This window comes from Erythrolamprus reginae, chromosome 3 (genome assembly GCF_031021105.1).
Source record: "Erythrolamprus reginae isolate rEryReg1 chromosome 3, rEryReg1.hap1, whole genome shotgun sequence".
NCBI classification, from domain to species: domain Eukaryota; kingdom Metazoa; phylum Chordata; class Lepidosauria; order Squamata; family Dipsadidae; genus Erythrolamprus; species Erythrolamprus reginae.
The window spans coordinates 66,974,448-67,081,834 of record NC_091952.1 but is presented as its reverse complement, the minus strand read 5'-3'; the positions used below and the strand labels follow the sequence as shown (position 1 = coordinate 67,081,834).

Sequence of the window (107,387 nt, the reverse complement as noted above, 5' to 3'; positions counted from 1 at the left end):
AATGACCCTGACATCATCAAGATTGTGCTGCAGAAATTGCATGCTTCTAATTTCTAAACATCTTTAAAAAACAACTCCACAACAGATCCATTTGCAATGTTGAACCATAACTAGATTTCGTGGAGGGACTATGAGTAAATGTAGATATTTCAGAAAAGCGGCTTTATTGGAATAAATTGGAAAAAAAGACACTGGAACCTCATTTATTTTTAATGCAGTAACACTTTCATAGACTAGAATAACCAAAAGTATGTTTCATATACCCGAAATGGACTTTTGGCTCACAAAACCTGATAGTAATGGTGTAAATTCTGCTTTGTCCCATAAAATTTACTCTCTGGCAAATTGCAGAGGATTATAATCTGCATTCATTCATCAGAGGTTTTGTCTCTTGCTTTTTTTAAAACGTAAGAATTATATTTTCCAGTTCAAATAAATAGACTTCAGGCCAATAATTTGTGATGTGCATGTTGGCAAATTAGCATTTCTTTCACAGGAAAGAAATGAAAGGTTCTTAATTTTAGGATATTTTTCCATAGGTAATATTGCTGTTTGGTTTGTATTCATCTGGTTAGCTATGAATGGATAATTCATTCTGCATCAAATGTAAAATTGATTGCAGAGATAAGTGTATAAATGACATCCTCCTCCAATTCTTATTCAGGAAAATAATTCCACAAATCTCTATTTCTGAATATGATGATCAATGAACTTCCTGGCCAAGAAATGGTAAAACGTATAACCCAAAATCTCTAAAAGATAATCAAATGTATAAGACTGGTATACATACTGGTATATATACTGATTGTGGGGGCAATAGCCTAACTGTTAAAAAGTGCTATTGCTAACATGTTGTAAGCCGCCCTGAGTCTAAGGAGAAGGGCGACATAAAAATCGAATAAATAAATAAATAATAAATACATGTATAGCTGTTACATAATTCATTGATTAAAATCTTTCATGTCCTGCTTTTTGAGATATAACTAATTTGTCTTTAATTTGATTCACAGACTGAAATAATGAGAAATGAGTTTGAACGCCTAGCAGCTCGACAGCCCATAGAATTACTGAGTATGAAAAGGTAAGGCTAGCTATATGTAGATGGAGTGTCTGTATCTATGCTAGGGCAAAGCGTAGAACTAAAATTCAGGGGTATGCTTGGAATGATTAAAAGCTAACATTTTACTTCTTGCTTCATTATGGCAAAAACTAGGCAATAGTCAATAATTCTTTTCATCTTAAAAATTAAGATAATTGCTTTCGGAGTTACAAATCATCAATATATGAGAGGAAAAATGCCATGTATTTTACAAATATTGGCCTTTGGGGGAAAAAACAGACAGTAGGTCATTCCTTCTGCTGGTATAAGCCCTGGAATCTTCAGGTATTTAAATTATGTTTAATAGGGTTTCTGCTTGAGTTGGGGGTTGAATTAGATCCCTTCCAATTCTGTAATTCAATTTTACTTTCCTCTACTCTTACAAAACCAATACATTTATAAGTTTAAATATTAAAAATAATGGGTTATGTATCTATTGAGATATATTGTGTTTTTCCTCTCATTTTCATTACAGATATGAGCTACCTGCACCCTCCTCTGGGCAGAAGAATGATATTACAGCATGGCAAGAATGTGTTAATAACTCAATGGCTCAACTGGAACATCAAGCAGTTCGAATTGAAAATTTGGAGCTGATGTCTCAGTATGGCTGCAATGGCTGGAAAGTATATAATGAGTAAGCTGTTTGTTTTATGCCTTATTCTTTGAAAGGGGTTATCTGCAAGACTTGGTATTTTGTTTCCATTTTGGGAGCCTTGATTTTTTTTGGTAATAAAATAAAATGCTGTCAAGAGATTTAATTGGTAAATTAAGATTGATATGCAGCCACCGTATATATACAGGTTCTTGTTTAGTGACTGCCTCTTTTAGTGACCTTGTACAGTTAACGGGCAATGAAAGAGTAATTTTATGACCAAATCTCACATTTATGATCTTTTCAGATCAGTAAAGCAAAGTTAAAATGAAATAAGATTGTCTTTGGCCCTAATTTTGGTCACCAAATAAGGATTATCTATTCTGCTATTCGCTTTCCGATGGAATAGGAAACACAAAGTTTCTGCTGAGGCTGAAACCTAATACAAGTTGTCCTTGACTTATGAGTTTTGCCCCATTTTACAATCTTTCTTGCCACACTTGTTAAGTGAAGCACTGCAGTTGTTAACGTAGTAACATGGTTGAATCTGGCTTCCCCATTGACTTTGCTTGTCATAAGATTGCAGAAAGGGATCACATGATCCCAGGATATTGAAATCATCATCAACATGAGTCAGTTGCCATGGGGATGCTGTAATGACCATAAGTATGAAAAACAGTCATAAGTCATTTTTTTCAGTGCTATTATAATTTCCAATAGTGACTAAATGAACTGTGGTAGGTCTATGACCGTCTGTATTCATTTCTTTGTACCACACAACAGGCATATGCAAAATATGTTTTGTAACTTTAATAGGTCCGGTGTTTTTACCACTTTAATATTTTTAGTGTCAGGTTTAAAAGATGGCAGGATTAACAGCAGTGAATATAAAAGAAATTTGGGAACTAAATTAACATAAGCTCTGTTTGCTTATTTTATCCAGGTAAAATACTTTAAATCATAAGTATTAAATTTTCAGTTTTAATAAAAATGAGTCCCCAGTCTGGAACTAAGATTTCCAGTGTACTCTTAGACACCTTTGTTGGAGCTGTGAACTTCATAATAAGCATTTGTACCATTGCAATGTAGCAAAATCTACTATTTAAACACCATAAGTTTGTATTTGCAAAAGGGCCTATACTATATTCCATATAGTAGGGCTGTAAACCTTACCAGTATTGTGGTAAGATTTACAGCCCCTGCTATATTTCACAGTAGATCATTTTCCTGCTGGCTCCATCTTCAGATGACCAAATCTGGTACTTGGAATTATTGTGAAATGATACTTGATTATTTTTCCTTTTTATATTTGAATAATATAATTAACTTGTATTTTGTCTGCTAATTAGGCATTTAGTCCACATGATTGAACAGGCACAGAAAGAGCTGCAAAGTTTAAGGTATGAGCTGCTTTTGCTTTCAGTCAGAATAAATAAGGTTATGAAGTTTGTTTGCATCATTTTTATCCTCATTGGTAAATTAGTTTAAGCAGAGCAAAAATTTTCTTCGCCACAAATTCCACCAGATTTCCATTTATGTAAGGAATACACATTTATATGAAAACAATTTATTTATTTCCTATAGCTGCCTATATCATGCTATTGATTTCGGGCAGTAAAACAATTAAAAATACAAAAGTGTATACAGCATCTGAAAAAATTGTCATAATAGTTGTCAGTATAATCAGGAAACAACAGCCATAACACATTAGGACTCCAGGGTGGGCACATAGCCAAGTTTTTAAAAACAATCGGAGTCAGGGCTATTCTGGCTTTGAAGGAAGGATGTTCCAAAGGAACATCTGGTGTCTTCTGGTCCCTGCCAGCCATCATTTCTTGGGTGGCAGGATTCACAGCAGTGCCCTACCTGCTGTTCTGACTTGGATGGATAGAAACTATTGGGAAAAGATGTTCCCTTGGGTAACCTAGTCCCAAGCTATTTAGGGCTTTAAAGGAAACAACTAGAACATTGAATTGCACCTGGAAATGCCAATAACCTATGCAGTTTACACAGTAGTAATGTTATATGTGTTGCATATCCAGTATTATTTACCGTCCATATCAATTGAAGTTTCAAATGTTCTTCAAGTATAGCCCTATATAAAGCATATTGCAATCCAAATGAGAGATTATGGGTGCATGGGTGACTGAGCAGAGCCTCCTGGTCCATGAATGGGTTCAATTGGTGTACCATTCAAAGGTGTGCAAAGGACCTCTTAGTTACAGCTGTCACCTGCTCTTCAAGTATGAGCTGCCACCTTCTCTTCAAGGTTGAGAAATCCCTTCTTGTACATTCGGTCTATCCTTGGCAGTAATACTGCCATCCATTAAGTCTTTCTTGAGTTAAGTCAAAGCCCATTGCATCTTATCCAGATCTTGACAGTCTCCAGATACTGGGATAGGATATTCACCACATCAGTCAGAGAACCTGGGGTAGAGATATAAAGCTGAAGGTCATCCTTATATCGAGGATACCTCACTCCAAACCAACAGATTGCCTCACTCAGTGGCCTTATGTAGATGTTGAATAGAGGAGGGAGAATTGAGTCCTGACGCAGTTCATAAAGTAGAAGCCGTGAATTCTAGATCTCGCTTCTATCAACCGTGACAGGAAGCAACAAGAAAGGGAGGAGGAAACCTAGCACAACACAGTGCCACCCATTCCCACCTTCCAAAGCCAGTCCAGAAAAATACCATGATTATTAAATGACACTGCGGGTTCAAAAAGAGCCAGTATGAATGACTTACCTATTCTGTTCCCACCAGAAGTCATCCATGAGCACTATCAATAAAGTAGCAGTCCTAAGCCCTACCCTAAATCCTGACTGAAAAAGGTCCAGATAATCATCTTCATCCATAGTCCTTAGAAGTTGTCCTGCAACCACTCTCCACAACCTTCCCTAAAAAGGAAAGGTTGAAAACTGGATGAAAGACATTCATATTGATTGGATTCAGTGAAAGTGTCTTGACGAGGGGGTGCAGAACTGCCTACTTAAAAAGCAGCAGAACCACCCTCTCTCTTGTTAATCACCATTCAGTCATGTAGGTCAATCATGCATAGTCTTAGCAATCCAGGAGAGATGGATCTAACACTGAAGTGACCGAACTACCCTGTTCCCCCCACCAGCCCCCCCAAAACCCCCACATCCCTGATAATAAGACCAATGGGGCTTTTGAGTGCATGGCAATAAGGCCAAGTGCTTATTTAAGGATTTTAAAAAAGTATAAGTTAGGGGGTTTTTTTCGGGGCAATACGGTAGGATCTGCAAAATTCAACTGGCTCAAAGTCCCCCCCTCCCTCAGATAACCATACAAAACCTGGCCTCTGCAGCCACAGAGTCTGCCTATGTCCCCAAATCCATAACATTTGATGCTCTGACAGAAAAACCAGATCAGATGCATTATTACTTATGTGTTAGTACCATGCACCCATCAGAGTCTGACTCTGCGGCAGAAGATGAGCTGGAGCAAGAACTTACAGTGAGTGAGAGGGCAGCTCCATTGGCCTTGGAGGAAACTTGGGAAGGGCAAAGTCAATCCATGCAAGGCTGTTTAGAATTAGTCAGGCCTGCAGGCCTGGAGGAGAAACAGAACTCAGACTAGGAACAAGAACCACCCCCTCCTGATGCAGGGGTTTGGAGTGTGCAGAGAAGGCATGACCAGTGCAGACAGAGTAGGCTACTTGTGAGGAAAGTGCCACGCCCGTCTTCAGCAGGCACACCTGGGGTATGAGACTTAAGGAGGCGCTGTGGGGAGGGGACGTTCTGGACTAATTGTCTGAATCTTTTGCTTCCTGAACTCCTTGCTTTGCTCTTGTTTTGCAAAATACATTTGGGATTTATTGCCTTGTAGCCTTGGTGCAGGCAGCTCTGGGCTGGACTAATTGCAGCTAGAGGCTGTTTGAGACTTGTGTAGGGGTTTGTTCTCACTCTGCTCTGAGGCTTGCTAGAATCGTGGGAGCATTTGGGGAGATTTGGAGCAATATAGGGGCCTGTTTGAATTGCTAGCTCTTTGTGTTATCTCTATGCTGTGCCCTGGGTCATAACAGACTCTGGATGACTTGGATTAAACCCATGGCTGCCATGGTGACCATAAACTCCTGAGCTGTCTCTGACCCCACTCCCAAGGAAGGCAAATTAAAGTTCCCCAAGACCATCAGGAGAAACTTATCACCAGCCCAACTTTAGTGTCAAGAAGCTCAAGCAGGGAGGTTGATACGCAGTAGGGTGCTGGTATAACTGATCTATCATTGATGCCTAACTTAATAAACAGTTCCTGCCCAGCAATCTGAAGAATAAGGCCGAAATCTACGGAGAGGGGCGGCATATAAATCCGATAAATAAATAAATATCTTAGACGAGCTCACTGACTCATTCACACCGGAGTCTTGGCTGCTACAGTACATGGAAATAGACAGACCTATCTCAGGGGACACATACATACCTCCTCTCCCAGCTAGATTTTGGTAATGCATGCCACATTGGCTCTTTGGTGCACAAGTAATTTGTGAGTAAAGGTGGCTTTATAACAGACTAATCAGCTGACAACCCAAAGCCTTGAAAAATCGGCCATCTGCCCAAGAGTGAGCTCGGGGCTGGAGTGTGCCATAGCATAATATACCTGTGGCCCATCTCCCATCATATTTTCTCCTCCCGTTATAAGTGGAATCTTATTTCCTGTCCTAATGAATAAATTGTCCTCATCCATTCTCTTTTAGTCCCATCTATTTCATTCCACAGGCCACTCTTCTTTACATGCTGATAGAGTTATTACTTCATTGATGCCAGCTCCTTTCCACTGCTGCATGAACAGTCCCTGCCAAATATCTGGAATGTTTCCCTTGCAAAGCAATCAATCTGTAGACTTGGCAGTCAGCAATGCAGTTGCCAACAACACCGGCTCCGATCCAGCCACCACTGCTGCTGGCTCCAATCCCCTATGATCAGCTTTCCAATTCCAAACAAAGTGAATGGCCTTCTGTCCCTCCAAACAATTCTGTTTCAGGTTGCTTTAGATATAAGTCATACCAGTATACTAGTCCTCTGCTTGGGTGACAATCTCAAAAGGCTCTACCACACAACTCAACCACAAACAGCAAACCTTCAACCTTTACATCTAGCAAAAGCATCGATCCAGTCCATCCAGTATGACTGCCATGATGGTAAAAAAAAAAAAAGAAGTTAGATTTTTTTTAAACTGTTTTTGCTAATAGGTAAAAGTTTGCACCAAGGTTGATACAATAGGGATCTTCATTCTATTGCAATTAAGAGGCATATCTACACAGTGATAGTTCAGAACGATTGCCATAGCGTTCTGGTTAACACATCTAGAATCTAAAACTATCCTGTTTATCTTACTGTGTGCATTGTGAGATGCTCCAAGGGTATCCAGTGAGCTGTTTCATTTTTATGATGTCAAAGACCTGTATTATGAGTGTTTGTAATTTTAAGGATTATTATTTTAAGTTATTGGGCTGCAGAATAAATTACTATGTAATTCATAATGACATTTTCTTTGCTCCAGAAAACATATCCAAGACCTTAATTGGCAACGGAAGAACATGCAGCTCACAGCTGGTGCTAAACTTCGTGAAATGGAATCCACGTGAGTAGTTTTTCTCACTAGTATTTCACCTGCTTTTAAAACAATTTCTGCAGAAACTACTGAATTAATCTGTTAAAATGTAACTGGATTTTATAAAACATTTCCATATGTAGAAATAGAAGTTAGCAATTGCAAGATTTTTTATTTCTCAATAGTTTCTTTTTCGTATTAGAAAAAAAAGATTTTTTTGAAATTCAATATGAAGAAGATTGTTGTTAGTTGTGAAGTTGCGTCTGACCCTTCGCGACCCCATGGACAACACTCCTCCAAGCCTTCCTGTCCTCTACCATCCCCCAGAGTCCATTTAAGGTCACACTGACTGCTTCAGCGACTTCATCCAGCCACTCATTCTCTGTCGTCCCCTTCTTTTGTCTTCAATCATTCCCAGCATTAGGTTCTCCTCCACTGAGTCTTTTCTTCTCATTAGGTGGCCAAAGTATTTGAGTTTCATCTTCAGGATCTGGCCTTCTAAAGAGCAGTCAAGGTTGATTTCTAGAACTGACCGGTTTCATTGCCTTGCAGTCCAAGGGATTAGCAGGAGTCTTCTCCAGCACCATAATTCAAAGGCTTCCATTTTTTGGCAGTCAGCCTTTCTTATGATCCAACTTTCACAGCCAGGATTAGTGGAGCTTAAATGTTACAAAATAACTTTTCCAAGTTATCTGATGTGTGGCATGTCCTGACATAGCATAATTTATTTGGTTCCGTTGGTTATCCAGCCATTATAATTTGTTAAACATGACTTATGATTTAGCATAATTCATAAATCTTGGCAATTGTGACCTGGTCAACAATTAGTCAACGTAGTTAAGCAAATATGAGTTATTATAGATTATAAGTCTTTTGCCTTTTCACATTGTCCCTTATCTATATTTTCCTCCCATCAACAGCCATGTTATTTCTGTCATCTCAGATGAAGTTGTTTGTGTTAAGCACGGACTATTAACTAATATGCTATTTTACTATTTGCTATCTTTTTACTTTATTGACATTATGGTATTGCACACCCCAAGATGAATATTCAGTCTTTCAACCATAAAACTAGCACATTAATTTACAATGTTTTTTTCTTTCTTTTTTTCTAGATGGGTGTCACTTGTTAGCAAAAATTATGAGATTGAACGAACTATTGTGCAATTGGAAAATGAAATTTCTCAAATTAAGCAGCAACATGGAGAGGCAAATAAAGAAAACATCCAGCAAGATTTCTGAGGCTTGCTTTAGTCTATTGTTGCTAATACAACATTGCCTGAAGTTTGTGCATAAGTGAAGATGATTGCTCTATGTATATAATAATACAGAAGCCATTATCTGTGTTAATAGATTCATGGACTTTAGCTTATAATAAACTGATTGTGAATTCCAAACCTCTTCAGAAGATTCATTAATTTTTCAGATTTTTAGCATGGAGGGATTTATTTTTATGAAGGAATCTATCTTTTTTTAAAGGAATACCAAAATAAAAAAATACCAATGTACATTGTCTAGCAAGAACAAAGCATTGTAGTTGAAAAGTCCTGTGGCAAAATTTATGTTGCCAGTGAATGTTAACTTTCAAATGTCACAAAGTGGTTAGCAAGATCTAAAAGATGGAATAATTTATATATTTTGCATTTGTTCTTAGGCAAAAAATAGATTATATCTGTATTAAATACAAATATGCATAGTGGTAGCAAATAACTTTGTTCTAAATGTCAAAACAATATACTGTATTGGATTAGTGCAAATGGTATGGGATTTTTTATATATGGTTACTTAAGAGATGTGGAACATTGGTTATTTAATTTGAAATAGAGTTTCATATTTGAAATATAATTAAAACTACTGCTTTAATAGAGCTTTCATTTTGCAGACTTCAGATGCAATGAACACATTTTGGACTCTGTTTAATGGACTAATGAAAATCAAAGTTTGGTTTTCACTGCAAATGATGTTATTCATCTCAGTTTATGTATTTACATAACTGTTATACATTAACAGTTATGTAAATACATAACTGATATGAATAACATCATTTGCAGTGAAAACCAAACTTTGATTTTCATTAGTCCAATATAGACATCCAATAACAAGTGTTCTTTTAAATTAACATTTTGCTGCAAATAACTTATTTATATAGTTACGGAAATAATGCAAATTGACATAATGAATTTAGATTTATTAAGTATTCAGTACTTAAAAATTGAGACATAGTAACATTAATGGTGAATTATTGATAATGCTAACATAGTTCCAGGTAATTTTAGGACTGAGAATTATAGTAATGGTGCCAAAAGGTGAAATTTTCAGAAGTTTGTGTTCAGTTGTATTGTGCTTAATGAATGCAGGTGAATCTTGTGGCAAATCAAGATTTCACTCTCAATATTGTAGTTATCTGTAGGAAAAGATGATTACATACGTGTGTGGTAATTTCTTGCTTAGAGTCATAATATACTGTCTTAATATATTATCCTCAGTCTTTGCCTGATTAGAAAATTTGAAGTTTTCTTTTGGAGTAATGGTCAGTTGGGATTTATTTGTGGTTTCTGCAGCAGTACAGCAACTGTTTGTTTACTAAATATGAGTATTGTTTTCAAACAAAATGGAATAAACTCTTATGTCAAAACACAATGGCAGCTTTCTTTATCTTTATGAATTTTCTTTATCCCATTCATTCTTCTGACTAAGAGATGGAGCATAGGGTACTACAGTACAAATTATTTCTTCAGAGCTCTTATATAGAAGCGTTTCTAACTACAATTATGAAGCAATCAGAGTTTAGGCAAGAAGAAAGGATAAGTGGAATTAAAAAAGGATACTGAATGATGAAAAGAGAGATGGAGGAAAGCAAAGTGGGGGAATAAAAAAGTGGCTGGGAATGTTCATTATAATTCATTTTTGTCCTTGCTTCTAGGATCTTGCTGATATTGCATTTTTTTCATCTATTAAAATCCACTTAGCTACATTAGTAGCTTAATCACCTAACCAGTGACAAGCCATCTTTTCACAGTTCCTTTTCCAAGGCTTTCTTAAAGAGCTTGAGGAATTTTAATTCTTCATCCACACTGCCTGCGTCAGCAGATCTGGATTTCACTTTCTTAAGGCTAATGCTTCCACAATCCAACCCCAGCCACGCTTCTGCAAGCAGGGACATAAGTTGCAGATGTTTGTGCACGTGCCATTTAGCACAAACTAAATGTGCTCAATGGCATGTGCACAAACATCTGCAACTTATCAGGAAAATCAGGATTAAGTAAAGAAAGAAACGTTACCCTCCTGCATAGTGAGGTATGATTGATTTATTTCCAATTACATCTCGATCTCAAATGTTTCTTAAGCTTTGTTAGAAAAAATGAACGGTGAATGAATGCAGTATAATTAAGAAGTGTAGTGTGCCACATACCTGTCCAGAAAAAACAACAACACTAAACTGGTGGTAACATGACCATTCCCTGGAACAGAGTGACAAGCGGGCTTTTCATAAGGTGTGATTTGCAATTGGTCATGATTTGTGAACCGACAAGAACAGAAACTGGGCTGTTGGTTTGAGCTCTGAGCTTGGCAAATTGGCTGCAAACATGGTTGGGTGTGTTTTGAATTGTGCTCATCTGTCAGAACACTGGCTTCTAATTATCTTTTTATGTGATGCAAATTAGCATCAGTGTTGTTTGTTCGGATACTTCTGAGTTATGTTCTGGTTTCGGACTTTGGTTGGCTGTTGACAATTCAAAAACAGTAATACCACATAGCCATTTTGCAAGAATGCAGCCTTAACATGTTACATTATTTGATCTACAACATCTAATTAATAAATTGCTTCAAGCACAATGGGAAAAATAAGACACCACTGCTGTGCTTCGAATGGGGTAATTATAGTACACAGTACAAACTTCCAAATCTTCTGACAAGCACTCTCTCTTTAAAGTTACGAAGCCAAATGATATATACCAAGTTCATGCATTATTATATTTTAATTTAAAATAAATATGCTCTAGGTCAGTGTTTCCCAACCTTTTTTGAGCCGCGGCACATTATTCATATTTTCAAAATCCTGGGGAACACTGAAGGGGGGCGGGGCGGGGGGGCGGGCTAAAGAAAAGTTTGGACAAAAAAACCCTCTCTCTTCCTCCCTTTCGCTCTATTTCTCCCTCTTTCTCTCTTTTCCTTCCTTCCCTTCTTTCTCTCTCCATCCCTTTCTTTCTCTCTTTTTTTCTCTCTTTCTCTCTCCCTCCTTCCCTTCCTCTATGTCTTTCTCTCTCCCTTGCTCTCTCTGTCTCTCTTGCTATCTCTTTCTTGCTTTTCTCTCTCTCTCTTGCTCTCTCTCTCTCTTTCACTGTCTTGCTATATGTCTTTCTTTCTCTTTGCCTCTCTTGCTATCTCTCTTTCTTTCTCTCTCTCTCTCTCTGTCTCTCTTGCTATGTCTCTCTTTCTTTCTCTTTCTCTCTCTCTCTGCCTCTCTTGCTAAGTCTCTCTTTTTCTCTTGCTATGTCTCTCTTTCTTTCTCTCCCTCTCTGCCTCTCTTGCTATGTCTCTCTTTCTCTCTCTCTTTCTCTATCTCTCTTTCTCTTTCTCTGCCTCTCTGCCTCTCTTGCTATGTCTCTCTTTCTCTCTCTCTCTATCTCTCTTTCTCTGCCTCTCTTTCTTGCTCTGTCTCTCTTTCTTTCTCTCTCTCTCTCAGCTGACTGCAAGCGGGAGCCCTGACGGCGGCAGCTGGACGTGCTGCTGGACACCGTATATGCCAGGCCCGCAACGCCAGCAGCACGTCCAACCGCCACCGTCAGGGCTCCCGCTTGCAGTCAGCTGAGAGAGAGAGAGAGAGAGCTCCCTCTCGCCGCCGACATCTCCTCGCGACTGCCTGCGGCCGCTGCGCCCACCCCCCCCGCTCCCAACGCCAGTGCCCTCCCGCGGGGCCACAAAGGACACTTGCCGTGGATGCCAGAGAAGCTCCAGCTGGGCGGGGCGCTGCCGGTAGTTCCGTCCTGGGGCTCCCGCTCGCAGCTGTCCCCCGGCTCCTGCTCGATGCCGCGGTTTTCGGCGCTCTCCTGCTGGGCTCCAAAGAAGGAAGGCGGGAAAAAGACTTTTTCCCGCCTTCCTTCTTTGGAGCCGAGCAGGAGAGCGCCGAAAACCGCGGCATCGAGCAGGAGCCGGGGGACAGCTGCGAGCGGGAGCCCCAGGACGGAAGTACCGGCAGCGCCCCGCCCAGCCGGAGCTTGGCGGCACACCTGGCCATGTCTCGCGGCACACCGGTGTGCCGCGGCACACCGGTTGGGAAACGCTGCTCTAGGTATTTCCACTAAAATCTACATTTTTAACAAGTAAAAAGCTGGATGGAGGATATTTGCATTGATACAAGACATAGGTATTTGTCATAATTTCAGTTCTACTATCTGAGGCATATTCCAATATCCATAATAAGGTTGTCTAAGATCGGATACAAGATCCTCACCCGTGATGAGGATGATCTATTTTGGAGAATGAGATTAGAAAATTAATCTACCTAATAATTATTTTTTCTACACCATTCATTGTCAAACAGGGATGCATGGATGCTCAATCATAGATTCAGCCTACTATATTGCTACCATTTTAATACTATGGATTATTTTTTTCTCTGACATGCAAGACCTTGATTCTTCACCTACTTTCCATTCTTCTTCTCGGTCCTGACAAAAGCCCCAAATAGGATTGTAAAGGAACCTGGCTCACAAAGCCAGAGTTAACTATTATTTGTGTTTATTCAGATGGGCTGGATAACAGCACTATGCAAACACTCTTTGTTGCATTGAGCTGCCATGCTTGGTTGAGACCTTTAGGTTCCATTCTGGAATTCAAGGTAAGGCTCAAACTACATACTTCCATTTGAGGGTGATGTTCAAAACCTACCCTGTTTCCCCCAAAATAAGACATTTCCTGATAATAAGCCCAATCGGCAGTGAAGGGCTAGCAAAAATTTTCCTACCACACTGTGGGCCTGGCTTATACAGGATGCCCTGCATTTTCTTTCAACATCTTTCAGTGCAAATTGGGTGCTCTGGGGTGGAGCTCCATTTTCGCTACCCCACTGCATCCACCAACCCGGTCAAAATTAAAGTGCTCGACAACTGATGTATATTTACAATGGTTGCAACATCTTGGGTCATGGGAATGCCATCTGCAACTTTTCTTCCAACAAGCAAAATCATTGTGGGAAGTCGGATTTGCTTAATGACTGTTCAACTTATTTTCTGTGATTTGCTTAACCACCATGGCAAAAAGGTAATAAAATGAGACATGAATCACTTAACAACCACCTTGCTTAGCAACAGAAATTCTGATCCCAACTGGAATTGTAAGTTGAGGACTCTGTACTATAGTGAGTTAGGTAAGAGGATAGTGCAAAACAATTTCTACTACAATGGTTATGCAGCAAGGAAAACATCTATCTGAACTGTCGTAGTAATCCTTTGATGAAGTCCATTTTTTGGGTCAATTGTATATAAGAATCCACCCTTCAGTCAGTTTGTGAATATAAGCTTGTGCGGATAGTCAGTCAGAAATAAATAGCTGGACTTTGGGAAATGAACAAAGAAGGTAGAGTATTAACCATTCGAAACTAATTCTCCTTAGTATTATTAGGGACAGAAATCTGATTTGATCCTTCTAAGTAATGATCAGTAACACTTCTAAGCAAATTTTCTTGCTTCTCACTTACCTCACCATATTATACACAGTTTATAACTCAACAAACAATTTTATTTACATATTTTCATTGCATTATGTTGTTAATAATAAATTTTGTACCTCTTAAAATCTGTCTCTAATTATGCCAATCTTAGTCAGTTGACTAGAATTTACAAACCAAAGTAACCATTTGTTTCTGGAATTAAGATTTATAAACTGAAAGTTTATAAAATAAAGTTTTATTTATAAAGTAAGAATGACATTCTCTTGCTCTTTTCACATTCCCATTTTAAGTGTAGCATACATGTGATTTTTAATTTTTTTGTAATTTTAATGTTTTTAAACTTATAATTGTTTTTACATCCTACCTATGTTTTACTATCTTGTATGTCACTTTGATGAGCAGCAAATAAATTTGATAAATAAATCTAAATAAAATTTGAACACAGCCAAAAATCGGTTTCCTATAATGTATAAAACCATATTGTGTTGAACAAGTCATAGTTTTCTGAGTGTACTAAATATTCTAAGTCACAAACTGTTGTTGCTGGATGCTATAAAAGCAATAATCTGAGACTGAGAAATCAGAATCCAAGATACCATCCTTTAATTTCTCCAAACCTTCTGAAGTTATTTTTGATTCTCAGAATTAGTTTACATCTTTATCCAAAAAACCATCACATAATTTCTATGTAAGAATATAAAGAAATTTTGATACTAGATAGTTATAGGTTCATCATAGATTTGTATTATACCTGGTCTCTTCTCTGGGAAGTATCTTCTCTAACAGTGGAAGTATCTTCCCTAACAGGGGAAGTATCAATCTAGTATCAACATTTCTTTATCTTGTGTTGTGGTTAGCTCTGGCCCAGCTCCTGCCCCAAGGACTGTGGATGTGGGGGAGACATCCACATGCTGCAGGCCTGTTTTGCCCCCGGTGGAATCTGATGATGAAGGCTCCTCTGACCAAGAAGACATGAGTGACAGGGAGGAGGAGAGTGTGGCAGATAGTTCAGAAGGAGATAAATTATCTAGCTCCTCCATGGATTCAGAACAAGAGTTAATGATACAGCCACGCATGCGGAGAGCGATGCATAGGCAACAACAACTGAGATTATTATCAAAGAAAATGAGGCCACCTGTGGTTGGGTGGGGCTGTGGTAATTAGCGAGGCTGCTATAAATAGCAGCCTGTGGGTTTGGCCATTGTGGAGGATTATCTGATCGTTGTGCTTCATGCCTGCTTTGCTGACTTTGATCTTTGTGTGCTGATTTTCCCCCGCTTTGAAACTAAACCAGAGCAAAGTGTGTTTCACTTTGTGAAAGAAGAACTGTGAATTGCCTCACAGCTGCAAGCTAAGTATCACAGAACTGATAAGGGACTTGTATAAATTATCAGTTTGTTTGGAGACGAGTGCTCTTTACTATACCAAAAAAAGGGCTTAGTTTAAGTGACTTTTCATTATAAAGAACATTGTTTTGAATTTTCAAACATGTGTGTGTCTGAAATTTGTACCTGTGAATTTTTGGGAGGATTCTACCAGAGAGCCCGACAGAACATCTTGTATCTTGTATCCTCAGTTTAAGTGATGCAAGGGTGTCAAAGTTGTGGCCTACGGGCCGATGCCTCACTCACTGGGCATGCCCACCCTCAGTTTAGCAAGTCATGATATGTCACATGACAACGTGACACCAAGAATTTAACACCTCTGAAGTAATGCATTATCAAAGTAATTATGAGGATTGAATGTGGTGATACCTAAAATCACATCTTTATGAGTATGAAAACAATTCCAACAATTTAACCATGTACTGTAGCTTAGATAATGTCTAAGGTTTGAAAAAGGTCTTCTGCAGTCACAATATAAGACTAAGACTGAAAATCAGGCTTGTCGGATGTTTCTGAGAGAAAACAACTTGAAGAAACTGGAAGCATTTGAAATGTGGGTTTACATATGGCTGTTACGTATAAGCTGGGTTGACAAAACCACAAAACGAGGAGGTGATAAACCACCTGAGAAAGCAAAGGGAAAATAATCAAAGCCATTAAAAAGCGAAAATTAGAATATTTGGACATGTGATGTGATACCCAGAAAAATATGGCATCCTTCACTTAATCCTCCAGGGAAAGATTGAAAGCAAATGAGGTCCAGATAGAAGAAGAACATCATGGCTTCAAAACCCAAGGGACTGGTTTGGACAAACCTCAGCAGCATTTTTTCATGTGGTTGTTGACAAAATTAGGATTGTCAACAGGATCGTCAATATCCGATGACAGATATGGCACAAGAAGAAGTTGTTTAGATAAAAAGTAAATTTCTCAATGTTAGATCTAGGTGGGAATGAAGAATCGAGACATAGAACAGTTCAGCACCTTAATGAGCCTCAGCTAATACCAGGAAAGAACTGCCGGTGACCTGCAGGGAAGGCACTTTTAAGGGCTTCCTTGAAACCCGGTCAGCCAGTGGCAGCCATTCAATTCTTGCAGTTGCTACATTGGCCAATCAGTGACGACTATGCAGATTTAAGCCCACACGTCAGTATGTAACACTCCAATTTGTTATTTCTCAACTATTTTTCTTATTATGAATCTACATATTCTCTTAGACAGATGTACAACTGCAAAATTTTAAGCAGCCTCTCTCCAATTACTGTTTTCTTCCTAACACCCACATTAATTCCACTATGTTCTACAACTGATTTTGAAAATTTCTGGAAACAGAGAAAACATGTTGACTAGATCATCATGTTTTTGCTTGCTCTTTTTATGATAGCAGATGCTATAAATAGCTGTGGAGGTTTATTGTTTCATTATGCTACTTCTTGTTTTCAACTGGATTGATGTTTTAATCTTAAAACCTATTTGTGAATCTTCTGTTTGGTTCTAAGATACTATATGAATTTATTAAATTAATGGAATAACTGACATCTGCATGCTTAACTTTATGGCACATTTCCATAAAACAGTGTATCTGCATGATTTTTAGTACTTAAAGAGGTCCCACTTATAGCAAGAGTTTATTATTTAGAGTTTATTATTATATACTTTCATATTGCTTCCTATGATGAAACATAAAATAATATTCAATAAAATATAATTTAAAAGGATGGTGCATTCTTCTAATTTATATTATGAAGGCCTGATCAAAGAGAAGTTACAACATTCACCAGATTTCAGGGATAGAGCATTCTAGGGTGCCACCAAAAAGACTTATGCCTTTATGAACATTTGCCAGGGGGCATTCAGCAATCCTCAATGTAATATATGCAACAGAACCTGCCCTGATGATATCAGTGTTGGATCAGATCTATACAGTAATGGCAAAAGTGATCTGATAATATCCAGTTCTCAGGCTTTTGTGTCAAAAACATTTGAATCTTGTTTGGTAACTATTTATTTATTTATTTATTTATTTATTCATTATTTTATTTTATTTATTTTATTTTATTTATTTATTAATTAAATTTGTATGCCGCCCCTCTCCGCAGACTCGGGGCGGCGCACAGCAACAGAAAACAATTTATAATACAAATTCAATAATTAGAAAGCTAAAATCCCATAACTGAAAAAACATGCACACAACATACCATACATAAACAGTATAGGCCTGGGGAAGTTATCTCAGTTCCCCCATGCCTGACGGCAGAGGTGGGTTTTAAGGAGTTTACGAAAGGCAAGGAGGGTGGGGCCAGTTCTAATCTCAGGGGGGAGCTGGTTCCAGAGGGTCAGGGCCGCCACAGAGAAGGCTATTCCCCTGGGACCTGCCAAACGACATTGTTTGACAATCAGTGCATTTCCTTCAACAAAAGTGTATGTGAAGTAACTCATTTAGCCATCTGTCCACATATACAGTATACTGTTTCACTGTGAACTTACTGGTATTTTCAGGTAATATCATGAGGGAAATAATAGGATCGTCTCTAGATACTTGACATAGCAATAGCACTTAGACTTATATACCACTTCACAGTGCTTTACACTTTCCCTAAGTGGTTTACAAAGTCAGCATATTGCCCCCAACAATCATTTTATCAACCTTGGAAGGATGGAAGGCATAGTTAACCTTGAGCTGGTGAGACTCGAACTCCTGGGAGTCAGCAGAATTATCCTGCAATCATCAAGAGATGGTGGCTTGGATTAATTTATTCATTTTACTTGGCTTAGATACCTCTTCAACTGCAAATATAACCACGTGATTTATATTTTTAAATGCAGTAGTAAAATTAAAAGAGTAAATCACCAGAAAGTATAATTGATTCCTTTTCAATCAATGAACAAGCAATAACCAAGTAATGACATTTTCCTGTAGGTGGGATCAGTATATCACATCAGAATATTTCATCTGTGGAAGAATGATGTTGGAGAAAAAGGAGGCAAGGGAAGAGCAGGGACTTACAAAGTGTTTCCCTTCCAGTTATAAAAAACGCAGAATCCAGAGTGTGTAGAAAACTTTGCAGATAGCCAGGTAATAAGCTATATAGGGAATTAAAGGTGACAATCAAATTTGAATTGCATCCAGAAGTCAATCTATAATAAGTGAAAAGACATCAGGCATCTGCTGGAGGCTGTTTTATTAGGCAGAAAGCTCCATTTCTCCTTTAGGGAAGTATAATATTCTGCCTCTTTTAATATTCTCCAAAATGTTTCATTCCCGGGTTTGGGGGGGGGGGGGCGCCTACAACCTGTTTGCCTTCCATCAATAATACTCTTATATCGAGTCTTATCGATGGAAGGCAAACAGCAGTTGTGAACAATGCATGCATAAATGTTTTCACTGGAAGCCAATTCAAGTGTGCAGAACAGTTACATAACCCTTGTAGATACTGTATATTGTTCCTTTAATGGTTCAAGAAAGCACTTGATAGCTGAAGCTTCTGTTTAAAACAAGCTTTGTTGTTCAGAAGTATTCCCCAATTAGATACTAAAACTCCAGCCTTATTTCAGAATTAATTACGCCAGCTCTAATGTGCAATACATTAGCGTTTTCGGAGAGGGGCGGCATACAAATATAATAAATTACTAATACACCAGCTTTTAAAGTGTGGCCAGACAGGATGCTGTAGCAGCAAATTCCTTCTGAAACTTGTGCGGACACATTCAGATACATAGAAAATGCAAATACCCTCTCATTTTTCTTGGTGGCCTCAACCTACCTCATATCAACTGGATCCTAAATGAATGTACAGTGATTCCTCGTTTTTCGCGGGGGATGCGTTCCAAGACCACCTGCAAAAAACGAATTTCCGCGAAGTAGAGGAAAGGTATTTTTTATGTACTTAACAAGTATTTGGACTTTTAAAACCCTCCCTGTATTGTTAACAACCCACCGCTGCTGACCGTTGAGCGAGACTGGCTTCTCTCAGTCGTCAGCAGCGGTGGTAGCGGCTCTTCTGTAGTTGGGCGGTGGTGGAGTTGAGAAACATCCACGAACTGGAGGATAAGACAAGACAAGCCTTCCCCCGTGACGCGCGGGCTGAAGGAAGCCGCTGCTGCAGTCCCCCCCCAAACTGTCCCTGCCCTGGTGTTCTAAGCCATAAGCCCCCTTTGAAAAAACCTGTAAAGTAGCGAATCCGCGAAAGATGAACCGTGAAGTAGCAAGGGATTACTGTACAACTGAACCAGGGGCAGATTCCTATTACTGCTGTTACCGGTGCGCTGTGCGCGCAGCTTTGGGTCTCTTGTGTGCATGTGTCGCAGCATGTTTTTGGTTCTGAACATGTGTAGGAAGCAAAATCTCGCAAGGAGACGCATGCATGAGATTTCAGTGATTTTTTTGCTTACACGCATGCGTGGAACAGGGGTGGGCTTTAGCCGGAACGCTAAATTGGGCTCACCAGTGCTTGTAGGGCCAGTGCGATTTTGCTTCTGCCCTTGTGGAGATAGCAAAATCGCCCACGGAACCGCAGGTGCACCCGTGTTTTGGTGAGATTTTTTTTGCTTCCACGCATGCCAAAACACGGGCGCATCTGCAGCTCCATGCGTGATTTTGGTATCTCCACAGGGGCAGAAGCAATATCGCACTGGCCTCACAAGCATTGACGAGCCGCAGCGGTGAGCCTAATTTAGCGTTCCGGCTAAAGCCCACCCCTGGCGCAGAAGTAAAAAATCACTAAAATTGTGCACCCTCCCAAAAACTTGCTTCCTGCGCATGTGCAGAAGCAAAAACACGCTGGGACACGCATGCAAGAGACCTGAAGCTGCGTGCACAGCAATTGCTACCAGTTTGCCATCCTCTAATGTTCCCATGGCAACCCACTACTGAACTCAACCCATACACTCAACTCTTTGCAATGCTATTACCAATCTAGGACACCAACTAGTAACAAACAATACTGGACTCAGCAATTGTCTTGATCTCATCTTCTGCAACAGTTCACACCCAATGGACTACAAATAAAAAAGCCCTTTTCCAACAGTGAACACAGTGTGCTTGACTTTTGTGTCAATATACGTCCTTACAAAAGTCACCATAATAATAGGACAACTAATTACAACTTTACAACTAATTTCCTTGCAGTCTCTAGCCGCCAAAAATTATCTAGGCATCCACGTATAAAATCACTGAGGCGCATGCGCCGTTGCCGTACAGGTCCCTCAGCGTTGCGCGCTTGCGCTTCCCTCTAACATTCCCTCTGTTCGCTTTACTACATTGTAAAGGTTGTTAAACACCTCCACCTCTTTTTTTCCCCTCCCCAGCTCTTAGAACGCGCACGCGCGCACGTTCGCTGTCACTCTCCTCGCCCCCCCCCCCAATCTCCGCAGTCCCAGCTCCAAGAAGCGTCGGGGACGCGCGCGCAACCTGATGGCGTGCCTGCGGACGCATGCGCCATCCGATGCGTGAGCAAAGCGGGGAGTCGGGTTCAAAGGAGGAAATATGGCGGAAAACAAAGGAGGAGGAGGCGGCGGCGGCGGTGGCTGCGGGGAGGGGGCTGGAGAGGCCGGGCCGACGGGGGGTGGTCCCGAACCTGCCGCTGCGGCGTCGGCTCTCGTTGTCACCTCCGCGGCGGCAATTGCCTCCCCGTCTTCTCCGGCCTTCACCCAGCCCGAAGAAAGGGAAAGCCCCGCCGCGGTGATCCTGGCTGCGGCGGCGGACAAGGGCCCAGGGGAGGCGGAGGCCGCGGCGCCGGTTGTGGTGAGCGTAGGCCCGAGCTCCACCTCCATCCCGGCGCCTCTGGGCCCCAGCCCCGCTCCCCCCGCTCTGCCCGGTGCCGCGCCGGGCCCGCTGTCGCTTCTGGACACCTGCGCAGTGTGCGCGCAAAGCCTGCAAAGCCGGGAGGCCGAACCCAAGCTCTTGCCTTGCCTTCATTCCTTTTGCCGCCGCTGCCTGCCGGAGCCCGAGCGCCAGCTCAGCGTGCCTGTGCCCGGCGGTGCCAACGGGGATATCCAGCAGGGTGAGTGCCAAGTGCTGTGGCCGTCAGAAGGGGCTCGGTTGCCGGTGACAGAGAAGTCTTGACTGGGGAGGCAGCCCTACTAAAAGGATGTGCGCCTGCCTTGGGAATGAATGGAGGAGAGTAGCATGTTAAGAGTGCTTGTGGCTTAAAACTGGCACCATTTTGGCCAGATCAATAAATAACCCCCGTAGGATGCAGCGATACAGGATGGGTTAGAAAAAGGCTTTCCAGGACTGACTTTCCTTGGATCGGAGGCTTGTGTCAGGGGCAAGATAGGTGCGTGCATACATTTTATTTACGGTTTGGATTTTGATTTATATGCTTTCTCACTCCCGGAGGACTCTGGTCGGCATATAAATCCAAGGTTGGATAGTGGTGGTACTGTAGGATAGAATTGATCTGGAACAGATATTTTTGTCTAGAATGGGGTACATTGGTTGCTTATATACAGCATCAAGCCTGACCTTGGAGAGAATCACTTGAGTGTCCAAGTGGTCAGTTGCAGAGAGGCCATGTTAGGTTTCATTGCTTTGAGGTAGGTATTTAAACCATGTGTTTTTCTACAGGTGAGTTGTCAGTAATACTTAATAGATTTTACTAATTGAGGAATGTAAAGCAAAGACCCAAACTTTAAGGTGGGTAGTCCAAATGTGATACTTATTTTCTTCTTCTCTTGAGTCCCTTTAGAATACAGCATAGTAGATCAGTAATAGCAATAGCATTTGAACTTATATACCGCTTCATAGTGCCTTTACAGCCCTCTCTAAGTGGTTTACAGAATGAGCATATTGGATGGTCCAAATGTGATACATCTTATTTTCTTCTTCTCTTTAGTCACATTTAAAACACAGCATAGTAGGTCAGTACTAGCAATAGCATTTAGACTTATATACCGCTTCGTAGTGCTTTTACAACCCTCTAAGCGGTTTACAGAATCAGCATATTGCCCCCCAACAATCTGGGTCTTTGAAGAACTTGTTTTTATTAGTTCATTAGCATTTAATTATATTAATCATTTGGAGTTTGTTAATTTGCACCTGTTGCAAAAGATGCTACACTTAGAATGAAATCATTCTGATCTCTAGAAACATATGTTTATTTGAGAGCTTCTATACAAAATCTTCTAATACTTTGTATGAGTAATATTGTATTGTTGAGAGAAAGGTAATTTTTTTTGTATGATCAGAGTAAACATTTAGGTATCAGTAGAGGATCTTTTCTTTTTCTACTTAATTTAAGAATCCTATCATGTCTAATTCTAACTGACAAATTATAACTGTTTCCAACATTCCACTCTAACAGACTCCTCTCTATTCTACAGTTCAGGTCTGTGCAGTGCCTTTCCTGGGATCGCTTGGCCTTTCTTTACAGTTGCTGTGTGATCCTGGGAGAACAATGTAGTTTCTCTAAAATGTTCCATAAACACTCATAATACATTTTGGAGATCAAATTCAAATATTCCCTCCCTCCAGTCCTTCCTCCTTCCCTCCGCCTCTCCTTTCTCAGATCTTTGCATTTTACTGGCCAGCCATATTTTAAGAAAAACAAAATAAATTTTAAGGATTGTCCAGCACTTTTTGTCTGCCTTTTAGTAGCTAATATTACAGTAACTATATTACAGATACTGGAAGCCTTTAGGACATCAATGATACCTTCGCCTGAAAATAATAGTGGATAGTGTTTTGTTCTAGATGATATTATTGAGAGTAAATGAAATGCCTGCAAAGTGCTTCTAGACTTTCTCTAATATTGCTGGCTTTTTCTGTTTTGGAATTTTACTCTAGGATACTTTTTCCTCAATTCAGATTCTCTGAAGTGTGTTTTACATGAGCATTTTTGCAAATTTGGAAGATATACATTTAATAGATTTTCATAGAATTGTGCATAATATTCTTAAATTGGGTGATATAGTACCAGACACCACATTAAATGATTGTGATATGCATTATAATGTACCTTTGTTATGTCTTGTTTTTATTGTGGTTTTTAAAGTATATATTTAATAAAGATTATTTTATAAAAAATATGTGGTGACACCTCTCCACCCCAGAATTTTTTCAATTTTTTTTTAATGAAAGCAGTATCATTTGGGAAAATCTTTTAAACCATCATGTCAGTCAAAAGGAGTGATTGTACTCTGAATTTTTTGTGACTGGAATTTATTGTTACTTTCTTTAAGCTAAGTCATTGATTGATGTGGGCAGCCACAAAAATTGAACAAATAAATAAACGTCTCTTGTGATGAGATGTGTGCAACACACAAACACAAAATTAATATGTTGTTTCCATGAATTACTCTAATTTTTTTTTAATCTACTTGAGAAAACCTCATTGCACTAGAATCCATGATGCCTGTGATACTCAGTTAATCCAGACTTTTTATGGTATACCTCTGGTTTTTCTAATTTCATCTTTACAATTTCCTCTCAGAAAATAAGAGAAATTTATAAAAATTAATTTTGAGTTTTCTGATATGATTCAAAATCTCTGATGTCATTTCTGTCAAAATGATACTGGTACAAGTTCTTAACAAAATAATTATCAACTAATTATATGCTATTTAATATTAATTTACAAATACTAAAGTAAATTCAATAATCTGTATTATCTCTACATTGTAAGTGGAAGATAGAGTGACTTAATAGGACTGTTATCTGTCCTAATGAAAGGGAGTATGTAAACTGGATTGGACTTTTGAGGGATGGAAATGGCAGTCTTAGTGGCAACTCAGAGCCCTCCAATGATCCAAGCTGGAAAGGGGAATTGATCACTATGCTTATATTTTGCCTTATTTTCTCTCCTCCCCCCCTTTATCTGATTGTTGCTCAATCAGAATCACCTTTGGTGAATGAGAAATTATACAAATTTGATAAATAAATACACCTTCAAAGGAAAGCAGCTTATTTGCATCTGCCAAATTAATGTTCTGAATCCTGCTTTCAATCATGCATCACTTTTAGGGCTTCTTGAGATCAAGGTTTGGGATTTCAGAAAGGTCAGCCGTGGAGGCTAATTCTGATGTCTAGTTCCCAAAGTCAGAAGCTTGTTGCTGACATTTGAGGAGGAGCCAACCAATCTTATGGCCTTCAGACTGTAGTCTTATTTATCTATTATCTATTATCTAGTCCTTTTACCAGTTGATATAATTTTACATTCTACCTCCTCAGATAGACTTAATTGGGTGCTTTAATAATGTCTTGAACATGTTTTTTTTAATTTGGTGATGTTTTTATTTTATTTTTCTATAATTGGTGTAGTGTTCAAAATTGATGGAAATTTGTAGAACTATTTAGACAGATTTCAAATAGTGAGATTAGGATTAATTGCACATTAGACCGCTAACCATGTTTGCTTGTTTTGTGAAGAATATATATAGCTAATCCTCTTTACATTAAGTGTTTGGGTGTGGTGCTTATATGCTAAAAATGTTGAAATTTGATAAGCTATTTTGGACATAGTATTAGAACATAGATTAATAATACATAATTATTTTGTATATAGTCCACTGTTTGAAGTAAGAACATTGTCTTTTATTTGTCATTGTGTTCAAATGTAATTATATTTTTCAGTATGAGAAAGTTGTATAATGCTGAAGTTACTGTATTTTTCGGAGTATAAGATGCACATTTCCCCCCCTAAAAGAGGCTGAAAATTTGGGTGTGTACCCAGCGCTAATGAGGTACTAATGATCTTCCTGTCTTGCAGTTATTTTCATTGCTACTCCCCCTGAAAAATGTTTTTTCCAGTCTAAGTCTTTGTAGGCTTTTTTTCATTGCTACTCACTCAAATAATGTTTTTTCCAGGCCTAACAAGGTGCTAACCATCTTTCAGGCTCTTACCAGCTTGCAGACTTTTTTTTCATTGCTATTTTTTCCAGCCCTAAGACTTTGCAGGCTGTTTTTCGTTGCTACTTGCTCCGAATAAGGATTTTTGAAAGCCCTAATCAGGGGATAAAATAACATGCTGAAGCTGACCAGACTAAGGACGCTAGCCAGATGAATACCTGGTAGGTAGATTTTTTCTTTATTTTCCTCCCAAAAAACTAAGGTGCATCTTATATTCCATGTGTCTTATGCTCCGAAAAATACTGAACTCAGAGGAGTAAACATAAAGGAAAAACTTCTCATTGAAAATTGTACCAAAAAGTGAGTTTTAATCTATTTCTCATCTTCCTGACAAAATATTTGTATTATCTGTAAATGTCAAACACATAGGTGTTTATTATGATTTCTTCCTTAATGGACCCTTATTTTTAAAGAAAAAAAACATTTGGAAATATAAAAATCTTATTTGCTCATAACTTACAAACAGATTAATTTATAAGCAATTAGAGAGAAAGGGTCTAAAATAAAGAACTCTAATAAAGTGGACTGTATTTGATTTTTAATCAAACTATTGATCCATATAAATTTGTATTGTCCGGGCTAACCATTCTCAATTTGATGACCTCCAGTTGTATTGGATTTCTATTTTTATTTTGAGCCACCATGATCAAAGGTCTTCATGACCTGAAATTAGTTCAATACATCATGGAAACCTGCAGTTGGGAAAGGGTGCTTTAGGCTATACTGTATAAGTTTTAGTAGCTTTTCCCATATCTGTTTGTATATTTATTTATTTTTTATTTATTTATTAGATTTTTATACTGCCCTTCTCGAGGCGACTCAGGGCGACGTACAACAATATGCTTAATGTTTAATGACTAGTCCTGTTTGCTGAGCAAATTATAAATTGTTCAGTAACAGATGACAATTTCTACCATCAGTCTTGAAATCAGTAGTATTTCAAGGATAAGAATGTATACCAGTTTGTCTAGATTCTGAAATTCAAGTCCATTTTCTTCTAATAAAATCCACTGAATGATAATTGGCTAGACATTATTTCTCAATCCAGCATATACTGTTGTTGTTGGGAAGAATGCAATATTAATTATATGTTATTTTGAGCTCTTGTGGAAATTCAAGACTAAATAAAAATGCCATGTCTCTTCATCTGCAAAAGTTATGGAGATTTTTCTTTGAAATGAAAAAATTAAAAATGAAACTTAGTATATCTTAGGTTATTCTATAACTAAAATACCGTAATGCAATTTAAAATTGCAGATTAGTTTAAAGCACACTATGAATCAAAACAAATACCTTCTTGTTGTTCAGTCTTATAAGCAGTAAAGCAGATTGTATGATTTGTTTAACTAGACCATATATTTAGGTATTTTGTAGCCATTACTCAGTTTTTTTAATTATAACTCATAATTTTGTTAAGTCAATTGGCTTAAGAATTATATTCCCATTGTGTATTAAAACTAATTTAGCAGCATCAACAACTATCTTAAATCTCATTTGGAATGTAAATTACTTGATTGAAATAATGAACAATTAGAATACAGTGATTTATTTCAGATCAGCAAAATGGTTATGTGAAATAAGACACGGAGGTTGCATGCAGAATATCAAGAATGTTGATGTAGCCCTTTGCTCCTAAAGGATTTAGTTCATTGTTCCGTAATACCTGTATTTAGGCACATCAACCTGTAGTATTCATACCACTAATATTGAAAAATCAATCTATAAATCAGGATGGTATTCTGGGCTAGTTCTAGGAGTTGTAGGTTCTCTTTCTTCTCTAGCGTTGGTTCCAGTAGATATTGATGGGAGAGAGAGGTCCAGGTGCCTTAGGGCTTCGTACTTTTCCTTTCCTGTTCATTAGAGACAATGAGGAATTTGCATACAGATGGGAGATTGAACAACTAACCTTGTTAGTTGTGTGACCGGAACAATCTAGAACTGAACACACACAAAACCGCAGAAATGGTGGTAGACTTTAGGAAAAACCCTTCCATTCTTCCACCTCTCACAATACTAGACAACACAGTATCAATAGTAGAGACCTTCAAATTTCTAGGTTCTCTCATATCTCAAGACCTAAAATGGTCACCTGACATCAAAAAAATCATCAAAAAGAGCACAACAAAAAATGTTCTTTCTGCACCAACTCAGGAAGCTCAAACTACTATCATCCTTTTCCTCCCACTTAGGACTGTATGGCTGTAACTTGTTGCTTGTATCCTAAGATTTTTATTAATATTGATTGTTTCTTCATTGCTAATTTAACCCCTATGACAATCATTAAGTGTTGTACCACATATTTCTTGACAAATGTTTATTTTCTTTTATGTACACTGAGAGCATATGCACCAAGACAAATTCCTTGTGTGTCCAATCACACTTGGCCAATAAAGAATTATATTCTATTCTATTCTATCTACATAAAGCCATAGGGTGAAGTTGTCCAGTAGTTTGGGATAAATATTATCTATATACTGATAATACTCACTTTATATTTCCATCCCCAATGCCTGAATGATGCCATGGAGGTGCTATCTTGGGGCCTGGGTGTAGATCATCTTATCTTTGGTTCTGAGTTGGGACTTGTACCTGTTCCTTGACTGGAGCCCTTTTCATGGTCACTCATGTCTGTTTTGGACTGATAATTAAATAATGTACGTAAGATAAAATTGGGAAAAAAATTGAACTAAAATTTTGATCTAAACTAGAGGGCGTTTATTTTTTTATTAGATTTATTTGCTGACTCTCTCACTGGAAGGTGACAAAATAAAACCATAAAAAATAAACATTTCTGATAATAAAAATTACAATTAAAAGATGGGGATGAAAAGAATGGGATGCGTAGGAGGATAGATGTGATCTATTCTTAAACTATTGATGCCTCCAGTGATACTCTCCCTTTGGTGCCTAAAGCCAACTGTCAGAGCTAGGTCTTCAGGTCCTTACCGAAGATAAAAAAAGGTGTGAGCAGATCTCAGCTGGGGAGGGGGGCAAGATGTTCCAAATGGCAGGAGTTACAGCAGAAAAGACTGTTCCAGGACCTGCCAGCTAGAATTCCCTGACTGACACACAGCGTATCCCTTCTGCTGGCATGGGTGAGATGGGCACAAATAACCTGTACTCATGCCATGTAGGATTTTAAAGGTGATAGCCAATACTTTGAATCGCACCGAGAAGCAAAAGTAGCCAACAGTGGTGTAACATGGGCCACTCTAGGAGACGCAAGAGCTGTCCATATACTGGGACTACCGTATTTGTTGCTTCTGAGTGTTCTTTGAGAATAGCCTCATGTAGACCACATTGCAGTACAGTCCCAAGTGTGAGATGACAAGGCCTGAGTTACTGGGCCAGGATATCAAACATTGATTTTATTTATATTAAATGAAGAAAATTGAAAAGAGAATAATATATTAGTTTTAATCCCAGTGTGACAAGTGTTTGACACAGAATATTTCAGGATTTTCACTGGGAAAAAAACCCCTAAGGTATATATTTAAAATTAGAACGTTTAAATATAAATTGCCTTACATTATTTAAATGTTACTTCCCCTAAAAAAACTAATATTAACAATGAATTCTAAGAACCAAAGAAAATACTCCGATAAACATTCATGCATTTCAGAGAACTCTTTCAAAATTAGCACATGTAGACATAGCAAAAGGCACCTTTACTTTTATTTTAAATTCCAGAATTGAGACATGCACAATTCATGGACATCTTTCTTGCTTTTTGCAACTCCCTTCTTCTTATTTTGATGGCAATTTTAATGAGTTTTTTTGTGTATCTATCAGCTTTAAAAAGTCAGTAGAACATGCAAACAAGGAGAGGAAATTATAAAAATAGTGGCAGAGGGAACATCTTGAAGCACTTTAATAATCAAGAGCTTGAGCTATTAAGGACAGTGCTTGATTATTGAGCAATTAAGGACAGTGCTTGATACATCTATTTAAAATACTATTTGAGATATAGGCATTTAACAGACCTTGAGGACAGTGAAGGTGAATAAAAAATTCAACAATGCATGTTTCTAATCAAGTAAAAATGAATCTTAATTGAGCTCATTTGTGAGCCTTAATCAGTTAAGTATCACAAGTGATGTGGGAATGGTCCAGCAGCATTGAGAGTTTGTTAGAGAAGAAAATTCTAAGATACAGAAACAAAAAGGAAGGGGGGAAAAGGCATATTATTTGTCCTTCTCTAAAAGACAATAATACTGTGCGTAGATAACAACATTATAAATAGAATTGGAAGGTAAGGAAAAAGTAAAACAAGGGAAAATTAAAAAAAGGTTTTATTCTTAAAACTATAATAACAGGAAGAAAATTTAACAAAATATAAGGATGTAATCTTATGTGGAATAATCTTGAGAGACCGGAGACCAGACAACAGGCATCTATATAGGTCTGCAGCAGGAATGTGGACCTGGCAAATGCTACAGAAAAATTCTCCCTAGTTTTTTGAACTGTAAAGGAGAGATAGAAGGAGGGGAGTGGTACTTTTAAACTTGCAAGATTTGGTTAATGTAATCTTGAGGATAGAGGTTTGTTCTCTGAGCATGTGGGTTGATTTCTTAACATTTTGTTACCAGACTAGGTAACATCTTCAGTGGAATTTAGGGGATGTCAATGTTGGTATTCTTCTGCTTATACGGGCTTCGTGTGGTCAGTAGGTCTTGTAATGGTGAAGTCGTATGACCACCTAAAACCCTTACTTGATGTGACCTCACCATCAAAAGATCTACTGACCACACAAAGCCCTTATAAGGGAAGACTCCAACTGGTACAGTAGTAGTATGTAGTAGTGCAGTGTAGTGGTGTAGTAGTGACAGCAAGGACTGGGGAGGGTGGGGAAGGACAACTGGGTATAATGTGTTGTTAGGCAGCCAAAAGGCAGAGAGATAGTAGGGTAGGGGATAGTACGGTAGTAGCAATAGCAATAGCACTTAGACTTATATACTGCTTCACAGTGCTTTATAGACCTCTCTAAGCTGTTTACAGAGTCAGCATATCGCCCCCAACAATCTAGTCCAGTGATGGCGAACCTTTTTCTATTGAGTGCTGAAAGAGAGTGGGCATGTGCTATTGCGCATTTGCGAGTGCCCAAACCCATAATTCAATTTTCCAACTTCTGGTGGGCCCAGTAGGCTTGTGTTTCACCCTCCCCAGGCTCCAAAGGCTTCCCTGGAGCCAGGGGAGGGGGGGGGGGAAATGCCCTCTCCCTTTCCACTGCATTCTCTACGGAAGCCAAAAATGCCCTCTCAGAGCCTCTGTGCGAGCCAAAGTCTGGCACACACATGCACATTGGAGCTGAGCTAGGGCAACAGCTCGTGTGCCAGCAGATATGGCTCTGCGTGCCACCTGTGGCACCCGTGCCATTGGTTCGCCATCATTGATCTAGGCCCCCATTTTACCCACTTTGGAAGGCTGAGCCAAACTTGATCCTGGTGAGATTTGAACTGGTGAACTACAGGTAGCAGTCAGGAGAAGCAGCTTGCAGTACTGCACTCTAACCACTGTGCCACCAAAGCTCAGTGGTTAGAGTGGCAGGGGTAGATAGACGGGGGTGGTGGAGTTAAAGTGGAGACAGTCCTTAATTGAGGTTTAGGAATGCGGAAGAACCAAGCTGGGAATGGCTTGTATCAGGTTGGGTCCTCACCTAATGACCAATGGGATGGGTAGAATTCAGTTAATGTTGGTAACAGAGATTGCTGGGATTGTTAAGTGATGTGGTCACATGGCATTGTACTTTATGACTACATTGCTTATCGGTAGAAATTCTGCTCCCAGTTACTGTTCTTAACCAAAAACTAATTGTACTGTATAGCAGAAAACTTTTCAGTTATGAAGCTAGTCTTAATTAACCTGGTGCAAAAAATTGAAACCTGCATCCTTAAGGGAGTAAGAATTTTATGTATAACAATCTGTAGGAGATAGCTTCTGAAATGTTTTCAACGACTTAACTGAATTAAATTTTAACATCTTCAATTGCTGTAAATGTTTCTCCTTAGGCCTTTTTGAAATACACAGATAAAACCTTTTGTTAACTGTACTGTTTTGAGTACATTGTAAGTAATTGTACTGTGACTCCTGTAACTAAGTTAAGTCAAAACTATGGCATATATTTTCTAGAGCAGTGATTTTCAACCTTTTTTGAGCCGCAGCACAATTTTTACATTTACAAAATCCTGGGGCACACCACCAACCAAAAGGACACAAAATGACACTCTAAGATACTCTCCTCTCTTTTTCCATCCCTGTCTCCTCCCCCTCTTGTGTGTGTGTGTGTGTGTGTGTGTATACATACTCTTGAACCATTTCCAAAAACAGGTGAGGGCTGGGGGGTTTTCTCTCTTATTTTTTGGGTGCTTTTTGTCATATATTTTAAATCAAGAGTCACTCTCTCTCTCTCTCTCTTTTGTTTCTCTCTCTTTCCTCTCATTCTCTGTCTCAATCATTTCCTCATTTCTCTTTTTTCCTCCCCTCTTTGCTCATTTCTCTCTCTCTCTCCCCCTTCCTCTCCTTTTTTTCTCTCTCTTTCTTTCTATCTATCTCTCTCTTGCTTTCTTTCTCTCTTGCTTTCTTTCTCTCTCACTCTTGCTTTCTCTTTCTCTCTTTCTTGCTTTCTTTTCTTTCTTGCTTTCTTTCTCTCTTTCTCTCACTCTTGCTTTCTCTCTCTCTCACTCACTCTTTCTCTCTCTCTCAGCAAAAGGTTGTGAGACCAGAACCTGAGCCTCCTTCTTCGCGGCACACCTGACTGTGTCTCGCGGCACACTAGTGTGCCACTGCACACTGGTTGAAAAACACTGTTCTAGAGAAATGATTTTTGATCCATTTTCTCCAATTTTCTCTAATTAGTGGTATGAGATAATAGACTTTTATGGAAGATCTGGATAGATGCTCAGATTTTTACATTATATCAACTAATGATGATAATATTGAGTTGTTATTTGCAGTAGTGAAAGATAATGTTTGTCAGTTGCAACCCATTTGCAGTATTTTCAAGTCTGAAAATATTTCTGAAAAATAATATATACATTGGTTAATTAAATTCACAGGAGCTTGGCAAACAATTTCAGAGAATAGTCTGTTTTCTACTCCTTCTGCTGTTTGTGTTTCAACATTTCTGATTTTTTGCTTTGTTTCTTGTTAGCAGTTTGTGCATTTAAGCATGGTGTGAATAAAATATTTAGGCTCTCAGTACTAGCACCTCAATAAAAGATGAACATTTCACACTATGCAATTAACATTTAATATTTGCTGCTGCAAGATATGATAATGTCTTGGCTCTATCTTGGATTTATATTGCCAAATTAATGAAAAGATCAGGGAATTAATATGTGAAAATTTCACATTGAATTGAAATATAAATCCTGTCTTGCAGGTGTTTACAGTAGATGACCTAAAGTCTCTTCAAATTCATGTAGTCTATGATTTTTATGAATATCGCTTGCTGTAAATTAAACAGATGAGAGTTCTGTTTCATTTTTATATTCTTGTGAAACTTTATAAAGGCACTTAGATGCTTCTTTTAGAAAGCAGAATTCTGATCTTACCTGCTCTGATCCTGTATTTTGAAATGTTCCCACTCAGAAATTGCCCATTACTTCCTTTTCCCATTTTAATAGGACAAATTTTCTTACACTCAATATTTGAAAACAAATGTATTAAATCTATCTATTATGAGAAAATTTTATTTTTATTTTTTGATTGTACCAATAAAAGGATTGCTTTTCCTCATTTTAAAATAGTTAATGTGATTGCTCTTTGTATACAGTAATTTTATTTTCTAATTCACAGAGCAATTTTATAGTAAGAACAATGTTCTCCAGTGCGCTGCTTGGAGAATCCAAGCGTGTGTTGACTTCTATCTATTTGCCAGACTGAGTTTAGTTTTTTCTTTATGCCACACCTCCTCTGCTCAACTGAGCTCGTTTTTCGACTGTCTAGTTACAGAGACAATTTACTCTGACAAATTGATAGGAGTCTAATCCTTCAAATTGGATTTTTTAACTAGAGAGAAGCTGAAGAATTAGGAGCAGTAGAAAGGGAACCCTTTTTACTGCGTTACAACCTTTGGGCTGTCAGCGGCTCCATCGCTGCTGGCGAGTGTGCTGGCACCCCTCGGGCCCCAGGCCAACTGGCACCACATTCCTTATAGCATCTGTAGTTGAACATGTCTTGTGAGGATCTTCCAGTAAATGCGGTCATCTGCTCCCTCACTTGTTTTCTGTCACTGGCACAGCCACCACATCAGCTCCTCTTATCAGGGCAACTCCTGAGTCATTGCCCAGCATGCTAAGGCAAACTCTGAAAACTTGGAAATTCCTGAGGTGCTGGGAGAGCCAAACTCATGCTCTCGCGCCAATTTGTTTGAAGGGCAAGAGGCAGCGGCCCTGGAAGAGCCGGATTCCCGCTCTTGTACCATTTTTCAGTCCCTGCAAGCCATGGCGGTGCTGGGAGAGCTAGATTTCTGCTCTCGCACCATTTTCACTTTGCTTGCAGCAGTAGCAAAATTCCGGCACTTATTGCGCCTTGGCTGCCCCAGTCATTGTGACGGAGCTGGAACCAGCTGATTAGCTAGGTGTCCACCATTTTCTTGAGACTGCCACAGAGACCAGCCCTGGTCCAAAGACATCTGACTGGTCTGTATACAAAGGGGGTAAAGAGGGGTGCAAAATGGCTGAGCAAGAATTGTCCTCAGACATCGAACAGGCTGCTCTCCCCCCCCACGGACTCATAGGGCACAGAATTCTACCCCCAGGAGTTCCAGATAGACCACCAGGGTTAAAATTGTTGGAAAGAGCAGATCCCAAACCTCTATGCCTAGAAAGGCATCCTCAGCAAAAAGTTCTGACCGAGGAAGAGCCAACTGACTCTCTTTCAGAGGCAAAGTTTTCCCACCCTGGACATTCTGCACATTCACCTCAGCCTATGCAGGCCAGGCAGTAGAATTGATTACCAGAGGGCACTGGTGAGCTGTAACCTTCTCTTACAGACTGCTTTGAGGAGAATTTTCTCCCCTTTCCTTACCTAAAAACTGCTGGTTTGCAATCAGCAACCTCAGCGAGAGACTCAGCACCTGCAATCTTCATTCTTACAGCAGCGGGATTCCGCTCAGGGGAAGGTCTAGGGCCTGAGTTATCCCAGGAATTCGAAACCTCATTTCTGAGGCTATATCAAGAGGATAGCGGCAGGCTTGCAACAGAGAAACCTCTCCCTCTCTCTGCCTCTCAACCTGCATAATAATAATAATAATAATAATAATAATAATAATAATAATAATAATAATAACAACAACAACAACAACAACAACAATAGTAATAATAGTAATAATATGTGAAGAGGGGCGGCATACAAATCTAATTAATAATAATAATAATAATAATAATAATAATAATAATAATAATTTATTAGGTTTGTATGCCGCTTCTCTCCGAAGACTCAAGTCCCAGCTCATATTCCATTAATGCTAATATCTCCCTGCCCTCATGCATCTCTGCACAGCACAGATTCAATGATGCGGAGGAGGATCAAGGAGACCAATATGATGAAGGGATGTTACCTGAGAAGCCGGCCTTCACAGGCCTCTTTCGCCCATCCTTATTTAAGTCATTATTCCATAAGGCCAAATCAACAACCAATATGTGTGTAATAAACCCCTCTGCAGAAGGTACTCAGGATCTTACAGATCCACATGAAGGCTTGTCCACAGAACCAACACCTGAACAGGATGGCATCCCTTCTCCCAAGCTATTCGTTGACATGATTCAACAATAGTGGAACCAGCCAGGTTCTCTGGAAGCCGCTAGTGTGCACAAAAAGAGACTTTACAGGCCCAGATCTCGAAGAGCTGCTCCACCTTGCATCGGTGGATGCTCCAGTAGCAACTCTAACTTCTTCCACCATCCTCTCCACGGTTCTTGACCCTTAAGGTCACCTTCCTCATGGCCATTACTTTGGCCAGGAGGATATCTGAGTTGGCCGCTCTATCTGTGCGAGGGGATATTTGCATCTCCCATTTGGATAGAGTTGTTCTGTGGTTGGATCCATCCTTTCTGGCCAAGGTGAACTCCTGATTGGACCAAGGAGATAATTTTGCCTGATTTCTCTCCAAAACCAAATCATCCATTGGAAGACGGCACACCTTGGATATCAGGAGGGCCCTCCGCAGATACATTTAAAGAACAGCGTCCTTCAGGAAAACAGAATCTCTGTTCGTTTCGTTCCATTTTTCATCCATGGGCAGGAAGATCCCCCTCTACAATAGGCCACTGGTTGAAGGTGTGCATTGCAAACACCTATGAGCTTAAAGCCAGGCCTTTTACTGAAATGGATTTTAGGCCACTTTACCAGAAGTGCTGCAACTACAGCCGCATGGACTACACCTGCATCCGTCATACACATTTGCAGGGCAACTACTTGGTCTTCTCTATCGCCATTTATCCACCACTATAAACTGGACAATTATGCCTCAGCTGAGGTGTCCTTCGGATGGAGAATGCTTCAGAGGTACCCTGGAGACCCTGAACAATTTCGACTCCCACCTATAGAACCTTAAGTTTAAGTTTTTAAAAGAGTTTTTTAAATTTTTAAATTGAATTACAGAAGCTGTGTGCTCAAGATCATGCGATAACATACTATGTAATCTTTCATTTTTACACATAAAATATTTATTTCATTGTTCTAGATCAAACTCTTTCCTCAGTTCTATTGTTTTAGAAAAGTTCCATAACCTGTTGTGAAAGCTTTTAATTGTGGAATTATATGCTGAACAAAAACAAAACAGTCCTCCAGGTTTTATTAATATAATTTATAAGTTTAGTGTGCTGATGAAGCGTACTGATGGTAAAATTATGTATCAAATCAAGTTTGCAGTTGCCCTGATTCACAAACCAGACAAAGTATGACCCTTGCTATCTTTGGAGCTTCCAGTTATTGGATCATGTCATAGTGGATACAATCTTGAACTTCATCATGCCTGAAATCATCCAAGGACAGTGAAATTGAAATTGCCAAGAACCATCAGCCTTGCTGATTCCACTATTGATCCAGCATAAAGTCATGTTTCTGGAAGAGATGTTACTGTCCAGCAAGGCGGCTTGTGCAGTAGCAACCTAACTCTGTCTAGACTGCAGCCTCAGACAGACAACCTCACATCTGGTTAACTGTGAAATAGAGGCCTTGGAAGCCATCAAGCTTTTGAAATTATGACCCACCCTATCCTGGGTTTGTGGCTGACATGCAACTCAGGTGGGTAGCGGAGGAAATATCCCCCTCTGGATCTATCCAAAACTTGGTCAACTACAAAATCATGGATGAGATTGGTATCATATTCCTGGTAATCAATAGTAACAACTGGATTCTAGAGATACTCAGTGACCTGGCATTAGGGGTGAATACTAAGGGTTGGATCAGTCTCAACCATTGACTGCCACTAGCTCTGGCCCACTCTCAGATTACTGTCGTATTTTCTTCTGCCCGCCAGGATTGAGATCTTAACGCCTACTTTCCCACATTCTCTGAGAACGTTCAAGAACCTTCTCATTCTCCATAGTGGGTGGAGTTAGCATCCAGGAATGGGTTGACCTTATCCCTTGATACTGGCTCCCCACTATGAGAAAGAACGTAATCAGATAAGACCAACGCCCCATCCATAAATTCCCTGCCTATGTTGCCGGGTACTCAGTTTATTATTTTTGGTTGTGGGTGGGGTTGCACTTTCATAAACAAAATTAGTTTATTATCTGGGAATTCTGCTGGAGATTCAGCTTCTATTTTCAAAGCAGATGGCAGCTATGAATAGAAGATCTTTTTCTCAATTATGTATTGCCTGTCAGGTATGATCTTACATTCCCAGAGGCCCTATTTAGCAGTAACATACTTAATCACTACTCCTTTAGACTAGTACAGTATAGCATTACATGACACTGCCCTTGCAGAGATCACAAAAATAATGTATTAGTCAAAGTAATGTTGGATTCCATGTCACACTTCAGAAGCTATGTTTATTATCTGGTCATGTGTTCTTGTCAGGGAATTTGAAATATTTTTTGTTTGGCCTTTATTAACATAGACTGGTGAATCTGAAATTATTCTGACATTTTTTTTCATTGGGCACACTTTGCTAATAGATTTAGAAAACATATTAAAGAAACATGATCAGTCTTCAGAAAAGTATAAGAAATATCTTCTTTTGGTTGCAGTTGGTGTGATCAGATGTCCAATTTGTCGCCAAGAATGCAGACAAATAGATTTGGTAGATAACTACTTTGTCAAAGATACATCTGAAGTACCAAGCAGCTCTGATGAAAAAACTGAACAGGTATGTCACTTCTAGCTTTTCCTCTTTGCAATATAGTTTGATTTATATTCTGTGCAGGGTAATACATTGTGCAATTGGTAATTTCCAGAATATGAAAACATTTTTCTTGATTCTAGGTATGCACCAGTTGTGAAGACAATTCTAGTGCTGTTGGGTTCTGTGTGGAATGTGGAGAATGGCTTTGCAAAACCTGTATAGAAGCTCATCAACGTGTAAAATTTACAAAGGACCATATGATCAGAAAAAAAGAAGATGTCTCTTCAGGTGAAAATATTGCTTGAGTAGTTATGATAAGATACTTTGAGATATGTCATTTGCCTAATATAATGAATATCTATGATGCCATTTTCGTAAAAAGGTTGAGGAACTTGTATGTAATCAACGTAAAAAATTATTTATTTATTTTTTATTTATTTATTGGATTTGTATGCCGCCCCTCTCCGCAGACTCGGAGATACTATTGAATGTTTCTATTGTGGATGATTTTATTCAGCTGGAATGTTTAGAGAGCATAATGTAAATTGCCATTACTATCTTATACTGTAATTTCATTTCTTGCCAATATTGCATGCTAATTTTTCAATGTTGTGCTTGAGAGATATTTTAAGTCTTAAATAATACCTTTCTCTTATATACCCCATTTTGCAACATCCACAAAATATTTCAAAATCCTATGTCAGAAATAGTCTGGCAAATAAAGGTAAAACCAGTAATGCTAAAACAGTTTAAAATAGATTAACATTAAACCTCTCAGCAGATGACAGCACTTTGACTTTCTGAAGAAGCTCATAGGAAATATTGCAAATGGCAATCACATGATGGTGGGATGCTTATTAAAGGGTATGAGATTTTGTGAGCTGCAGCTCCCTTCATCAGATGCATGAAGCCTCTTGACTGATGGAGGGTTTAAGGTAGATAGTTGTACAGAGTCAGGGACTCAGGGTGTATATGAGATAGATAGATGTTATCAATTAGCAGTTATGTGTCAAAACCTACTGACTCAACAGACTTTGTGGGGAAAAAGAATTTGGTTAGCTTCTATTTCAGCACTGAAATCCAAGAGTGTTTTATGAAGCACAAACTACATGAAATATGCTCACGTGCCTCCCTCCCAGATAGAATAGTTTAAAGTGTTTTTTTGAATTTTGCCAGTGTCTTTAAGATACAGTGATGAAAAGTAGCTTTCTTACAAATGATGTATAATTAGCAAGGTACATCATATTTTAAAATAGATATGTACACACTTTAGTTGTGCGGGATTTACTTTTAAAATGATTTGAGTGACCAACTACTATAAAAGAGCTTTTAACATAAAGGGTGGTATTGTATTTACATTCTGCAGGAGTTGAGAAATGGCAATTGAGATTAAGCGGTGATCTTAGAGATAAAGAATTACAGGTATTCCTTGATTTATGACTGTTTAATGTTGGTGTAAAGTTACAATGGCCTTGGAAACAGTCACTTACTATACATCCTTGTGATCATGTGATCAAAATTTGGGCTCTTGGTAGCCAATTTGTATTTGTGATTTATGATCGTGTGATCATAATTTGTAATGGCTTCTGATAAGCAGAGTCAGTTGGGATTTATTCAACTATCGTGTATTTTTCTTGACCATAATGATTCATTTAACATTCGCAGTAAAAATGATCATAAAATTGGATCTGGTCATGCTTTAACTACTACATTGTTTAGTGACCAAATCTGTCATAAGTTCAGGACTATCTCAAAAAGAGAAAAAAAGTTGTAGTGGTAAGATGAGCAAGCTTGTTAGTTGTGTAAATGTGAATAATTGGCCTATTTATAGCAAAAGAAATTATCACTGTATCTTTTTATTTATATTTTATACAAATAAATGTGAAAACTCCTTTTGTCCCTTTGGCTAGCGAAGTATTATTGCAACTAATCTGCCCCTTAAACTAGGTACTGATTTGCTGGAGATACTGTATTTTGCCGACTATAAGATGCACCTGACTATAAAATGCATCTGAATTTTGAAGATGAAAACAACAAAAAAAGGTTTTGGCCTCCATGCACCCCATTTTTGGGCCTTTTGGGGGGGGATTTTTCAGTCTTTTTTTGTCCTTTTTTGAGGCTTTTCCAGCACATTTTCTGGCCTTTTTCTGGCCTGTTTTTTCAGCTTTTTTTGGGCCCATTTTAAGGTTTTTTTCAGCCCATTTTTGGGGAGGACCTCTGCCCCTCAAAAGCCTCAAAACAGACCAAAAAGCCTCAAAAATGAGCTTAAAAAGTCTAAAAAATGGGCCAAAAAAGGGGAACCAAAACGGGGTGTGTGGAGGCAAAATACCCGCCAGTGCGGGTAGGGGGCTTTAGCAATATTTGGTCTATAAGATGCAGAGACATATTCCCCCACTTTTGGGAGCCAGAAAAGTGCGTCTTATAGTGCAAAAAATTCGGTGTGTAGTTCATGCTAGTATATTTTTTGAGAGAAGCAACCAACCTAACAAGATGGCTCGTGTAATATTAATTGGAGGTCAGTGAAACATTTCAGTCAGGATAAACAGAAATAATGATAAAACAACAGTTGTCAGCAAGCTTTCATTGTCTGCATTTCCAATCATGTTGGCTCCTTGGAATTTTGATTTGTGACTTGGACAGTCTCTCTCTTTCAATACAGAAGCTGTTGGAGCATCTGGTCAACGTCCTGTTTTTTGTCCTGTGCACAAACAAGAACATTTAAAACTTTTCTGTGAAACCTGTGACAGGCTGACGTGCAGAGATTGTCAGTTACTGGAACACAAAGAACATAGGTATAGTTGTCTGTATCTTTCTAATAACTCTTTTCTTATATAGATAACTTTGAAAAACAATCCTCAAATAATTACTGCAGTTAAAGTCTTCTTTTGTTTTGATTTTGTGCAAAATAGGCTTGTAGTAATTCAATCTTTTGTTTCTAATCCTGATATAGTTAGGTCATATGACAATTAAAAATAAATTTAAAAAGATCTTTGTCAATGTAATCATATCTTTTAATTGTTAACTTCATATATGTTTGTACATTAGTAAAGCAATGTTCTTTGATTTTAGATGATACCTGAGGCAGGTGCCATTTTAGAAAGAAACATTCCCTCCAGTATGGTGGTGGTGGGTGGGAGGAAGGAAGGAAATGTCTCTTCTAAGTTAGTACCAGTGCTTTTGGTTCTTGTAAGTACACTTGTCTAAAAAATATTTTTTGTAAACTATATTGCCTATTTAACCAGAAGTATTTTTTAACATATCAGGATTTCATAAATAGTTGTACCACTGAAATTGCATCACTAAATTTCAGAGATACAGTGTTCCCTCGATTTCCACGGGGGATGCGTTCCGAGACCGCCCACGAAAGTCGAATTTCCGCGAAGTAGAGATGTGGAAGTAAATACACCATTTTTGGCTATGGACAGTATCACAAGCCTTCCCTTAACACTTTAATCCCTAAATTACCATTTCCCATTCCCTTAACAACCATTTACTCACCATTATTACTGGTACTCACCATTGAATAAGACACTTAGAGATCCTGATATTTATAATATTAATAATAAAATTTATTAACAATAATTTTTTTTTGTTATTTATTTGCAAAAATTATTAGTTTGGTGATGACATATGATGTCATCGGGTGGGAAAAACTGTGGTATAGGAAAAAACACGTGAAGTATTTTTTAATTAATATTTTTTGAAAAACTGTGGTATGGGCTATTCGCGAAGTTCGAACCCGCGAAAATTGAGGGAACACTGTATTTGTAGTTTTCTTCTGCATTGTTTTTTTTTTTTTTAAAGAAAAGCATTATTAAATTGAGTAAAAGAAGAATAACAACAAACTTTAAAGGTAGTTTGGCTACAACATTGGATCCTGAGGGAAAAATATATTTTGGAGTATGGATAAGTATGCATCTGTAGTAACTTTTTAAACCAAATACGTATTTTCCTGGATTCACTCTGAACTTTGGAGGTTAGCCAGGAGTAGACACAGATGTTTTAATTGTTGCTGATAGATGCTTTGTGAGCACTTCCATATCCTCTGAGGCACATTCCTCATTCAGAACAGAAATGCAGCTCCAGTATGATCCTTGAACTGATTATGAAAATTGTTGGAAGAAGTTACATTTCATAAACGCTGAATTACACTTGCTAAGATGCTATTGGAATCAGCAATGTTACTGCTGATATTTTAACAACAGTTGAACTTATCTTTCAATTCAGTATATAGATTATTACATAAGGTTACACTTTAATTGTTTTTAAAACAGTTTTAAGAGAGATATAGTAGTACAGCGATCCCCCGTTTATTGCGTCCCCAACCATTGCGAATAGGGTACTTCGCTATTTTTCAACCCGGAAGTCAAAAATACCATCTACGCATGCGTGCCGGGCACGCATGCGTAGATGGCAGCGGCTTCCCTGGGTCTTCCCCCTCTTGCTGGCGTCAGCGAGGAGTTTCCCCACCGCCCACGCAAACTCCTTGCTGCCGCCCGCCCTTCGCCCGCCCACGCCGTTCATTCTCGCCGCACGGGCCTGTCCACGCTGTCTCTCGGCGCTTTCCAGCTGAGTCCGGGAGCGAACTCGCTCCCCGACTCAGCTGGAAAGCGCCGAGAGACAGCGTGGACAGGCCCGTTCCTTGGCGCTGTCACTCGGGGCTTTCGTGCTGAGTCCGGGAGCGAACTCGCTCCCCGACTCAGCACGAAAGCCCCGAGAGACAGCGTGGACAGGCCCGTTCCTTGGCGCTGTCACTCGGGGCTTTCGTGCTGAGTCCGGGAGCGAACTCGCTCCCCGACTCAGCTGGAAAGCCCCGAGAGACAGCGCCAAGGAACGGGCCTGTCCACGCTGTCTCTCGGCGCTTTCCAGCTGAGTCGGGGAGCGAGTTCGCTCCCGGACTCAGCACGAAAGCGCCGAGAGACAGCGCCCCCCGGACCCCCAACCCGGGTTTGGGGGGTGGTAGGAAGCTCCCATTGTTGGCGGAGACCTTTTAAAACACTCGCGCGGCTTCCAGGACTCGGTTTGGAAGCCGCGCGAGTGTTTTAAAAGGTCTCCGCCAACAATGGGAGCTTCCTAGCACCCCCCCCGAGCCCCCAACCCGGGTTTGGGGGGTGGTAGGAAGCTCCCATTGTTGGCGGAGACCTTTTAAAACACTCGCGCGGCTTCCAGGACTCGGTTTGGAAGCCGCGCGAGTGTTTTAAAAGGTCTCCGCCAACAATGGGAGCTTCCTAGCACACCCCCCGAGCCCCCAACCCGGGTTTGGGGGGTGGTAGGAAGCTCCCATTGTTGGCGGAGACCTTTTAAAACACTCGCGCGGCTTCCAGGACTCGGTTTGGAAGCCGCGCGAGTGTTTTAAAAGGTCTCCGCCAACAATGGGAGCTTCCTAGCACCCCCCAAACCCGGGTTGGGGGCTCGGGGGTGTGCTAACGAGCCTCCCATGTCGGCGGGGATGTTTTAAAACACCCGCGCGACTTTCCAATGAGTCCCGAAGACAACGCGTTTGTCTTCGGGACTCATTGGAAAGTCGCGCGGGTGTTTTAAAACATCCCCGCCGACATGGGAGGCTCGCTAGCACACCCCCGAACCCCCAACCCGGGTTTGGGGGTGAGCTAGCGAGCCCCTCATGTCGGCGGGGATGTTTTAAAACACCCGCGCCGCCCCCAATCTTAGGCTCCTCGCTAGCGCTGCGGAAGTAAAAACACCCTCTGCACATGCGCAGAGGGTGTTTTTACTTCCGCAGCGCTACTTCGCGAAAACCCGCTCGTTGCGGGGGGTCCTGGAACGGAACCCTCGCAAAGAGCGGGGGATCACTGTAATTAGTTCTAGCAAGTTCAGTTTTGTTGAATGGGCAGAGTATGACTTTTGTATAGAAACTGTTCATACCTTGTGCAAAACAAAGGCAAATTTTGGTCTGTTAGAATTACAGATTTGGAAGTCTGTATCAGTTTTATCAGTTTATTTAGTTTAAGTCATTTTTGTCTCTGATGTCTATATAAATGGACAGAAGGCATAAAAATATGGGAAGCATTCTTCTCTTTCCTTTCTTAATTCCCATTAGGAATCTTAGTTTGTGTTAGTTAGTTACTAGCACTAAAGATATAAATAACAATATGTTCTTATATGTTTATATATGAAAATATTTTAATGGTTTACATCCATGCAATATTTTTCTATTTTCCCCTTTTATTACTTATTGTGGTTAAAGACATTAAATTACTTTAGTTCTCATCTGTTTTTAAAATAATGCATTGTATTAATGTACTGTATGTATAAAGGTATTTAGACAATCTGGGTTTAGCATAGAATAAATAATAGATACTGTATTATGTAATCTATTTTACTAGTTGCTTTTAATTTAATTTATCTAGAATATTTAAGTGAGAATAGTAAATTTGAAGTAGCAATAGGGAAAATGTTTTTGATGGACTACTGGCAGTAATCTTGATGCTTATCATATACCAATCGTAATCTGGATGAGCACAATAGACAGATTTATATGGTGTGTATTCTGGTGATAAAAGAAAACAATGGGTTTTTATCTATCTTACCCAATTAAATGTGTTTTGGAAGCAGGCGAGATTACCATCAGTCTGCAAAAACAACTATTTTCATAGATCTGCCTCTGGATTTCATATATGAGTAGCTGTTTTGACAAAATGCCATAATACAATAAAGTTATCACATTATTTAGAGTCTTATTCTTTTGGCGATAATTATTTTGAGACATGAGACAGGCTAGAGCAGGGTTATCAAATTTGTGTCACCACATTGTCATGTGATGTATCAGGATGTTTCCTCTCCTTGCTAAACCAGACATGGGCATGGCCAACACGTGATGCATTTGGTCTGCGGACCACCAATTTGACAGCCCTGAGCTAGGGTATAATTCTGATGACATAGAGATGGTGTCTGTTCATACATAATAAAAATTTGTTAGTAATGTCTAAATTCAGAAGAATCTGGATTTATTTTAACAAAAAGTAATTACTCTGACTTTTCATTGTATGTGTGTTGTGTTTTCTGGTTTGGAAGGTATCAGTTTTTGGAAGAGGCATTTCAGAATCAAAAAGGTGCTATCGAGAATCTCTTAGCCAAACTCCTTGAAAAGAAGAATTATGTTAACTTTGCAGCTTCTCAAGTACAAAATAGGTAAGTAACAGTTTCATTAAAGGAGCTGATATTTAATTTAAATTGAGTGAATTATTAAAATTTCAATATCAGATGGCTTTCCTTAAACAATTGGTAATAGTGATAACCAAGTTTCTACAAAAAGAAACTTCTATGTACCAGCTGCATGAAAAAGCACAGATGGCCATGTAGAAACATTGTACAAATGTTTATTTTTAGGGATATTTAACTACTTTGATGTTTCAGTTTCAGGTGAAATCATTTAATGCTTTCCCCCCTCATTTTAAAAGTCGTAAGGCATTGCCAAGAGAAGTCAAGAAATGTTAACTCACTTAATCATTTAAAATTCTACTTGTCAGAGATTCTTGAGCCAAAGAAAATATGGTGCATTTGCTTGCAGTGATCTATATAGTAGATCAAGAGATCCATAAATTCCATTAAAGAATATTAAAATTGTATTATATTTAGCACATCTTGTAAACATAGTATACCAAATACAAATCCTCCTACATTGTTTGATCTTTATCCTTTCCTGTAGTTTGTTATAATTGGCTGTTAGTGACCTTACTGTTCTGCCCCAGCTATGGACCACAAAGAACGCAGCACACACAAAGTCTGTACAAACTGTAATTTATTAAATAAGGACAACTAATGAGCTTTCTTAGTAGTCGTCACACACAAATACAGTTTAAAAGCAGTGTTTTCTGAACACTGGCTTTAATTCAACTTCATTAACAGCCAGCATAAGCCCATGAAATAATAACTCAATGATGAGTAAACAATCTTGTAGATATCAGCAAGCTTACGGTAGTTGGCAAAATGTCCAGAAGCAATTTGCAGGAAAAATGCCAAGAGAGACAACAAGAACCAGTCAGAGTCAAGAGACAAAGGAATATGAATGAGCATTGTTTCCTGCCAACTGCTGCCTTTGTAGTCATCTCTTAAAAGTCTTGTGGAGTGGCCAATTAGCCCTAAGCCTTACTCCCAAGGAGACCTCCTCCTAAGGAATCATTCCTGCCTTTTGGCAAGTGTGTGTGCCTGTGCATTGAGAATGGGCTCCTCTTCTTCCTTGTCACTGATGGGAGCTTCTGGAAGTTCTGAACGCCCTGGCTGGATGTCCGACTTTGGCACCGGGTTCTCTCCAGCCTCCTCACTGTACAACTTTGGTGCCAGCTGCACAGGCTGCTAGCACATCACCACATCAATCTCTGCGCTGTCAGAATCTGCTACTGGCTACTGGCAGGCCAAAACGCTTCTTATGATCAATACACATCAATTAATATCCAGATATAATTGACCTACAACTCTGTTCTGATAGAACTCCCCTCCTGCTCCAAATGGTGGGAAGGAATAGACAGAGAAAGGAATAATATGAGAATGGAATCCAACATTGTTTCTTTTTTATTTTATCAGAGTCTAAACATCAGCAAGCTGGTGTTGCAAGATGAAGATTGGGGAAGCAAACCAATCACATAATGGCAGCTTTATTTTCTGATTTTCTAACTTCATGGATGTGTAATTCACATTTAAGTTACTACTACTATAACCTAGAACTCTCTGTTACAGTACTAACATTTTTGTTATTGATTTGTGTACTTGAGATTCATACCGTTTGAATCCTCTGTGTGATAGAAACTTGTATTTACAGATCAGAATTTTGTTCACCAAATAAAAGTACCATTTTGTTCTTTATGACGTTTCTTCAAGGATCCATTCCCTTTTCTGTTTTCTGTTTATTTAACTAGTGGATTACTTTTAATAAAACCCAATCATATCAATTCTCATTCTTGGCTTGTTTTTTGATGTAGATCTTTGGGTTTCTCACACTGTTTACTTTATTAAATATATTTCTTTCCAAAGTAAACCAAACGTGAGACCATCAGCAGATAGATGCTATTCCTACATTGGATTATTTTCAGGAAAGTATCCCCTCCAAAGGATTTGTATTCCTTGCCTTTCTTTCAATTTAAATCTTTATGTTGCTTCCTAGTACTCTTCAATAATTCTTACTCATGTGCAACAGTTCTTTATGACTAAATACCCACTTAGGGCTCTGAAGTTAAGCACGAGGGAATCAGTTCTAACAACAGCAGAGAATTAAATGCTGGCTAGGATTGAGGGAAATAGATTATGAGAACCTACGATCATGTGAAATAAATGGAGTAAATAAAAAGAATGGAGTAAAAAGCAGTTTTTAAAAAGTGTTACAAATATTTTTAATAGACAGTGTGAATTCTCCCTTTTGATAGTTTCTGTTCTCTTTGTACATATTGTACATATTGTTTCTTAGTTTGGGAATAGATTATGGGGTCCTTTGTGCTCTCTGAGCTTGATGATTTGCTTGCAGATTTTACATTATCATACTAGGTAATATCAATGCATGACTAAATAGAATAGATGCTCTATTCTGATTATAGTTTTACCATACTGCTTTTTTATCACTGTGCTTTTTTTTACTTTACAGTCACTGTAAAGTAAAAGAGGGCAGTCACCACAATATTCTACATTGTAATTTCTAACAGATTGGTATGGCAATAATAGGATATGCAACTATAGTTATTGGTTATGAAAGGAAAGTAAGAATAGCTAGCTAGTTGAAATAAATAGCTGAGGATTTTTTTAGTTGTGATAAAGGATTTTTAGTTAAGCTTTACTCTTTTTTTTAATTAACGTAGAAATTCAACAGAAAACTGACTATAATTTACAGCATGTAAAATACTTTTTAAAAAAAAATATCCAGAAGCAGATTTAAAGCTGTAAAAATGCTTTACAATGTAGTAAAAAGAAATTTTACCACAGTGCAGTAGTTATAAATATTAGTAGTTATTAGTAATTATAAATATTAGTAGTTATTTTTAATGCTATCTTTTCTTAAGATAATGATATTTTGTATTAATCTGCATCAGTTTCTATGTTGAATTTTCATTTGCATTGTGGGGTGTGGGGGGAATGTTGAAGACATTGTAATGTAAGTGCCTGATGACAGATTTCTCTCTTTTCAGGGTAAAAGAAGTAAATGAAACTAACAAACGTGTAGAACAGGAAATCAAAGTGGCTATTTTTACCCTCATTAATGAAATCAATAAAAAGGGAAAATCTCTCTTACAACAGCTCGAGGTACAATTAAATTTAACAGTGAACATAATGTGGGTATCGATGTGTATTATTCTTTTGATTTAAATGACCCTTTAATAGCTTTTTTCTTGATGTACCCTGTTGTCAGTGGCAACATCTCAGTTTATATTTCTTTTCAGTTTAATTTGGTCATAGGAGGATTAGAAGCATCCATTTTCACGTGGAAGCAAAATTCTGGAGAATTTTGTTGATTTAATTTAGTTTATAGTTTCTCCAAAGAAGTTTAGAATTGGATTAGTTTATAATCATAGCATATAAACACAAGTAGTTTAATTCAATCTGTACAAGGTTTAAGATTCCGTCTCTACCCCAAGATTGAAAATGTTTGCCTTTCTATCTAATGGAATAGGCACTCTGAAATCCACAAAAGGTGTTCTGGCAAATTATCACTCTTGATCTAAATGATAGCTTGATTTAGTTGATTTTGGCTTAACACCATTAGGCTGTAGTTAGCAGCCAGAAAAGCCCAGGCTAACTTTATGAACTAAACTGAATATGAGAGTAGGAATGCAAAAGACTATAAGCATGCATCTATCATCAGTAAAACACTAAAATGGCTAGAGACAGGAGGAAAGCCAATTCCATTCTTTAAAGAGGGTGGGACTGGAAAACATTGGAAAAGGTTTGACAGTCATTAAGTGTTGTACCACATGATTCTTGACAAATGTATATTTTTATTTTATGTACGCTGAGAACATATGCATCAGGACAAATTCCTTGTGTTTCCAATCACACTTGGCCTGTTCCGTTCCGTTCCATTCCATTCCATTCTATTCTATTCTCCCAGACAAAAATTTTAAACTACTGTTCCCACTTACTCAGAAACTTCTTTTGGTTGTGATCCACCCTCCTTGCCTTTCGCAAGCTCCTTAAAACCCACCTCTGTTGTCAGGCATGGGGGAATTGAAAATTTTTTCTCCCTTCCCCCTAGGCTTATAGAATTTATACATGGTATGTTTGTTGGTATGATTGGTCTCTTAAATTGGGGTTTTTAAGATTACTTTTTAATATTAGATTTGTTACATTGTTTTTTAGTGTTGTTAGCCACCCCGAGTCTTCGGAGAGGGGCAGCATACAAATCTAAATAAACTAAACTAAACTAAACTTATAGTCTTTGTGGGAATCTGACAATAACATTATATGAACCCATCCAGTTGTAAGTTATTTAAAAAAACACATAGTTAAATATAGTAGCATGATATATAAAATAAAACATACTATTAACCTCTTCTTTAGTGTTGTTTGGATGTCTCCCTTTCTTAATATGGAAATGGTTTTCATTCATTAGCTATCCTGTTTCTATGTCTGCAAAGCCTTATTCAGGAGCAGGCTAGCTAAAACTATTGGTTGCTACTCTATACTGATGCAAGTTCTGAAGAGTTACACCACCAATCCATTTTCTCTATCTACCACAGCAGTTTTGCTCTTTTTCAGAGTGGTTAAACTGAGCTCTTTTTCATTTAATTTTTACTCAGACTTAACATAAAGTTTTATTTCTTATTCATTATGGTCCATATATTTATGCTACATTTTTTTTAATCTCCTATGTATATCCTTAGTTTTGATTGTGACTTCAGAGAGCACACTTATAAAATCTACTGTTGTGAGAATAAATTGCCCTTACAAGGCAAGGATTGTTATAAAGGTGATTCTTCTTGTTTTTGTGAGAGGTTTTTTTTAAAAAATAGGCTTATTATAAATCATCAAGACTTCATATATCTGAGAATAAAGATATGAATGTGACAGTTGTCAGTGCAGACATTTAATACTTTTACTATCTTTTACTAAATGTTAAATAAATAAACTTATACAGGACCTGGTCTGGCCTGGTCTAGTTATTTCACTAAGTACCATATTCTTTATTTGTCACTATACTATTGATAAATGAATCTAGTTTAAGGGTGCTGTTGATCTTAATATAAGAAAATACTCCAGACTGATACTACCATAAAATGCTGTGGTTAACACTATTATCCATATCTTTGATTTCCAAGCAGTGGGAAACTATTTCTTAATTAACAGACGTAGTTATGAAGCACATTTTTAATCATTTGATCTCCATCATTACTGATTTTGCTCAATTAAAAGACTGAAAAAAGGCAGGAATTAAATTCAAGAGATATTGATTGCTACATCCCCACTGCATTCCCAGAAAGCAAAGTGCTATGTTAAGGTGTTTGTACAGTAAGGCCATGACGTCTTTTAAGCTACAAATTAATACAGAGCTGGCAGCATATAAATTTAATATTTTAAATTATTTTGGAATAATATGTTTGGAATCAAGGCAATAATAAACAATAATTCAGGTTCTGGAACTGCTATAGTATGTTAACTTATTGATACCGTTTTTCCTGACATCTCTTTGAACTTCAAGACATTTTGTCGACTATTATTTGGCCTTTGAAAGGCATATCAGAAACAACATTCTGGAAAAAAAAGGAGAAAGCCAGAACAATTACTACATTGGATTTAGCTGATTTACATGTTTATAGATTTAAATTTAAATTATGAGTTCTTCCTATGTATTTAATAATTTTCCTATTCCTCCACTTTAAATATTACAGTTTAATAGAAACATTTGGAATTCAAAGTGGCTTCATGTTATTCCCCCCTCCCCCCCCCCCCACCAGTGTCTTAGTCTGCTTTATGTCTTTGATGATTTTTTGAAGTTGTCTGGAAACTTTTAGACAATTGTACCTTTCTTCCTCTTTTGGAGACCTCTCTGCTCCACTTTGCAAAAGAGTGATAGAAGATGTTATTATGATTGACCAGTACAGTTTAACGTATTTCTCTCTACTCCAAAAACTGATGTGTCATGTTAAGTCTTAGGGATGCCAGCATTTTTATTAAATTGAAAGAATCCATAAAGCAAATGTTCTCTCATCATGAATGCTGAAGTTTTGTTTACTTCTCAGAAATAAAGTTACCGGTTCTTTTAAGTCGGTTCCACCTCCTCATGACTTCAGGGACATACTAATTTCATTCAGTTCTCTTGGCAATAAGATGCTTTGTTACGGTCTGCTTCCGGAATATCTTTTTAGCTTCCTAGTCTGTTCTGTAGCTTTGAAACTCTTGGCAGTGTCCCATCAAGGAAATAACTGAGTCCAGCCTGATTTAGGTTTCAAGTCAGAATCAGTCAAATGTTACCTTAAATCTTCAGTTAAATAGCAATCGTACCAAATCACACTTCTCATTAGTTGGATTTTTACATTCTTTTTCATTATAACATAAAAACTTAATGAAAACTCTTCGGAAATTTCCCCATCAATTTAACAATTCTTGCTGAATTTTCGCTACTACTTGAACTTGTCACTACTGACTCTTAAACTATCTTTCCTAGTGACAATCACATCAGTATAACAGCCTAACAAGCTTTATATCTTGTGTATTGATCATGTATAAAATTCCACAGAACAGTTCCTTGACCTGATTTAAATCTCACGAAAAATACTTAAAAAAAAAAATTCCATCCTTATTAGTGGTAAATCAGCTTGCTGACCACTCATGTATGTAATGAATAAATCATTAGAAAGATCAGATTACTTCCTTGCAGCTGCCAAACCAGTAATCGGTTCTTTTGTTGTTGTCAGTGTCAGTTGACACAGTTTCTAACCTTTCTCAATGAGGGCCTGCCAAATATGCTCATCTACACAATGTTTCTTCTTGCGGTTTGATGTAGAACCCTAACTGTGAATAAACAAATGTGTAATCAAAAACCTCGAGTTACAGGTAATCAACCTGATTTTTCCTATTTAAATCTGTTTACATAATTGTAGACATTCATTCTACTACTAAATAAAGGAGCCAGTTGCAGAAGCCATTTGACTGTAATTTTAAGTATGCTTCTTTCTAGTGAAGTCTTATTAAAATCTTTGCCTGTGTCGAGTGCTATAAGATTCATTTCAGATTTGCTTTTTTGGTACTTTTTAAATTGTCTCTTATTTTTAAGTATAGGACAGATTGCCGGATGAGACTTAGAAGCATATTAATAAAGTTGCACAGGCAATACCTCCCCCTGTGTAATTGAAACAACATCTACAATATTGAATAGATAGATTAGAGCAGTGTTAGAAATGTTGTGTTAAGTGTTACAGTAGTTTATTCTATATCCCTATTCTGTCAGTTGAAAATGTCACGTTGAAGCTAGAGGGCCATCAATCAGTATATTAATCTTTGTACTTTGTACTAGATTTCTTTCCCTCAATTTAGTATCCTACTTTTGTAATACAAATATTACTAAACTGTAATACCTGGACAGGATCTGAAACTAGACTAGATCATTTTGAATAAAATCTCTTTCAATATCATTGATATGAATACAATGTTAGTTAAATTATAGAAAATAAATATTGAGCAGAAGATAAATGAGCAAGAACACATGATTAATATGCTGAATGATAGATACTTTTAGAGACACAGGTAGAGTTACAGTCGCTTACAATAGTGTATTGTGTTTGAATTTCATCAGAAAATGTTAAGATTGGTTTAGTTTAGATCTAACAGTGGAAAATGTTACTTATCCCATATGGTAAAGTTTCAGCTCCTGAAGAATCACTTGAAATACTGTAGGATTTTGATGTCACAAAAGTAACTTATGCTTCCTGCTGAGAAATCATAATTCTGTCCATGGTATATACCATTGTATTTTTTAGAAATGTGGTGTACCTCACTCTTCCTTTAATATTAACATGATTTTCTGTTTTAATTAAGAAAGATTATAAAGTTCTATTCTATACTGAACTTATTTTTAAGTAAGATATTGCAACAACCTGAGGATGATTATTTTATTCAATGCTTAGCAATTGACACATGCAGAATTTATTCAATTCTGTCAAAATACATGTAAAGTGCTAGATTTAGCACTGAAAAAGCATTTTTAAAAGCAAAATAAGTATAATGAAATTGATGCAATAATGATATGTTTTAGTACTGATCTTCAATGTACTTTACTTTGAACATTTATTAGATGTTCTATATAGATCTAGATACATTTCAAATATAAAACATTAAAATTGTAAGTAGATGGTGTTATTAGATAATGACACTGATGGGAAACATTGGGTATTTGTAACTAAAATTAAAAGAATAGCTGTATTTTGTTGCATAAAACTTTGATATTGTTATCTATAGATTTTTAGAGTTGGGGCTTAATTGTTTCACTCCTGTTAATATATCTGTGGAGTTTGTCTTGTGGACTTGATTTGTTAGTGGTCTCTAACAAAATACTATTTGAAGTGAGGTAACAGTGGGATATTCTGTTTAAAGAACATTAAAATCTCTGAGACCCACAATAATATTTGGACAACATTATTTTTGAAGAAGACAGATAACTTGACAGATAAATTGAGCTTGTCTAAATTTGATGAGTGTTTGGATGGAAGGTGGTTTAGTTGGAGGTTGATTTTAAAAGAAAGTGGATATAAGTGCAATAAATAACATAAAGGCAGACAAAACCACAATTTTAATTGAATTACAATTACAACCTGGTTTTTCAGGTGAATTTGATTTAGGAATATTGCCTTAGGAAAGCATAATTGTTAAATTGCATATGACATAAATAGGATTCCATGTTGCAACTTTTTAAAAAAAAAAAAGCTTTGTATTATTATTGTACCGCTTACAATCTCTCTACCTGCTAGATAAAAGTCTTTGTTATTTATTTTGAATTGATTCAATATGTGTGTATTGTCTCTGTTCAGACTGTGACAAAGGAGAGACAGATGAAGTTAATACAACAGCAGAATGATATCAGTGGTTTATCAAGGCAGGTGAAGCATGTGATGAACTTCACTAATTGGGCCATTGCAAGTGGCAGTAGCACTGCATTGCTCTACAGCAAGCGACTGGTAAGAAAAATCAAATTTTATAGTTGTAGTTTGGCTATAAATTCTATTCTTGCAATAAAAAAACCAATATTTATTATGGTAATCTGTATTTTTCTTATTCTGTAAATAAGTACCTCTAATAAAATTTTATTTTTTTCAACATAATACTTTGTATTTCAATTGTTGATAAATTTGGTTCATCAAAGCTAAGATGTAAAATCATAATCCAAGATGTTAGAGGTTTTAAATGCTGAAATGGGATGATACTCTCTTTCTAGGAATTGTGTTTTCTATCTGTAACCTATTCCCAAAGCAACTGAAGTATTAATATCACCAGGCTCAAGGTTGATTCAACTTTCTATTCTTCTGTGGTCAGTAAAATGGGGAACCAGATGTTGGGACAATATACTGACTGCAAACTGCTTAGAGAGGGCTATAAAGCACTGTGAAGTGGTGTATAAATCTTAAGTGCTATTGCTAACTTGGCTGTTAGAAAAGTTAACCAATTAAATAAAACGAGTCTAGAAGAACAATAAAAGAGAAATTATTTATTTCATTCTTGCAAGATGATCGATTCTAAATACTCTATATCACGGGCAATATTACAATAGAAATGACACATATTTATACCATTCATTTCTTTAACCTTACTCCTCCTACTTTCTTGACCACTATTTATATAATATTTTTATATAATGGCCTTTGGCACCATTTCACATTGTTTTGCAACTTGGAAAAACCCTAAAACATTAATCACGTATATAACAACTTATTCCCAATTTCATGTCTCTATCTGGTCACCATGTCCGCTATTCCTACATTCTAACTATGTAAACATCTTCCCGCTAGAGACAGACATATCCTGTGATACATTCTAACATTTACTTTGCAGTAGAACTTTTAGTAAAGGTTAAGAAACTCATAATATACACTGCTCAAAAAAAAAAAGGGAACACTTAAACAACATAATATAACTCCAAGTAAACCAAACTTTTGTGAAATCAAACTGTCCACTTAGGAAGCAACACTGATTGACAATCAATTTCATATGCTGTTGTACACATTCAACTTTGTACAGAACAAAGTATTCAATGAGAATTTTTCATTCATTCAGATCTAGGATGTGTTATTTGAGTGTTCCCCCTTTTTTTTTGAGCAGTATACATAAAATGTCAATATTAGTTATTTTCAGAACAAAAGAAAAAATCTTGTTAGTTCATGATTCTCAGAATTATATATACAGTACTTGTACAACAAATTTTATTTTTCTTTCTTCACTATCTGAATCAGATTTGAAGGTGGATAGAGAGCTACAGAACGGAGACGTTTATCAGTAGTACCACCTGATAGAAAGATATTGTTCTGACCTAGGCTTCCTGATAAAGCATAAATCACAAATGTAATCCCCAAAACCTCTTTTTATTTCAACAGCTGTGAACTATGTTCATTCACAGCTGTAATGAGTCCCAAACAATTTTAATGAGTCCGACAGAAGCCTGCCCCTGTCCTTTGGGATAAGGCTGATAAACATCCACCTTTATCTCTCTTGACATGATACCAAAACCCTAATTAGCAATTAGCTTTGCAAGTCCAAACAGAGCACAGAGTAAGAGCTGCAGAGTTAGACTGACTGGAATTAACTGAGTTTCTTTCTGCAAAGGTTCACATCCGTTTATTCCTGTTTTATGTCCTGTGGGAGAGGTCAATTTTCTCTAAGCCTTACTCCTGAATAGCCGTTTTCTTCCTTAATTGCTCTTGCCTTCTGGCAGCTCTGTGCAGGCGCGTACTGGGAACAGGCTCCCCCTGTTCCTCTGTCTCACTAATGTCAACTTCTGGAGGTTCCAGTCAGCACAGAACTCCCAGATGGCTCTGGCTCCATCTCTGCCTCTGACGCAGAACCTTCTCCAGACTTCAGGATTGGCCCATGTTTCTCCTCAGCCTCCTCCCTCTCCAACTCTGCTACCAGCTTTGCAGGCCACTGGTGGACCACAACAGATACGTCTGTGAGTGTAAAATGGGAGGGGTCCTTGGTGCTTTTTAAACTTATCTTGCAGAGTTTCATTACCTATTCATTAGATAACATAATCAGTGCTAGTCATTATCAGCTCTAACCCTGATGATGTTACCTGGTTTGAGTAATGAACTGTTTGCAAGAAAACAACCAACCTCAGAGAGCATCAAGAACTGCTCATGTTAACCTGAACTTCAAATATTCATATTTATGAATCTAGAATGAGTTGGTATTTTGACTGAAGATTCTACTCAGTGCTATATGGGCAACAGGATGATGGCTTACAAGATATTCTTAGGGATCCTAGTTTGCAAAGACTGTGTTAAAATAATGGGAGTAAAATTGATTCTTGATTAAGATTCTGGCTCCCTAGCCATAATGAGCCCACGTGTTTTGTTGTATTTTGTTGCATGTAGCATAGGCCTGGGAAAGGTAAAAACCGACGTAATTCTTTATATCTCTGGGACCGCCTTCTGTCGCACGAATCCCAGCGACCAATTAGGTCACACAGAGTTGGCCTTCTCCGGGTCCCGTCGACAAAACAATGTCGTCTGGCGGGACCCAGGGGAAGAACCTTCTCTGTGGCGGCCCCGGCCCTCTGGAATCAACTCCCCTGGAAATTAGGACTGTCCCTACCCTCCTTGCCTTTAGCATACGACTGAAAACCCATCTATGTCGCCAGGCATGGGAAAATTGATATACCCCTAGCTGTTCTGATTTATGTATGGTTTGTCTGGACTGTATGACTGTTTTTTATAAGGTTTTTTAAATTGTTTTTTAATATTGGATTTGTATATATATTGTTTTTTGTGAGCTGCTCCGAGTCCTCAGAGAGGGGCGGCATACAAATCTAATAAATTATTGTTATTGTTGTTGTTGTTGTTGTTATTATTGTTATTATCATCATCATCATTAATTATTTATCCCCCTAAAATGTGTTTTATGAATGCCTCAGTTGACTAAAGCTATATGAGCCATGAGAGGTTGATATCTGTAGGCTATATGTTGACTACCATGGTGTATGGCAAAGCTGTCAAACCCAAGGCCCTCGGGCTAGATTTGACTCATGGGATGATTAGATCTGGTCCATAGGACAGCTATGAAAATTGCAAATGCCTGGTCTATACTCTGCCAGTGAAAATGGAGCTTGGGAGTGGTGTGCTCAGGCTCCCCCTCCCAGCATTCACTGGAAGAGGGCTAGCAAATAAACTAAAAGCAAAACAAAACAAATGTTTTGCATTTGAGAATCCAAGAAGGGACAGGAAAGGAAAAAGGGAAAGAGGAAATGGTGATTATTTGGTACCTGCTTAGGAAGATATCTATTAATTTCAAATGCATGGTAGAAGTTTGAATCTGGTTGTGCATAATGTGTCAAAGAAATAAATTAAAAAAACATTATTTGATTGGATAGGATGAAAGATTATAAAGGATACAAGGTTGCTGAAACTTTCTGAATGTGGGAAGGCTTTTTTTATCACTGTAACGGGAAAAGGGAAATAAAATAGAATGTAAGGAAAGTTCATCAATAAAACAATCAGCATAGACTGGAAGGGGCCTTGAAGATCCAAGGTCCTTCTAGACCAACCCCCTGCTCAAGCAGGAAATCCTATACTCGTGATGGCGAATTTATGACCTATGTGCCATAGATGGCACACGGAGCCATATCTGCCGGCACGCAAACTATTGCCCTAGCTGAGCTCCAGCACACATTTGCACACCAGCCATCTGATTTTCAGCTTGTGCGGAGACTGTGGGAGGATGTTTTCTGCTTCCGGAGGGCCTCTGAAGGGAGGAAGAGGAGGGCATTTTTGCTCTCCCAGGCTCCAAGAAAGCCTCTGGAGTCTGGGGAGCAGGGGTGGGCTACTGCCTAGATTTTTTTGGGGGGGGGAAACATAATGGGGTAGCGAAAATGGAACTCTACCCCTGAGCACCAATTTGTACTGAAAGATGTTGAAAGAAAATGCAGGGCGCCTTGCATAAGCCACACCCACAGTGTGGTAGTAAAAATTTTGGTAGCCCTTTAGTACTGGGGAGGAAAAAAAATGGCCTACTGGACCCATCGGATGTCAGAAAATGGAGGGAGGGGGCAGCACAGGGGGCATGCTTATTCATCTTAGTTGTTCTTCTTCAGAGTTAGGAAAATTAAATTAGGAATTTCATACACATTATTTGACAATACATTATGTCAGTGTTTCCCAACCTTGGCAACTTGAAGATATTTGGACTTCAACTCCCAGAATTCCCCAGCCAGCAAACTCTGGCTGGGGAATTCTGGGAGTTGAAGTCCAGATATCTTCAAGTTGCCAAGGTTGGGAAACACTGCATTATGCTACAAAGTGCCACAGAAATGCTGTAGTTCAGGGGTCCCCAACCACCGGGCCGCGGACCAGTACCGGGCCGCGGGGCATGTTGCACCGGTCCGTGGAGTCAGCAGCTGCCGGCCCTCATGCCGCCACCCCCTCCCTCCAGCGCTTCGCCTCCCGCCGGGCAAGAGGCCTCAGGAGGCAGGTTCTGCCGGCCACAGGACAATGGACGGGACAGAGGGGCGGGAAGGACCGAGAGGCTCAAGCCTCTTTTGGCTTCTGCCGCGGGGCGCTTTTGCGTTTTTGGCTGGGGAGAGGCAGGAGGGCCAGCCTGACCCCCTCTCTCCAGCGCTTAGCTCCCGCTGGGCAAGAGGTCTTGGGAGGCAGGTTCTGCCAGCCATAGAGCGATGGCGGTAAAGAGGGGTGGGGAGGACCAGCACCCCCATGCTTAATCCCGCCCCCAACCACACCCCTTTCCGCTCCCACCGGGCCATAGAAAAATTGTCTTGCTGAAACTGGTCCCTGGTGGAAAAAATGTTGGGGACCACTGCTGTAGTTACACTAATAAGGATGCATGAGATGATGAAATGAAAAATGTTATGAATGAGGAAATATTCATATATAAGAGACTTTTGGAAGTAATGAGAGAAAAATAATGAATTATGGGCACAGAGAGAAAAAGATAATTGTAAAGCGTAATTAAAGATAGCTGGGAATAATTGTGATTAAAAGACTTAGAGAGAAAATGAAGAGTGATTTTGATTGAAATAAAAATTGATTTGGAAGTAAGTGAAAGAAGGTTCCTCAACAGGATGAACAGAATTAAATGATTTGGCATGAAACCAAGTGTAGAAATGATGGATGGTATATTCGAGTCTCTTATGAGACTAAACGTGGTATGTCAAACATAATTATAATTATCTTTGCTTTGTTTCCAAAAAGAATTCAGTGGAAATGGGATTTCCCATTTCTGCCTAATTTTTTTTTAGTTCATTGTACACTTGTACTAATGAAAATAGTTTTCTTTTTAGGAAAGGCAATTTCCTAACTTTCCTTTAGCAGTCATGGGAGACATCTTGGAATATTTGAATTTGATTCGTTCTAGACTTAAAAGTGTCTGGCTTGTTTAAAAATCTGAAAATTCTTGTTTTCTACACTTCATATTATGTTGCTTATCCAAAAAGGGAATAATAGTGTTGGTGATGAATGGAACTAACTTGTTGCAATAAAAGAGTGGCTTTTTAAAAAGTACAGTACTGTCCTTTTAAAAATCATATATCTTATAGTTATTAATTAGAAATAAGAGTAAAGTGTAGCATGTAGTGAACATATTTTATTTTACAGAATACAGTGTTCCCTCGATTTTCACGGGTTCGAACTTCGCGAATAGCCTATACCACGGTTTTTCAAAAAATATTAATTAAAAAATACTTTGTGGCTTTTCCCCCCCCATACCATGGTTTTTCCCCACCCAATGACGCCATATGTCATTGCCAAACTAATAATTTTTGCAAATAAATAACAAAAAAATTAATTATTCTTAATAAATAATTATGTTTATAAATATCAGGATCACTAAGTGTCTTATTCAATGGTGAGTACCAGTAATAATTTATTTATTTATTTATTTATTTATTTATTTATTTATTTATTTATTTATTTATTTATTTATTTATTTATTTATTTATTTATTTATTTATTTATTTATTTATTTATTTATTATTTGGATTTGTATGCCGCCCCTCTCCGAAGACTCGGGGCGGCTCACAACAGTGAAAACAAATCATAATAATCCAAATAATTAAAATATTTAAAGATTTAAAAAACCCCATATGCTAACAGACACACACACAAGCATACCATGTATAAATTAAACGTGCCCAGGGGGAGTAAATGGTTGTTAAGGGAATGGGAAATGGTAATTTAGGGGTTTAAAGTGTTAAAGGAAGGCTTGTGATACTGTCCATAGCCAAAAATGGTGTATTTACTTCCACATCTCTACTTCGCGGAAATTCGACTTTCGCGGGCGGTCTCGGAACACATCCCCCGCGGAAATCGAGGGAACACTGTATATGCTTTATTAATTTCATTTATAGTCCACCTTTTCTCCCAGTCCTAAAAGTCCGACTTATGTATGGCCCATGCATCTTCTCCCACAAATGATTGTATGACTGTAACTTTATTGCTTATATCCTTACAATTTATATTGACTGGTTCCTAATATGATTGGATTTCTGTACTCGGAATATCATTAAATGTTGTATTTCATGATTCTTGATGAACTTTTCTTTTATGTACACTGAGAGCATGTGCAGCAAGATGAATTCTTTGTGAATAGAATAGAATTCTTGATTGGCCAAGTGTGATTGGACACACAAGGAATTTGTCTTGATGCAGATGCTCTCAGCGTACATAAATGAAAAAGATACATTTGTCAAGAATCATGTGGTACAACACTTAATGATTGTCATAGGGGTCAAATAAGCAATGAAGAAACAATCAATATTAATAAAAATCTCAGGATACAAGCAACAAGTTACAGTCATACAGCCATAACTGGGAGGAAAATGATGATAGGGATGATAAGAAAAACTAATAGAAATAGAAGTGCAGATTTAGTAAAAAGTCTGACAGTGTTGAGGGAATTATTTGTTTAGTAGAGTGATGGCTTTTGGGAAAAAAATGTTCTTGTATCTAGTTGTCTTGGTGTGCCGTGCTCTGTAGCGACGTTTTGAGGGTAGGAGTTGAAACAGTTTGTGTCCAGAATGCGAGGGGTCAGTAAATATTTTCTCCGCCCTCTTTTTAACTCATGCAGTGGCAGTTTTTTTAAATATTCTTATTGTCTTGCCAAAGCCTTCATTATTGTATTCTTATTTTCAATCTTATATTAAAATTTATCTTAGATGTATATCCTTATTAGTGCTGCATCCCTGCTATTCTCGTTATTCTGGGTTAATAGTATTACTTCTAATCCCCCCTTTTTTCTTTTTAGTCTTTATTCAATTTCTAATTGAATTTCTTATTTAACCACTCGTAAAATTTCACCCATATTTTATAGTATTCAGATTCATTGTCTTTAATCTTCATTGTCAATCTATTCATTCACAATCTAATATCTTTTTTAATACTTCTCCTTCCATCGGAATTGCCTTCAATTTCCACTTTGGGGCATATGTTATTCAGGCAGTAGTCACCACATGTATAATCAGATACGTTTTTTTTAAATTTCTCTGGCAATATACCCAATAGGAATGTCTCTGGTTTTGGTTCAACATTTCCTCTAACCATGCTTAAATCATAATCTAATATTTTTTAGCTTCAATGCAAGTCCACTACATATGATAAAAAGAACCTGAAATTTGCTTACATTTCCAACATTCCATAGATTTATCTTTAAACATTTTTGCTATTCTTTCTGGTGATATATGCCACCTGTAAAACATTTTATACAAATTCTCTTTATAAGCAGTAGCCATAATCATTTTATAATACCTTTCCCAAAGTTGCTGTCATTTTTCCAATTCTATTGTATGCCCACCTGTTCAAATTCTAAATCGACAGTAGATAATTTATCAATTTTTCATTTTTCCCTAGTAAGATTTCATCTAATTCAGTCACTTCGAGGTTGATACCTTCTACTTTTTTGTCTGTCTCAAATCTCGATTGTAACTGCAATCTCATAAACCAATCTATTTGTACTCCCTGTTTCTCCAAACTCTGTGCAGATTTTAATTCACTATTCTTTATTAAAATATCCTTATATCATGGATGTAACTCAATTAACTCAACTTGAGTGTGATAAAGCTTCAATAATAATAGAGAGCCGGGGTGGCGCAGCAGGTAGAGTGCTGTACTGCAAGCCACTGAAGCTGACTGTAGATCTGAAGGTCAGCGGTTCAAATCTCATCACTGGCTCAAGGTTGACTCAGCCTTCCATCCTTCCGAGGTGGGTAAAATGAGGATCCGGATTGTGGGGGCAATAGGCTGGCTTTGTTAAAAAGTGCTATTGCTAACATGTTGTAAGCCGCTCTGAGTCTAAGGAGAAGGGCGGCATAAAAATTGAATAGATAGATAGATAGATAGATAGATAGATAGATAGATAGATAGATAGATAGATAGATAGATATCCAGTGTGGCACACTTAAATAGTGTTTAGTTTTTATTTATTCCCATACTAAGTATAGTCAGTTTCTAACTGCATGCCTCTGGAGGTAGCTATACATTTTATTTTTTCCATACCAAATAGGTGTGTGCCATCCCATCAGTGTGCCATCTGACCTTCTAAATCTTAAAGTCTCTTATTATCTAATAAAATCCATTCTCTTATCCATGTTATTGATGCTGCTTGGTAATATAGTTCCCAATTAGGAAGGCCAAAGCTGCCTCCTAATTCTTGGATCTTGTAACATTATCATATTTATTTTTGGTGTTTTTCCTTGCCAAATAAATTTCAATGTTATTTTCTTTAGTTCAGGAAAAAAAAGACTTCTCTATTTTTATAGGTATTGTTGCAAGTAAGCAAAGTAATTGTGGTAAAATGTTCATCTTTATTAGAGCAATCCTGCCCATCAATGATAATTGAAAATTCTTCCATTTTTCCAGATCTTTCTCAATTTGTTTTTTAAGTTTTAGATAATTATCTTCCTTAAGTGTTGCATGTCTTGCTGTAAATTGAACCCCTAAGTATCTAGGGTTTTTTTGTTATCTGAATATGTAAACTTTCAGTTAAACTCTGTTCCTAACTTTTTAAATTTTCATTCCTTTGATTCCTTTATTTCTCATATTTTTCTCCTTAGAACTTTCTAATGTCAACACATTAAGAGGGAGGATTTTTCTTGGGATAATCTTCTATTCAAAATTACCTGGTTTCTTTTGATACAAAGTAGTTTAATTTCATTAATTATCTGTTTTTGAACATGTTTTTGAAATTCAAGTTTTACAAAATATTACAAAAATTAATTAATTAATTTAAAAAGCATATGGAGTTTACTGTTTGAAACTACATCCTCATCTGTATCCCTTAAGGTTATTGATATTAATTTTCTTGTGATGGATCAAGAAATCCTTTCATCAACGTATATAAAGTAGAAATTTAGCTTATCTTACAATATAGATAAGAAAACTGAATTTTTTTCAATGTCACTTGTTTGCAAATAGCTTACTGTTAACTTTTTAAAAATGCTTTGCATAGCAGTAATGTGAGATTATTTGCTTTGCAGATCACTTTCCAACTGCGACATATTTTAAAAGCACGGTGTGATCCTGTTCCAGCTGCTAATGGAGCAATTCGCTTTCATTGTGATCCTACATTTTGGGCAAAGAATGTAGTCAACTTAGGTAGAGCTTTTTATATTTTTGACAGATGCAATGTGTAAAAATTTGTAAGTGTAAATGGCATGTCCTCTATAGTGTTCCTTATAGGTGTAAAAGACTTCCAGTAAAATAAGGTTTATTACTGGAGCTGTTTATCTGGGGACCAACATGCCTCCTTTAAGATTGAAGCTAGCCTCCAGGAGAATGTTCAGGAGTTCTGTGCATCACGACAGTTGATATACACATAATGAAGTGTAACTTATTTATGTAAGCCTGGATTTAAACCAGTGATACAAATGCAATCACAACCTACATACGTTTCTTTTTTTACCCTGTTTGCTTGCCTTTTTTAATGTATTTCTTGTCACAGGAATACGTTCCTTTAGAATAAATCTTTGTTCATATGGTAATTGACCTGCCTTAATAACAGTTAGCAATGTTTTTCACAGAAAGACACTGTGAAGTGAGATATATAGTAGTAGCAAGGGGCATGACAATTGTGAAGAAAGAGAGTGTTTGGGGAAAAAAATGGGAAAAAATTACGGAGCTATGGTGTGTTACATAATTATATGGTCAGTGTCTTCTACATCTTAAGAATATCAAAAAAGACAAATGTTTAATTATAGGAAAGTAATTTGGACTCAATCCAACAATTTATATATCTATTCTTGGGTAACTCAGAAGCGTTAACTATGAGGCCAGCTACAAACATCAAAATCTTCATATTCTAAAAAATAATCAAAATCAGATTCAGAATAACACCAAACAATTTTACTTGGCACAGGCAGAGACTTTGTTTCCCCCCCCCCTCCCTTCCCACCAAACAAGATATTAAATGCAAGGTTTACAGAAGCAGATGTTCTCTCTTTCAAAAATAATTTACTTTATTGTTCCTTTCTTTGCAACCCTTGTGTTTGCAATATAATAGAGAGCCGGGGTGGCACAGCAGGTAGAGTGTTGTACTGCAGGCCACTGAAGCTGACTGTAGATCTGTAGGTCAGCGGTTCAGTTCTCGTCACCGGCTCAAGGTTGACTCAGCCTTCCATCCTTCTGAGGTGGGTAAAATGAGGACCCAGATTGTGGGGGCAATACGCTAGCTCTGTTATTTTTAAAAAAAAATAATGTTATTGATTATAAAGAAGAAAACACAAACATAACACAAAAGACATAACAAAGCATTTAAATGAGCATTTCCAAAATGTAAATTAGATGGTACACATCACAAAAGTAAAAACTTAATGCTATGACTATAAAAAGTCATTTTCATGGATATATCGAGTTGATATATATTAATTTATCACTAAGTAGGGATTAACATAATTTACATTTTCATTCTTATTTTGCGTATATTTGGAACTTATATAGTCAAATTTAAACTATAGAATTGTAATGATTTACCATCCAAAGATCTTTACTATTGATTTGTCAACTATATTGTTGACCGCTAAATTGCGACTTTAAAGATTTAGTTCAGATTATTTCTAGCCGTTTTAGTTTATAATGTTCCTAAAAGTTTTTAGATAGCCATCTATCGATAGGTTTGCAGTTTGTCTTGTGTATAATATTTCAGATTTGTCTTTTTTGGAATATTTCTAAGAATGGTGAAAGAGAACTTGTCAGTTTTAATTAATTTTTATTTGGAATATTTGTAATGTTTCAGCCAATTATACCAACGATCCCAGGCTGGGTAGAAGTCTGATGTGTCTCTGTCTTGCAGTTCATAGGTCATTTTTGTTAGTTCTGCACATTCATAACACTGGCTCTGTTAAAAAGTGCTATTGCTAACATGTTGTAAGCCGCCCTGAGTCTAAAGAGAAGGGCGGCATAAAAAATTGAACAAACAAACAAATAAACAGACATTGAAATAGTGAAATGGAGACTCTTAAAGATAAAATTCTTTCAACAAATTGGTGGTTGAGCTGATATTATTTTAGTTTCCAGTGAAAAGAGAAATCCAGGGAAAAACTTGCCTTCTATTATAGCCCTGGCAGTTTTCTATATGTAAAATAACAACAACCAAAAACACATTGTTCCATGTACATCATTTACATCTTCTCAACATACAGTATTTTTCAGAGTGTAAGAAGCACCTTTTCCCTCTCTAAAAGAGGTTGAAAATTTGGGTGGGTCTGATGTACCCCCGCCCTAACTAGGTGCTAACAATCTTCCCTGCTTCTTATTTCCTCCGAAGAAGGTTTTTTCCAGCCACAAGTCTTTGCAGCTTGCTTTCATTCATTCACTCTGAAAAAGGCTTTTTCAGCCCTAACACAGTGCTAATGATCTTCCTGGTTTGCTGCATTTTCTCTCCCTACTCCCTCCGAAGCAGTTTTTCCTGCCCCAAGTCTTTACAGGCTTGTTTTCATTCTTACTCTCTGAAAAAGGCTTTTTCAGCCCTAACCAGGGGATAAAATAATGTGCTGAAGCTGAACAGACTAAGGACGCTAGCCAGATTAATATTTGGTAGGTAGATTGCGTATTATACTCCGAAAAATACGGTATATCAGATAATGTATTCCTATTTCTTGTAGGGAAGTAGGTCCCTTTGAGAATACATTTAGATTTGATAAGCAAGAACTAACACTCAACATCTAAATTACAAACAACCTTCTGGGTATCTACAAAGGGTTACATGTCCATACCAGGTTTTCCCCATGTTCTTCTCCACCAGCAGCACCTCTTACTTTGTTGGAGGCCACTTTTGAGGTTCCCAAACTTCAGGGTAGTATGAGAGGATGCTTCTGGAATGGGGGAGATACCCAAACTCCTTCTTACATGTGCAGAGGTCATCATATGGTCCTTTGGAATGGGAATATATATTGGGAACTGAAAAGCTATTGGAAATGAAATACTATAGAACTGTTTGAAAAGATCCTAGAGGGTGAAGAAATGTTTAAACTGCATTTTATTTTATTGAGATAAATATTTAAGAACAATTTTTGATAAATACAAGTGACAATACAATGCCTGGGTTATTTTAAAACTGAGGTGACATTGGGTATTATAGTCAAATTTTTAAACAAAACAACAATTTTTAGAGAAGGAACAGAATCTTTCATTCTGTTAATTGGTACATCAGAGCAAGAATGGAGTATTTTTTTTTTAAATGGCCACTATTCTAGAGAAAAGAATATTTCTTATTTTATACAAGAACGAACTAGTACTTAATAGGGCTGTGCAATGTCAGATTTAGTTTCAACTGTAGGAGACAGCCATGCAATCCTGGGAAAGATGCAGCTGCTATAAAGAGTTGCAAGGAAGTATATATTTGTAATCAAATTGAAACACTGACCCATTATATTAAAATGTATCAGAATAGCAAGAATAAGAGAAAATGGTTCATCAAAGGCTATTCAGAATAGGGGTTTTTAAATATTGAATAATCCTGAGAATAACTCAGAGACCATACGTTATGGCAGGGAGTACAAGTGTTAATGAAATTTTGCTGTTGTAATTAAAATTATACCCATATTTTTCCTTTTAATTTTTACAATAATCAATATCTTTAAGTGGAAAAAAAACGAATGTACATATTATACAAGAGGTAAATACCTTTTGCAGCTATGCATCAAAGTTTATGGAAAATCACATATATATTGAAACGAGATGCTAATTTTTTGAGGCAAATGTTCCATTAACCTTAATAACCTCCATTAACTTCAAATAAATAATGCAGATACAGTACATGAAACTTCACATATTGTATATTCATTAATTAAAAATATGACTTTGAATCCTTTAACATAAAAAAACCCCCAGAATCCTTTTGCTCTCTGAGCTTGGTTGTTCGCTTGCAGACATTTCATTACTCAACTAGGTGACATTGATAATGTTACTTAGTTGGGTAATGAAATACGTGAAAGCAAATAGCCAGGTTCAGAAAGCCTCAGAGAGTCCAACCACAAGCTACATGTATTATCTTCTGTTGAAAAAAAAATACACTAGTTGTGTATTTTTAAAGCTTCATCCCTTAAAGTGAAGCTAATGTATATTAATCACAAGCATTTCACTATTAAACTTTATTTAAAATACAAGCTTTGCAGTTAATCATACTTTCTCCTATTGTCTAGGTAATCTTGTTATTGAAAATAAGCCAACACAAGGTTATACTCCTAATGTAGTAGTGGGACAAGTTCCTCCAGGAACAAATCATATCAACAAACCTCCAGGGCAAATTAATCTTGCACAGCTTCGGCTCCAGCACATGCAACAGCAGGTGTTTGCGCAACAAAAACACCAGCAGTTACAGCAGATGAGGATGGGGCAGCCTGCAGGGCCAATCACACGCCAGGCAGGTCCACAGATGCTTCAGCAACAGGCAAGTCTTCAGACTCTTCAAATTAAGATACTCTCATATAAACTCAAAAAGATCATTTTCAGGCCTAGAGTTTACATACATTTAAAGTTTAATATAGGGCGACATTTTGTTAATTCTAATATCCATGCAATGCAGTTTTGTTCCCTTGTGCAGAAGAGGAAAAACATGGGAAAAGAGACTAGTGCGTTTCCTCAATCACAGAGCAAGAGTTTCATAAAATCCATTATATTTTGTAGCCTCCACGGTTGATAAGTATGCAGACCATGCAGAGGAGTATGAATTGTGGTGCTTTCCAAGCTCATCAGATGAGAATGGCTCAGAATGCAGCTCGTCTTCCAGGGATACCACGCCACAATGGGCCCCCGTATTCTATGATGCAGCCACACTTACAGAGACAAGTATACGCTGTGTGCACATTTTGTTTCTCACCTTTTATTTTAGAAAAGTGATTCAGCTTGTTTTTTCTTAAATATCAGCATGATTTAGCTATGAAAATGCTTCAAAATTAAAAGGATCATTTCTATTTAAGGAAACATATTCAAATTTTGTGATAAACAATCTGAAATTATACCCAAACATAGTTTTCAAATGTAAGACATGCAATATTCATGGTTAATAGTTTGCCACAATTTCTTATTTCTTTGATCCGTAAGAGCTTGTTCTCTGATAAAGGAAAATTTGTGCCTAAAAAACATCAGCATTAACTTATGAATGAGAAAATGTTATTATTTTAACTTATTAAAAGTCACAGGTGAAAAATGAATATTGCCCTTCTGTGTAACTAACTTAATGATAATTTCTATTTTTTCTCTCTCCCCTCTTTTTTTAGCATTCAAATCCAGGACATGCAGGTCCCTTCCCAGTTGTTTCAGTACATAACAATACTATAAATCCAACAAGCCCTACAACAGCCACCATGGCAAATGCTAATCGTGGTCCAACAAGCCCATCTGTAGCAGCAATAGAGCTTATTCCATCTGTAACCAACCCAGAAAATCTACCTTCCTTGCCAGATATTCCTCCCATACAAGTAAGCATATTATATTAAAAAGTTAATGAAAGGTAATTGTTGCTAAAATTAACGTTTAACAACTTACACTGGAGTATAATGATTTACACTTTGTATAAAAAAAGATAAAATCCAATCTGTAGGATGTCTCTATTAAAATGTCTCTTTTTGCACTGGAGACTGTAAGAATGACAAGATTTGTGTTTTAAATCTTCATTCAATCTTGAAATTTATTGGAAAAATTAAACAGTCCAAGATCAATATCTATCATGATCAAAGTTGTGTAGAGAAGATTGTGTGTGTGTACGTGTGTAAAAAGTCAAAATGGCAAATGCTGTCCAGAGTCTCCTTGTAGGGAAATGAGTGGCATAAAAATGTAATAAACAAATAAATAAGTTATGTGTTCTCTATATTTTGGTAATTTGGCTTTTTTAATCTCTTTCGTATCAATGATTTTAAAATATACCCAGGGTTTTTTGCCACTAATTTACATCTCCATCAAAATGTGGGATGAGATTCCCCTCTCCCCCAAATGGAACCAACTACCGCCCGATGTCCGTGCTGCTCCCACCCTGCTGTCCTTTCATAAGGCCATGAAGATCTGGCTTTGGAAGCAGGCCTGGGGGCCATAAATTTACACCTCTGATGGCCAACTGTATGAATGGTGTGTGATTGTGACTGTCCTTTTTATAATAACTTTTTCAGGGTTTTTTTCGTTTTAGACAATGTTTTAGTCTTAGATAATGTTTGACTTCTTTCTATTGTTTTGTATCTATTTATATTGTATTTATATTGTTGTAAGCCGCCCTGAGTCCTTCGGGATTGGACGGTATAGAAGTTGAATAAACGAACGACCTAACTAACTAACTAACTAACTAACTAACTAACTAACTAACTAACTAACTAACTAACTAACTAACTAACTAACTAACTAACTAACTAACTAACTAACTAACTAACTAACTAACTAACTCCTGAGGCACAACTTTAAAGATGCCTCCAAAATATGAACCTACATCTGCTTGCCCAGCATTGGGTTCCACTCTTAGTTGCTCCATTAATTTTGGATTGAAACTGACTACCGTGCTGTTTGCTGAATATTTTGAAAGAGAGACTTGATTGGAAATTACATATTTGCAAATTATTTCTATTTGTCAATTTGTGCTAATTTGTTCTGGGAGGTGGGGAAGCATTTCAATTTTTTTTCAACAGTTTGGATATAATATTGTTCCTTTCTCTGTTATAACATTTATCTGGCCTCCCCGTGTAATTTATCAATTAAAGGTACAGATTTACCTGATGTCTGTAAAATTTACAACCTACTAATATGTGTGAGCTATAGAAATTGAAGTGCAGATGAAAGAATGTTAAATCTAGCTTTAAAGAATGTGATTCTCAGCTTAGGGAAAATTAGATTTTACAAATAAATTGCTGGTTGCCATGTACCCTTGTCAATTCAAATTCTGACATGGTGTGAAAGCCTGTTAACTTAAATCTGGAACCTGACATCCCTTATTTACTTAATAATTAATTGTTTTAACGTAATGTTTTTAAGAATAATGGAAAGAGGCTATATGAAACCACCCAGTTCTACTGCCTGTTTCCAAGACATATTCCTATCATATTGTTGGCTTTAAAAAAAAAAAATCCTTCAGAAAAAGTACATATAGTTTCAAGTGGTCATTTCTAGCATATTGCATTGAGACTTGACAAATTCACTGTATGAGTGTTTTTTTAATTTCAGCTAGAAGATGCTGGTTCCAGTAACTTAGATAATTTATTAAGTAGATATATCGCAGGTAGCCACCTACCCCCTCAACCCATAAGCAGTATGAATCCCTCTCCTGGACCCTCAGCACTATCTCCAGGCTCATCAGGTAAGCTGAGAAAGACATGATAGACATTTAATTTCTGTATATAAAACAACCAATACTTATTTTGAAATTTTACCTATCCTTTTCTAGTAACTTGCCCAGTAAAGAGGCTGAATGTTTTTTGCTTCAGTGTATGGACTTTTTATATTATGACTGTTTATTTAATTTTAATCAAAGTAGATTTTTTCCATGAGTAGGCAGTTTCCTCGTCATATAATAGCACGTATGTGAAAAGACTAACATAATTTTGTAACTTTGTTCTCGATAGAATGAAGCTGAATTAGATTTAGAAGGCTATAGTGCCGTGATGGCGAACCTATGGCACACGTGCCTCAGGTGGCACATGGAGCAGTATCTGAGGCCACACAAGGTGTTGCCGTATGTCAGTTCCAGCGCACATGTGTGCATTGGCTAGCTGATTTTCAGCCTTCCGGAAGGCAGGGTTAGGTCATTTTCGCCTTCCTTAGGCTTTAGGAAAGCCTCTGGAGTCTGTGGATAGTGAAAAATGGACCTCTACTGAAAGTTCGGAAACTAACTTCCGGTTGAGCCATTTTTCACCCATAACAGCTTAACCTGAAGTTTATTTCCGAACTTCCGGTAAGCCTGTTCGGTCTGTTTTTCGCCATCCACAGGCTCAGGAGGCTTCAGTGAGCCCTGCACGCATGCGTGGGGTGGGCAGTGTGGGATGGTTGTGCGTGCATGCAAGGGGGAAGGCATTGCATTATGGGTGTGGGCGTGCGTGCCCTTCTGGCACACAAGCAAAAGAAGGTTCGCCATCACTGCTATAGGGTTTGAATGCTGGCAAGCTTCATAATAGCTGGGATTAAAAAAAGGTAACACAGTTTTTTTAAAGTATGAACTGTTGACACTGTGCATTGCCATAAATGTTCCCTGTGATCTGCTGTTTTTATAAACTCATCCTTCCTTCCTTAGGTTTATCGAATTCTCATACCCCTGTGAGGCCACCCAGTACATCTAGCACAGGCAGTAGAGGAAGGTGAGTTAATTGACTTCAGAAACAGGATCTCAATTTTAAATGCATGTTGAAGTTTCCAGAAAATTGAGTATGTAGCTAGAAACATAGATTCCAGTTTAAGAAGAGGCTGTACAATTTATTTATGAATTAAAAGACATTGAAGACATAACTATACATTATTTTTAATTTCTGCATCATATAAAAAGTGACATCATTCTCTAATGTTTTAATTGTGTTTAATTGCAAATTGAATATACACTTATAATGAAAGAGAACCTTGAAAATAGGTTTGTTGCCTTAACCTAACCAAGCTTCATGCTCTGAGAAATCCAAAGCATGAAACCATGGTCTTTCGAGACCAAAAGATGCTATTGAGGAGGCAGAACTAAAATAAAAAGGATGGCCACAGTTCTTTGAATAAGAAGAGTTCTTTTCCCTTCAATTTACATTTCAACTTAATTTCATGTGCCAGCTATTTCTCTTCCTCTCAGACACACACATATAAATTCCTTCCTCTCCCAGCAGAAACATAAAAAGGAATCGGGTAAAGAGATGGAGATGAGCTAAGAATAATGTATAGGAAAGGAAACAAGAAATGGAAGAAGGGGAAAAAAAGTGGATAGAGTTGAAGTAAAGGGGAACAGGTAACTGAATTGAGACAGGAAGGAAAGGAGAGAAAATTTGGATGTTACAGAAATAATTAAATAGGGTCTCTTTACTTAGATTAAATAGTTGGGATAGAAATATGATGAATAAAGTAAATACAGTGATCCCTCGATTAGCACGGTCTCGATTAGCGCGAAACGCTGCAACGCGGTTTTTCAAAAAATATTAATTAAAAAAATAAAATATTAAAAAATAAAAAATAAGTCCACGCTAGTTCTCTCTCTCTTTCTCTCCCTGTTGCCGGCGTGGTATATGAGAGAGAAAGAGAGAGGCAGAGGTCGGGCGCATTACCGGGAGGTGGAGGCGGCGTGGGGACGCTGGGTGCCGGGGACACCGAGGAGGGGGTGGACGTGGCCTCTCAGCTGCAGAGGCGGAGGCAACGGCGGAGTCCGGCGCTGGGGCCATGCGGGGCCGCTCATCCAGGGGGGCGTGGACTGGCAAGTCGCCCTCCTTTCTCTTTCTTTCTCTCTCTTATACCACACCGGTAACAGGGAGAGAAAGAGAGAGAGCGGAGGGCACCTTGCCGGTCCACGCCCCCCTAGATGAGCGGCTCCGCATGGCCCCAGCGCTGCCCAGGCAAAGGGGAAACCCCAAGATCGCTTGCCGCTTGCCGTATTGCAGCGAAGGAGGCGAAGCAAGGCTCCAAGCTGCAATACGGCAAGCGGCAAGCGGCAAGCGATCTTGGGGTTTCCCCTTTGCCTGGGCGGCGGGAAGACCAAGGGAAGGTTCCTTCAGCCGCCCAACACCTGATCCGCTCCGCAGCGCGGCAGCAGCGAGGAGCCGAAGATGGGGTTTCCCCTTTGCCTTTACCCCATCTTCGGCTCCTCGCTGCTTCCGCGCTGCGGAGCAGATCAGCTGTTGGGCGGCTGAAGGAACCTTCCCTTGGTCTTCCCCGCCGCCCACACGCAAACTCCACCATCTGCGCATGTGCGGCCATGAAAAAAATGGCGCACATGCGCAGATGGTGATTTTTACTTCCGCATCCAGTATAACGCGGAAATCGGTTAGCGCGGGAGGTCTTGGAACGTAACCCCCGCGCTAACCGAGAGATCACTGTAGATAAATCTCCCAAGTGATAGTTGTTCTAGAAAGGCATCCATATTTTGCAGCAATCTGGTCTGCAGCCAGTTTTTTTAACCTCTGTACATATCTTTATTTTCAACAGCTTCTGTTCTTAATATGGAACATATAAATGCTTCTCCCTAATTTGATTCACTAGTAATTATTTTGTGGGGAAAGCCATTAGATTTCCCAGATAAATATAATAGGGGGGAAAAGATACTTGTAACCTCATTCTACAGTACATGTTCAAGATGGAGACATTTAAGGTCCTTCGCAGACTAAATTTTCTCTGCATTTTTTCTTTTTCAATGCAACATTCACATAAATGCTAGATTTCTTCTAAAAGAAAAAAATACTCCATTAATAGACCTATAGGGAAAAATATTATGTACATCTTGGCCCATAGGGGCAAGGCTCTGTAAAAGGATAAAGCAGTCTGGTCTATTTCAGTGAGTTCCATGCAATAATGGTTGTAAATTCTTTCAGGTTTTTTACATTGCTTTGGAAAATTGGAGCACACTTGCCAACTGGACTATTACCATTTTTAAATTGCTATAGCAATAAACATATTGACCTATTCTACTGAGTACAACAACAAGTAATAATGAACAGCTTTAATAGCAACAGGTGTTTTTTTCAAGTATTCAGTCAATATCCAATGGCATATCTTTTAGGCTTTACACTCAAAGATTGACTATAAGTGTTCATGTTTCTCGGACTCATTGAAACACTCTGGATGAAGGAAACACACACACACACACACACACACACACACACACACACACACAAACACACTTATAAGAGCAATACAGTTGTGATAAATGGATACTGTCCTTTCTGTAATCATTTACGTAGCCTGAAAGATTCCGAAAATAACATTTGTGCTGTAGATCTTTTATATTCACCTGTATCTTCTTGTCATTCCGTTTTATACTATCATCTTATAACCCTATGGTCCATAGAATGCTACTAACTGGCCTTGCAAGCCACCGGTCCATAGTATGCCAATAACTGGCCATGCAAACAAGCAAAACTCCATCCGCAGGATGCAGGCAGCATGTGAAACCATGGCCCTTCTGGACCATGGGAAATACTTTCTCCGTAAAACTGGTCCCTGGTGTCCCAAAGGTTGGGTTCTACTACTCTAACCCACTGCTGGAGTTCCTTTAGTTCTGTGTACTGTATTTGCATTTTGACATCTTGGTTTATGGTGTCACTGTCCCATCACTGTTAATATGTGTCAGCCTTTTCATGTTGTGACTATTGTTTTGTGGTGATCACTTCTTCATTTTTGCCTCTGATTTACCGAGAACTAAAAGATCAAGATAAAATAAGATATATTTCTAAATTGGAAACTAGCACAATACTGTATGTGAAATTATATTGCATTTTTATTGTAGAAAAAAATTGCTTAGAGTTCCCCCATGTTTTTTGCTACTTATATAATTTTGAAAGTATTTTAATTAATTACATAAACAAATACCTTCATAAAGTAGAGCTAAAGAACTTTTTGAAATAAACCTGACTTTAAAACACAAAATGAAAAGAATGAGTCAGTGATATAATTTACTTTTGAAAATGTCTGTTGCTAAAACAAACATTTAAAGTTATTTGCAGAGGAAAAAAAATGAAAATAAACTGTACTATTCCAGGCAGAATGTTTAAAGTGCGGAGTTCTTTCCTTCTCAATAATTGCTTTAGATGTAATTTTTAGGATTCTACAGGCCTGATTTCATATTAAGTAGACACCATGCTTTCAGAAATTAAAAGAATGAAAATAAAAGTATATTAAAAGTGAAGAATTTAACAAATAAAAATATTAATTTCAGAGTTACTTCTGCTTAATTTATTACTAAATAATTATATTCCTTACACACTTTTGGGGGGGGAAGGATTTTATTAGATTATGGGATGTTTATTTCTCAGAATTTTTAGCAGAGGGATGTTTAATTTGTATAATTTGTATACTTTTCAGTTGTGGATCATCAGGCAGAACTGTTGAGAAGAACAACATTAGCTTTAGATCTGAGCATGTAAAAGTTAAGCAAGAACCTGGCACAGAGGAAGAGGTATGCGGCTTTTCAGGACCTGTGAAGCAAGAAAAAACAGAAGATGGCAGGAGAAGTGCCTGCATGGTAAAATTCTATTTTTGGGTTATACCATTTTGACATAAGATTTCCTAAACAGTGGGAAGAATTGAAGACATTTGTTACTTTCTCCAGAGTAGCTGCTATTTCCACAGAGATTATTATAGTGCTAGAAATATTTAACAATTCTATTTTAGTACCATGTTTTGTTTTCCTGTCCTTGATTAGAAAACTAAATAACCAAGTTGCTTTGGTTCATAAATCAAATTGAGACAAAGGGCAAACTAAGGTGCTTGGCTCAGTATCAGCCAACTGTTAATTTAATAAGTAATAATTTAATAAACCATAATAAACCTTGGCAGCATGATGTGTATCCGAGAACATTGAATTGGATCCTTATTTAATCATTTATTCAACCAAGCTTGAAGAGACCCCTCAACCCTGAGCTACAAATATTCTCCTTTATTGGTATTCATGTTTAGAATAGTTTATTAAATTATTACCTGTGGGACCGTCTTCTGCCTCATGTATCCCAGCAACCGGTCAGGTCCCACAGGGTCAGCCTTCTCCAGGTCCCGTTGCCCAGGCAATGTTATCTAGCAGGGCCTAGAGGAAGAGCCTTCTCTGTGGCAGCTCCGGCCCTTTGGAACGAACTCCCTTCGGAGATATGTACTACCCCCTTCCTCCTGGCCTTTTGCAAAGCCCTGAAGACTAATCTTTACCGGTGGGCATGAGGGGCCGTGAGTGTTGAGAGCTAACTCCGGCCAATGTTATGAGTGGCTAGATCCATCTGGATGAATGTGGATGACTGTGTTTTTAGGATAAATAGTGTTTTGGAATTTTAAAGATTTTTTTAAATATTGGATTTCTTATACACTCTGTATTGTATTTATTCTGTTGTACGCTGCTGCCCTGAGTCAGTTGAGAAGGGCGGCATAGAAATCTAATTAAGTAAAATAGCTACATTAAATAAAATAAAGTAAAATAAATGGGGAAGTAAGGGGACATCCAAGGGAAAATTTCTTAATTTTTTAATTTGTGCCTTTATTTTAGCTTAGCAGTCCTGAAAGCAGTTTGACGCCACCACTTTCTGCAAGCTTACATCTGGAAAATGAGTTAGAAGCCCTGGGAAGTATAGACAACCATGTAAAAACTGAACCAACAGAACTGAATGAAAGCTGTAAACAGTCTGGACATGGTCTTGTAAATGGCAAATCTCCAGTACGTAGCCTCATGCACCGGTCTCCCAGGGTTGGAGGAGAAGGCAACAATAAAGATGATGACCCGAATGAAGACTGGTGTGCTGTGTGCCAAAATGGGGGAGACCTATTATGTTGTGAAAAGTGTCCTAAAGTTTTCCATCTGACATGTCATGTACCTACTCTCCTCAGCTTTCCAAGGTATGAAAACATATTACTATGTTACATCCTGCAAGAGCTTGGTGTGATTATTTGTAGTATGGTATAATACTGAATGATGTAATATTGAGGTGGAGATGGTCCCTCTGTAGATTGTTACTATATTGGAATGATGTGTTCTTGGAGCATTAGGACTTTTCATTAGTGTTGGTAGGTTTTTAAAATATTTTAAAGTGGCCTAAAATATGTAATAAATGCTAAATACATAAATACTATCACTTATACTATAGCAGTTACTTATTTAACATGAGATTTTGCTACTGGTCAATGGCCATGATCTAGATCAAGCAATTATGCTTTGTTTCACATTAAACAGTGGACAAGAAAAAGTATTCCATCACCACTTGTGCTTTGAGATGAGTTGGTCCTCATAATCACACATATGCAAGGCACTTGGTTAAGGAAAAAAAAGAGGGTTGTGGTACATTAGGCAACTTCTTATGGCATTACAGTGCCTCATGCATCCCAGTGGCCTGTTAGGTCCCACAGAATTGGCCTTCTCCAGGTCCTGTCGGCCAAACAATTGTCTGGCGGGGCCTAGGGGAAGAGCCTTCTCTGTGGTGGTCCCGGCTCTTTGGAATGAACTCCCTCCAGAGATGCCTACCTCCCCATCCCTCTGAAAACCTATCTCTGCTGGCGGGCATGGGGACTGTGAGCCACGAGATTGTCCCTGGCTGATATGAATAATTGAATTGGATGAATGTGAATGACCGCATAAAGGGTTTGAGATTTTTTAATTAATTTTGTATATGTCTTTTTAAAAAAATAATTAGACTTCTCCCATATATTGTTTGAATTTACAATGTTGTGCGTCACCCCGAGTTGCTTTGAGAAGAGTGGCATAGAAGTCAAATAAACAAACAAACAAACAAATAAATAAATCTCCCGTGACAAGTGAAACATATTAGACATAATTTGCATTTTATTTCTATAAATTTTTCTACAAATTTTTCCTTCTTGTGAGGCTATTACTGATTATAATCCAGGTAGTCTTTGCTTAGCAAACACAACCATTAACTCCATAGCTAAGCAAAACATTATGTGACTCTAGGACACACGACATCACTTTCCACTTTGGGTCATTAAGTGAGACATTACAGGACATCAAGTTGCAACTGTACTGTCAGCTTTTGTTGGAAGACAGATATAAAATACTTAAATGACAATTCTGACTCTGGAATACTGTGACACACACCTGTTGTGAAGTACCTGAATGTTGATCATATGATTGCAAGGATGCTGTGATGGTTGTAAATGTAAGAATTACTTGTAAAATTATTCTTCCTGCCATTCATACAGCACTTTTTCTGCAGATGCAGGGTCCACTATTTTCAGATCAACCAAATCTGTTGGTTTGGACAGGCATGGACTGACCAGTATGCACACACAGACATACAAGCACACACGTGCACACACTCACATACATGCATGGTTTGATTAATTGGAGACTTGGATTTATATATTTAGAAGATTCATAATATGTTAGCTATATTTCTGGATGATTCTTCGGAGTCTTCAGAGAAGGGCGGCATACAAGTATAATAAATAATAATAATAATAATAATACAGTGGTACCTCTACTTAAGAACGCCTCTACTTAAGAACTGTGTATTGGAGGTGCGTGCTCTGCCTCACTGCCTCAGTCCCTTTTTTTTTTAAAGCCTTAAAGTTTTAGATGTTTTTGATTCCCCTCACCTCACCTTCTTCCTTCGGCAGCGACTCTCATACTCCTCTTCCTCCTCCCCCCACCCAAATTCCAAGCCTTTACTTCTTTCCTAATGGGTTTGCATGCATTATTTGCTTTTACATTGATTCCTATGGGAAAAATTGCTTCTACTTAAGAACGTTTCTACTTAAGGACCTGGTCATGGAACGAATGAAGTTCTTAAATAGAGGTACCACTGTAGTAGTAGTAGTAGTAGTAGTAGTAGTAGTAGTAGTAGTAGTAATAATAATAATATTTTTTTCTTTTCTAGCGGAGAATGGATATGTACATTTTGTCGAGATCTTCTCAAACCTGAAGTAGAATATGATTGTGATAATTTGCAGCATATCAAGAAGGGAAAAACTGCACAAGGATTGAGTCCTGTGGACCAAAGGGTAGGTATCTTGTTCTCAGATCAATTTAAACCAATTATCTTAGCTTTCTTGAGTTATATGTTCCTTTATTTAATTTATATTTTATTTTATATAGTCGACATTTGACTTTGAAGTGTATTTGGCATAAATTTGAGGTACTGCCTTTTAAATAACTATACTGAGACTTTGGGATTCTTTGCCAAGGAAAGCTGCTTTACTTATCTGCCTTTCCCTGGGAACAAAGTCTATTTTCTTATATTACGCTCATAAGGTATCTTATAACTATATTTCATTTGGATTTTCCCCTGTCATTTTGGTTGATATTTTAGTTGATATTATACTTGTTTTATTGCTATTGAATAGCAGTTAATGGTTATTGTTGATGCATGGAATATATGGGATTGGATACTGTAGTATCCAATATGTTGTGCTCAGTATTGTGATAGTTAGTGACTCTCACCTTGAAATAATGCCTTGACATTTAGAATAGAATAGAATAGAATTTTTATTGGCCAAGTGTGATTGGACACACAAGGAATTTGTCTTGGTGCATATGCTCTCAACGTACATAAAATAAAATATACATTTGTCAAGAATCATGTGATACAACACTTAATGATTGTCATAGGGGTCAAATAAGCAATGAAGAAGCAATATTAATAAAAATCTTAGGATATACGCAACAAGTTACAGTCATACAGTCAACATGGGAGGAAATGGGTGATAGGAATGATGAGAAAAACTAGTAGAATAGAAGTGCAGATTTAGTAGAAAGTCTGACAGTTTTGAGGGAATTATTTGTTTAGTAGAGTGATGGCGTTCGGGAAAAAACTGTTCTTGTGTCTAGTTGTCTTGGTGTGCAGTACTCTGTAGCGACGTTTTGAGGGTAGGAGTTGAAACAATTTGTGTCCAGGATGCGAGGGGTCAGTAAATATTTTACCCGCCCTCTTTTTGACTCGTGCAGTATACAGGTCCTCAATGGAAGGCAGATTGGCAGCAATTGTTTTTTCTGCAATTCTGATTATCCTCTGAAGTCTGTGTCAGTCCTGTTGGGTTGCAGCACCAAACCAGACAGTTATAGAGGTGCAGATGACAGACTCAATGATTCCTCTGTAGAACTGAATCAGCAGCTCCTTGGGCAGTTTGAGCTTCCTGAGCTGGCGCAGAAAGAACATTCTTTGTTGTGCTTTTTTGATGATGTTTTTGATGTTAGGTGACCATTTTAAGTCTTGAGATATGATAGAACCTAGAAATTTGAAGGTCTCTACTGTTGATACTGTGTTGTCTAGTATTGTGAGAGGTGGAAGGGTGGAAGGGTTTCTCTTAAAGTCTACCACCATTTCTACAGTTTTGAGTGTGTTCAGTTCTAGATTGTTCTGGTCACACCACAAGGATAGTTGTTCAACTTCCCGTCTGTATGCGGATTCATCATTGTCTCGAATGAGTCCGATCACTGTTGTATCATCTGCAAACTTCAGTAGTTTAACAGATGGATCGTATGAGATGCAGTCATTAGTGTATAGAGAGAAGAGAAGTGGTGAGAGTACACAGCCTTGGGGGGCACCTGTGCTAATTGTACGTATATCTGATGTGATTTTTCCTAGCTTCACCTGCTGCTTCCTGTCTGTTAGGAAGCTTGTGATCCACTTAGAAGTAACACATAACATTTAGAAACATGCCAGATCGTAAATAGCTTTTGAAATACTTTACAATCTTGAAAGTTACTTCCTTGTGATTTTGTCCGGATCCAAAGCTGTGAAGGCAAAAGGAATTAGTTCCATGGACATTAATATCTATATAAGTAATCTCTGTTGATTCCAGGTAATCTATTTACTGATAGATTTTTTTGCAGACTGAATTAGGCTTTCAGAATCTTATTTTTCTGAAAATTGTAGGATAAGCACATAACTAATTATGTGCATAACTACACATAACTAATTAACAAAACTGCAGTCTTTTAAGAATGAAACAATTTTAATTAAATTTGTTTTTCCTCTACAAGAAATGTGAGCGTCTCCTGCTTTATCTATATTGCCATGAGCTGAGTATTGAATTCCAAGAGCCAGTTCCAGCCTCGGTGAGTTATGTCATATACATTACCTGGAGATGATAAGATGTAAATGTTTACTTTTAGGAGTCATAGTTGCTATTATGCAGTCATAATTGCTATTATGTTATGAATGGTATTTTGCAGTATGTACTTCTTTAAAAGTATCTATTTTAAAAAAATTGTTGGATCAGCAATGTTGAAGGAACTATGAAGCAGAATTCCCACATTTAAAAATAATACCACAATTTTGCATCTTATAGTGTATGTTTTCAAAACGTTTGGGTCTGTCTGTTTTTAAAAATCAAAATTAAAAATCACCTAGAAAAATATTCTACTGTAAAAGTATGTTTACTTTTTAACTTTTCTGTCTTCTCATGCGACTGCATTTTTTTTCTGAACAGATACCAAACTACTATAAAATAATAAAGAAACCAATGGATCTATCTACAGTAAAGAAAAAACTGCAGAAGAAACATTCACAATATTATCAGACGCCTGAAGATTTTGTAGCAGATGTTCGGTTGATCTTCAAGAACTGTGAAAGGTTTAATGAAGTATGTTAACTTCCAACCTGTAGAATTGTTTTGATGGATGAAAAACATATCTTCTGTGTCTTTACACAGACTTTAATTACAAGTGTTTCCAAATTCTGAGTGTGGGATGGAAACAGTGTCCCATATATAAACTGTACAAAGATATGGCTGGACACAGATTGAGCCTCAGATTTAGTCACTTATTATATACAAAAATAATGTAAATTAGATCCTGCGGACATGCTTGCTCTTCTGGTTCTTTTACTGATTTTAACAGTGAGCCTATTAAATCCTTGATTGCATGCACAAGCTGTTTCATGCCTCCTTTTTGTGGAGACATTGTTGTTTCAATTGCATATTATTACCTAGCAGCAGAAAATTTTAATTAATCAATTAATTAGATTTGTATGTCACCCCTCTCCAGAGACTCAGAGCGGCTCACAATAACAACAATGTAAACAAATCTAATACATTTAAAAAACATCTAAAAACCCATTATTAAAAAAAGAAAAGAAAAGGAGAAATCCTCTTTGTGGAAATGATTTAATTGATATGTAAAAGCATTGAAAGCAATAGAAAACAAGATAGGTCATTAATAAACCATTTTACAGTTAAATACAAGGTGCATTCATAGATTATCTTTAAATCTAGAACATTTTGTGAATGATAGCTTTGAAAAGTTGCAATCTTAAAATGAAGATTACATGAAGATTTTCGTGTAATAAAACAAACAATAAAGCAGGATTTTAAAAAATTCACAGAGGCATGGGCTATCAGTTGCTAAAGGACTTATAATAGACCAGGATTTGTGATGGAAATAATGGTTTTAGATAATATACATAATAAAGTTTGGACCCCAGTCCTTTCTATAGATATTAACAACTGTAATTTAAGTATGATTAAATAAGGCCAATTTTCCTGGAGTCAAAAAATAACTTAGCTGCCTATTATTTCTTTTCCCATAAATGTTCTGCATTAGGTTCGCATGCCACATTTTTGATGTTTCAAAAACACCATATTATTTCAGCATTTTTTTCTATATATTTGAAATTATCATTGTTTTATTTTGAGAAGACTTTGTTATCTGAATTGCCTAAACTAGCACGATAACTTTCAATTAATAAGAAATCTAACAAACAGACTGCCTTGCAGAATGGTTTCCAAACTGCTATTTATTTATTTCCAAAAATGCTATTTAAGCAGTCACAGGATGCTTAAGTATCCATTTTTAAATAACAGCTATTCAGTTATTATCAGAAAACCAAGTATTCTACAGCTATTCTATTTCCCATTGATAAGAAGGTTTTATTTAAATATGCTCAGAGACTCTTGAAAAAGAATTCTGAATTTTCTTCAGGACAGAATTTGAAAATTTCAGTTTCATTTACAATCTTTGTCCTGGTTTGATATTAATACTTGCATATAAATTCTAATACTAAAATTTCAGAAATGTAAAAGTTTTTTAATATTGAGTTACCCTAGGCAGTTATAACTTTAAACTTGGATTGTAATAGGTGAGACTGAAGTATTTTTAAAAATAAATTAATAATAATAATAATAATAATAATAATAATAATAATAATAATAATAATTTATTAGATTTGTATGCCGCCCCTCTCCGAAGACTCGGGGCGGCTCACAACAACGATAAAAACTGGCACAAATCTAATATTTTAAAAAAACCCCTAAAAACCCTATCATAATTAAAAACCAAACAGCACATACATACCAAACATAAATTATAATAAGTCTGGGGGAAAGGTGTCTCAGATCCCCCATTTTTTAAGAAAAATGAATGCACTCACAGTGAAAGGAAATTTTCATGGACAAATACATGCAATTAGAACAGACTAAAAAAAGAAACTTGTCATTTTTTCTTACTGCAATTATCACATTTATATCATGACAGAAAGAACTGGAAGGTAGTGGGATAGCACTTTCTTGAGAAGAAATGACGAAGGAGTTTTGATGAAAGAAATCACTGCCAACCATTTATAACACAATTATTCTATTTACTGTACAGCTGAACTTTGGATTTCTGTGCTTAGTATCAGTTTGGCAAAACTGATCATTTGTTAACGGATCACATACCCAAATTTAGCAATGGGACCTCATGAAGTGTCACATCTGTGTCACAGTTTTTAGAAATAAATTGCCATCATGGCTGAGTTTCATCATCCATTCCTGTACAGTCTCATAACTTTAGAAGGGATTATAATTTCCTTTGTTTTGACTCTGGTATCCTTTTTAGATGATGAAAGTTGTTCAAGTTTATGCAGAAACACAAGAGATTAATTTGAAGGTAAGCTTTTCAGACCATGCACACTTGCTGAAGAGATGTTTATTACCAATTGGTGAATGTTACTATCTTTTTTACTTTGCAGGTTGATTCAGAAGTAGCACAGGCAGGGAAAGCAGTTGCATTATACTTTGAAGATAAACTTACAGAGATATACCCAGGCAGGATCTTCCAGCCTTTACCTGATTTCGAGCAAGAGGAAGATGATGCTGAAATAACTGATGATTCAGATGAAGATTTTATACAACCGCGTAGAAAACGTCTAAAATCAGATGAAAGGCCGGTGCATATAAAGTAAACTGATTAAATGGACCCAAACTATTGTAAAGAAAAACATATTTAAATGTTCCTGGGATATTTTCGTGGCTTTAGTGGCCATTTTATTGATAGTGTTCAGACAGTATTAGATTACAAAAAAACATTTGTACAGAAACATTCTTGTCTAAGGGGAAAAGCTTTCAACCTCTGTTATTGCTCTTGTGTTTTGTGGTGGTTTTCTTTTTTTTGTGCTGGATTTTTATTTTACCTTTTCACTCCTTCATTTACAGAAGTTTGAGATTATTAACATTCATATCAGAAACAAGTTTTTATATGATGACATTTGTATGAGCAATGCATTTTTGTCACTACCTAATAACTATTTCTGTAGGATTGGACCAAGACAAGTCATATTTCACTTTCATACCCCAGTTGTGGTTTAAACTCTAAGCAAACTTTCTCTTCATGTAACCAGAACTGCTGGTTGGGTGATTTTCTTTTCTTTCTTATTTTTGAGATTCAACCTCTTATCCAAGTGATAATGCAAGTATCATACTTCGTTGGGTCAAATAGCCAGGCTCTGCAGTCTTTTACTATGTATAGAAGTATCATAACGTCATTAAATCATCTTGAATTTGAGAATTCAGGAGTACAAGTTCTTCATATGTGGTTTATTGACTTTGGTTGCAATTCATATTTTTAAGTAGGATTCATGGTATTAAATGGAAGTCCCATGCACAATACATCTCAGCACCATTTTTTTTGTATTTTGTCTATTTCTCTCCCCTTTTAAGGCAGGATGTTGGCTACAAAATGAACTAAAATATAGATTTTAGTACTTTCAGAACTAGCCTATGATGTTAATAACTGGTGACTGTCCAGTCTTCCCTACTAACAGTTTCTGATAGACTTCTATCAGCAAACTAGTAACTTTGTCAACTACCAAATGTGTAAAATTTCCTGTATTCACTCTGTCTTATTTGTAAATAAGGGTACTGTAAATTCTTTCAGACAGCAACATTTGCTGGACTGTTTTTAAGCTAATATGTATTCTTACTAATGTTCCTAATCAAGAACAGATTTATAATATGCTCTTTATTTCTTAACCAGTTCATAAGTCGAAGTTCTGTATTGTTTTGTTAGATCTATTCAGTTTTCTTCAGAAGCAGCTTAAATTGAAGATAATAATGTGCCCTTTCAGGCTAAGTTATTTGTCTATTCTTAAATCTAGAAAATGGACCAGCATATCGGACAAGTAACTAGTTGAATAATAATATGCAGTTGTCCATGCATAACAAAGCTCTTTGAAGACAAGAAAAATCTACATTATTGTAATTCAATGTTGAACAGGTAAAAATCCTTATATGCTTGGCGTAGGTCTGTATTAAACTATTTCAAACCCTTATATATAATATTTTTATGCCTGTTTCAAAAAGGCAAACTATACTGAAGTAACCAAAATATAAGTGACATTAAGTGTATTCATTATGGCCAATAGTTCACATTATATGAAGAATTGATCTATACAGTAGAGTTGAATAGTTTAATTCATTTTCTTAGATAAACAGCATATTAAAAATGAAAGGAGTCCTGGGATTTCTTTTCACAAAAGGTTTTATTTAACAAATCAACTCTAAATTGCCTGTTTTATGAATATATATTAGTCTACATTGTGACCAAATTAAATTTAGAGAAGTCAGTTCAGAGAGATTGGATGAAAGTTTCATGATCATAGCTGTCGTTTCCAAATATAAAAGGCAACATTCTAACTGGACTGTGTGATGTCTTCTGTATATAATGTTATTATCCCTTTTTTTCCCAAAAGTAGAGATAAGATTACTCAGCTTGAGAGATCTAATATACAGGTAATCAGCATAGCCTAGTTTGGGTGTCACTTTTTATTTGCAGTTAAAAATATGAGGGTGAATGGAAGGATGTTTTCCCTCAATGTGTGCACTCTCTGACAAGTTCCTGCAAAATATCCACCAATGCACTTATTGCAAGTATCAAATGCAAGAACAAAATGCTAAATAACTATTGGATGAAATAGTACTTCTTATGTATACTGAAGTTCTTCGTATCTAAATTTATAATGAACGAAACTGTTTCTTACTTAAATATATGCAGATTCCTTTCTGCAAGAGAACTGGTATTGAGCTAATTTAATTTTTTTCCTATTCTGAAACTGCAATGGTAAAATTGTATGAATATCTTTTTACTTTTTTGCAAAAATGCAATCTGAGACATTAAATTGATTATCTGCTACCTGAAACATAGTGGATAATAACATTCTGCATAGACTATATAAATTGCTAGATTTATATAGCATGATTCATAGATGGAAATGATTTGTAATCTTGATCAGCTTTTCCTAGTGATGGTAAGAAGTATATCACGAAAGAACTTCTACCACCTGTACAGCTGAAAAGAAGCCTGTGTTTGGCATATCGCAGGCACCTGTGCAATTATTGAGCTACACTGGGTTTGAAAACATAGTTTATTTCGTAGTATGTTCTTCATATGTCTACTTTCTAGTGGATAATGGGGCTTTCCTTGCATGTGACATGGATTTACCTGGGCTTCATAAATTACAATGTACGGTAACTTACATCTGATAGGGTCCCAAAATATTTTGTCATATAATTTGACTCTTAAACTATGAATTCAAATACTCTTGCTAAAAAAGGAAACAAAAAAACACTCCCTGGTTGTATAGGTTCCAAACATTTAAGTTAATCCAAAGAAGAAAAAGGCAGCTTACTTTGAAACAGGAAGGATAACAAGTGTACAGCGTGCTGATTGTGGACTTCTCAATTACCTCAGCAGGTCCCCTGCCTTGTACTTACTAGTGATTAGTGTTAGTTTAACCAGCTAAGTATGTTCAGGTCTTACTTAACTGTGCCCTGCAATTAAGTGTCCTATCATATACTATTAAGGCTGATATACTGTCCAAAAAAGGTGGCTTTGCCCCTAGCTTTTAAAGTAGATACTGTATGCTGTAAAATGTAGATAGCCTTTTTCATGAGAAAAATTCCCATTAATAATATTTGAGGTGGCATTGACTGTCGGCGTACTCAACACTGGATAGAAAGAGCAGAATGTTTTATAAACATTCCTGCAAGCCACTGCATCAAAGTAGTATTTTTTAACAAATCACCCCAATTTGCCATTCTGTTGTATAATGTAGTTTTATTAGCCAGTCCCATTTACGTGAAAGTTATGGCAACATTATCTTGAAGTTGAAAATGTTACGTGCTGGATGTAGGCTTTCTCTCTTTCTTTTTCCACTTCTCCTTAGCAAAAAAGCAATAAAACTGCTTTGTCTGTTGCCTGTTAAGCATGGCAGGAGTCCATTTCCTTTGGGTAGTGGTTTTATAGGAAAGTTTTTGTATGTGTATCACCCAAGTTTAGCTTTTAACAAATAAAGTGTGCGGTTATAGTGTGGCATTTTATTTTAAAAATTGGGGAAAGTTAACTTATTTTTTTAAGAGGTAGGTGTTTCAGTAAATAATGGAGGTACTTTTTTAAAAACTTTATATGCCACAATTTACATAGACCTATTTCAAAGTAATTCATAAAATTGTGCTTTTGGATATGGCCACCACTTCTTTGCTTCAGTGATGCATGTGCAGGAACTCCACTCATTTGTTGGTTTTTGTGTCCGCCTATCTGCTAGTCTACTTTTAAAATGCATCCTAATCAAAATTGTTTTGAAAAATTGAAGTTATTTTGATTTTTTAATTTAGTAGCTGATTGACAATGATAACACACAACTTTCTCTTTTCTATTCAATTCTTTTTCAAGTAGGGAGCTTCTCTTTTCTTTTAAAATGATCTGTGACTTTGTATAAACAAATTCAAAGAATTTTATAGATCTCTCACACACTCATTCCTGAAGTGTGAACATAAATTTTAAAATGGAAAATGATGCATGTTAAAAGGCCTGCCAATGTAGGCGTTTGTTAATTCAAAATGCCATTAAACATGTATATATGAGGTCGATAAAGATTTGTGCAATTGAAAACCTGTTTTAATTTTATATGTAAACATACAAATCAAAGAATTCAATTCCCGGTATTCTTTCTTTCTGGTAATTAAAACTGGTACTTTTTGCACATAGTTAACTTTACTGATTCTTTTTAAAAAGTGCTGTTTCTGTGGTATTGTATTATCTGAATAATATTTAATTTTTTTAAACAAGTTAAAGTTTCTAATTGTTCAGTTCCTGTGTTTTTGGCTGATGTGTAATAAAAGCATTTTTCTTTACATGATTATTTAATACATTTAGCAACTTGTAAATATTTCTTGTTAAGTGCTCTGGAATGTGGTGTAGCAATTGTATTAGAACAGTTTTAAAAAACATTGTTTTGAAAACCACTTGTTTTGGTTATTTCTATTAAATTAGAAAAGGAAGAACTTTTCAAATGAGTATTGTTTTGTAAATTCAAGACTTCCCTAGAACTATTGATACTGTTTGATTTGATAAATTATTAGCATGAAAATTTGGCTAACATCTACACAGTCTTAAGAATAATGGTTTTGATTTAACATTACTAAATACACACACAAGCCGCCTACAATATCTCTATATGATGGATATAATTAATCTAAACATCAATTTAAACATGTATACAGAAATAAATCCTCAATTTACATATTGTGATGTTTTGTTTTGGAAAAAAATGAGATTGATTTTCTCAGTTATTAAGAAAAGACACATTTTCCATCTTTCTATTCAGGGTGCCCTTTCACTTTGAATATTGTATTCTACAATATTACCTGTCCTGTGTTTTATTCACCAGTCTTGTACCTGAGTGTAAATAGATGAACTGATGTTAAAAGTTATTTATTTCATTTAATTATGATTGATACAGAGACTATGGATGGTAAGAATGGAAAGGTTTATAGAAACTAAGCAATGTTGCCACGCTGCTTAATGAAATGTAAAGAGCTTGACTTGCAAATTAGCTTTGTTCCTTGCTATGTTACCTCATGACATATAGATTTTTTGCTTCTGTATGTTTGGAAGGTCTATTTTTATAAATGAATATATGTTTAGCCACTGTGAAGTGTGAACAATATTAGTTTTGCAAAATTAGCTATCTAGAATCCGTAAGCCTAAGATCCGAACTTCATTATCAAACTGACTACCATGCTGAATTTATTATCTGGGACAAATTGGTAGTGTTATGAGTTGCTCAGATATCCATTTTTCTCTTTAAGAGTCAAGAGCAGGCTTATTCTTTATCAGCCCATCTGCTGTCTGCTCTGCCCTGGTATTTGGTTTAGCTAACTTCTTGTATTGGACTTAGTGATTTCATCCTCTTTTCTCAGTTAACTTCTTGAAAAGAAATGCACCCCTTGTAACTTTTTTATGGAGAAGTTGGAATGTTAATCTTTTGAGCGTACAGTCTTTTTTTCTTTATATACTCTCCACCTAGTCTCTTTTTACTGCTAGTGAGTTGTATGTGTTTGTATTCCACAAATGGGCAAACTACATACCAGCAAACAATAGATCTTTTTGGTTGCTGTCTTGCCATATTGCGAGCTCTGCAAGTGGAAAGAGGACAAGATAGAAATAATATAATCTCCTTTATTAAAATGATACTTCAGTTTTGGTATCTTTTGTGGTAAAAGAAGATAGTTATGTTCATAGAAACATAGAACATTGACGGCAGAAAAAGACCTCATGGTCCATCTAGTTTGCCCTTATACTGTTTCCTGTATATTGTCCTAGGATGGATATATGTTTATCCCAGGCATGTTTACATTCAGTTATTGTGGATTTACCAATCACATCTGCTGGAAGGTTGTTCCAAGCATTTACTACTCTTTCAGTAAAATAATATTTTCTCATGTTACTTCTAATCTTTCCCCCAACTAACCTCAGATTGTGCCCCTTTGTTCTTGTGTCCATTTTCCTATTAAAAACACTTATCTCCTGAACCTTTAACATATTTAAATGTTTCGATCATGTCCCCACTTTCCCTTCTGTCCTCCAGACAGATTGAGTTCATTAAGTATTTCCTGATAAGTTATATGCTTAAGACCTTCCACCATTTTTGTAGCCTGTCTTTGGACCCATTCAATTTTATCAATATCTTTTTGTAGGTAAGGTCTCCAGAACTGAGCATGGTATTCCAAATGTGGTCTCACCAGCACTCTATACAGTGGGATCACAATCTCCCTCTTCCTGCTTGTTATACCTCTATGCAGCCAAGCATTCTATTTGCTTTCCCTATTGCCTGACTGCACTGTTCACCCATTTTGAGACTGTTAGAAATCACTACCCCTAAATCCTTCTCTTCTGAAGTTTTTTCTAGCACAGAAAGGCCAATACAATACTCAGATTGAGGATTCCTTTTGCCCAAGTGCATTATTTTACATTTGGAAACATTAAACTGCAGTTTTCATTGCTTTGACCACTTATCTAGTAAAGCTAAATCATTTACCATATTACAGACGCCTCCAGGAATATCAACCCTAGTGCACACTTTAGAGTCATCGGCAAATAGGCAAACCTTCCCTACCAAACCTTCCCCTATGTCACTCACAAAGATATTAAAAAGAATAGGACCCAGAACAGACTGCTTGTAACCAGGGTCTGCTCAGAGTACTCGCCATTAACAGCAACCCTCTTATATCTACGCTTCAGCCAGATAGTTCAATCCACTGAACTATCCAGGGATTAAGTCCAATCTTCACTAACTTATCTATCAGCTCTTTATGTGGAACCATATCAAAGGCTTTGCTGAAGTCCAGATAAGCAATATCCACGGCACCACCTGGGGAGGGCAAAAACGGCCCAACTTCCAGAAGTTGGCAAACAGACCGTTTCCAGCTTCCAGTGCGTGTGGGTGTGGGTGTGGGTGTGGAGGCTGGAAAAGCCTGTTTCTCGATTCCCAGTGGGCCCAGAAGGCCTGAAAATCAGCTTGCTAGGGCATGCATGCACGCTGGACCTGAGCTTGCGTCTACTGATATGGCTCTGTGTACCACTCATGCCATCTATGCCATAGGTTCACCATCACTGTAATAGGTCCTTTTCCCAGATTTCTTTGGCCCCTCGGAGAGGGGCGGCATATCATTATTATTATTATTATTATTATTATTATTATTATTATTATTATCTCACAAGATCGAAAAGCATCAGAGATTATGTTCAAGTTCACATTGTAGGATTACAAATTCCAATTTGACGTATATAAGAGAAAAAGTGTAATGCCTTAAGGCACATTGGAAAACTTTCTGAAATGAATGTACAGCCTTAGGAGGGAGGTGGAAAATTACATTGCATAATCAGTTCCATAATTATTCTGCACTGTAGACCACAGAAAGGATCAGAGTGGTGCAGTGGTTCAGACGCTGGACTTATTGGCTGGAAAGCTGACAACTTGGGTTTGAGAGCCAAGCATTGCATGGTGAGTTGAACTCCCATCCTTGCCCTAGCTCCTGCCAATCTAGCAGTTTAAAAGCATGCAAATGTGAGTGGATAAATAGTTACCATTGTGGAGGGAAAGTAATAGTGCTCTATGGTATCATGCTGGCCACAAGTCAATGAAAATGTCTTAAGGCAAGGCTGGCTCAATGGCCCTTGAAACACATGAGCACCACCCCTATATTTGGCAACTACTAGCAGAGTAAAATCGCAGGGATTCCTTTAGTTTACAACAATAGTACTCCTATTTGGATCACTTAGGAAGAGGTGTATGTAACAATGCCTCATATTTTGTTAGATCTTTCAAAACACAAGATAATTCTGAAAATGAGCAATAGTTTGCTATTATGAATAGTATTTAAACTTGGTATGCAGTATTCCCATTTAGGTGGTTCCTAATAACAAGATGCATAACAATGTGCAATATAATTGTATGATGATAAGTTCTGTTGCTCTAAGTGAAGGAGAAATATGAAGCAATTATAGACTCCCCTATATAACCATTTTAAAATATGGAAATGAAATGGGAAGATTACTCTGTGACTAAGTGTCTTCTTCCAATTTCCCCCCCTAAACAATTCATAATGACCTATTAGGTTTTGTTATAGGGGTAGTGATTTCTGACAGTCTCAAAATGGGTGAACAGTGCAGTCAGGCGGTAGGGAAAGCAAGTAGGATGCTTGGCTGCATAGCTAGAGGTATAACAAGCAGGAAGAGGGAGATTATGATCCCGCTATATAGAATGCTGGTGAGACCACATTTGGAATACTGTGTTCAGTTCTGGAGACCTCACCTACAAAAAGATATTGACAAAATTGAACAGGTCCAAAGACGGGCTACAAGAATGGTGGAAGGTCTTAAGCATAAAACGTATCAGGAAAGACTTAATGAACTCAATCTGTATAGTCTGGACGACAGAAGGAAAAGAGGGGACATGATCGAAACATTTAAATATATTAAAGGGTTAAATAAGGTCCAGGAGGGAAGTGTTTTTAATAGGAAAGTGAACACAAGAACAAGGGGACACAATCTGAAGTTAGTTGGGGGAAAGATCAAAAGCAACATGAGAAAATATTATTTTACTGAAAGAGTAGTAGATCCTTGGAACAAACTTCCAGCAGACGTGGTAGATAAATCCACAGTAACTGAATTTAAACATGCCTGGGATAAACATATGTCCATCCTAAGATAAAATACAGAAAATAGTATAAGGGCAGACTAGATGGACCATGAGGTCTTTTTCTGCCGTCAGACTTCTATGTTTCTATAGGAATATTTTTTAAAAAAAATGAAGATGAAGAATAAATGCCATAAATTGTTACCACTTTCTCAAACTACTGAGCAACACGCCAGTTGCTATTGAACTTAAAAATATTAAAAATGTATAGTAATGCATAATTAAATCTAAACTGATGTTATGGCGTCTATTGTGGGATATTACAGTAAGTGAGAACACACTGAATATTAATATCATTCAACTGTCAATATGTGTACTTCACAACTGTTAATACTATGGGGTAAACTATATGCTGATGTACTGGTCACCAACCAGTGGTTCTTTTTGATGTTGCACCAATAGCAAAGTTGCACATTGCATGGGCCACCACCTATGGCGGAAATTTGCAGCCCTACCATGGGCCGGTCCCATTCTGGCCCTTTGGTCATCCTGGAGCAGCTCCTCTATTCAGGTGCACTGGCTGCCGGATGGAAGAGCTGCTCAAAGGTCCAGTCCTGTGACTACTACAGCTCTCGAATACAGACATGAATTAAGGGAGAACAAGAAAGAGACGTCTAGAGAAGCACTGGAAAAAAGTCTGAATCCGACTGAACACTTAAGAGCTCATATTAAGACTTACAAAGTAAAAGGGCAGACTAGATGGACCATGGGGTCTTTTTCTGCCGTCAGTCTTCTATGTTTCTAAAGTGGCGCTCAAGATGGCAAGATACCGCCTGGATTGCATCATTGGCATCCTGCCCGGCCGCCCTGTTTAGGGTGACGCTCTCCCTCCTTAATCAGGGTGTGTGTGTTGGGGAACCCTTGCAGGGTAGTGCCAAGGACGTTAACAAGTTTTTCGCTGGTAAAATCACTCAGATTCAGACAGACCTTGACTTCAATTGGAATGCAGTGTTGGCGACAATGAATCAGTCGAGGTGACAGTGGCCTGTCTTAGTCCAACTGTCTGGGAGGAGTTTGACCTGGTGACACTTGATGAAGTGGACAAGGCCATTGGAGCTGTGAGTTCCGCCACCTGTTTGTTGGGCCCGTATCCCTCCTGGCTGGTCTCAGCCAGCAGGGAGATGGGTCCAAGAGATGGAAGTGACACATCATGGTTTTCTTTTGGATCTCCTTTCTCCTTTCTATTTTTTTTTTTTGGGCAGACAAGATAAGTTTCTTATTTGTAGTGTTCTTATTTTACTTATTTATTCTATAGTGAGTCATACAGTTTATCCTGTGTTGGTCTGGTTTATGCCACATTTGTTAATAAATGTTGAACACTTTTTTTCCTATCAAAAGGCAGGTTCCTGCAGTCACATTTTATGTATTGAGCAACTAGCAAAAGTGTTTATGAGAGGGAAAGAATTATAGCTATAGCAAAATTTGGGACATGGAAATGTTTGCTTCTTGAAAGTAGTTAAAAAGATAAATGCAAGAATGAGACAATGTGAATAACCAGAAATAAGCCACCCTGAGTCTGCGGAGAGGGGCGGCATACAAATTAATTAAACAAACAAACAAACAAACAAACAAACAAACAAACAAACGGCTTCCCCCACTTTATAGGCATTCACTAATATGTGAATTTGCTATTATGAAAGTGATTGTTTTTGCCCAGGAATATACAGTACTTAATTATAGGGGGAAAAAATTCTCATTTGGGATTTGTGCCACAATAGTTACTTTACTGGCCCAGAAACAGGTCAAGATTTCTTCCCATCATTTGAATATTTTCCCACTCAAATCACTCACTCATGCACCACATTGTATAGTTGTTCTGGCTGTGTCTCCTCAGTTACGTCTACACCTGGAATACTTGCTACATTTATTATGGAGTCAAAATGTCCATTGACATCTTTTGTAAACCCTTTACCCAAAATGAAAAGGAACACACACACACAGGCTAAGATTAAAAATAAAGTTATATTGCATCGAAGCTGATGAAGAAGCCTCTATCCTAGGATGTGTTTTTAACCTGGGTGAATTTATTTATTTATTTATTTATTACTTAGATTTGTATGCCGCCCCTCTCCGAAGACTCCGAATTTACTGTTTGCAACAACAAATGATGCCAATAAATTTTGTAGTGCTGTGACACATTGTGCGTCTTTATTTGCCATTAGATCTGAGAAATTAAGCGATAGAGAAAAGGAGAAAACATTTGCACTGTACACACAATATGAGGCAATGACAAAAATACATTTGAGCAAAATTAAAATTTGTCAAATGTACAAAATTTGATATCAAATGCTTGCAAGCCCTTGTCCTCTGCCCCGGTTCAGTGCATCACTTATACAAGTTTTTCAATGGGGAGAATGCAAACCTAGCACAAAGTGTGGGAAACGTAGAGGCATATCTGATGTTACATAATTGTTCCTGGAAATTTCTTAATTAAAACATAAAAGGGGAAGTCCCTTTCCAAGAAGCTTCTTCATCTCTAATTGAAAAGAGAATGATTAACTTGGAAACATTAGAAAGGTGAAATTAAAACTTATGAAACAAGTATTCATGAACTTCAAACATATGCAGACAAATTTCTGCAGGTAGAGTTGCTAGAAGAGGAAGATGCTGCTGTGATGTAGGGAAATTTTCTATCTAATAGTAGGACAATGCGGGGCAAGCAAAGGATTTTCCTTATGAGTGAGAAAATATACTCATTCAAATCTCTACATTTTAAAGTTACCAAGATTGAGAAACCCAGATTTAGTGACTTCAAAACTACAAAGATGAAGAATAATCTCTACACAACCACAGTGGTAAACAAAGCTTGTTATTGCTTCCAAAGCAAACCTCAATTTGTATAGAATCCACAAACCTAATTAAAAATGGTGTCCTCTTTTATGTGGATTGCAACATTGAAATTAATGTAGGCAGCCTAGACTCTGCAAACCATGGCTATGATACTTCCAATGTGACCACTAATCTGGTAGAGAAATTACCCAGAAACAATGGACAGTGTCATGGACTAGATTAATGATGGCAACCCTTATCAGCACTGGGTGTTGAAAAGGGAGCCCTTGCACCTTGTGCGTGATTGTCTGGTCCACAACCCGGAAGAGGAACTGCCTAGGGGGTATGCATGTTCTCGAAAATAAACTTCCAATTTCCAGTGTGCACATGTGTGTCAACCAGCTAGCCTTCTTGATACTGGTGCACGTGTCCACAACAATCAGCTAGCTTTCACACATACCCCAGAAAATGGAAGACCAGCTCTTCCAGTTTCCAGCACTGCCACACACATGAGGACCATTGCATGCACATGCATGCCAGAACCCCGGAAAAGGAATGGGCAATGCCACACATGCCTGGCGACATGGCCCTACGTGCCACTTCAAGCATATGCGCCATACGTTCGTCATCATGGAGCTAGATCATTCTAACTCCAGATGGGACACACCACAAAGATTATGGAGGATAACAAGGTTAAGATATTGTAGATTTCCAGGTCCAGACAGACAAGTCTGGATCAATCAAGACAAGCCAATCAATCAGACATTGTGAGGGTAGAAAAGGAGACAGCAAAGGTGATAGATGTAGCAGTGCCAAATGACAGCACTATCAGGAAGTATAAGACTCTGAAGAAGAAGAAAGGCCTGACCGAGGAGATATCTATTCTGTTTACTTTTATGGGAAGGAGCAATTGTCCTCTTTGAATTTTCTCCAGGTCCATCTTTGTAAAAGAAAAAAAGAAAAACAAAACCAGATTCTTAGCCACAGAGACTTTACGCATATTTATGTATGTGTGTGCGCTTACATTCTAAATGTTGGGTTAGCATAACATTTGTTTCTGCCTAAGTAATAACTGAAAAATCATTTCCTATCTTTTTCAGACGTTTAACGATCCTGTGCAACTTTTCAACTTTATCAATTTAGTGATGGCAATAATAGCTGAAACTGATCTTGAAAATTGCACTCCCAGATAAATATGTGCACATGGCATGTACTTGTCTGTCCACACGTGAAAGATAGGCCAGATCAAGAAACAAATATCACATTGGAACTTTATTGCTGTAGGGCATAATAGAATCTTGGAAGCTTGGTATTAGAATTTCTCTCTCTCTCCCGCTTATATTGTACTATGATGGGGCAGCTCTGAGGTTTTTTTCTTACCCTTGCCTCTCTTTCAGAACTCTTTATGTTAGTGCTCTTGCATTCCTTCTTCAAGATCATTTCTCGACATTATCAAAAGCTACATGCTATACTTTCCCTCCACTGCCCACCCCCCAAATTGAGTGGGCAGGGCCATGGAGATAGCTGTACATATATGGGACCGCCTTCTGCCGTATGAATCCCAGCAGCCGGTTAGGTCCCACAGAGTCAGCCTTCTCCAGGTCCTGTCAACCAGACAATGTTGTTTGGCAGGGCCTAGGGGAAGAGCCTTCTCTCTGTGGGGGCCCCGGCCCACGAATCCGCTCCTCCCAGAGATTCGTACTGCCTCCACCCTCCTTGTCTCAAGACTCACTTATGTCGTCAGGCTTGGGGCAATTAGATCTAGACCCCCTGGCCAATAAATGTGATGTATGGCTGCAATTGAATTGTTTGATTGATTTTAATATACTGGGCTTTTAGCTTATGTAGTTTTTAAATTAATTAATTATTAATTAATTAATACAGTGAAAACAGTATTCACTGTTTTATATTGTATCCTGTGAGCTGCCCTGAGTCTTCGGAGAGGGACGGCATACAAATCTAATAAATAATAATAATAATAATAATAGTTAATAACTACAAATTATAATGAATTATAAGAAAATCAGAAGTTGATTCTGAAGGAAGTAAGCCAGGGTCAAAAGCATTGAGCTACCCTATAATAGTAGTAGTAGTAGTAGTAGTAGTAGTAATAATAATAATAATAATAATAATAATAATAATAATAATAATAATAATTTATTAGATTTGTATACTGCCCCTCTCCGCAGACTCGGAATAATATTTATCTATACTGTAAATCCTATAGGAGACAGGATGGTTTCTACTACTACTATTTATTTTTAAATAAAATGACTCAAAAAGATAACTATCACTGGGGAGTAGGAAACAACCGGGGATTTTCAAGGAACACTAACAGAAATATTGAAGTTTTGAAGAATTGTTTGATTGTAGTAATATAGATTATTTTTTTAAAAAATAGAGCTGTCTAATAACCACCAGTTAGTGATTTAAATATCTCTGGGTTTATTTAGAGATATTGGATTGTTGCATACCAAATCAGTAGTTCTAAAAAGGCAAGCATACAGGACCTAGCTAATAATGGGAGTTTAATAACATCAACAGTAGAAACTATCATGTCTGGACTGCAAAAATACTGATGCTCAGTGCATGGCAGAAAATCAAGTTCTCCGAGTCTTTTTATTGCAAAGGTTTATTCATGTGGAAGTTAGAGGTTTGATGGCTCATTTAACCCTTGCCTCAATTATTAAGCTCCAGAAATAATGAATGCTGTCTTCATCTCCTCTATTTTGTTTCCCCTTCCTAACATTTTTTCCCAGCCTAATAATCCACATGCATAATCATGGATGTAGATCTACATATTTTTCAACATTCTGAGCCATAGATAATAACTAGCTTTTTTGGCAAGATTTCTGGGATTTTCATCTTTCCCTTCAATTATAATAAAAAACCTGCAAACATTAAAGTTTGTGGAGCATAAAGCTTAAATCTATTTCATTTATTTAGAAATACATACTGTTAATTTTGTAATTGTTTACACCTGTATTTTGGTGAAAGATTGCTTATCATGAATGCTGATCAGAAAATGCTGATTTCAACCAAGCTGCATTTTGGATACACTTCATAGTAAATCTCTCTTGGGATTTACGACAATGCTTTGTCTTGGAACTAGTAATGTCCCCATTTGAAACTATCATACAAGTCAACTGATTCACATATCTGATGAAAATAAGGGAGCTCAGAATTGTGCTCATGTCGGCTATGAGGATGAACATTTACAGACTCTGTAACCTGAGAATTCAAGCTTATTCTACTATGCTACTATTTCTTCCTGTTGGAGTATAATGAAAATTACTTGTTTTTACCCCTTCTGTTTTATTGGAATTTGTGCATCACATAGCTACAATATGCCAAATGCTTATCCGTGCTTACTTTATATCCAGTGAAGGGCTACCAAATTTTTTACTACCACACTGTGGGCGTGGCTTATGCAGGATGCCCTGCATTTTCTTTATTTATTTTCTTTCTTTCTTTATTAGATTTGTATGCTGCCCCTTTCTTCCAACACCTTTCAGTGCAAATTGTGTACTCTGGGGTGGAGCTCCATTTTTGCTACCCCACTGCGTGTCTCCCCCTCCGGGCAGTAGCCCACCCCTGTTTATATCTCTAGGACCTGAGATGCTGATTTGTTGGATATTATAGCTAGAAGTTTCATTTCTGTTGACCATTGAAGCATTTACTTATTGCAAATACTAGTTGTACAGCAATTGTTTCCAGCGTGTCCGCAATTCTTTTTGACCGGCAGATGCCCAGAGGCTTTTCATCAGAAAGATATGGAGGGATTTCATTTTGAACAGCCTAATTGGGTGAATATTTCAGAAAAAGTGAAAACTGGCAATGCCTTTAGTTTTGTTTAGATATATGATGGTGCATAGAATTGGGTGGTGAATCAGTCACTCACATTGGCCTCAGCAATTAGCAAATAAATGTTTGCCCTGCTGATTCAGAATGTAAATAATCTTAGAAGATATACTATTATCCTAATCACTTTGGACAGTAAAATAAATCCCAATCTTTCCATCAAACTACTTCTGGAAGTTCATAGGTCCCTCATTGCTGACTGTTAGGCATTATGAGAACAAAATCTTGGAGAAGGCAGATCTTAGATATGATTAGATAGTGTTTATTTGAGTTGTTAACAGTTGTCCATAATATGGTAGTTGTAAAACTTTATTTTCCCAGTGCAAGGATCCAATTGTACTTTTGTTTGTATTGTATTTCTGTTTCATATTCTACTCTAGAAGGCTCCTGAGGCCAGAAAAAGCTTTAATGGTCACAAAAAGACAGCCATTGTCAGCCAGCCCTATTTCTTTGTAATGCCTGAATGAAGAGAAGCAAAAGGGAGCATAAATTGGTGCTTGAAAGCAGTGATTTACTGGATGATGGCCAATAAGCTGAAGCTGAACCCATAAGGTGGAAATACTGACCAAATTGTTGACTTTAGGGGCTCTACTCCTGTTGTCATATTATCTCATTACGTTGGTAACTTCAGCCATTAATTCTCCCTATTTTTGTTTTCAATGATTTTTCCTTTCCTTCCTGTTTTACTCTTTCCTTTGAAAAGGTTTAAATATTTTAACGGAAAATAGAATGAAAAAAGAGCTGACTTTTGCTGCAAGCTCTGTTGTTGGTACATCTTGTAGTAGATGGAGGTTGCTGTACAGTGAATCATGTTCTCACATAAATCTCTGTACCTGTTGTAAGTTAATGATGGATGAGATTGAATCACTTTGATCTCGTTGTTTCTTCTTTTCCATCATTGCTTTGTAGATGATACTGTAGCTTTCTTTTCCTTAACTATCTCTGCCTGGAAAGAAAATGAATCCAGGAAAGTTTCTGACTTGGAAATGTCACAGACTTTTGAAACTTCCAGATTACCTTTTAGTTAGAAAAATCATTATGTAGGCTAAAGTCTGGCGGAGCCAGGGGAGAGGTAAAAAGAGGGATCAGTTTAGAGTTGTTACATAGCCACAAAGTCCAGCCCTCCCTTGATTGGTGTTAACTCTTATTTAACTCTAATTAAATGTTGCCCATTAGTAGATCATGTAACATAGAAACATAGAAACATAGAAGACTGACGGCAGAAAAAGACCTCATGATCCATCTAGTCTGCCCTTATACTATTTTCTGTATTTTATCTTAGGATGGATGTATGTTTATCCCAGGCATGTTTAAATTCAGTTACTGGATTTATCTACCACGTCTGCTGGAAGTTTGTTCCAAGGATCTACTACTCTTTCAGTAAAATAATATTTTCTCATGTTGCTTTTGATCCTTCCCCCAAATAACTTCAGATTGTGTCCCCTTGTTCTTGTGTTCCCTTTCCTATTAATAAATATAATATTATATATGTAGCAATAAGTCAATTAAACTGGACCTTCATGCGTGAGTCTTGTCTTTAGCACCTGACACGTTAGGTAGAAGGTATTATTCTGTATTTTGATTAAACTTTTTGTTAACTTCATTTCATAGATAAATATTTTAGCAAACTTTATTCTTTATTTACAGCAATATTTCTAAGCCTGGTCAACTTCAACATGAGTTGACTTCATTCCTAGAGTTCTTAGCAATAGTCATGCTGACTGAGGAATTCTGGGAGTTGAAATCTACACATCTAGAACCTGGCAAGATTAAAAAGCTAGAACATGAAGCTTACGGCCTACTATTATTTAAAGGTTAAGGATGAGAACTTTTTTTCTGTAAAAGCATATGATTGAAACACATCTATGCTCTGTGAGCTGCACTGGCTTCCTATTAGTCTCTGGGTACAATTCAAGGTGTTGGCTATTACCTATCAAGCCCTACATGGTTCAGGGCCAGACTATTTATGGGACCATATCTTGCAGCATACCTCCCAGAGACCAATAAGACCACAGAGTTGGCCTCCTCCAGGTCCCGTTGAGTAAGCAGTACAGGTTAGCGGGGCTGCAGGGGAGGGGCTTCTCTCTTGCTGCCCCGGCTCTATGGAATCAACTCCCTCCCCGATGTCTATACTGCTCTCACCTGACTGGCCTTCCGTAAGGCCACAAAGACCTGGCTTTGCTGGTAGGCCTTGGGTGGGGGGCATGAATTAACAACTACCGTGTTTCCCCGATAGTAAGACCCCCCCGATTGTAAGACATATGGGGGGGTTTCAGGGGGGTCGGCTAATATTAGCCATACCCCGAAAGTAAGACATATGTCTTACTTTCGGGGAAACACGGTATTGCGGGGGGGGGGAGCCCGATGACCCGCCGAGCAGGTGGGAGAGCTCGGCCGCAAGGCACAAAGGATTTCCCTCGAGAGAGAGAGAGTGGGGGATAGTCGTCGTCGGAGCGCTAAAGACCAGGGCAGAGAAAGCGCGAGCTGCATGCGGGAGAAGCGGAGGAGGAATCAGGCAAGCCGAATGGGAGCCTGTTCTGTGTGAGTCCGGTCCGGGTTTTGCTTACAGCCCCGGGCATTAGCAATAGCAGCGGCGGCAGGAGAGGCAGCCCTTTGCAATGTGGTCCGCCTGTCTCGGCACTTGCAGAGCGAGGATGTAGAGGTGGGTTTGCGGAGGAGTTGCTGGCGGGGAATGGAGCGAGGGAGGGCAGGGGAGGGATTCCCATTCGGCTTGCCTGATTCCTCCTCTGCTTCTCCCGCATGCAGCTCTCGCTTTCTCTGCCCTGGTCTTTAGCGCTCCGACGACAACTATCCCCCACTCTCTCTCTCTCTCTCTCAAAGAAAAGCCTTAATTTCGTAGCCATCGGCCTTCCGAGGCTGGAGTTCATCCTTTTGGGGGATTACGATCGCTTAATCCAAACCACCGCCGCTATCCCCCCCCACGCGATTCCTTGCACCTTCTTCCCAACGTTATATCTGCGGTTCAGCCTCCTTCCCCGTCGAGAGAATTCCGATAGCAATACTAAGTTCTTTCCCTTTAAACACAAGCATAAGCACGCGACCCAAAGTAGAGATGCAAAACTTTTTCCAATGTAAGACATACCCCGATAGTAAGACATAGGGGGGCTTTTGGGGGTAAAAAGAAAGTAAGACATGGTCTTACTATCGGGGAAACACGGTATTATGGCAAAATCATATGAATGATTAATATCCATGTTGCTGTGATTGCTTAATTTATGGGTTTTTAATTAGGGTTTTATAGTTTTTTAGATTTTAAATTTGACTTCTTTTTATTGTTTTGTATTTACATTGTTGTTGTAAGCTGCCCTGAGTCCTTCAGGATTGGGCGGCATAGAAGTCAAATTAAATAAATAAAATAAAATAATAAATATACAATATCGAGAGCTGAGATCAGTGCCTTTATTTCTAACTACCTATATATTGCTTCAAATTTCACACAATATAAATGGAGGGTTGCCTTTTTTACTTAATTAGGAAAAACAGTTTGATATCAATGTATGGGTTCCTTGTTCAAGAATTAAAATATTTTTAAAAAGTTTGTAAAATTACCATCGGGAGAACAAAAGATTCTAGTGCCTAATGTGATCTCCTTTTCTCACGTTTTAACTATTTATTAGGTATTATTAAAGGTAAAGATAAAAGTTCCTCGGCTAGTTGTTTTCTGGTTCTAGGGATGGTGCTCATCTCCGTTTCTAAGCCGAAAGTGGTCCTTATTTTTCTACTTGCATTTTTACATGATTTCAAACTGCTAGGTTGGCAGAAACTGGGACAAGTAATGGGAGCTCACTCTGTTACGCAGCACTAGGGATTCAAACTACTCAACTGCTGTCTTTTTGATCGACAAACTCAGCATCTTAGCATTTGAGCCATTGTATCTCTATCTAGTTATTATTAGGCCAATACAAATGTTATAAAATAAGTTGTAATTCTTTGTATTCATTAATATAAATTGTCAACAAAACAGTTTGTAGCGTGCCGAATGGCCACTAGAGAGCTGGTAAAGGAGCGGGAAGAGCGAAGGTTGTGATTGGTTTATTATTATTATTATTATTATTATTATTATTATTATTATTATTATTTATTAGATTTGTATGCCGCCCCTCTCCGCAGACTCAGGTTGATTGTGTTGACAGCCGAGTATAAAAAGCTGGCTCGATATACCGCTAGTTACAGTGTTCCTTCGATTTTCGTGGTGGATGCGTTCCGAGACCACCCGTGAAAGTCGAATTTCCGTGAAGTAGAGATGCCGAAGTAAATACACTATTTTTGGCTATGAACAGTATCACAAGCCTTCCCTTAACACTTTAAACCCCTAAATTGCAATTTCCCATTCCCTTAGCAACTATTTAGATTATTACTCACCATGTTTATTTATTAAAGTTTATTAAAAAAATATTTATTAAAGGCAGATGAAAGTTTGGCGATGACATATGACGTCATTAGGCGGGAAAAACCGTGGTATAGGGAAAAAACCCGTGAAGTATTTTTTAATTAATATTTTTGAAAAACCATGGTATAGACTTTTCGTGAAGTTTGAACCTGTGAAAATCGAGGGAACACTGTACTTCAGTTCCAGTTTTCAGTTAGTGCTGTATTGCCGTTATTTTATAATAAAGTTATACTTACCTAAACTTTGTGAATCGTCAATATCTACACCCACTACCGCAGGCTACACAATACAGTTCATTTCATTTTACTTGGAATACAAGTCAGTCACTGTCATTTCAACTCTGTTAGCTTAACTTGATACACAAACATTTAAACAATATATAAAGAAGGGAGAATTGTTTAACAATTTAGATTGTAATATATCTATATCTTATGTGATCTTAGGTATGTGATTACTTCTGGAAAATATCACTGAGGATTTTCTGATTTTGTAATCTGTTGAACTTTAAATGCCAATACAAGTAGTTCTGTTTCTTCTGAAGTTTATCTCCTACTAATCAGAATGCAGACTGTACTGATGATAATATACACCAGGTGGTGCTATATGCTACAGTTTACTCTGAATGGATATTATGTGTGAATTTATGTATATATCAGGTGAGAGACAATAGATGGAATTTCTACATAATAATTTTGTATCTTTCGACATCATCTGTGAACAGGTTCTAACATGTGCTAATTAGCCTTGCTTTTCATTTTAGGTAAAAAAGGAAGAAAATGAAAGAAAGCACACAAACATATTTCATATAATAAACCAAAGCAGACTTTAAATCAGATTGTTCATTTAAAAGGGGATTCATTGCAGAAACCAATCCTTGAGGTCCAAATTTATTTATTTATTAAATAAACAACAGTAACAGAAAACAATATATAATACAAATTCAATAATTAGAAAGCTAAAAACCCATTATTTTTTTAAAAACATGCACACGGCATACCATACATAAACAGTATAGGCCTGGGGAAGATATTTCAGTTCCCCCATGCTTGACGGCAGAGGTGGGTTTTAAGGAGTTTGCGGAAGGCAAGGAGGGTGGGGGCAGTTCTAATCTCAGGGAAGAGCTGGTTCCAGAGGGTCGGGGCCGCCACAGAGAAGGCTCTTCCCCAGGGATCCGCCAAACGACATTGTTTAGTCGACGGGACCCGGAGAAGGCCAACTCTGCGGGACCTAATCGGTCGCTGGGATTTGTGCGGCAGAAGGCAAATGTACAAATAGTTCTTCAAATGAGATTCTCAATGGTAAAATGCTTGTTCATATAAAGGAACAGAAATGAATTCAGATCACTGGAAATGGATTGCAGTATTATTTTGCTTTCTCTTACGTAATCATAAAAGCCTACAATATCTAATCTACTGCATTCCAATAATTACTTCTATATAACTTTTATGAGCTCATTTATTTAAAAAATGAGGAAATACCAACAATTAATGGGTACAGATTTATTAAAATCATCATTAAAATTCCCCCCAATAAGTGCTGCAAAGTTACAAGAATAATTTCACAACAGACAGCTGGCAAAGTTCTCAGGACAGGATATGTTACCACCAGAAATGTTTAAGGCATTGCCTGTCAGCTATGTTAACCTATATTTTATTTTATTTATTATTTAGATTTGTATGCCGCCCCTCTCCGAAGACTCGGGGCGGCTCACAACAAGATATGACAAATCATAAATAATTCAGATAGCTTTAAAATATTTAAAGATTTAAAAGAACCCCATATACTAACAGACACACACACAAGCATACCATGCATAAAATTGAACAAGCCCGGGGGAGGTGTTTCAATTCCCCCATGCCTGATGGCAAAGGTGGGTTTTAAGGAGTTTACGGAAGGGAGGAAGAGTAGGGGCAGTTCTAATCTCTGGGGGGAGTTGGTTCCAGAGGGCCGGTGCCGCCACAGAGAAGGCTCTTCCCCTGGGGCCCGCCAACCGACATTGTTTAGTTGACGGGACCCGGAGAAGGCCCACTCTGTGGGACCTAATCGGTCGCTGGGATTCGTGCGGCAGGAGGCGCTCCCAGAGATATTCTGGTCCAGTGCCATGAAGGGCTTTAAAGGTCATAACCAACACTTTGAATTGTGACCGGAAATTGATCGGCAGCCAATGCAGACTGCGGAGTGATGGTGAAACATGGGCATACCTAGGTAAGCCCATGACCGCTCTCGCAGCTGCATTCTGCACGATCTGGAGTTTCCGAACACTTTTCAAAGGTAGCCCCATGTAGAGAGCATTACAGTAGTCGAACCTCGAGGTGATGAGGGCATGAGTGACTGTGAGCAATGAGTCCCGGTCCAGATAGGGCCGCAACTGGTGCGGCACTGGAGAACAGTGCCTCCCACCCCCAACCCCTCCAGCCGGTGCAGAAGGATACCATGGTCGATGGTATCGAAAGCTGCTGAGAGGTCAAGGAGCACCAGGATAGAGGATAAACCCCTGTCCCGGGCCCGCCAGAGATCATCCATCAACGCGACCAAAGCAGTTTCTGTGCTGTAACCGGGCCTGAAACCAGACTGCTGGGGACCTAGATAATCGGCTTCTTCCAAGGACCGTTGGAGCTGGAGTGCCACCACCTTCTCAACAACCTTCCCCATAAAGGGAAGGTTGGAGACTGGACGATAGTTATTAAGTACGGCTGGGTCCAGGGAAGGCTTCTTGAGGAGGGGGCGCACAAGCGCTTCTTTATAGAGTGTTGGAAAGACTCCCTTCCCCAAGGAAGCGTTGATAATCTCCTGGGCCCAGCTCCGTGTCACCTCCCTGCTGGCCGAAACCAACCAGGAGGGACACGGATCCAGTAAACAGGTGGCGGAACTCACAGCTCCAATGGCCTTGTCCACTTCATCAGGTGTCACCAGATCAAACTCTTCCCAGACAGGTGGACAAGTACGTGCCCCAGTCACCTCGACTGACTCGTCAGTCGACTCTGTTTTACAATTGGAGTCGAGGTCGGCCCGGATCTGAGCGACTTTATCAGCGAAAAATGTGTTAAAATCCTCGGCACTACTCTGCAAGGGCTCCCCAACTCCCCCCTGGTTAAGAAGGGAGCCGGTCACCCTAAACAGAGCGGCCGGGCGGGATTCTGCTGATGCAATCAAGGCGGCATGGTACGTGCATCTTGCCGTCTTGAGCGCCACTTTGTAAGTCTTAATAAAAGCTCTTACAAGTGTTCGATCAGATTCAGACCTACTCTTCCTCCATCGCTTCTCTAGACGTCTCATTTGGCGTTTCAACTCCCGGAGCTCCTCGTTGAACCATGGGGCTCTACGGGGTCTAGCGCCACGGAGAGGTCACAAAGGTGCAATCCGGTCAAGAGCCTCCGCCACAGCCCTGTTCCAGGCCTCTGCAAGAGACTCCACCGAACTGTGGATGAGTACCTCTGGAATAACCCCAAGCGCCGTCTGAAAGCGCTCTGGGTCCATCAGGCGTCTGGGGCGGAACATCTTCATTGGTTCCGCCTCCCTGCGGTGAAGGATTGGAGCCAGGAAGTCAAGCCGTAGTAGGAAATGGTCTGACCATGACAAAGGCAGTGCTTCTAAGCCCCTTAGTCTCAGACCATTACTCAATTGCTCAGGAAGAAATACCATGTCAGGTGCGTGCCCTCCCTCGTGAGTCGGATTGAAGTCCCCCAGGACGGCAGATTGAAGTCCCCCAGGACAATAAGTCCGGGGAACTCCACCGCCAACCCGGCTACCTCCTCGAGTAGCACAGGCAGGGCTTTTGACACGCAGCTGGGAGGCAGGTACGTGAGAAATAAGCCCACCTGAACCCCTAAGTCCAACTTCATCAAGAGAGACTCGCAACCCGCAATTTCCGGAGCAATGAGTCTACGTAGGCGAAGGCTCTCCCTGGCTATAATAGCCACTCCT

The 107,387-nt window shown here is 37.9% G+C and overlaps 2 protein-coding genes across 9 annotated transcripts in view; both read left to right on the top strand.

The window, feature by feature from the left end:
* BCAS2 (BCAS2 pre-mRNA processing factor) overlaps positions 1-9,907 on the top strand; it is an 11,384-nt gene extending 1,477 nt beyond the window's left edge. Inside the window, exons 3-8 of one of the 2 annotated variants that reach the window (XR_011558572.1) lie at positions 1,011-1,081; positions 1,575-1,736; positions 3,044-3,094; positions 7,217-7,297; positions 8,383-9,145; positions 9,346-9,907. Coding sequence is in view for 1 of the 2 variants with exons in the window: in XM_070745674.1 (XP_070601775.1) it covers positions 1,011-1,081; positions 1,575-1,736; positions 3,044-3,094; positions 7,217-7,297; positions 8,383-8,509 (492 nt within the window). In the remaining variant the exon portion in view is untranslated. Of the gene's footprint in view, positions 1-1,010; positions 1,082-1,574; positions 1,737-3,043; positions 3,095-7,216; positions 7,298-8,382 lie in introns of both variants that reach the window. The other variant, XM_070745674.1, reaches the window with a different exon arrangement.
* A 10,878-nt stretch (positions 9,908-20,785) lies between these two features.
* Positions 20,786-88,236, top strand: TRIM33 (tripartite motif containing 33). 7 transcript variants are annotated; one of them, XM_070745668.1, is made up of 21 exons: positions 20,786-21,327; positions 37,376-37,494; positions 37,611-37,758; positions 40,130-40,262; positions 44,503-44,619; positions 47,601-47,715; positions 53,433-53,579; positions 63,092-63,209; positions 67,253-67,500; positions 67,737-67,898; positions 68,330-68,530; positions 70,254-70,386; positions 71,317-71,380; positions 75,063-75,222; positions 76,228-76,574; positions 78,569-78,692; positions 80,674-80,748; positions 81,123-81,275; positions 83,506-83,556; positions 83,639-83,847; positions 85,043-88,076. In XM_070745668.1, exons 1-21 carry the CDS (start codon positions 20,811-20,813, stop codon positions 85,068-85,070), a joined length of 3,369 nt encoding a protein of 1,122 aa, XP_070601769.1. In that variant the 5' UTR covers positions 20,786-20,810; the 3' UTR covers positions 85,071-88,076. The 7 variants fall into 7 exon arrangements, with proteins under 7 accessions (XP_070601769.1, XP_070601768.1, XP_070601772.1 ...); XM_070745667.1 differs by having other exon boundaries at positions 67,737-67,907; XM_070745671.1 differs by lacking the exon at positions 83,506-83,556 and having other exon boundaries at positions 67,737-67,907; positions 85,043-88,236.
* The last annotated feature ends 19,151 nt before the right edge of the window (positions 88,237-107,387 follow it).

Excerpts from the sequence above, each read along its gene's own strand:
- TRIM33 (XM_070745667.1), top strand. The coding sequence starts at position 20,811 with ATGGCGGAAAACAAAGGAGGAGGAGGCGGCGGCGGCGGTGGCTGCGGG. Across the intron at positions 78,693-80,673 it reads TGAGTCCTGTGGACCAAAGG|AAATGTGAGCGTCTCCTGCT; the intron begins GTAGGTATCTTG and ends TTCCTCTACAAG. Across the intron at positions 80,749-81,122 it reads AAGAGCCAGTTCCAGCCTCG|ATACCAAACTACTATAAAAT; the intron begins GTGAGTTATGTC and ends TTTTCTGAACAG.